This window comes from Homalodisca vitripennis, chromosome 3 (genome assembly GCF_021130785.1).
Source record: "Homalodisca vitripennis isolate AUS2020 chromosome 3, UT_GWSS_2.1, whole genome shotgun sequence".
NCBI classification, from domain to species: domain Eukaryota; kingdom Metazoa; phylum Arthropoda; class Insecta; order Hemiptera; family Cicadellidae; genus Homalodisca; species Homalodisca vitripennis.
Window position 1 is genome coordinate 16,180,428 of NC_060209.1, and position 144,179 is coordinate 16,324,606.

The window sequence follows — 144,179 nt, forward strand, 5'->3', positions numbered from 1 at the left end:
AACCAATGTCAAATTACGTTGTACTTGCAGTCTTCGAAATACTTTGGAAATTCGACAAAATGGCAACAACACATTATGGTTTGAAATAACTTTCTGATATAGAATACTAAAATATACGAATGGGCCTTTCCGTATTCTGAAATGAATTTAATAACTTGTATAATATTTTTATCCCACTTTGATATATGAAAAATTAAGTCAATGTTTTAGTTTGTAACTGTCGCCAGTTAGAATATGATTTTGTAAAAAGAAAAGTTGCTAATACATCCTAGCTTTTTCTCTACTTGCGTAATCCTACAGCGTAAACACTAGATAGGGTCATTTATGAGCAGTATTTTATTCATAATGTAGGCCCTATGCGACGGTAATTTTTCATGCGGAGCAACAACCATAATAATAATAATAATCTCTTTATTGCATTTTTTAAACAATATAACATTGTATCGCAATCGTCATAAGCAAAAATAAATAGTCCTAACTATACCTTCATACACATTCACACTTACAATTCATACATTCGCTCAGACACATTCAAACTGACTCCAGATCCAAAGCCAAAGCAAACACATACAAACTGATTATTTAAATACTGTGCAAATTTAGACCTCTCAGCGGCTCGTCATGAATTCATCGACAGAATAAAACGAATAAACCAAGGACGAAGATTCGATTAAGGACTAGAAAAATACACTTTTGGTACTAATTATGATCGTAACTTATTCTGTAAATACTAATAATAAAAAACGTAAGTATAGTAATTATTATAACTTACATGCAACGCATTCATGGCTGTAGTTTCTTTACTTAAAACGTAATTAGGTTGTTATCAATTTACGTATGAAAGAAGGGTTTCCGTCAGACCATAATTACCCATTAATAGCCTATGTGAAACAAGATGAAGAGAGCAATGGTATTTATAAACCTTGTTTCTACTTTTATGGTGCTAATTAAATTAATAAGGCCATCATTACTACTAAAATAACACTATTCGAACACAACTGGTGGTAGAACATAAGTACAACAAGAGAAAATTCTACAGTGCACAATGCCGATCTACATCGAGAAAATTCAACTTTTGGTAATTCACGTCTTCTTTCGGTACAGTGAAACAAATATTTTTTATACAAAGTCCTACAAACCAATTTTTCTGTTTGTACTTGTATAGTAATTAAAAACAGCTGTTTTATACAAGGGGTTCGGTAAAAGTGTTCCAATACTTTGGGATTTCGATCTACACATAAAAATGAGCAAAATAGTTCATATGAAGGTATGTCCAAAAACCTTTAGTTTTCCGACCATCTGTCTGTATGTTTGTTTTTTTTATCAAAATAATGATATCTTTTGAACCAGTTGAGAAAGTTATGCAACTTGAGACTTGTATTGACCTCTGGAAGACCTTTGAAAATAAAATCCTCGGTTTTGAGTTAGTACTTTGGTTGGAATAATTTAAACGTCCGCCATTTTCAAACTGGTAAACGGAATTTTTAAATTTCATTTTCAAACGGTCTACCAAAGGTTAATACAAATCTCAAGTTTCACAACTTTAACTTAATTGGTTCAAAATATATAATTGTTTTTATAAAAACATACTATTTTCATATGAACTGTTTTGCTCATTTTTATGTCTATAACAAAATCCCAAGGTACTGGAACACTTTTACTGAACACCCAGTACAATTACTAAGAAAAGTTTTCATTTTATAACAGACTAGAAATGAAATATGCTGTTCCAAATAGCATAAAAGGATTAAAATAACACATTAGGTATTCCATATAGTTTGACTCTACATAATACTTTTATTGTATTAGTTAAGAAAAAACTGAACCATTGCTACAAATTGAGGTGTGATAGTAGTGAGCGCTAGGCTGCCATATGTTGGGCGAGAGACTCAAGTAGCTCAGGTAGTAAATATTGGAAAGGTAACAAAGTTAGTGGCGCAGCTCTAGCGTCAGACCTCTGAACTAAATAAAATAATCTCCGAAACTCAGCACACCTATTCCTGAATGATTCATCTCCTGCGTAACTAAAGCGGTCAAAGATATTCTCCTGCGTAACTAAAGCGGTCAAAGATATTGCTAATGTAACACTGTACATGTCAGAACAAGTTGTATTACTCTAAACAAGGGAATTGTAATGCAATTTAAAAATGAACATAGCAATTAATATTAGTATTTTTATCTCTTTTTAAGTTTCTTCATACTCCTAAGTTTGGCTGAAAAACGTTCAAGAGAATATTAGCCCGTATTAATTATAAAAATTTCGGTTCATATGTTCAATTTATAATTTTTGATAGTTAAAAAAGCGCCACAGCGGAGCTAATTTCAGGGTTTTGACTCTTAGATGAGGATCTTTCATTTATTTTACTCGTTCCTCAATGAACCCATTGACGTCTGACAGACAGTGAGCTGCAATGGACACCAGCCAGGCCCGTGCTTGGGGACCAGCACACCCAGCTTAGGCAGGATCAGCGCTTGCATACAAATGCAGCGGCAGCCACGCTCCTATTGGGTAAGGTATTCTACAGCTGTAGTTCAACCTCTCTTGAATATACTTAAAATAAAACGACAACTGGAATATCGGCCATCATGGAACATCTATACTACTGTATTCTGTCTCTGTTGGTATATTGGAACCTATACGGTATGGTTCGTGCACACATCCACAATTTTGTTCATTGACTCATATTTCATACCAATGTTTAAATAATAAAAGTTCTTGTGAATTAGGGAAGATGACTCAGCACAATAGTACACTGGAAGCAGTCTTGTTATCGAATTTTAACATTGAATTTTCGCTCCATTATTTTTTTTTCTTTTTTCGGTAGGAAAAGGCTACATATCACATGTTATAATCTCATATGATTATACACAGCTTGTTCACCAAGTGATTTCTTTTGCCATTTCCTCGCTACCATCATGGTTACCCGTAAGACCAATGAATAGAATAGAATAGAATAGAATATGATTTACAATAACACATTATACACAGGTATAGCCTACACAATGTAATAAATCAATAAAGTAACCTAAACAACCAAATGTATACACAATGTACAAACCTAATGAGCAAACTTAAATAAAAATTTAACATTCTTGTAAATAAAATTTAAACAAAAACACTCGTAAATTAAAAGAAATATTTTCAAAAATAACTAGGGCCTCTAGAGGCAATTGCCTGTGGAGAGGTTCCTTTTATAACAAAAATCTTTTTCAGCTCAAAGAAAATTTCAACAAAACTTTGATTTTTTTTATAAGCTCCTAAAAAAATTGATTAAAAGTGTGCTGCTGCAGTTACAAAGCAAATGAAAATCCACTTAAATAAATTCAAACTAAAATTTACTGTTACCTTCTTTAATTAACTAGGAATCTATGCAGAGAAGAAAATCTAATTTATCAAAACCTAATAACCACTTCTTTAATGTTTTTGAAAATAACTTTATATTCTCACAAATAATAATTGAAGAAATTATACGAAACATTTTAGGTCCCAAAAACAATCTAAGTAAAAATATTTGCTAACGCTCAGCCAAATACCATGGAGAGTCACGCATCATGATCAAACTCAGTATTATCTATGTAGAAATGAAGCTTCGTACAAATTTCAAGTGTATTGGTCAGATCGTATTCGAGCTAGCGTGTAGACAGACAGGTAGAAATGAATATTTTACAGCCCCAACAGTGATAGGCTTCACTAAAGCTCAGCTAAATAATAACCCGGTATAGGCACTTCCTGGTCGGCGACGTGAAGAAACATATCTTCAGCTAAATTCAACGTGAAAGCGGTAACCATTTTTTTCGTATTAATTTTGCCGGCCGGTACTAAAAACCAAACACTGCATTTCGTCGGGTTGAAGATCAATTACAGAAAACTTTTAAAAGCATAGAAACAGATCTATCACTTACAAAACAAACCGTAAATTATACAAATATTAGGAAATCACAAGGACAAAAATCCATTCGAAAACAAATCAGGAATTTATTAAATTAAATGCAATCACTGTGATAAATTTTACATTACCAAACAAAAAGGAACATGAAGGCACGATTCAAAGAACACTTTGAAACATACTGTATAGCATTTGAAAGAAATGAAAAATCTGCTATTGCGAATCACTGTATTGAATCTGGACGCTTCGTCTCAAATACAAATTTACGATTATTAAAAGAAGTTAAAAACACAACACACTTGAATGCTTGGACCAAAATTCCTATTCAAAATTCAATTCTACTCTCATCTTAGAAAAATTAGAAAATTTAGACTCAAATTTAGAAAAAAAGAAATAATTCTGTTTAAATATTCTATACTGGCTAACCATATTTCCAAATCTTATACTATATGTTATTTTAATATATATCATTTAGAACGTCATTTTAAATATTTATTCATTTGTGAAGTTACCTGAGATGGAATCATTGATTCTGAAAGGCCTCGTAGGAATAAAATTAATATTGGAAAATGTGCATTCATTTGCTAGTGATATTAAATTAAACTTTTTCCAATGTTCCAAGATTCTTCATACAAAAAGATATCTCAAAATTCCTTGCCTTCTCAAGAAACAAGAGAAAGCGTTCACCAAAGGCCAGAAATTTAATCCCTTGTAAATAACCCATGTCTGGTGGTACATCACTCAAAATAACATTTACATAATAAGCAATTTACAAAATAACAAAATAAGCATAATAAAATTAATGGTATTAGATTATCATGATTTACTCCGTAGCAATAACCTAGACTTATAATCTCTCACCTACCAGTCCAGCAAACACAGCAAAATCTGCTCATATTACTTGATTATCATGTATTTTCGAAACACGTTTGATACTCTATACTGGATAAACTGGATTGGATTGGATACTTTAAATTGGATCACGCTGTTAAACGGTTTAATTGAATTTCGATCATACTTATCCTGTCAGAGCATAAGATTGGAACAGAGCCTATTAATAGAAACAGCGAAATTTTATTGACCCTATTGGAATTTAACTTTCAAAACTTGACCCAGTTAAACAAAGCAGGTGAAGAAAAGGTTGTCTCAAATGACACTAAATTTGGAAATTGTTAAGGACTTTCTGACAAGAGTGCCTTACAAATATCGCAAAGTATTACACAAACTTTCTTACGCAAACTCACTAAGGAAGAAAACAGTGAAAAATTTCAATAAACAGTGAAAATATCAATTTATAGTAAATGGAATACAATTCTGTAATTTTTAAATTAAAACCAACCGATACAACAGAATATCGAAGGGTTGGACAGAATTAGCTAAAAAATTACCAACCGATAAGTTTTATCTAATTTTTTTGTAAATTACAGAAACATATCATGTGATTACTCAGTTTGTTTACAAATTTGATTATTCTGGGATTTCTTATTGCTGGCGGGTTGTTTTTTATAAGTTTAGTGAACAATTAGAGCTTACCTTACTTTTAATTGTTACCTTTTGATTCCAAAGTCAATATAGATCTTCCTTAGATCAAGAGGGACCTAAGTATTAAGTTTCAAGTCTATAGGACCTTTCTATTAAAAGTAACTGACAAACAGTCAGAATAAGCTACAACATTTACCAACCAGCCAAATACAGTAATTTGATCTAATTATTTCGTAAATTAAAGAAAAATTTCATGTATTTTACTCAGTTTGTTTACAAATTTGATTGCTCTGCGTTTTCTCATTTCTGTCGGAATTTTTCTTAAGTTTAGTAAAGAATTAAAGCTTACTTTTTCGATTAATTTTGACCTATTGACTCCAAAATCAATTTAGATCTTCCTTACTTCAAGAGGAAATTATGTATCAAGTTTCAAGTCTCTAGGACGTTTCAATCAAAAGTTACAGACACACGGACATACATACAGACAACGAGACGAAATTAAGATGGAAATGTCTAGTTCTCAATATTGACATAATATTATAAACGCCGATGAATAATTATTCCACAGCAAAGTGTTACCAACATAGAGACTCAAAGTGCAGAACAGCTGACTCGTGCCTGGAGCTACAAGCTCACCCAGAAAGGTCTGACAGACAGACAGACAGACGGTATAAAGGTGGGTTTGTGGGTTGGCGTGAACAATCTGGAGTTAACGATGAAATCGACCCGCCAACAAATGGCACCACTTATTGAAAGAGTCGATTAATTGACGCTTGTAAATCAAGATAATAACAAGTCCCGACACCAGGGCGCTAGTGTTCCTACAGTCAGCTGACTGACAGCAGGGGGCGTGGCCTGCGCACGGCCTCCGATATAATGTTCGTTTTATGTACACACTTCAAAAGGCAGATGACTGAACAAATTTTCCCCTTTGTGTGCCCGATCACTTGTCGTTTGGGCTGTCATGGCCGACGGCAGGAAGAGGGCCGACGCTGTTTTAATAAATTAGAATGACGTTTTGGTATCGAAGAAAGCAACAAAGGTTTACTTACGTTGGTGGGGTGATTGCCGACATGAGTAGACTTCGATTTGATGGATCATGTAGAAAGTCCGTCAGAAATTATATTATATAAGAAATGTTTCATTTGAAAACTTCAAACTCGTATTACAAGACTTATAGCCTAAGTATCTAAATTTCTGTAAAGGGGAGTGTATAGGAAACAGGATTTGTCCGGACATTTGCCATCGTTCAGTGAAATAAAAAAAAATCAGTAACACTACGTTTCGAGATCTGCATCTGCATCTGACCTGTATTCTGTAGTTTAGTTTTAATAATTGTTGTTTTGTGTTTAGTTATTTATTAAGTGCATGTTTTAGAGTTAGTGAAGTTGACACACAACATGGTGGTTGTGATTTCTGACAAGCTTATCACAACGCTCTGGTATGATTCGTTTATTTTAACCTAGTTTGTAATTATATGTTAGGTTAGTTATTTACCTGAAGAAGAGATCAGATTGCAGATCTCGGAACGTAGTTTTACTGATTTTTTTGTTTCACTGAACGATGGCAAATGTCCGGAAAAATCCTGTTTCCTTCACAATCCTTCCATCGTCAAAAAGTAACTTCAGACAAAGAACACTAGTAGTGGTCAACATACAGTGTATTTCAATACACTGAGCACTATCACTTGAACTTCTGTGTCAAACCACAAGTGATAACTTACAAACTACTACTCAAAATTGTTGGAGTGAAAATCTCTAATCATCATATTGTCAATTCCAGCCACTAAAATGGGACTATCATCATTATTGAAACTTTAAGTTCAAAGGGTTAACTTATAAATGATATCCCTATGTGGCTTAGAAAGTAGTGCTGAAGGTACACTACATCAAAATAATTCATTATTAATAATTAATATATAATCATTTAATTTCAAACTTTTTAAAAGTTACGGCAATATTTAGGGAATGAGTTTCAAGGGATAGGTACCTAAATATCCAAGAATGTAATACCATAATAAAAAGTTATTGAAAAACCTTTACTTAACCGTTACCTTTAATAAGTTTTCCGTAAGAAGTCATTTTTAGTAACAATACTAACCTATTTATTCAAAGCTTCTTTAGCTTAGACGGATATGCTATATTTATTAAACTTGAATAAAAAATGAATAATAAATGAAATTAATGAATGAATAATCCGGTATTGAAAGTGACAATCTGGGCGACCTATACTGTGAAATATTTATATGAAAATATTACACTGACTTTCAAAAATTTAGTATTTCACAGAGGCATAAAACCGACCTTTAAATCCTCGACTTTTTCTTTTAGTATTTTCTCAAAAGTAAAATTTTTGACACGAGATTCGCAACCTCGATGAATAAGAACAAGGATTGAAGACCTGAAACGTTAGCAACTTGTGAGGCAATTTTGAGCCCAGGCTTCATTTTTGTCAAGAAGAAAAGGGCAGTCGTTTCAAATATATAATCTGAGTAAAATTAAGGTGAGCTTCAAGATTTATATCATTGCAACAATACAATCCGTTAATGTGGGGATTTTAGAAAAAAATTCAACTCCGATTGGCCTCCAATTTTTGCCATTCTTGTCACATGTTCTTGAATGGAGTTGCTATAAAAAATTTGACTTATCACCGAACTACCCCTATTTCCGGGGTAGGAATGAAATCTTTCGTACATAAAATAGCTTCTCGGTTAGTCTTATAAACATTCCCCAAAAGTTGAGCTCTTTATCTTCTCTTAGAAGACACATTAATGGGGTTGGGATTTTTAAGACACCTGTAAAAATGTTCAAGATAAGGATATAACCACGCTAAGCCCACGACCCACAATAATGAAACTACATACATATTCCGAACCACCTTTTGCCTAGAATTATGAAAGGATAATTCATAATATGTTAATTACATGTTTATGCGAGTAATCCTTGCTCCGTACTTAGCAAAGCCTGTAAGCTTTGCAATAATCTGCTTTAGAATATTACTTAAGATTGCAACCTGTACCTGGAAAGGATTACTGTAGTCTGTACCGTGTAAAATATCCAAGAAAGGTTGATTTGTATTATTGTAACTGTCAGCTGCAAGGAAATACTGACTTAATTGAAATAAATTAAAATAAAATACTTCCGGTGCAAGGCCGTAAGAAGTAGGTAGATCCAGAGCTAATGCAAGCCTACTCGAGTCAGTGCGAGCAACCGACGTATAGGGTTACCAATTCGATGGTTGCATTTCAGGGTCGATGTCTCGGTAGATGCTACTCCAGGGTTACCAATTCGATGGTCTGTAGCTCAGAGTTGATGTCTCGGTAGATGCTAGTCCAGGGTTGCCAATTCGATGGTCTGCAGCTCAGAGTCGATGTCTCGGTAGATGCTAGTCCAGGGTTACCAATTCGATGGTCTGCAAATCAGGCTCGATGCCTCGGTATATGCTAGTCCAGGGATACCAATTCGATGGTCTGCAGTTCAGGGTCGATGTCTCGGTAGTTGCTACTCCAGGGTTACTAATTCGATGGTCTGTAGCTCAGGGTCGATGTCTCGGTAGATGCTAGTCCAGGGTTGCCATTTCGATGGTCTGCAGCTCAGGGTCGATGTCTCGGTAGATGCTAGTCCAGGGTTACCAATTCAATAGTTTTCAGCTCAGGATCGATGTCTCGGTAGATGCTAGTCCAGGGTTACCAATTCGATAGTCTGCAGCTCAGGATCGATGTCTCGGTAGATGCTAGTCTAGGGTTACCAATTCGATGGTCTGCAGCTCAGGGTCGATGCCTCGGTATATGCTAGTCCAGGGTTACCAATTCGATGGTCTGCAGCTCAGAGTCGATGCCTCGGTAGATGCTAGTCTAGGGTTACCAATTCGATGGTCTGCAGCTCAGAGTCGATGCCTCGGTATATGCTAGTCCAGGGTTGCCAATTCGATGGTCTGCAGCTCAGGGTCGATGTCACTGTAGATGCTTGTCCAGGGTTGCCAATTCGATGGTCTGCAGCTCAGGGTCGATGTCTCGCAGATTGTGGGGTGTCTGGCGGGAGGCGACACCGTGAAACATGATTTCCTGCTGAATTATTTACCGCTACCGAGTATGGAGCGAGCTAGGCCCCGATGCCGGTCGCAACATGCGATCCCGCTTATAAATACCTTAAACAAGTCGCAATAAATAAACTCTCTGTACGGTGGTTATTGGCAAATAAATATCACTGATGGGGTAGAGGCAGGACGCCGCGCCGCCGCCATAAATCCGCTCATTTGCCCGCGGGCCCGCCCCGGTACTGATGGCCTGGATTTATCACCTATATCGACACCTCTGATTGTGCCGTCGGCAGGGCCGTAGCGTGCGTCTGGTGACGAGGCGGGCAACAACATAAATACCTACATGAGGAACGTTCATTTCAAGACACACAGTCTCAAGTATCAGGCTTTGCTGAGGTTGCTGGCCAGGTTGAATGGGCATAAAATCATGTGTTAACCCTTTCCATGTTATTTTGTTACGAGAAAGTTCGCTACCGCTCCGCCAAATTTTGTGGAGTGACCATCATTGAACTCTTTGTTACTTATACCAAATAAAGCATCATGCCAAATTTCAACTCTGTAGATCAATTCTTTTCGAGATATCATGCGAACAGACAGATAGATAGGAAAGTTTACCACCCATCCTTCAGTAACAGGCTTCGCTAACGCTCAGCCAAAAGTTATATAATAAATACCTCCTATTCTATCTATTCTACACTAACTTCTAATGTACAGTTTTGTGTTGTGTTTGCTCGTGAAAACGTATTAGGAACAAATCACTTTATTACAATGTGATACTCGATATCGACCTCAAAAAATGCATAAATGTTCATAATATTATTAGTTAAAAGCAACCTCAATCTCTTCCTTCTCATACCGTGTCAGTTATTGAGGTCTTGTGTTGTGAGGGAATTAATATTTTTGTCCTTGAAATATATCATTGATTTCCACACATCATTGAATTCTACTTTCAAATATATTTAGCGTTTCCTATGATTCAATTAAAATAAATTATATATATGTATATATAATTTAAATAAACATTGAATCACAAAAAGTACCTGCTCCGCCGGGACTCAAACCCAGATCTCTCACTTGCCGGGTGAATGTGCTACCATTACACCACAGAGCCCTTATTTTTTACAATTTAATTATGTTGTATTTTGCCATTTATGTCTCATATGTATTTAAATAACCAAACTAACATATGATCGGAAGACCAAATACCTGTCAAACGACTTTTATTTACATTCATTAAATTTATACAAATGGCAATGGCTGAATATTGTATATAATCTAATGAACCATCTTTAAGGGAAAATATTTTAAATAATCAAAACGAGATTTCAATTTAATTTAGTATAGATTACCTTGTTATACCTAAATAAGTAACAATGTAGAAAATTCTTAAATAAGTTAATGAAGTAATATGTCGCAACTCAGTAAGTAATCAGCACTAGCCAGAGTTGTTCGCATCCAAGGATATAAAGAAAATGGTACTGTCAGGGTTATGGGATCTAAACGAGGTAAGGGGTCTGAATAGTACTTTTAACGTTTTCACTTTTTAATTTACGCACTGATTAAATTATTTCGTGATGTTATTCTTGAAGAATTTACCTTCTAACACCAGAATTACGAGTATAACAAATGATTAAAGTGATAAAAATTAAAAGCATCCAAATGACAACCCTGACACATTCCCAACCCTTTCCCAGCGCCTGCCTTTGACAGCTATATATTTAGATCAATCCGGCCTACAAGTGTTTGGTAAATAGAGACCGCCGCCAATGGAAACAAAGCTCGCGCCGGGAAGCGATTTGCCAGGCCGAGGGTAGATCTCAACCCCTAGTCTCACAACGCCCGCATCCCTGGAACTCGACCCGGGGGGAGATATCAGTTTATTGAGACCTATTATTGATTAGGTCTCTTGTCGAATGAATGGAAAGAGGCCGACAAAGACTCCTTTAACCCGTCAGTTTAGCAATTACAGTAATTCTTGGGTGAGCGCACCAAAGTGTTGGGTTTCGCGAGGGCCAATTTCCTGCGATTTCACGAGTTTTGTTTGATGTGCATGCCGTGGGTGCAGGGCTCAAGATGATTCTATCCGGCGGGCAATACCACGTATTCGGTTTCGTTAGGGTCGCTGGAATCGATATTCTCCCTCAGAAGGCAACTGTTGCAAAAGTAATCCCTAAGGAATATTATTGTTTCGATTTTTAATCCGCCAAAGAAATTTATTCTCCACGATCGATCTTGAAGAAAGAAATGCTCCTAATAAACTGAGGTTTTCAGTTTTTTCCAACGGACTATTTGTTAGTCTCTTCTTCAAACTGTACACAGGTGTTCAGTAAAAGTGTTCCAATACTTTGGGATTTTGTTCTACACATAAAAATGAGCATAAACGTTCATATGAAGGTATGTCCTAAAACCTTTAGTTTTCGTAGTTAGTCTATATGTCTGTATGTGTTTGTTATTAAAAATTATATATCTTTTGAACCAGTAAAGATTTACTTAAGTTATGAAACTTAAATTTTTGAAAATAAAATATTAACAAAATCGTTTTAACCCGTTTCAAAATGGCGGACGTTTAAATTATTCCGTCAAAATAACTCAAAACCGGGTTATCACTTTATCTTTACTGGTTTAAATTATACACTTTTTTATTAAAACTACATACAGACAGATAGACAGAAAACTAAAGGTTTTAGGACATACCTGTATATGAACTTTTTGTTCATCTTTATTATGTAGGACAAAATCCCAAAGTATTGGAACACTTTTACTGAACACCCTGTATAGTTATTAATAGTTAGGTAAAAAAAACTGAGCTGAGATTTCCACTCGAATATGGCTGAGAATCCGAGATCTGAACTGTTCATAAATCTTAAAAAAATGTTCTTGAAGTTTTTTTAACACATTGATCCATTTTCGTAGCTATGTGAGAAAGGGTTGATTCAATGTGAATGTTGAGTTTAGCTCCACCTTTTTCCTAGAGCAGTGTCTGATGTCTGAGCTTCTTCGTAGCCGACTTTTTTTGGATCCTTTCAGACAAGTGCGTCTCCAAATTCCAGGAAACGAAAAGTCGGCAACGAAGAAGCTCAACATGGACTCCCTACACAGTTTCGACATCAGACGCAGCTCTAAGATGGTCAACTGGACCTAACTCAACATTCGCACAGATGTAGAATTTGGATTTTGATCCAAATTTAGTGTCAGGTTACTACATTATAATACTCGTCGTCACATCACTCTTTCCAAGTGGATTCAAACAAGTCTGCTCTTCATGGTCGTAGTTAAGTAACAAACCAGTAACACGACCCTCAATCAATTAAAGGACTTAACCCGATCCGAGGGTGGTCTCGACTGGAGTTGACCAAACTTTTGTCATCCCCGTGTTCCGGCGATTATCTAATGTGTGTTTCCTGGGCAGGGCAGGCCACCCACGCCGGTAGGTCAAAACAATACGGCGAGGTTGTATGACAATTGACTTCAGTTGGCCCTCGTTGTCGGTAGATTCCTCGCCCACGGCAGTGGAAGTCATGTCGAGACCCGGCGAGCCACTTGTCGCCCACTTCGCCGTTCATTCATTACTCTGTGGATCATTATTGGGGGCCATCGCATTAGCTCGTACCGTCGTATTCTGAGCATGACTCAATTGTTACAGGCGCGTGGCTCGGTAGAGTCGGATGGTCATTTTCATATGAAACTTCCAGTCATATCCGATCCACCAAACGATCAGTTAACCCTGGATGGTATCGGTGTTGCAATCTGCACCCCCTTTCTTCTGGTCGTACAGCACAGGGCTTAGATCTACCGACCAATTAGTCAACTATGTTGGTATCGGTGTTGCAATCTGCACCCCCCCTTTCTTCTGGTCGTACAGTACAGGGCTTCGATCTACCAACCAATCAGTCAACCCTGGATGGTATCGACGTTGCAAACTGCACCCCCTTCCTTCCCGTCAGGGCACAGATCTACCAACCAATCAGTCAACCCTGGATGGTATCGACGTTGATAACTGCACCCCCTTCCTTCCCGTCAGGGCACAGATCTACCAACTAATCAGTCAACCGTGGATGGTATCGACGTTGCAAACTGCACCCCCCTGCACAGATCCCCTTCAGTCAACCTTCCCGTGCAAACTGCAGGTCAGGGCACAGATCTACCAACCAATCAGTCAACCCTGGATGGTATCGACGTTGCAATCTGCACCCCCTTCCTTCCCGTCAAGGCACAGATCTACCAACCAATTGTACAACCCTGGATGGTATCGACGTTGCAATCTGCACCCCCTTCCTTCCCGTCAAGGCACAGATCGACCAACCAATCAGTCAACCCTGGATGGTATCGGTGTTGCAATCTGCACCCCCTTTCTTCGGGTCGTACAGTACAGGGCTTCAGATCTACCGACCAATTAGTCAACTATGTTGGTATCGGTGTTGCAATCTGCAACCCCCCCCTTTCTTCGGGTCGTACAGTACAGGGCTTCGATCTACCAACCAATTGTCAACCCTGGATGGTATCGGCGTTGCAATCTGCACCCCCTTCCTTCCCGTCAAGGCACAGATCTACCAACCAATCAGTCAACCCTGGATGGTATCGGCGTTGCAATCTGCACCCCCTTCCTTCCCGTCAAGGCACAGATCTACCAACCAATCAGTCAACCCTGGATGGTATCGACGTTGCAATCTGCACCCCCTTCCTTCCCGTCAAGGCACAGATCGACCAACCAATCAGTCAACCCTGGATGATATAGGCATTGCAATCTGCACCCCCTTTCTTCCTGTCAGGGTACAGATCTACCAACCAATTGTACAACCCTGGATGGTATCGGCGTTGCAATCTGCACCCCCCTTCCTTCCCGTCAAAGCACAGATCTACCAACCAATTGTACAACCCTGGATGGTATCGGCGTTGCAATCTGCACCCCCTTCCTTCCCGTCAAGGCACAGATCTACCAACCAATCAGTCAACCCTGGATGGTATAGGCATTGCAATCTGCACCCCCTCCCTTCGGGTTATAGAGCACCGGGTTCAGATCTTCCAACCAATCAGTCAACCCTGGATGGAAATCGGCGTTGCAATCTGCACATTTGTTTCCGGTCGTACAGCATAGAGCTCAGATCTACCAACCAATCAGTCAACCTGGATGGCATTGCATTGGTATCGTACAGTACTACCAACTATCGCTTAAACTGGTCAATAGGGATACATTATTATTGTATCGTAAATGTATAGTTCAACCACTGTTAAGTTACGTTTATCACATTTTACAAAACTAAAAAAATTAACTGGTTTAAATTCTTTCCGTTTGGTTTTTTCCATTTGTCTCATTATACGTTACCAAAATATGAAAAATTACGTTTTGAGAACACAAGGCACAATTTTTATTGAAGGAGGAGCTCTTTCTTGTTGGAGTTGACATTGTCGTTAATAAATAACACACAAACAATAACTTTAATTTTTTCATAATGCCTTTTGAAATAAAAGACCATCAGGTCAATTAAGACACAATGTTTATACTTTCTTCTGTCCTCCTTCTACATACAGGAGAGACCAGAGTTACAAAACGATCTAATCGTCAGTTATACACCACTCGATGAGTCATCCGGCAAGACAATATCCAATAAATAAACTCACTTACCGATAATCTTATAATCTGCCACCTCAGCTGTCCGTCCATGAAGCCTGTTGTCCAAAATAAGCCTCTTTGTGGGGACGAAGCCCCTCGGTGGCCAGAGGTGTCGGCGCTAACAGCTAACAGCTGCTTGGTGGCTGGCCACCGCACGTTATAGGACTCGTATGGCTGCACTCTGGATTAACGGAGTAGTTAAAACAAACGCTTACTCGTAAACTGCCTCTGCCTTGGGCGCAGGATCTACGAAACGTCTACACTTACGCCAATGGCGCAGTGTAGCGGGTACAACGGTTATCTGAAGATAACCGGATCAAGCAATGTCGAGCGTGGCTGCTTCTTGGATGAGTGACCGCTGAGCGATCCTGTCCTTGCAAGCAGCCTGCCTGTCCGGCCATTGGTGGTGGTTCGGAAGTCACCTTTAGCCGTTGGTCCCCAGGTTAAGTGTTAGAGAGGGCTTCTTAGCCCTAAATTGGCCTGGAAAAATAAGCCATTCTTTACTTTACTGTTTTTACACTGGAAATTACAAACTAGATAATAATTCTTTGTCTAAAGTTTGTCACTGACGATGGAACGTTTGAAACGATAACAGGATTGCCCACATTTGCAATCATTATTTGTCACAAAAGGTATGAGTAAATATACAAAATTTTCAGTGCAATAAATACCAACACGAGCTGTAAGGATTTACAAGTGGAAGGTTCTTGAAATATGCAGTGATTAGAGGTTCTTTTATAAATGAATAAAAACAGGAAAAGAAATGGTTAAATCATATCCGAAAGTCGGACTCCAAATAGATTATTTGTATTTATTAATATCTCCTCCACCTGACGAAGAGGGTAGATTCCAATCCTCGAAACGTTGTGCTATGCCTTTTGTAACATATAACGATGGCAAATTTCCGAAATCCTGTTATACTTTCAAGACAGTAATATTAATATCCATTATATTATACAGTATTACCCTAATTACCATACTATAAAAGGGTTCAGGTGATATATTAATTGAATTAAACTGAAAATTTTTAAATATTAATCTCAGAACTTTTATTTACTGTTTTAGTAAAACCCAATTATTGTCTTAATTTGCAATCAAAAAGAATTTCTGTATGTTTTATTGTAAGAAGAGGTATGTTATTATCTATAAATTGTTTTAACCTGTTCATCATTAATATAACCATTTACTACTGAAATAATGTAGATATGTAGACGTAAAAAAAGCATGTAAAGTATGTTTATTATAATCAAAACACCTTTTTTAATTCCATTTTTCTCCCTATTTTTATTAGTAATCTTAGAGGGTTGGGTATATTTACACGTATACTGCACTGTATTTAATGCTTTTTCGAAAAAATTACTTTAATTTGAATTTTTAATTCATTGTCATGAATTGAATCAATCACTGTATTACATAGCAATTATGACAAGCTAAAATACGCCACACCTCTTGTCAGGCGTTAAGTAAGAGCTTGGACGAAGTTAAACGCAAAAATGTAAGCCTATTAAATTCTTTCAACTTTTCGAGTGAGGCCAATGCCCACCAATACGTGTTTTACCCCAAAAGACGAGATTTTCGAGCACCAAAAATCAATAAATCGGTTTTTAAACGAGCTTTTTGATACAACGGACCAAAGTTTTCCTGCACATTGCTTCGCGAATTAAAACAATCCACCAATATAAATTCGTTTTGTTCTAAAATTAAGTCTTTTTTATCGAACGAGAATTTCAATTTGGTTTATATGTAATTCTAACTTAAACCACAGTATATATGGTATATAATAATAATAATAATAGTTATTACTTTAACGAAATCACTCTGTTTTTCAGTTATCTTCAAAATAACTTTTATTTTACAATAGTCTGGCTACCGAAATGAACAATGTTTTGGTTTTTATCACTCTACTATCTAGTGGTTTGCCTTCAATTTAGCGATAAACCTGTAAGGATGCAAAGAAAGCAGCTCTGCTGATAAGAAACACGTTTGACTAGATAAGGACTATTACTTTGTCTTTCTTTTAGTTTGTAACCCTGGTCACATTACTTGTAAAATTGGCCTGGTAATTCCAGAGTTAATTATTTTTAAATATTGTATTTTATATTTGCTGGAATAAATTTATTTATTTATTTTGTATAACGCAAGTGTAACAGTTCTAAAAACTTGTACTAAACGTTTATTTTAGTTTCCAATCGTGTTTTCCGCTAAAATTCGATTAATAATGAACAACTTGTACTTAGATTCCCGTTAATGACAGTGTAAGGCCTACTTTTGTGGGTAGTACTGGAGTATAACCCCTTCCAACACAATTTCTTCCAGAGTTAAATATTACAAAACACAAACAACACTCCAGGTTCAACACAGCAATAAAGGGATTTCCCCTTGCAATAGTGTATTCTGGTGTTGCCTCGTAAAAATTTGAGAATGAAGAACACTCCAGATACAACAAAGGAATGAAGAACGGTTCCTTTATAACAGAGTATTCTCGTACTACATTGTCAAAAGTGTGTTAACGGTCGTTTTAGTCTCTTAACTCCAGAACAATGTTAATCTTTAATTACTCGGTAACGAGAATCATGAAAGAGCCGCAACAAAGAACGGAGGCAAATTAATGTTTTCATCTTTCACAGTACTGGGGTGAATAGAATGCTACTACATTTTGTTATAAGGTAATAACGTTTTCAGTGACCCTTTCACCACCAAGTATTAAGAGTTCATTGTTGAAGTGCTCATTATTCCTGAGAATTTAGAAGAATAACAGGATTTTGGACACAGGATAACAGGTAGGATCGAGGGTGTTAGAAAACTGAATATTTGTTGCACACATCCTTATAATTTATAAATGCGAAAGTGCCTTTGATTGTTTTGCTTTCACGCGTAAACTATTGAACCGATTCTACTGAAACTTTACATATACATCTTTAGGATACCTGGGATGAATATATGGCCTATTCTTATTTTTTAACATTTTTATATATTGATGACAACTGCAATATGTAAGTACTATTGATTTTAGTTTGCAGCTTTCAATAACAATATCTGTATCAATGCAATTAAAAAAAAAACTCTACTGTTTTGAATCCAACCTCATTACAAAATCATATGTAGGTATATATAGTTTCAATAAACATTGAATCGCAAAAAGTACATGCTCCGCCGGGAGTCGAACCCGGATCTCTCACTTGCCGGGTGAATGTGCTACCATTACACCACAGAGCGCTTACTTTTTCCGATTCAATTATTACGTATTTGGCCGTATCAGTCACATATGCGTTTAAATAAGCAAACTAACATATGATCGGAAGACCAAATACCTGTCAAACGACTTTTATTTACATTAAATTGTATAAATGGCAATAGCCTTATTTAATTTCAATAAACATTGAATCACAAAAATTACTTGCTCCGCCGGGAGTCGAACCCGGATCTCTCACTTGCCGGGTGAATGTGCTACCATTACACCACAGAGCGCTTACTTTTTCCGATTCATTTATTATGTATTTGGCCGTATCTGTCACATATGCGTTTAAATAAGCAAACTAACATATGATCAGAAGACCAAATACCTGTCAAACGACTTTTATTTACATTAAATTGTATAAATGGCAATAGCCTAATATATATATATATATATATATATATATAGTTTTTCGGAAAATAATAGGAAACTCCAATTTTGCGTTGGAAATATAATAAATTTGAATAAGAAGGGCAAAATCTGAAATAAAAATTACTCACAATTTTGCTTAACCTCTGATCTTCGTAATAATAAATACTAAAAATTGGGTATATTATGCATGATATATGGCTAATTCCATTTTTCAAAATATTATACGACCCTATCATATATCACCAAAAGTGCTTTCACTAAGAAAGCTATGAACTTCGACTTAGGATTTCCTCTAGACTGGTCTAAAGTAGCTCAAGTGTTACTGGAAACGAGGGAGCTATTTAATCAAATACACGGAATGTTGCGTAGAGATTGTGGACAAAGCCGCTGGTACTTTATAATAACAAGAATAAAGAATTTCAGTAAAACTTTATCTAGAAATTATCTATACAAACATAAAAAGACAAAATATGCAAAATAAACAAACTAGTATGGGCTTCCAAAACGAATATTAAAATTGTTTCACTGTCGAAATAAAGAACGGAAATATAATTAATCTTTATTGAAACGCTTCTAGTCGGTGTAGTTTATGAGCACGTCATTTAAAAATGCCAATAAATAACGCAAACGCTCTAACAACTGCTGTCAGTATTTCAAGCTGATAACAACCACAACCAAAGTTTTGTCATTCAACCGAAAGTTTAGGGTCAATACTGTACATTCCAGCACAACTTCTACCCACCTGTTTCTCACATACCCTATTTTCATATTATGTTTCTGTGTTCCTTCTTTACTAAGGTCTAATTGTGTTGCTGGACGTTGTTATAAACGTTGCTGAAATCCATAAATTGTTTGGTCTTTCATCTACCACTGTAGATACGGCAAAGATTTAGGAACAAGATTAAGATTAAGGACATTTCCAGAACGCTGTGCGCCATTCATGAGTCATCTTACAAAATGAACTGAATATCTTAAAGGCCGACTTCAATAAAGAAGTAGTGATGTAAATATATCACATCTTTTACGAAACCAATCAATCTCACAAACAAAGTAAACTTATCACAAATGTTAGTAACTTAATAAACAATGGCATATTTTTTATTCTCACATTATAATTAGTGTTCTTTGTTTGAAGTTAGTTTGTGACGATGGAAGGATTGTGAAGGAACAGGATTTTGCCGGATATTTACCATCTTTCAGTGATACAAAAAATCAGTAACACTACGTTTCGAGATCTGCAATCTGATCTCTTCTTCAGGTAAATAACTAACCTAAAACATTGTTACAAACTAGGTTAAAATGAACTAATCATACCAGAGCGTTGTGACACGCCTAAGTCAGGAATCACAACCACCATGTTGTGAGTCAACTTCACTAACTTTAAAACATGCACTTAATCACTAATTATTAAAAATGAACTACAGAATACAGGTCACAATAGGTATGCATTCGTTGACAAGCCATCTACGACTGATTTGTTTATTTTAACTTAGTTTGTAATTATTTCTTATGTTAGTTATTTACTTGAAGAATTTATTTACCAGATGCAGATCTCGAAACGTAGTTTTACTGATTTTTTTTCACTAAACGATGGCAAATGTAGGGAAAAATCCTGTTTCCTTCTTAACTAGTATGCTAACAAATTTGTATGTCCTTTTATTCATTGCTATATTGGTTACATATAATCCCAATGTTAGCATTACATTTCCCTGTTAACTTTGAACAATTAACCCCAAAATCAATCAAGTTCTTCTTTGGACAAAGAGAATCGCATGTACCAACGTCCTATCAAGAGAGAAACATACAACTCAATATAATAAGGATCTGTGGGTCCTTCGTAATTAGTTATTGTTAAACAGTGTTAATACATTAACAGCCCTTACGTAACAACGACCGAGTTAGTCGCGTTGACCCCGGGTTAATTGTTAAGCATATATTGTTTTATAACAATCATAGTACGGGGGTAGGTATGGGTTTGTATGGGGCTAATCTAATCCGGAATGGGCTTAATTGATAGATGTGGGTGGCAGGGGGTGGGGGTAGCTGCTGACCCGTATACCCCACATGTTCTCACACTCACCCTCCTCTTGTCTATTAACAAATCCGGCCCCTAGGGTCCTGGTGGTATCCCCTTGTCCGTGATAAGGATAACAACTCTCTGATTAATAAGTCCAATCGTTATTCAATTTTAAGGAATATTGTATGCCTATTAATTTATAGTAAAACACTGAAATATGAAGTGTTAAATATTATATTTGCAATAATATTCCATTAATGATGATTTAATTTGTCTATTCAAATTATAAAAAGTCACCTATAGTCAACTTTAGAACATTTTTTAATTTAAAAAGTGCCAAAATTAATCCTATATATTATTAAATTAATGATAAAGATTTTTTAACAAAAAAATGTATTTTTTACAGATTTTTAAACGATATAAATTGCTCATCAAGGTAGTCAAAGTACATGTCAATTTGATTTAAATGATTTATTTACTTAGTTTATTTATTGTAACCTACAAGTACCTGAAGATGGATTCTTCGAATCCGAAATGTATATGGTACAAATAAAAAAAAATACAAAAGTGTTCAAAGGTGTATTCTTGTTACTCATATAAAACACTTTTTGAGGCTAAATTTCTAATAACATTCAATCATTTCGATAAACTATTCTAAAAAACCTCCTTTACAATGCATAAATCAACGTTTTGAACAGTAGAAATTATATAACTGACATATTTATTATTTATTTATAAACTATATAACAATAAAATTTACATTACAAAAATCATATAACGATAGAAAGTGTCCGAAATCCTGTTAAACTTTCAAACCTTCCATCCTCAATAACAAACTTGAAACAAAGAATAGAAATGACCTCTAAATCTACACAAAACTAATTGAAAAATCATAGTTATAGTTTAAATTAATTAGTTATATTCCAACATGTGCATATCAATTTAAACTGATTTACTAATTAGTCTATACTTCACATTATTTTTTCTCCAATATTAACACAATGAAATGGTAAATATTCTATTGCAACAACAATCGTTTCTACATTATAAGTGTTCTAGGCCTCAATGACAACAAAAAATCGATCTTAAAAAAAAATACTAAAGCGTAAGTGCATGAAAGTACTATCCAAAAAAATGTCAAAGATAAGATTTGTGCATCGGTGATTTTATTCTTGTTACTTACATACAACTTTTTTTGAGGCTAAATTCATAATACAGTAACATTCAATCATTTCGATAAACTATTCTAAAAACCTTTTACAATACACATATAAACGTTTTGAACAGTAGAAGTTATATAACCTACATATTTGTTATATAGCCTATTTATATACTACACATTACATTACAAAAATCATATAACGATAGAAAGTGTCCGAAATCCTGTTGAACTTTCAAACCTTCCATCCTCAATAACAAACTTGAAACAAAGAATAGAAATTACCTCTAAATCAACACAAAACGAATTGAAAAATCATAGTTATAGTTTAAATTAATTAGTTATATTCCAACAAGTGCATATCAATTTAAACTGATTTACTAATTATACGTCACATTATTATTTCTCCAATATTAACACAATGAAATGGTAAATATTCTATTGCAACAACAATCGTTTCTACATTATAAGTGTTCTAGGCCTTAATGACAACAAACAATCGATCTTAAAAAAAAAATACTAAAGCGTAAGTGCATGAGAGTAATATAAAAAAAATGTCAAAGATAAGATTTGTGCATCGGTGATTTTAGCATTGAAGTTGGATGAAAATAAAAGGAAAAAGCCTTCGTTGCAGAGGGAATAAACTGCACGGACAATGCAGGCACCATGACGACGTGTAAGTGTTTTAGTACAACAGCTGATATTTAATTAGCTGGAAGTTAATTATCAATTCGGGCGAGGAGCAGCTGGAGATATCATCTGGTCACGCTATGGACACGCAGGACCCCACCACCACGCCACTGTACGCGTAACTCAAACTGCAGGAAAGATAGAGTTTCCAGGAATTTGTTGTAACTCAGCTGCTTTAGGGGTGATAGCTGAAGTACTTCTAGACTGACTATAATGCATGATCTGCTTACTGGTCAACGCGGTCATCAACTTTGATGGAGGTTTAGAAATGGTGTAGTGACGGTGAAATGCGAGTTGTTTTCCTCTCAGCGTCTTAGCTATGCCGGCTTCGATGTTCACTGCTTTTTATTATCAAAGTACATTATTGGACTTCCCTGAGATTTGAACCCGTGATCTCTCGGTTAGAGAGCCGAGACAATAACCATTACTCTACGGAGGAGGAAATGGGCGAATTGTTGGTAATAGAAATAGTCAATACTACACATAAAGTAGTTATGGTGGAAGGGATGATTCAATGTGAATGTTGAGTTTAGCTCCAGTCCACCTTCCTCCAGTGCAGCATCTGAAGTCTGATGCTGTCGCAGACTTGACTCCTGAAGTAGAAAACTCGGTTGCTTCACCGTGCTTTGGGATCTGAGGTCGAAACTGTGCAGACATCGTTGAGCTTCTTCGTCACCGACTATTTTAGGTCCCTTCAGACGAACATAACTCCAGATTTCAGGAGTCAAGTTTGCGACAGCATCATATTTCAGGAGTGGAAGGTGAACTGGAGCAAACTGAACATTCACATTGTCAATACTGTGTTTGGGGCAAACACATCAGTAATTTTGACCCATTTGTGTTCTTGGAGCCTCTGATGAAAACGCTGTAAATGTAATTACCTTTCGTTAGTATCAGTAATTTACACAGAAAACTACAGACAAGAACGTAGCTAGGAAAATATTTGGGGGGGGGGGGTTCAGACAACTGATATTTTCCCGTAGTGGACAGAGAGTAAGGCCCCATTTTGTTCCTTAAAAGGTTCTTGACCCGTTTCTTCGTTGAGAACGATCTTTCAGCAGTACATTTCAGTAATACTAAATTATTATTATACTAATAATCGTTTACTAAAAAAGTTCTTGAACAAAATTGAAAATTTGGGGGGTCCGGATCGTTTGCACCCCCTCGCTGGCTACGCCCTTGACTACAAAATATAAAACCTCGTCATACATAGGTATTTCATTTGTTTTGTTACGTTGGTTACGCGCACGACTCAGAAAAAGATGGTACATGGTAAGAAGCGCTTGGAAGTTGTGGTTGGAGCTTAGGTAAACAATACACTTTATCACTGTAAAGCTATAAAATAAATTTGAAATAAAATTGGAGTTACATATTCTCGAATTTCAGAAAGGCATTGAAAATTATACAAAATAAAACTGACTTCTATTGAATTCTTCTAGAGCGTGCCCTATACAGAGCTGACAGCCCATAATCTGTGTCCTTTTGAAAGATAATAATTAAAATTGTGTTTTTAAGTAGTTTCCATACCAAATGCTTTTCCTAAATTTAATAAATTTCTCAATCTCTATCTTGTCAAAATTGAAACGTTCCTCTTTTAAAATTTAATTTTGGACTTAAAGATTTTTTAACTAAAGTTGAGATTTGGAGAATAAATTTTAAGATTGGTTGGAAAGAACTTTCTGGCGTCATTGTAAATTACAAGACAAGTGGATTTGGTTGTCTCTCAATCTTTGGCATATACGGCAATAAAAATCGTTTCTAGGGCTTTCAAGGGTGTACCCTATATTGAACATTAAAAAGAGTTCCAAAGCTTAGAATTTAGCACCTATATTTTTAATTGTTTAATTTATATCTACAAGTTTCTGTTAATAGGTACAATTTATTTTAACTTTCATATGAACTATCTCAAAAACAGTTAAAGTAACATAAATAGGTGAAGTGGTAGTCTCATTGTCTTATCAGGTACACAAAATTGAGTGCACTACGATGTGATAGACACAATCTCTAAGCACGGTGGAGCAACCGAGTTTTCTACACATAACGTAGCTATGGTAGGAAGGGTTGATTCAATTGAATTTTGAGTTTAGCTCTAGTTCACCTTCCTTTTACTGCAGCGACTGGTAGCAGACGCTGTCTCAGACTTTTTTGGATCTTTTGAGACTAACATGACTCCAGATTCCAGGAGTCAAGCTAAACATAGCTACGTTATTTTTAATTTAACTGTGTTCTAAAGCTTACAATCAATTATGGCTAGTGACAGGAGGTGAAGTATTTAAATTGGAGGGCAACAAGACAAATTGGGATGACATTGGACTCTTAAAGTCTTTATTTCAGCTTTCCCTTCCACATTTTATCGATGTCACGAACCTGTAGCTGCCAATCGAACATAACTTATGGATACTTATAAATCTCGCGTTTTAAAACTGTATACAAGACCGCAAACTATCAACACAGCCTGAACTGGCCGGCAGCCCGCATCTATTAAGCCAGGTATATAAACAACGTTTCCATAACGCAAAGAATTATGGAGTAATGGCCGTAAATATTAATGGAAACCCCGGCATGGCGGCGGGGAGCGGTGGCTTCAAAGTAGGACCGTTATTAAATGAATATTCCCTAACAATGAGTTCCCGGTGAGTGACAGGTTGAGTCACATAAAACTGCGCTGTTTACTGTCAGTATAGACACCAGTGGACAGATACCTCTCACTCGGCCCTAGACGTCCTCGCAGAGCGTCGGGAGGTGAAGACATTTGGCATCCGGCTCACTTGGCGGTGCGGAGGGATTCCAAGGCTATTACATTCTGATTTGGAATATATCACTTGTAAACTTGAATAAATTCTCAATTCGTCAAATTCTTCATAGACGAACGTATGACAATGATAATGAGGATGTATAAAATTTAACGCAACGCATTCTTATGATTTTCGGTAGACCTAATTAGTGTCTAAAAAGTTTAGATTTAGAATTTAGAATTATGAATGCGTCTAATTTAGAAAATATGGAGACTAAGCTGCAACATGTAACTTTTATTGCGATAATGAGCTGCAAAATTTAACTTTCCTACAATGTTATTGTTAAATACTCAATCTATGATTTACTTTTTAATTGCCCGAAAATGGACTATTTTGATAACAAAGGTATTAGAGAACACTCTGCAGACTTTAAACATTGTGTTAACAGAACTTTTACAAACTAATTTTTTTATTGTAGCTAACTTTTTACTCGTATTTACCCTTATAGAAATCAACAGCTACGTAGTATTAGTTAAAGGAATACAGAGTGAATAATTTATTTTTTACTGTTTGAAGAAAACTTTTTTATATGAATGCTAAATGATAATAATTTATTGTTTGTTAATGATGTGGACTCATTTCTTGTACAACACAGAACGAAATAGCCTAATGCCTTCTAAACACACCATTGTGGATATGTAGTATATTTCTACAGTGGATATGAGGTATATCTCCACTGTGGATGTCTTGTATACCTCCACTGTGGATATCCGGTATATCTCCACTGTGGGTATCTTGTACATCTCCACTGTGGATATCTGGGTATCTGGTATATCTCCAATGTGGGTATCTGAGTATCTGGTATATCTCCACTGTGGGTATCTGGGTATCTGGTATATCTCCACTGTGGGTATCTTGTATACCTCCACTGTGGATATCTGGGTATCTGGTATATCTCCACTGTGGGTATCTTGTATACCTCCACTGTGGATATCTGGGTATCTGGTATATCTCCACTGTGGGTATCTTGTATACCTCCACTGTGGATATCTGGGTATCTGGTATATCTCCACTGTGGGTATCTTGTATACCTCCACTGTGGATATCTGGGTATCTGGTATATCTACACTGTGGGTATCTTGTATATCTCCACTGTGGATATATGGGTATCTGGTATATCTCCACTGTGGGTATCTTGTATACCTCCACTGTGGATATCTGGGTATCTGGTATATCTCCACTGTGGGTATCTTGTATACCTCCACTGTGGATATCTGGGTATCTGGTATATCTCCACTGTGGGTATCTTGTATACCTCCACTGTGGATATCTGGGTATCTGGTATATCTCCACTGTGGGTATCTTGTATACCTCCACTGTGGATATCTGGGTATCTGGTATATCTACACTGTGGGTATCTTGTATATCTCCACTGTGGATATATGGGTATCTGGGTATCTGTGGGTATCTTGTATATCTCCACTGTGGATATCTGGGTATCTGGTATATCTCCACTGTGGGTATCTTGTATATCTCCACTGTGGATATCTGGGTATCTGGTATATCTCCACTGTGGGTATCTTGTATATCTCCACTGTGGATATATGGGTATCTGGTATATCTCCACTGTGGGTATTTTGTATTTCTCCACTGTGGATATCTGGTATATCTCCACTGTGGATTTCTGGTTATCTGGTATATCTCCACTGTTGGTATCTTGTATATCTCCGTTGTGGATATCTGGTTATCTGGTATATCTCCACTGTGGGTATCCGGCGTATCTCTACTGTGGATATCTTGTATATCTTCACTACGTATATATGATATATCTATACTGTGGATATCTGGTATATCTCAACTGTGGATATCTGATATATCTTCACTACGGACATCTGATATATCTATACTGTAAATATCTGGTATATCTTCACTACGGATATCTGATATATCTATACTGTGGATATATGGTATATCTCAACTGTGGATATCTGGTATATCTCCACTGATGAAACGTTTAAATACTTATTAGATGTTTCAAAATACCACTTAAAGTGCAGTAGGTCTAATAGAACATGAGTACTTACGAACCTTATTTTGAGACAGATTTCCGACTAGGACATTAGTTTTGGGGAAAGTCTAAGCACCCAAACATGGATTGTTCTTAATCTATATTTATCATTTAGTTTTGGTGATATTAAAGTTTGAAAATAAATCAAAGCAAATATTTTAATAATTAAATGCTTGTATTGATTTTTAAATATTTATCTTAAAGTTGTCGACCTAAAATTCGACTGCAAACTTTAAGTAATTTTCAGTGCAATAAAAATTAACTTCAATATTGAATATAAAAGTTGTTCGACTGGGATATGTTGTAATTTCTAATTTGTTTATGCACAATCTGTGATATTTTGTACAACTTTAGAATCGGATTCGAGTCATTATGGAGTTGACTGAATGGTCGCATGTGAGACGCCCAATATTGATCTCAAAGCTGTGTAGCTCTCACAGTCTTCAATATTGCAAACGGTCATAACAGAACTGATCCAACATTGGCCTTGTATGGATCGAGCGTCATTAATCATTCCTTGTAGGGATGGTAATCACCATTAAAAGAGACTTCATGAAAATATATGCTTCCACTATGCCTAGTAAAAACATGCCTCTAAAAAGGGCCAGTAACATAAATTCACTGTCTTTTATGACCTGTAACGGGTCCATAACAAAAAAATTAGATGTGCATTTTTTTTTATTTGGCGAGGTTTTTAGAGAAACGCGTATAAAGAGTTATTCATACATTTTTAATTAATCCCTGACGTTAATTGTAATATTACGATCAATATTTTACAGTAATTCATATTCTTATGTAAGTACAGAAAGGTGCTATGAAAGCGATAATTCACTATCTATGAACTATATTAATTTGTCGTGTTGGAACCCCAAACAAATATATAAAATATAGCTTACCAATACACTTATTCTGAATTTACATTTCACGATAAAAACCATTATAGAAATTAAGGCGTTATTTAAAAAGGTTTTCTAAAAGTATTCAGAGATTGACTAGGGCCTACTCGATGCAAATTTGAATTAAGGACATGCGAGAATACATGAACCTTTCATTCAGCAGTTGTATCAGTAACTTTCCTTATTATGTAAATAATACATTGTAGTCGTAATTTGTTTAATAACATGTAATCAATTTGAGATCTCTAATCCATTTAATTAATAATGAACATTTATGATCGTGCAGTAATATTTAATTTGGATCACACCTTTTAGGGCCGTACCAGTTGACATAAATTAGTTTTGTCATTTAATTTTCTAATCAGCAATTTACGGTAGCAGTTTCCTATAAAAAATGTTATTTATTTGACTAAAAATCCTTTTAAGGTTGATTGATATAAAGACTAAGAATATAGGGTTAAAAAGATATACAGGCCAACTTTTTCAACCGGATGTTTGGTTATTAGGTATTGTTGAATTGCCAACCTTCTGGAAGCTTATAATGTTACAAACGCCAACAAATTATCAGGATCTAGTTGATTTCAGCCTGCTAAAAGTTCCTCATCAGAAACTCAGGCACCAGTAAAAAATATTTAACTACTTTATTTGGATAAAAACATTTAAGAATGAATACTTTGAAGCTTGTGTTTTTTATTCAGTTTGAGTTTTAACGATGAATTTTATAGTCAGAAAACCTTTTGCAGAAGGCTGGGCTGTATTAATGCAATAAATGTGTTGTGAACCAGATGCTACGAGCAATGAACACAACATGAACAGAGAGACTAGAATTGCAAGAAGAGAGAAAAAAACTTGCAAAAAGGAAAACGTAAACTGATTCTGTTGCTTGCATGTCCTGGCAGGTTTACAACTATGACGGTAATTTATGACTTTGATACTCGTTTTCCGAAAGCTTTGAGGTGGCTTTGGAAAGATATCAGTGGATCTTATCAACAGTTAGGGTCGGAATTATCATTTACTGATAAGGCAGCTGGCCTGACTGTTGATAACCGACTTTTTGAAAAGTACTTTTTGTGATTCAATGTTTATTGAAATTAAATTCGGCTATTGCCATTTATACTAATTTAATAAATGTAAATAAAACTCGTTTGACAGGTATTTGGTCTTTCGATCGTACGTTAGTTTGGTTATTTAAACACATACGTAAACATAAACGGCCAAATACAAAAATAAATTGAACCGTAAAAAGTAAGGGCTCTGTGGTGCAGTGTTAGTAAACTCGCCCGGCAAGTGAGAGATCCGGGTTCGAGTCCAGGCGGAGCAAGTACTTTTTGTGATTCATTCTTTGTAAAAGTTTTTTAATAGACCTATATCACTTTTGCATTTTTACGGTTTTATAGCCAGAATTTGAAGGGGTGAACACCAAACTGGAATAAAAAAACTACAATTTTCCATAAAAAAAATCCATTGTACACAATTGGTGGACGCTATGGTAAGAAGGATTGATTCAGTTTGAATGTTGAACTCAGCTCCAGTTCACCTACCATTTATTGTAGGGATCATCTATAGAGATCGTGTCATACATCGTACTGTACCCAATTGTGCACCTGATGAGAAAATGATACTGACACTACCTAGATATCACAATATTGTTGTATCTTGCAGCTTAGGTGTCTAATGTCGAAACGATGTAAAAGGTTCGTTTTGAGATTTTTCGTCGCCGACTTTCTTTGGATCTCTTCAGACGAACATCAGATCTGAACTAGACTCCAGGTTCCAGGAGTATAACAGCATCAGATTCCAGACGCTGCATTAAGAGGAAGGTGAACTGGAGCTAAACTCAGCATTCATTAAATCAACCCTTCCCAACATATATCTGCTTGAAGTGTATTGTAGTTATTGTGCATTAATTAAGATTTACAACAAATCACAGTCATTTTCATGGAAACCCTACAGAATATGTCAAAATTCTGAAGCTGACCAGGAATTCAGATGTAAGCAGATAAACTATTGTAAATTATTGTGTGCAAAACCAATTTGGTGATAGTGAAACAATGATGAGGTTTTAATATAGAGTGACGATATTTTGCGATAGCCTACACATCCGTGATTAAAACTGTAGTGTAAAACCTATAGGAGGAACTTCTATAGCTTTACAGGCTAGTCTTTGGGTACACAATTTGTATTTCGGGTAGTTAAATTACGCTTGCGAATGTTCAATTTTGCTCCAGTTCACCTTCCTCTTACGTGCAGCATCTGAAATCTGCTGCTGTCGCAGACTTGACTCCTGAAATCTGGAGTCATGCTCGTCTGAAGGGTCCACAAATAGTCGGTGACGAAGAAAGAAGCAGAACAAAAGGAACTCTGCATCGCGTATCTACATTAGAGACACCTAAACTACAAAACGTAGTGCAATGTAAGTGAAGAGATACTCTCATTGTCTCATCAGGTGCACAATTGAGTGCACTACGATGTTGACTGACACAATCCCAAAGCACGGTGGAGCAACCGAGTATTCTACACATAACGCAGCTATGGTGGGAAGGGTTCACCCAGAACCAGGGCTAGATTTACATATGGGCTGAATGGGCGGCAGAATTCCGGGGGTGACAAATTTTGGTAAAAAATCAATTATTCCAAGAGTTAAAAATATGTGAAAAAATTACTTGCAATAAATTTGTAAACATAACACTTTGTAAATTGGAATTTGGAATTGTTTAAATAATCATTCGCTTATATTCCATTTATTTCATAGTCCTAACATTAATGAAATATGGTATGTTCCGGGACGCGACAGTAGGCTACTCGCCCGCAAGTAGTAGTCAGCCGGTATTTTATAAAAATTACAACTCAATTCATTCTCATCTAGAATTTCATTTTCTCCAGTTTCCTTTTTATTATTTAAATTCATAATTAAATATGTGCAAATTGGAAAATAATAAATTTCAGATGACCTTAATCCTAAATCTAATTATTATTAAAATCAGAGTCAAATTATTGTATTGTAATTCCTAAAGATATCTTTTTTAATTTGACTGTCCTTAATCCAACAGAAATTTTTCGACTTTCTTTTCATGATTTTTTAATAATTTGCCAGTTGATAAATGTTGTGACATCTCATATTTTATGGTAAAAACAATAACTGAAACTATAAGAAGCGTGCGTAACTTCAATGTTGACAATTCAACGTATTTTATTTGAGTTTTATTACAAGCTTGACGTGGCCGCCTCGCTGCCGCCGACGTCGCGTCGACCCACCGCGGTAAGTCTATATGTTGGGGGGGGGGGGGGGGGGGAACGACAGATTTTGGACAGCCCAGAGGCGGCAAATCTTCAAATCCGCCTCTGCCCAGAAGGAATGTTGAATTTAGCTTCAAGATTGTGAAACAGCGTCAGATACCAGACGCTCTTGTATCTTCAGACAATCCAATACACTAAACGCTGTTGGAATTCAACGGTTAATGCCGATTTGTCGTGATTGAAGCCATATGAGTGGCTCAGAAACAGTCGAAACAAATTGAGTGGCTGCAGTTAGCGCGCATAAGTGAGTGAGAGGTGAGTGGCTGATGGGCCACATTACACGGTTGACCTCATGCAACTTTCAGTGGCCGAGTTGATGTCGTGCCGCAGAGGTTGACACGCTGGCCGTGGGACTGCGCCACCTGTCTGTTTGTAAACCTCTATTACACCGCAACCCCTTATCACAGAGCCACTGATCAGAGTGTTTGCCCTCACGCACTCATCCCTAGTTTATTATTCATCCATGGCTCGAATTGCGTATCCGTAAATAATGGATGTGGAGCATCCCTAGAATGGCAGATTAACAACATTTTCTTGTGATTGTTAGAATTTTAATGGATGTGGAGCCATCCCGACAAGGCGGATTAACATTTTCTTGTGATTGTTAGAATTTTAATGGATGTGGACCCATCCCTAGAATGGTAGATTAACAACACTTTGTTGTTATTGTTAGAATTTTAATGGATGTGGAGCCATCCCTAGAATGGTAGATTAACAACACTTTGTTGTGATTGTTAGAATTTTAATGGATGTGGACCCATCCCTAGAGAATGGTAGATTAACAACACTTTGTTGTTATTGTTAGAATTTTAATGGATGTGGAGCCATCCCTAGAATGGTAGATTAACATTTTGTTGTGATTGTTAGAATTTTAATGGATGTGGAGCCATCCTTGCAATGGTAGATTAACATTTTCTTGTGATGTGATTGTTAGAATTTTAATTGATGTGGAGCCACCCCTACAATGGAAAATTAAGAAGGTTTTCTTGTGGTTTGTAAAATTTCAATGGATGTGGAGCCATCCCTACAATGGCAGATTAACAACATTTTCTTGTGATTGTTAGAATTTTAATGGATGGATGTGGAGCCATCCCGACAATGGCAGATTAACAACACTTTTTTGTGATTGTTAGAATTTTAATTGATTTGGAGCCACCCCTACAATGGAAAATTAAGAAGGTTTTCTTGTGGTGGGTAAAATTTCAATGGATGTGGAGCCATCCCTACAATGGCAGATTAACAAAATTTTCTTGTGATTGTTAGAATTTTAATGGATATGGAGCCATCCTTACAATGGTAGATACAATTTTTTATCGTGTTAGAATTTTACTGAATTTCATGTTATCGTTAGTGCAAGATTTGAGAACCAAGCTAAAACCCAAAGTACTTGCTGGAAAGAGATCAGAACAAAATAAATTAAAAAATATAAAAATCGTGTGAAGTCATTATAAACAAGTGCAAGAAGGATGAAATTATCTTAATTGCGCACTAAGCCAGTCTGATCAGAACGATCTCAGATACACGGATCACAGGTGTGTCAACTTCACCAACTTAGTGACAAGTTAGTGGAGTTGACACATAACATGGTGGTTGTGATTTCATGGTTTACTTGTCGTTTAGTATGCTTAATATTATATCAGGATGAATTTGCTTCCCATATAAAAGAGGATACCAACTTCTCAAGCTCATTCTACGTTAGCCCATATCAGTCCAATTCCACAGTAGGAAAACAAAGGCGAATATTTTGGAAAACTATGTGATCTGTACCTGTGATTGGCAATTATATTAGACATAGCATTGTTAACTCAGACAGGAATAAGTACTAGCACAGACAAACGATTACAAGTTTGTTTCTCTGTAGTACTAGTCTGGATTCCATTAGAAAGGATTACAATTAACTGAATATTTTATTAATAATTATTACCTCTACACAAGTACAATACCTTGAATGCTAACGACTACAAAAGAAACTATCTATATTGTTGCACATACAATAAAACTATTACTGATAAAGTGTCTTTTTAAATAATTACACTTGTTTTTAATAACGTATGTAATAGTAAATTTCTCTTCAAGGGGAGTTCCATTAATATATAATAATATAAAATTTTCTTAAAAACCAAATCGTTAAGTATACAGACAAAAACATACAATGTGCATCATAAAAGACAGGGTGAAATTTTTCAGCCCCATAAAATTAACGTTCATTGGATTTAGTTTGTTGCTGTATGTTTGTACTCTTATTGGAAAATATTTTAGTGTATCTCTTGCACTCTTGATTTTTTTATTAGACTCTGAACCACGCTTAATTTTTGTTTTGTTTTGTTGTAAGTGGATTATGTTATCAATACCATAAGCTATTCATCTGATGGAGCTTAATCAAACCATTACACATTTTTATTTCATGTGTATAGGCTACTTTACATTAAAATTGGCATGTGTTTTTTTTAACTTCATTTACTTTTGCTGCTCAACACGACTTATATTATGAGGCGAGAATCCTCCGAATCTTACTTTGTTTGTTTCTTTTTTTATAGAATAATATTCTGTTAACCATAAATTGTTCATATTCTTTGTTAGATGCAATATGTGTCACTTATTGTAAATTATATTTATCCTATGTATTTGTTGTAAATCCTGTTTATGAGATAAATAGTTTATTATTATTATTATATATATATATATATGTATATATATATATATATATATATATATATATATATATATATATATATATATATATATATTATTATTATGCTGTGATAAAAAATTGCGACAGTCTTATGGAGTGATTTCTTTAATTGGTTTCATAACCCAAAGTAAAAGTTAATGAAATTAGGAAATGACACAATAGTTATGTGAAATTCACTCAGTTATGAATGTCTGAACCAGCTGTAATTTTACGTGCGTTAATACACTTTAATGGTATTGAAATTAACTTGAATGATAAACCATAGCCTGAACTGCCCACTAACAAGTCTGGAGACGCTATGCAGACGGCATAGTTGATGACATACTTTCAGTAATAGAGACACAAGTACAGTATATGACAACCAACCAACCTACTCATCTGCCCTGAGTGGGATGCATGAATTGCCTATTTGGCCTTAGTTACAAAGAGTTTATAAACTGCCTGCAGCCGGTATATCACTAGTACAAGGTGGTACGGTCCACCTCTCGCTTCTTACTAAGGCGTCATTAAAGTAACACAGTTGATAGCAATGGTGGGCAACAATATTTTTCCTCCTTGAAAGTTGAGCTTACAGTTGATTGTGACCCAACTGTGAGTTTTTGGCCCAAATTGAGTTGCTCACCTATGTCATGGATGACAAGGAACATTTGCTGTAGTTTGGGTTACCATTGAGTGATGAAAGGCTGAAATCAATTTAGGAAAATGGAATTTTCCTCCACCTGTTTAAAACTGGGCTAACATTTCTCGCCAAAGTACTTTTTGTAATGTTAAGAGGAAGTTTTATCTCTTTATCTAAGCCTATATTTAAACCATAACTCATATAAAAAATAAAAGAATAACAAATTACATAATTAAAATCCCAACACAGAAACAAACTATATCAAGAATTTTGAAAATAGTTTTTGTTTTAATACATATAAATAACAACTTAATGTCACTATCCAAATAAGCAAACATAATAGAATAAGTATTAGTTAATAGATAAGAAAGTACTTCATATATTATCAACCGATTTCCGGACCTTCTTGACACCTTAGTCTACAGCTGGTAGTACAGGTTAGACTTGCTCTAAATATTATGTTCTACATTCATTTGTCTAAAATAATTCATTCCTAGTACTTTTTAAAATCTTGCAGCAAACCTTATAAAGTCATGTAAAAATTATAATGCAATTACTTAATAGCGACCCTTCCCACGCTCAAGCTATGCTTATGTTGGAAGTACATTTCTGTAAATAACTAATAGAGAAGCTAATGTATTTGTTAGATATAAGTAAAAATAGCTGCTATCAATGTTCTAGATGTTATAATGTATGAAATAAACTGTTTTTAATTTTGAAACAAAATTAGTAATGTAATGATGCAACCATTAACCATAGTCTTAACACAACTTTAGTGATGACGCAGTTGTGGCCCTAATATAACTTTAGCGATGACGCCATGGTCTTTACAACACTTTGGAGATGACATTGGCGCAGAATTTGTTCACATCAGAGCGCTGACTCTCAGTCTACTATTTTTTATGTCTCACAACTCAGCAATGTGTTCTCCGACTCAGCTATGGATTTTCCAGAAGCTGAATGAGCTCTGCTGGATCAGCATCCACATACCTACCCCACTTTTGGAAGTAAGCAAAGACGTAATGAGCGAGGGGGCCTAAGGGGTCCGGGCTCCCCCAATTTTCAAATTTAAATTCATTTTTTTTGTAAACGGTTATTAATATTTAAATAATTCAGCATTACTGATATGTACTGCTGAAAGATCGTTCTCAGCAAAGAAACGGATCAAGAACATTTTAAGGAACAAAATGTGGCCTTACTCTCTGTCCACTATGGGAAAATACCAGTTGTCTGGACCCCACCAAATTTGTTTCCCGGCTATGTTCTTGGAAGTGGGGTGAATCAAAAGGGGCAGTATTGTGGTTTCCAACTCTATTCCTATTATTCCTTACCTCTCATATTATTTATCCCTTTTCCCATTTTCCTCGTCTTCCATTTATGTTGTTGGTAGTGTACAATGCTGCTTCACCGTTTTCAAGGATCACCACACTCTATAAACTATAAATTCCCAGTGTTCCTAGTAATAGTATTTTAGTTCTTCTTTCTTTTATTGAGTTTAATTTGAATGTATATAATTAATTGTTTTCCTAGTGGAATTAGTGGACTTACTGTTGCTACTTTTCCTTATGAATGCCTTTAATCTAGCATGGTTGGATGCTATTATGTATTTAAATTTGTTATTGTTCGTCTGTTTGTTGTGCCAATAATTTGATAGTCTTAATCAATTTATTCCATTTAATTTATTGCTTCTAATCATCTAATATTAATTCTAGTCACACAGCACAATTACATGCCTGTTATAATGTTTATTTATTATTTTTTGTTGTATTGCTTGTTGTAATGAGTTGTTAAAATACTATTATCCGTTTCTATTTATTTGTTATTATTGATTTGCATGTCATATTCATTAATCTCATAATGTTATTGTTTACTTGGCATTTATTTTTGTATTAGCATAACTCAATATTAGCTTTAAATTACTGGCCAATAGCCATCATTGCATTGAATCGATCTGTATTGAAAGTGGTGATTCCGTGAATATATAAATAAATAAATGTAACATTGATATTAACGTAACTGTTCTTTGTAACAATACTTGTATTGTGCTAGAGTTAAATCTATAAATATTGTGCTCACATAGCAGTGATGTTGGTATTTAGTTTAAGATATTGACCTATCCAATGCAAATCTTACGCTGTTGGCATCTTTATAGCTTACACCAAGAGTAAGAGTAGTTTGCTCTTAATAAAAAAAAAGTAATTGGGCTTACGAAATATTGCATTTTCCTTTTCTTGTTTCTGATATTTTGAACCTTATTTGAATCGCCGAACTTAAAATGACTATAGTTTTTGTTAATTACATTTTTTGTATTAATTGTAGTTATAATAAGTGTGCAGAAGTGCCAACCGGACAGACGGTCGAAATGACCATTGTATTTAGTGCTTAATATTTTGTTCCTTACTTATAAATAAATACTATTTTACTTTTATAGAGAGCTAAAAGCTAGTTCCTATTAAGGTTAGTGAGGGCAATATTTTGTTTTTTTATTGTATAAATAAAGTACTTTTTCTTCTTCTTCTAAAAGAAATGTAACATCATATGAATTTATTAGTCTTCAAATTAGCTCGTCCACAAAGGGGACCGTTAGTTTGGCATTGGCGAAATAACCGTATCGTGTTCCTTCAAGCTTATCAGATAGGAGCGACTGTTGTGAATATTCAGAAGAGGGAGGGAGGTCTCTTCAGATGTCCAACCGGAGATAGAAGCGACCCCGTGGGTCCGCCGTTCGAACTTCACCCCAGAAACCAATCCGATGTTTTATCAACCGCAGATAACCATCTGGTGAGCGATCACGGCAATAACCCGACATAAACCGGACCAAACATAAACAATGAGCGGTAACCGGAGAACCGCACAAAGAAACAATAACAGTGCGGTGCGGTATAATGGAGGCGTGTAGAGTTACATGTCTATTGGACGATCAGGGCAGGATTAGGGCACCATGTGGTCTGTATAGTGCTCACCGCGCCGCGCCGCCGCCGTACATCCAGCCATATGCTGGCCCAATCATAGGCTTAGAGTCGTCACCGTGTCAGAGCCTGGAGGAAGTCTAGGAGAGCTTAATAATATTCGAAATCTCTCTCATCCACATCATTCCTATATGTCCACGACGCCAATGGCGTAGTGTAGCGGTTATCGCAAGATAACCAGATCAAACAACGTCGAGCGTGGCTGCTGCTTGGATGGGTACCGCTGAGTGATCCTGTCCTTGCAAGCAGCCCGCCTGCCCGGCCATTGGTGGTGGTTCGGAAGTCACCTTTAAGCCGTTGGTCCCCAGGTTAAGTGTGTGTCTTCATACCCATAACTTCGCCTGATAAAATAAGACATCCTTACTTACTTATTCTAAGATTTGAATTTTATGAAGGGGGTGCAATCAGGTTTTTATGGGTTTACTTTTATTATTTCAAAAAATTCGTGGAGACTGACAAAATAATCAATAATGGATCCTCCCTTCAAGAGACTACAGTAATTTAAGCTGAGCAAGTTTAAAAACTGGTTACTGTAAAAATCACAGGGTCTTTTTCGTTTAAGGGCCAGCACCTTACAAACATACTATACCTGACTGTCAGTGCATTTAATAGTTTTTTTTGGTGTTATTAGTTCGTAGGGCAATAGTCCAGGTACTACTTCTAGTATAAACTCGTCTTATCTTATCAGTGATAAGCGCGCGCCGTTTATCTTTTGCCTGTAATGAAACCTGCGTTAGTTCTGTCTGAGTTTTGTGTTCAATAAAGCGTGGTGAGTTGATCTGGGCTTGGACTTTGCAAGCTCGAGTTAATATTTTTCCTAAAAGAGCAAGCAGCGCAAAGCGCTGCGCAGCGGGCAAGCATCGCGTGATCTGAGTTTTGAATAGGCAAGCTAGGGTCTTTTGTGCTGGCTCTTAAACGAAAAGGACCCAAATCGCATTTTTTTTTTTTAACAGTTTGTAAACCTATATGAACGTCAGAGAATTAATTTTCTGTGGCAAGGAAGTGACATTTTATTAATTATATGTATTGAAAGAAAATAACGATTAGCGTTAAAATGAATTAATAATTAAAAATATTGTCTTTTTTATACGTTAAACATTTAATTTACTTCAGTCATCTTTCGTACGGTATATAGGCCTACTATAAAAATCACTCAATAAGTTTTCCGAGAATCTAATAACAACATGCCCTATTTCTAATGCGTAAAATACCTCGTAAAATAATTGAAAATTGTTCGTAACTCTCTTGCTTACGGGGAGTTACCTTAAAGGGCATTGGCCGAATTTTTTTTTAATACCCTCTAAAATCAGATAACGCCAATGAATATTTACAGTGGTTAAAAACGGGTCAGTGTTATTTATGTAACCGTGTTGCTGACATAAGTGAAGTAATATAAAAAACAACAATACTCTTGCTCTGTTTCAATTTAAAAAATAAGTCAATGAATGCCAACTAGTATGGCTTTTTGAGAATCGGTCTGTTATTAACATTTCTATGGAGGAAACTCTATAACAAATTTTAGCCGAGTTTGGTAAACAACACAAGCAATCAAAAAAGTAAAAAAATATTTACACGTTATCTGGACCGTTATCCTTATATTTGAAGCTATTAAAGTTCTAACATGGAATTTAGTTCTCTGGAACTGGAATTTTACAAATTGCACAATTCACAATTTTAATCATACAGTATGCAGTGATACAAGAGAGATTTTGACAAGTTCCACGAATTTAGTATCTAACAAGCCTCTAATTTTGTGAAACTATACAAATATGAAATTTATTGTGAACAATTCTATGGTTTTAAGTAAACTACTAATCACATCAATAAACATCCACTAATATAATTCTGAGAACAAAATATGTTCAAGCGAACTAACACAACTGAAAAGATGTCTTACACAAAATCAATTCTTTCTTTGAAGTTTGTTTTTGACGATAAAAGAATTGTGAAGGAAACAGGATTTTTCCGGACAATTGCCATCGTTCAGTGATACAAAAAATCAGTAACACACACTACTCATTACTGATTGGGTGTTACTGTTTTTTTGTATCATTGAACGATGGCAAATGTCCGGAAAAATCCTGTTTCCTTCTTACACAGAGTTTGAAGGTTTTGTAAATAATGTCTGTACAATTAAGAAATCCCCACTAAGAAAATATGCAGATCATTTGTAAATTACTGTTCTTTTCTCGGTCACCTTTATAATGAATAATCCACGTAACTGAACCATGCTAATGGTAAAACACATAAGTCCTTTTGTAGTAATACAACAACACTCATCGTCGGTCACCTTTATAATGAATAATCACGTAACTAAAACCATGCTAAATGGTAAAATACACATTAGTCCTTTTTGTTGTAATTACAACACAACTCAACGGTCGGTCTCCTTTATAATGAATAATCCAACGTAACTAAACCATTGCTATAATGGTTTTAAAACACATACGTCCTTTTGTAGTATACAACACAACTCAACGTCTGGTTACCTTTATAATGAATAATCCACGTAACTAAACCATGCTACTGGTAAAACACATAAGTCCTTTTGTAGTAATACAACACAATTCAACGTCGGTTACTTTATAATGAATAATCCACGTAACTAAACCATGCTAATGTACAACAATAAGATCACTTTGTAGTAATACAACACAACTCAACGTCGGGTGACCTATTATAATGAATAATCCACGTAAATGAACCATGCTAATGGGTTAAAAACAACATAAGTCCTTTTGTAGTAATACAACACAACCTCAACGTCGGTCACCTTTATAATGAATATTCCACGTAACTAAACCATGCTAATGGTAAAAACACGTATGTCCTTGTAGTTAATACAACACAACTCAACGTCCCCCCCCGGGGTCACCTTTATAATGAATTAATCCACGTACTAAACCTTGCTATGGTAAAACACATAAAGTCCTTTTGTGAGTTAATACAACACAACTCAACGTCGGTTACTCTGTTATAATGAATAATCCACGTAACTAAACATTGCTAATGGTTAAAACATAATTCCTTTTTAGTAATACAACACAAATCTCAAACGTCGGTTACCTTTATAATGAATAATCCACGTAACTAAACCATGCTAATGGTAAAACACTTAAGTCCTTTTGGTAGTAATACAACACACTCAACGTTCGGTCACCTTTATTATGAATATCCACAGTAATGAACATGCTAATGGTGTAAAACATAAGTCCTTTTGTAGTATTACAACCACACTCAAGTCGGTCACCTTTATAGATGAATAATCCACGTAACTGAACCATGCTAATGGTTAAAACACATAAGTCCTTTTGTAGTAATACATCAAAACTCAAACGTCGGTCCGTCTCTTTATAATGTAATAATCCACGTAACTAAACCATGCTAAATGGTAAAACACATAAATCTTTTGTAGTAAACAACACAATCCTACGTTCGGTTCCTTTATAATGAATAATCACGTAACTAAACCACTTAATGGTAAAACAATAACCTTTTGTAGATAATACAACACAACTCAAACGTCGGTCACGTATTATAAGGAAAATATCCACGTTAACTGAACCATGCTAATGGTTAAAACCACATAAGTCCTTTTGTAGTAAGTACAACACAACTCAACGTCGGTTACCTTTATAGATGAATAATCCACGTAACTGAACCATTGCTAATGGTAAAAACACATAGCCTTGTAGTAGATACAACACAACTCAACGGTCGTGTTAGCCCTTTATTAATGAATAATCCAACGTAACTAAACCATTGCTAATGGTGAAACACGTAAGTCCTTGTAGTATTACAACACAACTCATCGTCGGTCACCTTTATAATGAAATAATCCACGTAACTAAACCATTGCTAATGGTAAAACTCATAAGTCTTTTGTAGTAATTACAACAGCAACTCAAGTCGGTTACCTTTATATGAATAATCCACGTAACTAAAACCATGTAATGGTAATAAAACACATAATTCCTTTTGTAGTTTAATACAAACACAACTCAAGTCGTGTTACCTTTTATAATGATAATTCACGTAACTAAACATGCTAATGGTAAAACAAATAAGTCCTTTTGTAGTAATACAACACAATCAACGATCGGTCACCTTTATATGAATAATCCACGTTAACTAAGCATGCTAATGGTAAAAAACATTAATGTCCTTTGTAGTAATATCAACACAACTCAACGTCGGTACCTTTAGAATGGATAATATCCACGTAACTGAAACCATGCTAATGGTAAAACACAAAAGTCTTTTGTAGTAATACAACACAATACCGTGTCGGTCACCTTTATAATGAATAATCCAGTAACTAAACCATTGCTAATGGTAAAAACATATAAAACCTTTTGTTAGTAATACAACACAACTCAAGTCGGTTACCTTTATAATGAATAAATTCACGTAATCTAAAACCATGCTAAATGGTAAAACACATAACTTTTGTAGTAATACAACACAAAACTCAAACGGTCGGTTCACCTTTATAAGAATATCCACGTTAACTGAACCATGCTAATGGTAAAACACATAAGTACTTTTGTAGTAATATCAACACCAACTCAACGTTCGGTTACCTTGATAATGAATATTCCACGTAAAACTAAACCATTCCTAATGGTAAAACACATAATTCCTTTGTGTAGTAAGACAACACAACTTCATACGTCGGTTACCTTTATAATGAATAATCCACGTAACTGAAACCCATGCTAATGGTAAAACACATAAGTCCTTGTAGTAATCAAACACAAGCTCAACGTCGGTTACCTTTATATTGAATAATCCACGTAACTGAACCATGCTAATGGTAAAACACAATAAGTCCTTTGTTTAGTGATACAACACAACTCAACGTCGGCACCTTTATAATGAATTAAATCCACGTAACAAACCATGCTAATGGTTTTATTAAAACACGTAAGTCCTTGTAGTATACAACACAAATCTCAACGTCGGTCACCTTTATAATGAATAATCCACGATTACTAATCCATGCTAATGGTTAAAACAATAAGTCCCTTTTTGTAGTAATTACAACACAACTCAACGTCGGTTCCCTTCTATAATGAATAATCTCTCACGTAACTAAACCATGTAAGGTAAAAAACAATTAATTCCTTTTGTAGTAATACAACACAATCAACGTCGGTTACCTTTATTAATGAATAATCCACGTAACTAAACCATGCTAATGGTAAAAACACATAAGTCCTTTTGTAGTAAGACAACACAACTCAACGTCGGTCACCTTTATAATGAATATTCACGTAACTGGAACCATGCTAATGGTAAACCACATATGGAGTCCTTTTGTGTATACAACACAACTCAACGTCGGGTCACCTTTATAGATGAATATTCCACGTAAGCAGAACATGCTAATGGTAAAACACATATGTCCTTTTGTTAGTAATACTACACAACTCAACGTTCGGTCACCCGTTATAATGAATAATCACGTAACTATAACCATGCTAATGGTAAAACACATTAAATCCTTTTGTAGTAAATACAACACAACTAAACGTCGGTTACCTTTATATGAATAATCACGTAAACTAAACACTGCTAATGGTAAAACACATACCGTTTGTAGTTAATACCAAACACACTCAACGTCGGTCACCTTTATAATGAATAATCCACGTAATCTGAACCATGCTTAATGGTAAAACATCATATGTCTTTTTTAGTAATACATAACTAACTCAAACGTCGGTTTACCTTTATAATGAATAATCCCACGTAACTGAAACCATTCGCTAATGTAAAACACATTAGTCCTTGTATGTAATACAACACACTCAACGTCGGTTACCTTGTATAAATGAATAATCCACGTAACTTAAAACCTTGCTAATGGTAATAAAACACGTATATTCCTGTGTAGTAATACAACACAACTCACGTCGGTCACCTTTATAATGAATAATCCACGTAACATAAACCATGCTAATGGTAAACACATAAGTCCTTTTTGTAGTAATCAACACAACTCAAAGTCGGTTTTAAAAAACCTTTATAATGAATAATCACGTAACTAAACCCATGCTAATGGTAAAACACATAATTCCTTTTCGTAGTAATACAACACAACTCAAACGTCTGTTTCTTTATAAGAATTACTCCACGTAACTAAACCATGCTAATGGTTAAAACACATATGTCCTTTTGGTTGTAAAACAACTAACTCAACGTCGGTCACTTTATATTGAATAATCCACGTAACGAAACCATGTAATGGTTAAAAACACATAAGTCTTTAGTAGTAATACAACACAACTAACGTCGGTTACCTTTATATTGAATAATCCACGTAACTAACCATGCTAATGGTAAAACACATAATTCCTTTTGTAAGTAATACAACACTATACTCAACGTCGGTTACCTTTATAATGAATAATCCACGTAATAAACCCATGCTAATGTAAAACACTATAAGTCCTTTTGTGATAAATAAACACAACTCAACGTCGGTCACCTTTATAATGAATAATCACGTACTGAACACATGCTAATGGTCAAAACACATAAGTCCTTTTGTTGTAACTACAACACAACTCAACGTCGGTCACCTTTATAATGAATAATCCACGTAACTGAACCATGCATAATGTTTAAAATCACATAAGGCCTTTTGTAGTAATACAAACACAACTCAACGTCGGTCACCTTATAAATGAAAAAATCAGTAACTAAACCATGCTAATGGGTAAAACCACATAAATCCTTTTGTAGTAATACACACAACTCAACGTCGGTTACTTTATAATGAATAATCCACGTAACTAAAACATGCTATGGTAATAACTCATAACCTATTGTAGAGGTAATACACCACAACTCTAACTGTCGGTCAGCCTTTTATAATGAACTAATCCACGTAACTGAACCATGCTATGGGTAAAAAACATAAGTCCTTTTGTAGTAATACAACCCAATCAACGTGGTTACCTTTATAATGATAATCCACGTAAACTGAACTGTACTACTGGTTAAACACATAAGTCCTTGTAGTAATCAAACACACTCAACGTCGGTTACCTTTATAATGGAATAATCCAGTTAAACTAAACCATTGCTAATGGTTTTAAAACACGTAAAGTCCTTGTAGTAATACAACAAACTCAAGTCGGTCACCTTTATAATGAATAATCCCGTAACTATCCATGCTAATTGGGTAAAAAAACACATAAGTCCCTTTTGTAGAAATACAACACAACTCAACGTCGGTTACCTTTATAATGAATAATTCCACGTAAAACTAACCATGCTAATGGTATAAAACAACATAATTCCTTATGTATGGAATTACAACACAACTCAACGTCGGTTACCTTTTATAATGATAATCCACGTAAACTAAACCATGCTAATGGTAAAACACATAAGTCCTTTTGTAGTAATACTACACAAAACTCACGTCGGTCACCTTTATAATGAATAATCCACGTAACTGAACCATGATAATGGTTAAAACACATAAGGTCCTTTGTGTAGTAATACAACACAACTCAACGTCGGTCACCTTTATAATGAATAATCCACGTATACTGAACCATGCTAATGGTTAAAAATCACATAAGTCCCTTTTGTAGTTATACAACACAAATCAACGTCGGTCACCTTTATAATGAATAATCCTCGATAACTTAACCATGCTAATGGTAAAACTCATAAATCCTTTTGTAGTAATACAAAACAATCAACGTCGGTTTACTTTATAATGATAATCCAGTAAACTAAACCATGCATGCTAATGGTTTAAAACACATAACCTTTTGTAGTAATACAACACAACTCCCAACGATCGGTCACTTTATAAATGTATAATCCACGTAACTGACCATGCTAATGGTAAAAAAACACATTAAGTCCTTTTGTAGAAATAAACACAACTCAACGTCGGTTACCATTTATAATCAATAATCCACGTAACTAAAACCTTGCTAATGGTAAAAACAATAAATATTTTGTAGTAATACCAACACAACTCAACGTCGGTCGTTACCTTTATTAATGAATATCCACGTAACTGAAACCATGCAATGGTAAAACACATAAGTCCTTGTAGTAATTTACACACAACTCAACTCGGTGTTACCTTTATAATGAATAATCCACGTAACTGAACTGCGAATGTAAAACAATAAGTCCTTTTGTAGTAATACAACACTAACTCAACGTCGGTCACTTTCTAATGAATAATCCACGTAACTAAACATGCTAATGTTTTTTAAAACACGTAGAGTCCTTGTAGTAATACAACACAAATCAAGTCGGTCAAACCTTATAATGAATAATCACGTAACTAAACCATGCTAAAGGTAAAAAACATAAGTTCCTTTTGGTTGTAATTCAACACAACTCAACGTCGGTAGAGTACCTGTATAATGAATAAATCCACGTAACCTAACCATGATAATGGATAAAAAAAACAATCATAATTCCTTTTTGTAGTTAATACAACACAACTCAACGTTCGGTTCCTTTATAATGAATAATCCACGTAACTAAAACCATGCTAATGGTAAAAAACACATTAAGTCCTTTTGTAGTAATACCTATCACAAGCTCAACGTTCGGTCACCTTTATAATGAATAATCCCACGTAAATGAACCATGTAATGGTAAATCACTTAAGTCCTTTTGTAGTAATAAACACAACTCAAGTCGGTATCACCTTTATTTAATGAATACATCCACGTAACTGAAACCATGCTAATGGTAAAAAACACATAAGTCTTTTGTAGTAATACATACACAATCTAACGTCGGTCACCTTTTAATGAATAATCCACGTAATAAAACCATGCTAATGGTAAATCACATAATAATCCTTTTGTAGTAATACAACACAACATCAACGTCGGTTACTTTATATTGAATAAATATCCACGCGAACTAAACCATGCTAATGGTAAAACACCATACCTTTTGTAGTAATACAATACACAACTCAAGTCGGTCACCTTTATTAATGAATCATCCACGGTATGATCCATGTAATGGTAAAAACAACATAAGTCCTTTTTCGTAGTAAATACAACACAACTCAACGTCGGTTACCTTTATAATGAATAATCCCACGTAACCTGAACCATGCTAATGGGTAAAACACATAAAGTCTTGTAGTAATTACAACACAACTCAACGTCGGTTAACCTTTATTAATGAATAATCCACGTAACTAAACCATGCTCTAATGGTAAAACACGTAAGTCCTTGTTAGTAATACACACAAATCAACGTCGGCTGACCTTTATAATGAATTATCACGTAACTAAACCATGCTAATGGTAAAACTCATAAGGTCCTTTTGTTAAGTAATAACAACACAAACTCAAACGTCGGTTACCTTTATAATGAATAATCCACGTAACTAAACCATTGCTAATGGTAAAAACACATAATTCCTAGTTGTAGTTAATACAACACACTCAACGTCGGTTACCTTTGATAAATGAATAATCCACGTAACTAAACCTATATGCTAATGGTAAAAACAAATATGTCCTTTTGTAGTAATAACCAACACAACTCAACGGTCGGTCACCTTTATAATGAATAATCCACGTAACTAAACCATGCTTATGGTAAAACACATAAGGCTCTTTTGTAGTCTAATACAACACAACCTAACGTCGGTCACCTTTATATGAATATCCACGTAACTGAACCATTCTAATGGTAAAACACATAAGTCACTTTTGTAGTAATACAACACAACTCAAACGTCTGTCCACCTTTATAAATGAATAATCCAACGTAACTAAACCATGCTAATGTTTAAAACAATAAATCTTTTGTAGTTATACAACACAAATCAAAACGTCGGTTACCTTTATAATGAATAATCACGCGTAACTAAACCATTGTAATGGTAAAACACATAACCTTGTGTTAAGTAATACACAACACAACTCAACGTCGGTCACCTTTATAATGAATATATCCACGTAACTGAAACCATTGCTAATGGTAAAAACCACAAAAGTCCTTTTGTGTTTAATACAACACAACTCAACGTCGGTTCCTTTATATGGATTAATCCTCGTAACTAAACATGCTAATGGTAAAACACATAATTCCTTTTGTAGTAATACAAACAACTCAATAACGTCGGTTACCTTTAGAATGAATAATCCACGTAACTGAACCATGCTAAAGGTAAAACACATTAAGTCATTGTAGTTAATACAACACCAACTCAACGTCGGTTACCTTTATAATTGAATAATCCACGTAACTGAACATGCTAATGGTTAAACACATAAGTCCTTTTGTTAGTAATACAACACAACTCAACGTCGGTTACCTTTATAATGAATAATCCAGTAATGAACCATGCTAATGGTTAAATCACTTAAAGTCCTTGTAGTAAATACAACACAACTAAACGTCGGTTACCTTTTATAATGAATAATCCACGTAACTGAACCATGGTAATGGTAAAACACATAAGTCCTTGTAGTAATACAACACAACTCAACGTGACTGCAGGAGATTACTTGTAATGTATGCAGAGTAAAGAACAGCTGAACTGTTTGGATGGAACTTACATTAATATTTGACGCCATAATTTGTGTTCACCATTAGTTATACGGGTAAGCGCAAGAAGCGTGACGAAGAAAAAAGCATATTTGTATCCTCGAGGCATTTTCGGGTCTTAAGCATTAGAAATATTAAACATATTTTATATCTTGCTTTCAAAAAATTCTTTGAATGGTTGAGTATACCTAAATTATACAAAAACATATCATCTACTAGGTCAGATTCCGTTATAAACCCCCAACGCTTAAACTTTTTCAGTGAACTTAGAACGTTATAAAACGATGTAGTTTAGTAACAGAACTAACATTCCATCAATCAACAAGCATTTCCAGGTATTGCGATCGGTATTGTTGTCGCTGTTATCTTTCTCGAGAATCCCGATTACGGCAGGCCGCGCGGCATCACATGATTATTTAAGTTTTTTGCACGGTACATAATTGCCTTTCCATTACAATTAAATTTGTATTTCTGATCAGCCCCTCTAGAATTGGATATTTTACTGATAGGTACTATGTCGAGGGATGCTGCCCCGCGCTGATGGCCGGAGGCACTCGCATTTTGGGTGGCGGAGTGTGATCAAGAATAAAATCAAGTTTTGTGTGTTTTTTTCAATAAAGAGTTTATTTTTTGTTTGGTAATGTTTGTTTTTGTTGAATTTTTGTGTTTTGGAGAAATGTAGGGGTGTGGTCGATATAATACGTAAGTACCCTTTTTCTTAGCTAGTAACCAAATGTAATTCATTATAATCATCGGTAAATGAAAAATTAGCGTTGGGGGCATAATTTTAGTTCTGTTACTCAACTACATCGTTTTATAACATTCTAAGTTCATTGAAAAAAGTTTAAGCGTTGGGGGCATATAACGGAATCTGACCCATCTACTATTAATATTAAGATTTAATGACAGTAAATTGAGGCAATGTAACGTGTTTTATATGATCTAAAAAGCTAAAGCTTTCCTCCAAGTTTCTTTTGAAGTGTTATTATTTCCAACAATCGTGAACTCGTGATTTCTTGTTATCGAATAAAATGTTTTATCTTAATCTAGATGTAAAGCACAATCATGCACGCCAACAACAAGTTGTAGCATGTTACAATATTCTGTTATCAACATTGTGCTTTGCTGTTGCTTTCATAATATTCTCTCTGTTTAAAGGAATTAAGACATTACTTTTTACGAACTCGGTTCAAGTAGAGACGCTTTGACTTCATTTCTCAAACATCAAACGTTAATTATAAAAACAATTTAGTACATAAGTTGTAAGGTTCAATTTAAAATATTTTATGTACATTAGGTAAAGTAAACACTGGGTATCACAGACAGTTCGAAAGATTAATCATACTTCTCTCGGTGTTTTCTATATTTAAATATATCCTGATTATCATGCCATATTCGAATGTATTGCTTATTTCCATGGGCTAAAATATAAACAACAGACCCGACAAGAACACTCACTTCCAAAGAGCATTCAGAACTCCAAAAATAGCGATTCGAACCATCGCAAAAATCAAATTCAGATAGTAGTGCAGGCAAGTTTTCAAGAAATTGCAGCTGTGGACTCTGCCATGTCTCTACATATTGGAAACAACTTTGTTTTGTGTGAACAAATGTGCCTTAACCAGAGGCCAAGACATACACATGTATGAGACACGTGGCAGAGCAAACTACCGAACTGTTAGACCCAGAACGGTTGGTTATTGAACATAAGCGGGTGTTCAATTCCTCATCAGACAACCCAATTCAATCAAAGATGCTCCAACGCCAAAGGCGTTTAAGACTCGCCTAAAACGCTTCTTGGTGTCTCAGGCATTTTATAATGCAGGTGAGCTTTTGGCTTTCAACTGGGAGGCCGCCCAATTAGAAGACTGACCCCGCTGTTCAATGTGGGTTGGATTGGTGTTGAATGAGAGAGGTGTGATTGTAAAGGTTGTATGTATGTATGTGTATTATAGTACGAATGACAGAAATTTTAGGATCTCCTTAGTAATTGACGTTTGCTAAACGAGGTAATTATGTAACAGATTTGATTTGAATTATATTAATTCGATGGAGATAATACCTAAATTAAAGTTTTGTTACAGCACAAAACTACAAAAGTTCTGTTAGTTGTGTTTAGACAATTTTTAAAAAATTTTAAAATTGTTTCAGTTTGAGTGAAATAGTGAAATATGCCTGTAATTGTTGACGTCTGTGAGCTCACCGCTCACGGCACGTGGGTGCCAGGTGAGGCCTCTCTCCTGGGTAATAAATCTCACACATCAATCACACTGTTTATACACGCGCACGCCCACGCACGCGCACGCGCCCAGACTATACTTACCGATTATTACTCGCCTATTATGTTCAGATTTACGCGATGGGCCAGCCTAAACTCTGCACCCGGCCACGTAACTTGTTTTACTTCACGGGCCACTAAAAGTATGTTGCTACCTTTTGGGCGTCATAATGTATAATTTACAGTCGGATACAAAACAGTTTAGGACCAAAGAGGGCCGGCGCTATAAAATACTCTGGAGCCAAGGATCTCGAGTTTGTTGTTAACTCGGTCTAAATCGGTTGCTACTAAACCGCGTCTGAAATGTCTGGGACTGGTCATGATGTCATTATTGATTTTGGAGTTATTGCTCACCACAATCCAATGATGAATTATGCATTGCTTGAATTTATAATAGAACACAATATTCCAACTAACTAGTAGGTAAATCAATAATATAATGGTAGTCTATTTATAATTTAATATAATTAAATATTAAAACACCGTTTCGCAAATTTTTATAAAATAGTTTAATTGGGTACAAAAAGGGTAAAGTACAAATATAATAAGCTATTTTTATATTTGTCAAGAATGTTGTATCATAATTGAACGATTGTATTTGTTATATACATGTGTTTCTATTCAGATTTACTTATCTATACGGCAAACGACATTTTACAAAACGTTGTGAAGGAAACAGAATTTTTCTGGAAATTTGCCATTGGTCATAGATACCAAAAAATCAGTAACACCGAAAAATTCTGTTTCCTTCACAATCCTTTCATCGTTAAAAACAAACTTCAAAGTAAGAATTACAAAACTTGTTAATGCAATACAAAAACAACATATACGAGAATTAAATACTAGAATAAAATGTTTGGACTACTTTGTGCCTGATTTGAATGCAAACTATTGGGTGAAAACAAAAAAAACGTAATAATAAACTATTACAGCAATACATAATAATATATTATAGAATTTATTATTCTTGTTTCCTAAACGTATTATTCCCTATTATAGATAAGTACTGTAAGTTACAAATACCAGATGCCAATGATAGATGACTGTAATGGATGATCGAGGTGTAGTCAGACGTGCAAATATCGCGTACTGTTCCAATGATAGCATAACGTGTCCTGTATTTTTATGAAGAACCCGAACCACATGGGTTTCGGCTTTGGATGTGCCGGGTGATTGCTGAAATCCTCTTTCCATTTGTAAATTTCTTCCTCTCACCACACAAATGTGTCCTAGAAACTGGGTCTTTTGGGTTAGGCTACACCAAACTGTTAAAATTCTCTATGGTTTTGATTGATCTCTCAAAAATTTATGATCAAACCCCTCTAGAATTGTATCCTATTTCGTGATAACCACCATCTCGAGGGTTTTTATTTCATTATCTCCATCAGAGCGGGGCAACTCCTCAGAAGTGTGGAGGCTTTTGTAGATAAGATAATATAGGAACTTTACCCGATTTCCCCAATGCTCGTGTAAAGCAAGGCAAATTATTCTCCCCCACAATATAAAACCTCATTAGTAATGATTACAATGTGATGTTTTCGTATATAAGACTTTTCAAGGTTTGTTGCGGGCCAACATGATAGACCCTAGGAACCTTAATAGGGCTCCACGCCAACCAAGGCATCTCTGGATGGATGCAGAGATGTCAGGTGATACGTATCCTATTCCTGTAGATAATAATTTTAAACTATCCTCAAAAGTCCGTACTCCCACCTACTAAAAAGCCTCCTACTGGTTAAAGCATCAGTCCACGGGAATGCTTTCTGTACTAACTTCAAGAGGGTGCCTACAATATCAGTCCTTCGGTTTGGCAACACTGAGGGTGTATTACCTTTTATCTAACTTCCCTGGTTTTCATCACCCCATCTATACTATTCCCAGTTTATACTCGTATGTCAGATACCATTTCCCGAACAATATTGCCGGTGAGAATTAGCCTATGGTAGTCTCCAGCCTCTTTCTTTCGTTTTCCCACCGTCTGCAAAAGAAGAACGCGTGGTTGGCGTGGTCGTGTGCCCTGTAGGAGACACTCCGAGCTTTCAAACTTGCCCATCTTGAACAGGTACTCTCGAAAGTTGCCGTGGTCAGCGAGAAACTAGGTAGGTAGAAATTTACCTGCGGAGTTTCCGCTCCACCCGTTCTCTCATGTCTCCGATCAGTCTAGGCGTCTAAAAGTCCTCTACTGTCTAGCCGCCAGACTTTCTGCCAGAGTCTCTCGGTGCGTACTCGGCCTTCGGTGTGCGTTACCGCCCCATAGCTCTACGACAGTGTCTATGAAAGGACACCCACAAAGGAATCTTTGGGTATTCCCGGTAGAGCAAGATTCCGGTCATTCGCTTTTTTTAGCATATGGAAGATTCTGAATTATGGAATTTCTCAGCCTGCACTTCTCTGTGGCTAAAAAGGTAAAAGTAAAGTAAAGATGTCTTATTTTACCAGGCGAAGTTAGGGCTAAGAAGCCCTCTCTAACACTTAACCTGGTGACCAACGGCTTAAAGGGGACTTCCGAACCATCACCAATGGCCGGGCAGGCGGGCTGCTTGCAAGGACATGATCACTCAGCGATCACCCATCCAAGCAGCAGCCACGCTTCGACGTTGCTTTATCTGGTTATCTTGCGATAACCGTTGTACCCGCTACACCACGCCATTGGCTACTTTAACTGATATGAATTAAAGTATTCACATTAGTTGTATAGAAAACTGTCTTGGCCCTCTGGCTTTTCCTTTTTGGACCTAATTAGATCCAAACGCTGTAACGCCAGGATCCAAGTCCAGCGTCAAGCATGACTACTCAACAGAACAAATCACGATCTCGGGTGTCTTGGGCCCACCACTTAGCCTAGCCGCTTTCTCTCATCTCATTTGTTATCTCATTGAATCTCATTTGTTAACGCACGATTCACACATCACCCGCTCTTAATCGGTCAATTTGTCCGCTCTCCATTGTCGCCCTTTATGTGTGCCCTCTGTTTATTCCTTTTATCCACTTCCTACATTTGAATCGCCCCATTACCACATAGCCTAATTTCTCTCATTTATAAAACTGCGCTGGATAAAGAGCCGCGATTTGTCTGTGGTTTTGTATCTTTTTCAACACAGTTTGAACATTCAAATGCATGACTAGTAACTTTGGAAAGTAAATTATCCGTTCATTCGATACATGTAGTTGTCGTACACTGCAATACCATCATTCTCTAGTTCTATTTGGTGACTCAAAATAGTTTTTATTTTTATCCTTAAATGTTCTCATTGCTCCTTTACTGTGCTGTTTTTTCTCGACTTCTACACCAGTAATTATAGCTATATGCCATCTACAGGCAAAAGTATAAAACACTCAACGCTTTTATACAGTATGTTCCAAATTTTATGCACACGGAAGGGATATTGGAAACTATAAGAGATACAGCAAAGATTACATGGACAAATTTGTGTGTAGGCTAATAACAAGACCAACGAATTAATGTGGTCAAATTGATTATTAGTTGCGTCTTTCACTGGATGCGTTAAAAATATCCAATTTTGCCAAGTCTTGTGAACGTTAGAACAGCGGAATTTTTTAGTGTTTATTTTATTTTTTATAAAATTATAAATATTATACAAATGCTATTTTGCTTTAATCAATTACAGTAATGTCGATAACAGTCATTTTTACTCTGATCTTGTCTGATAACTTCTGTGTTTCACTTAACAGTTGATTTCAACAATGTGTGCAGTGAAATATCAGTCAGGTTTACCAACCGTCCGAGTAGTAGAAGAAAAATTCCCTTCACGCGACTATACAAAACGGGTTTTTATGAATTATTTTACTGAAATTACGAGGAAAGTATAACAATATGGTATTTTCTTAAGTCAGTGAAAAATCTACTTACTTTTGGGTTAACAAATTAACAGTTTTTTTAGCTTAGTGAGTGACGATGCAACCAATAAGCAACTCGACCATATTAACAGTTGGTCTTGTTATTACGCAAACTTTGTCCATTTAACCTTTACTGTATCCCCTATAGTTTCCAAGATCCCTTCAGTGTACATAAAATTTGAAACACACTGTATAATACTTCCGTAAAAAGTGTTACGGCATTGATACATCTGATAATATCCAGTTGTTCTTTTTTTACTGGAAGCAGATTCCAAGCGAAACTGTGATCTCGCCAAAGACATGCGAAGCAAAGCTGATCATTCCCAAAGCACTCTAAAGTCCTGCTGAGTTCAAGTCTACTCAGACAGACGGACTGACAGTGTTCTTGGCGCTATCTCCCAGATGTCCTGATCCTGCACCTTCCGACAAAGTGGCCTGTGTCTCTCACTATCAAAGATATATGATTTTACCTCTACTCTCCGCTCTTAAATCATCTTTGATAAACTGAGGTCATTAAACTCTAAAGCCAATATGAATTTTATCTATAAGCACTTTTTTTATTAGGTAGCTCAAACTTTTTACGGTAAAGTAAACTTCAAACAGTGCGATCTTTATGATAAGAATGTTTCCTGCCTCTAAGTAATAACTTCGAATGGTGACCTCCTTTTTAGTGTTTTCAGAAATAAGTAAAAAAGAGAGACATTTCACGGTGTTATTATAAATACACGTTGCAGACCTGATTCAGTTTGATTTTATATATATATATATATATATATATATATAATATATTTAAGAGATGATTTATTTACCGATGTCTACAGGGTGGGTAAAAAGTCAGGACCCCTCTCTTCTATTCATTTTTAAAGTTTATATAAGGAAATATCCTTTGCGTAGTGGTGCAATGTGGAAAGGAAGTTGCATTGGATAGTTTTTTTACATTTTTTGTGTCCCTCAAAAATGCGGGATTCTGTAACTTAAAAAGTTTAAATGTAAATCCCACTAAAGTGAATAGCATAAGCAAACTTAAACAATGGTGAAAACCAGAGATCCACTATCTCTTTCTCCATCCAATATATTAGCCAGTGTTACCAGAACAATGTGTTTAATAACTCACCACGTTACCAAGTCAAATGAAATGATCAAACTGAAGCCCTCCTACTATTTGGCCGCTCCTCTCTTACATTTTGAAAATTCCGAAGTTGTTTTGGGTTGCAGACTTCAACAATCCTGTTTCTTAAATCTTCAACGTTTTATACTGCTGTTTTGTAAATGTAAGCGTAAAGTCTTCATTACATTTTTGACAATCTATGAGGTTGGATGAGAAAGAGAAAGCGATCTCTGGTTTTCACCATTCTTCACGTTTGTTTATGCTCTTCAAAATTAGGGGTTACATGAGAGGGGTATTTTAAATTTGAATTTTTTTGGTTTCCCTAAAAACTCCCGCACATTCGGGGGACAAAAGTGTTTTTTAAATCATCAAATGAAACTTATTTTCACGTTGCATCACTACCCAAAGGATATTTCCTAATATAAACTTTAAAAAAAGTAGAGGAAATGGGGGTCCTGACTTTTTATTCACCCTATAATATAACATTATATGGGTTGCAAATTGCTATCTGAAAGACCATCCTGGTGTAGTATAGACAGGTACACCCTCAGTATCCATGGATACCTGTGATATAAAGCGTACTTGTGTTGTAGGTTAGCGTGGCTCACGCAATGGGATTACTGATAAGAATTAGTGATAATACTCTGAGTCGCTTGAACAACAGCACCATGTTTATGTTTAGTTGCTACTGCGGGGAAATTCCGCTTTTCAAGGCCATAACAAATGTTTCAGGAACCCCTCTCTTCCATGATCTCTTAGTTCAGGTCCCCATCCTTAATGTAAATCTGTAGTTTTCCTGAACATCGCATAATTACATTTTATGTTTCCTAGAATCGAAATAATATTGTTAAAGCGTTAAGAGTATCTCATCTAATTTCCAAAAAGATCTCATTTCCTGAGAGAGATGACATTTGCAACAAGTGTAAGTAGTGTGATGGGTTATGTTCGAGTATTAAAGCTCGCGAATTCAACACGGAAGTGTTTGGTTTGTAAGGAGCGGAGTAAGTATACTTGTGTAGTGTGATGGGTTATGTTCGAGTATTAAAGCTCGCGAATACAACACGGAAGTGTTTGGTTTGTAAGGAGCGGAGTAAGTATCCTTGTGTAGTGTGATGGGTTATGTTCGAGTATTAAAGCTCGTGAATTCAACACGAAAGTGTTTGGTTTGTAAGGAGCGGAATAAGTATCCTTGTGTAGTGTGATGGGTTATGTTCGAGTATTAAAGCTCACGAATTCAACACGGAAGTGTTTGGTTTGTAAGGAGCGGAGTAAGTATCCTTGTGTAGTGTGATGGGTTATGTTCGAGTATTAAAGCTCGTGAATTCAACACGGAAGTGTTTGGTTTGTAAGGAGCGGAGTAAGTATCCTTGTGTAGTGTGATGGGTTATGTTCGAGTATTAAAGCTCGTGAATTCAACACGGAAGTGTTTGGTTTGTAAGGAGCGGAGTAATTATCCTTGTGTAGTGTGATGGGTTATGTTCGAGTATTAAAGCTCGTGAATTCAACACGGAAGTGTTTGGTTTGTAAGGAGCGGAGTAAGTATCCTTGTGTAGTGTGATGGGTTATGTTCGAGTATTAAAGCTCGTGAATTCAACACGGAAGTGTTTGGTTTGTAAGGAGCGGAGTAAGTATCCTTGTGTAGTGTGATGGGTTATGTTCGAGTATTAAAGCTCGTGAATTCAACACGGAAGTGTTTGGTTTGTAAGGAGCGGAGTAAGTATCCTTGTGTAGTGTGATGGGTTATGTTCGAGTATTAAAGCTCGTGAATTCAACACGGAAGTGTTTGGTTTGTAAGGAGCGGAGTAAGTATCCTTGTGTAGTGTGATGGGTTATGTTCGAGTATTAAAGCTCGTGAATTCAACACGGAAGTGTTTGGTTTGTAAGGAGCGGAGTAAGTATCCTTGTGTAGTGTGATGGGTTATGTTCGAGTATTAAAGCTCGTGAATTCAACACGGAAGTGTTTGGTTTGTAAGGAGCGGAGTAAGTATCCTTGTGTAGTGTGATGGGTTATGTTCGAGTATTAAAGCTCACGAATTCAACACGGAAGTGTTTGGTTTGTAAGGAGCGGAGTAAGTATCCTTGTGTAGTGTGATGGGTTATGTTCGAGTATTAAAGCTCACGTGAATTCAACACGGAAGTGTTTGGTTTGTAAGGAGCGGAGTAAGTATCCTTGTGTAGTGTGATGGGTTATGTTCGAGTATTAAAGCTCGTGAATTCAACACGGAAGTGTTTGGTTTGTAAGGAGCGGAGTAAGTATCCTTGTGTAGTGTGATGGGTTATGTTCGAGTATTAAAGCTCACGAATTCAACACGGAAGTGTTTGGTTTGTAAGGAGCGGAGTAAGTATCCTTGTGTAGTGTGATGGGTTATGTTCGAGTATTAAAGCTCGTGAATTCAACACGGAAGTGTTTGGTTTGTAAGGAGCGGAGTAAGTACCCTTGTGTAGTGTGATGGGTTATGTTCGAGTATTAAAGCTCGTGAATTCAACACGGAAGTGTTTGGTTTGTAAGGAACGGAGTAGGTTACCCTTGTGTAGTGTGATGGGTTATGTTCGAGTATTAAAGCTCGTGAATTCAACACGAAAGTGATTGGCTTGTAAGGAGCGGAGTAAGTATCCTTGTGTAGTGTGATGGGTTATGTTTGAATATTAAAGCTTGCGAATTCAAGACGGAAGTGTTTGGTTTGTAAGGAGCGGAGTAAGTATCCTTGTGTAGTGTGATGGGTTATGTTCGAGTATTAAAGCTCGCGAATTCAACACGGAAGTGTTTGGTTTGTAAGGAGCGGAGTAAGTATCCTTGTGTAGTGTGATGGGTTATGTTCGAGTATTAAAGCTCGTGAATTCAACACGGAAGTGTTTGGTTTGTAAGGAGCGGAGTAAGTATCCTTGTGTAGTGTGATGGGTTATGTTCGAGTATTAAAGCTCGCGAATTCAACACGGAAGTGTTTTGGTTTGTAAGGAGCGGAGTAAGTATCCTTGTGTAGTGTGATGGGTTATGTTCGAGTATTAAAGCTCGTGAATTCAACACGGAAGTGATTGGCTTGTAAGGAGCGGAGTAAGTATCCTTGTGTAGTGTGATGGGTTATGTTCGAGTATTAAAGCTCGCGAATTCAACACGGAAGTGTTTGGTTTGTAAGGAGCGGAGTAAGTATCCTTGTGTAGTGTGATGGGTTATGTTTCGAATATTAAAGCTTGCGAATTCAAGACGGAAGTGTTTGGTTTGTAAGGAGCGGAGTAAGTATCCTTGTGTAGTGTGATGGGTTATGTTCGAGTATTAAAGCTCGCGAATTCAACACGGAAGTGTTTGGTTTGTAAGGAGCGGAGTAAGTATCCTTGTGTAGTGTGATGGGTTATGTTCGAGTATTAAAGCTCGTGAATTCAACACGGAAGTGATTGGCTTGTAAGGAGCGGAGTAAGTATCCTTGTGTAGTGTGATGGGTTATGTTCGAGTATTAAAGCTCGCGAATTCAACACGGAAGTGTTTGGTTTGTAAGGAGCGGAGTAAGTATCCTTGTGTAGTGTGATGGGTTATGTTCGAGTATTAAAGCTCGCGAATTCAACACGGAAGTGTTTGGTTTGTAAGGAGCGGAGTAAGTACCCTTGTGTAGTGAGATGGGTTATGTTCGAGTATTAAAGCTCGTGAATTCAACACGGAAGTGTTTGGTTTGTATGGAGCGGAATAAGTATCCTTGTGTAGTGTGATGGCTTATGTTCGAGTATTAACGCTCACGAATTGAACACGGAAGTGTTTGGTTTGTAAGGAGCGGAGTAAGTATCCTTGTGTAGTGTGATGGGTTATGTTCGAGTATTAAAGCTCGCGAATTCAACACGGAAGTGTTTGGTTTGTAAGGAGCGGAGTAAGTATCCTTGTGTAGTGTGATGGGTTATGTTCGAGTATTAAAGCTCGTGAATTCAACACGGAAGTGTTTGGTTTGTAAGGAGCGGAGTAAGTAGCCTTGTGTAGTGTGATGGGTTATGTTCGAGTATTAAAGCTCACGAATTCAACACGGAAGTGTTTGGTTTGTAAGGAGCGGAGTAAGTATCCTTGTGTAGTGTGATGGGTTATGTTCGAGTATTAAAGCTCGTGAATTTCAACACGGAAGTGTTTGGTTTGTAAGGAGCGGAGTAAGTATCCTTGTGTAGTGTGATGGGTTATGTTCGAGTATTAAAGCTCGTGAATTCAACACGGAAGTGTTTGGTTTGTATGTAAGGAGCGGAAGTAAGTATCCTTGTGTAGTGTGATGGGTTATGTTATGTTCGAGTATTAAAGCTCACGAATTCAACACGGAAGTGTTTGGTTTGTAAGGAGCGGAGTAAGTATCCTTGTGTAGTGTGATGGGTTATGTTCGAGTATTAAAGCTCGTGAATTCAACACGGAAGTGTTTGGTTTGTAAGGAGCGGAGTAAGTATCCTTGTGTAGTGTGATGGGTTATGTTCGAGTATTAAAGCTCGTGAATTCAACACGGAAGTGTTTGGTTTGTAAGGAGCGGAGTAAGTAGCCTTGTGTAGTGTGATTGGGTTATGTTCGAGTATTAAAGGCTCGTGAATTCAACACGGAAGTGTTTGGTTTGTAAGGAGCGGAGTAAGTATCCTTGTGTAGTGTGATGGGTTATGTTCGAGTATTAAAGCTCGTGAATTCAACACGGAAGTGTTTGGCTTGTAAGGAGCGGAGTAAGTATCCTTGTGTAGTGTGATGGGTTATGTTCGAGTATTAAAGCTCGTGAATTCAACACGGAAGTGATTGGCTTGTAAGGAGCGGAGTAAGTATCCTTGTGTAGTGTGATGGGTTATGTTCGAGTATTAAAGCTCGTGAATTCAACACGGCAAGTGTTTGGTTTGTAAGGAGCGGAGTAAGTATCCTTGTGTAGTGTGATGGGTTATGTTCGAGTATTAAAGCTCGTGAATTCAACACGGAAGTGTTTGGTTTGTAAGGAGCGGAGTAAGTAGCCTTGTGTAGTGTGATGGGTTATGTTCGAGTATTAAAGCTCGTGAATTCAACACGGAAGTGTTTGGTTTGTAAGGAGCGGAATAAGTATCCTTGTGTAGTGTGATGGGTTATGTGCGAGTATTAACGCTCACGAATTCAACACGGAAGTGTTTGGTTTGTAAGGAGCGGAGTAAGTATCCTTGTGTAGTGTGATGGGTTATGTTCGAGTATTAAAGCTCGTGAATTAACACGCAAGTGTTTGGTTTGTAAGGAGCGGAGTAAGTATCCTTGTGTAGTGTGATGGGTTATGTTCGAGTATTAAAGCTCGTGAATTCAACACGGAAGTGTTTGGTTTGTATGGAGCGGAATAAGTATCCTTGTGTAGTGTGATGGGTTATGTTCGAGTATTAAAACGAATTCAACACGGAAGTGTTTGGTTTGTAAGGAGCGGAGTAAGTATCCTTGTGTAGTATGTTCGAGTATTAAAGCTCGTGAATTCAACACGGAAGTAGAGCGGAGTAAGTATCCTTGTGTAGTGTGATGGGTTATGTTCGAGTATTAAAGCTCGTGAATTCAACACGGAAGTGTTTGGTTTGTAAGGAGCGGAGTAAGTATCCTTGTGTAGTGTGATGGGTTATGTTCGAGTATTAAAGCTCGTGAATTCAACACGGAAGTGTTTGGTTTGTAAGGAGCGGAGTAAGTATCCTTGTGTAGTGTGATGGGTTATGTTCGAGTATTAAAGCTCGTGAATTCAACACGGAAGTGTTTGGTTTGTAAGGAGCGGAGTAAGTATCCTTGTGTAGTGTGATGGGTTATGTTCGAGTATTAAAGCTCGTGAATTCAACACGGAAGTGTTTGGTTTGTAAGGAGCGGAGTAAGTATCCTTGTGTAGTGTGATGGGTTATGTTCGAGTATTAAAGCTCGTGAATTCAACACGGAAGTGTTTGGTTTGTAAGGAGCGGAGTAAGTATCCTTGTGTAGTGTGATGGGTTATGTTCGAGTATTAAAGCTCGTGAATTCAACACGGAAGTGTTTGGTTTGTAAGGAGCGGAGTAAGTATCCTTGTGTAGTGTGATGGGTTATGTTCGAGTATTAAAGCTCGTGAATTCAACACGGAAGTGTTTGGTTTGTAAGGAGCGGAGTAAGTATCCTTGTGTAGTGTGATGGGTTATGTTCGAGTATTAAAGCTCGTGAATTCAACACGGAAGTGTTTGGTTTGTAAGGAGCGGAGTAAGTATCCTTGTGGCACAAGTTATAACACATTTTCTTTAGTTTGTCTTATTTAGCAGAACTTTCTTACGAAATGTTGATATATTTGTAACTTATTTGAATGCTACCACGTTTTTGAATATGAGTTTAAACTGGAGTAAATTGATGTAGTCAAGGTTTTGTTATTGGCGTTATTATAAAACAATCAAACTGAGCCCTTGATTCAAAGTGTTACTTGTTAGGACAACAGAATTTTGTACATTTACCATCATTATATGTTAAAAATAAATCAATAAATTTATAGATATGGAATATTTCATTTTTTGACATAAGGTTCAATTCGATGAGTGTACAGAAATTATAAATACGTAGATATTCAACGGAGATAAATTCTGTCACCATTCACATACCCTAGTGTGTGCTGAGGTTGGTGCATTCTTCTTCTGACTGTTCTGGAATTTGAGGTAGCCTTATTGATTTTCTTGAAGTGTAATTTGTTTCTGTTGTCAAGTTGGTAAGTTTATAACCACATGCTTGAATTTGTATGCATGGTACATCTTACATTTTTACGCTCGAAGAGAAGAACGGATCTCCAGTACTAGAAACATACAATGATGGCAATTGTCCGGGATTGCTATTTTTTCAAATTGTCCATCGTTGGTGACAGACTTCAACTTTTGATGTCTAAGTTATCACTTAATGAATTTCCATTGTTTACCATTATTATACTGATGCTATTGTCAATGTCTCGTTAACAATTTGTATACAGGGTGTCCCTTAATTCTCTGGACAAAGGTATACCAAGTCATTGCTCAGGTCAGGGCAAACGTATTTCACCGTATGAACATGGTTCTCCGATGCTTATGTTCATATTTTAAAATATGTCTGTCTTGACCTGAGCAATAACGTGGTATACCTTTGTCCAGAGAGTTACGGCACACTCTGTATACTTATTAATACAACCTTTACAATAATACCCTTAATGTTAACTTTGAGTAAAGAATCGCGATCACAGATTATACGTTTTGCTGCATTCGTCCTGTAATTTTAAGGAAGAGGTAAAGTCTAGCGCGTGAAAGATTGCTACATACAGCACGCAAATTCCACTGGAAAACCATGTAGAGTCCACTACTGCACAAGGACTTCGAGGTGTATTTCCAGCTCTGAGACGAACACAAGAACAGCCGCCCACTTCAAAACTGTCTGTGACAAGTTAATTATGAAGCACGAATCCTGATCGGAGTGAGGTGACCTTTACGAGATTAGTAGTCTACATATTCGCCAGGACAGGCCCCACCTCTAGTAAAATAGCTACAAACAATTCGTCATAAATGTAATTGTAAATTGTACAAAATAAATAGAACTACTGGACAATACAATATTGTTAATTTACCATAACTGTCATACAAAACAATGTATCAGAGTCCAAATATTAAACATTGGCAAAGCCAAGAAAGCGGGTGGGACGACCTGGTCACATGATAGATCGGCCTGCTTTAGAAAAACATTCGATTAAGCCCAAGGACATAGCCGGAGAGGGGTTCCAGGGGGTTCCCAACATGAATAGCCTAGTAGCCAAATTCAAGCTCTGATCACGTGTCGGGCGTTTTTGTAAAATTTATTTTCAGTTCTACTAGTAACATATTTATGGTAACCTCATCTCCAACCTCCTTTAGAGCGTAATAACCAGTAGTAGGTAGGGACAGAGTGGCTTGGATAATACCAAAGTGACTTAAAGAGAGAGCGAGAGGGGGGTGAGAGCAAGAGGGGGTGCGAGAGAGGGGTGAGAGAGGGAGAGGTGAGAGAGAGGGGAGAGAGGGAGGGAGGGAGGGAGAGAGAGAGTGTCGGGCGTTATTGTAAAATTTATTTTCAGTTCTACTAGTAACATATTTATGGTAACCTCATCTCCAACCTCCTTTATTTAGAGCGTAATAACCAGTAGTAGGTAGGGACAGAGTGGCTTGGATAATACCAAAGTGACTTAAGAGAGAGTGAGAGGGGGGAGTGAGAGAGAGCGAGAAGGGGTGAGAGAGGGGGTGCGAGAGAGGAGGGAGAGAGAGGGGGAGAGGGAGAGAGAGGGAGGGAGGGAGGGAGGGAGGGAGGGAGGGAGGAGGGAGGGAGGGAGAGAGAGTGTGTCGGGCGTTATTGTAAAATTTATTTTCAGTTCTACTAGTAACATATTTATGGTAACCTCATCTCAACCTCCTTTAGAGCGTAATAACCAGTAGTAGTAGGGACAGAGTGGCTTGGATAATACCAAAGTGACTTAAAGAGAGAGCGAGAGGGGGGTGAGAGAGGAGGGTGATAGAGAAGGAGGGAGGGAGAGAGTGAGAGAGAGAGATTCACAGATAACTGATAAAATTCACAATACTTTAGCAATGATTGTTAAACTACACGTTGCGAAAATTCACATCAGTTCAGCAATGATTGTACAACTACACGTAGCGCTGAGTGAGTGGGGACAGAACAAGGAGAGGTAAAGGAGCGTGACAAGGCAGGCTAAGGTAACAGCTAACAGCCCACTACATAATACAGCGACAGGACGGTAATGTACACAGAGTGGTTGTGATGTACGGTCACATCGCCTGACCGAGCACTGCCAAGCGCAGCACCCGCACCAGTCCGCACGCGCGTCACATCGTGTCGCCATCTTGTCTCCAACATAAACTGCTTGTTTTTATTCATGAAACACGCGTTCGATACATGTCTCCCGACGTCAAGCATTGCCATCCTTACCAGACCAAGAATTGGTTCTTTTCCGTTAATTCACTACCACGCGATTCTTGCCCGCTGCGCAGCGCTTTGCGCTGCTTGCTCTTAAAAAAAAAAATTAACTCGAGCTTGCAAAGTCCAAGCCCAGATCAACTCACAAAACTCAGACAGAACTAACGCAGGTTTCATTACAGGCAAAAGATAAGCGGCGCGCGTTTATCACTGATAAGATAAGACGAGTTGGTTCTTTCCGTTAAATCACTTCATTCCAGGTATTTACTATTATTAACTAACACAATTGGCTAAAGAAAACCAAAATTTAATCTAATTTAAGTACAAACATCATTGGTAGTGAATTAACGGAAAAGAACCCAAGAATTGGTTGAAATGTTACAAGGAAATATGACCAAGTCATGTCAGTTAGCTGAGAATATCTATCAGTATACTCCTTGTCAATAACTCTTGATAGAAACATTCTGAGGGTCTGAAACTTCTTACGTGGGTTTATCTTGGTTCAAGGAAAAATTCGATAGATGTGGACGTCAAAAGATTAAAGGGAAACAATTGCAGTAACTTTTGTCAGAAGTTAGGTTATTCAGGACATGCAAACTCTTTTCCCAGCCAACGAACCTTATTTGTACAATACAGCGAAATTAACTAATTGGCGGGACTGGTAGGCCCGAACAATGTAGCCAGGAAAAATATTTCGAGGGGTCAAGACGAAATTGGGGGGTCTCCCCCAGAAACATTTAAAATTTTGAAGTTGTTACGTCTCTGAATAGTATTGTACTGACGATTTATATTCATAATTGTGGAGGCACTGCTTTAGTAGGCTGTGAAGGGTTAATAATTTAAAATTATTAGATTTATTTAGTAATGTAATTACAAAAATGATGCTTTTATTGTGTGCAAACCACAGTACATAGTATACGAATCCACATTGAGATTAATATATAAAATAATAATATATAAAAAAGATGTTATTAACGTAAAATCCTTCTTGACTTCTGAGCCATCAAATGTAGTACTTGCTCTAGATAACAGATAAGCCCCTTGCCTTGAGTGGACAGAAAGTAAGGCAAGTGCAGCCAATCGCTCATTCTCCATTTTGCTCCTTATAAAGGTCTTGACCCGTTTGAATGTTAAGAACGATCAGCATGACAGTAATACTGAATTATTTAAATAATAAAAATCGTTTGCTAAAAAAATGATTGAACAGAATTGAAAATTTTGAGGTTACCATAAATATGTTACTAGTAGTAACAAAAATAAAAATAACATTCCCGACCACGTGATCTGAGCTTAAATTAGGGTACTATGTCGAGGGATGTTTTTCTTTATATGCCGAGGGGGCTACCGAAACCTCACTGATGGTAAGGAGCATTCCGATATTCCTTTCCGACCTCACATCACGTCCCAGATCGTCCAAATTTTTCGACTTCAGATCACGTTGATCCCTCAAGGTAGTAGTAGCTAACTTGAAGCTCAGATCACATGAATGCTCTTGAAAGTTAAATTTAACTTCTTCCCACAATGTTCTTGGGTCGCTGCGCGAATTGGAAATTTTGAAGAGCCTTTCGCCTCCAAAAGAAGGCAGTCAGAATCATTGCTAATTGATAATTTTGAGAACCGTACGGATATACCTTCAGGAGTTTGGCATTACTAACTTTGCCTTGCCCCTATATCCTGGAGGTGGCCCTGTATTGTTGACACGAATGTGATTTGAAAAAGAGGAGTGATGTCCAGGGATATAATACGAGGGGAAGTGTCAACTTTAGAATTCAATCTCACAGAACGACGGCTTATGAACTTCCATCTCAGGTTGGTGTCAGAGTGATCAACAGACTCCCGGAGAGCATGAAAAAAATTTGCAACAAAGGAACGTTTCAAAGCTCAATTAATAGATCTTCGTTTTATTCCCTTGATGGGTTGCATGATAAATCGCTGGAAAACATAACACTCTTTGGTTAGCTATGTTGCCGAAATGGATGAAATTTTAATTTTGACGATTATGAATGTGTTATACTTAATACATATATGTAAAATCTATATGAAATTGTTGGTATCAAATAACCTTGGAACATCACAATGCATTTAAAAAGTTTACCCTATTAATTTGGGACCTGCCAATCCATCAGAAGGGCTCCATCAGCAGTAACGATCGGCCCTTGCAGAAGGGCGGTCCGCCGCCCGCCGAACCTGCCACCTCTAACAGACAAGAGAACGCCGCTTGAAATATCGCCGCTGCTCTGATGGGTGGCTAAAGTGTGAACTACAAAGTGTGGTGTTTAATAAAAATGTAAATGGTGAGGTGTTGTGCGGTGGGCGCTCCGGGGTGTCCCCTGGCTCGGCTCCCGCTGGGGCCGTGGCATCTGGCCTGCGGTGTCATCTGGCAGTCGCGACCTCGGGTACAGACGGAGACTTGAGGAGGTTCACCGGTCCGTGGTCGAGGATGTCCAAGTTTAAAGAGGGCCTCAAGAGTAACTTTACCAACCATCAGTAAAAATCAGTACTTCAACATGAAAACCACCATCTGGTGGTGGTTCTTGAAGGATATTTACTTCACGCCAAGGAAAAAGGATTTTGACGGACATTTTCCATCGTTAATTGGTACCAAAATGCTGTATCATTTAACGTTGGTAAATGTCCGGCAAAATTCTTTTTCCTTCACAATCCTTCCATCGTCAAAAACTAACTTCAAAGTACGCCAAGGAAATTCCGTGGAAAATACTTTGTAAATATTGACTGCTACACCAATTATTGATTATTAACTATCAGTGACAATAAAAATGTAAACAAGATCTATAGTTCACTGACGATTGTATGTTGAAAGTGCTTTTAAAGCCTTTGTTATGTTTTACTAGCACTTGCCACCGGCTTCGCACGCAATTTTGTACGTTTTGCACGTGTATGAGCATTTCTGGTTCGAGTGAATTATACTTACGACGCCAATATTGAGTTTGGATTCTTCTGACGATCAAGAAAATGTGTTAAAAGTGCATATTTATAGTCATTGTAATTTGTATATTTTTTTCAATTGCTTATTTCACCTCTTTCTTGATCAAGAACTTATACATACATTCACAGCTCTGAGAAACCTACTTCTGCCAAAAAAATACATCTAATATAGGTTTTATAATAGTATTTAAATGTAAAGTAAAAGTTAGACTACATTGTCTCTTATATCTGCACTGCTAGCAGATACCCGCTGCTTTGCACGCAATTTAGTAGGCGTTGCACGTGTATGACCACTGCTGGTTCGAGTGAATTATATTTCCGACGCCAAAGTTGAGTTTGTCTTGTTGCCATGACCAAGAAAATATATTAAAGGCGTATATTTACGACCATTGTAATTGATTTTGCCTTGTTTCCCGATCATATATTTATATATTACAGATAGAGAAGCCTACTTTTGTCAAAAGTGAACTCAGAGGGGTCTTTTAAGTTATAAGAAAAGTTATATAGTAACATTGTCTTTTATATCTAATACTGAATATTTGATAATAAAAGTGGAGTTGAAAGTACATTAACAATGACACTACGCGTTTGTTTCTTTATAAAACTGAAAAATAGTATTAATATTTCAGAACATTTAGAGCTGGAATTGTATATCATTGGTTCCAAAGCACAGTCCCCGAACTTTCATCTAGCATAGTTCTTGCCGACTTCTTGAAAGGGAGTCTTCGGAATCAGACCCTGACCAACTTATATTTAGGACATTTTCTAAGGTAGAGGAGTACTTTCCTAATCACTGAAATCTATATGGTTATTCCTCATAAAATGTACTCACTATAACTGTACACAAATTGAAAATAATAAACAATGTTTATACAGATCAGTAGATTACATTTCAAAGGCTCATTCAATTCATATCACACAACTGTAGAGACCAAGATGGGCTCTTTCGCTACTCTAAAGACCAGTAGGGCGTAGCCCGGAGGATTTTCGAAATAAGAATATTCATCCCAGGTACCGTTAGAATGACAATGTAAAATTTCGGTACAATCGGTTCAGTAGTTTATAAGCCTGAAAACAAAAAAAAAACATACAGGGACACGCGTATATTTAATATTATTAGGATACATGATATTTATTACTCCATGTGTAATATACTGGATTAGTTACGTGAGAGAGGTTGGTAAGAGAACTCAGAACTCTCTTTTATTCTACCTAGTTGCGTGTTAACAAGCTAATGTTCTATACAGGTACTTTTTATAACTAAAAGGAACATTCAGTTGATATTAGTTTGTCTACGAGAATTTGTTTTAGGATGACGCAAAGTAGAAGTGGTCGTGGATGACGTCGGGCAGAAGTCCAAATATACAAGTGGCTAATGATGTTGAGGACTAACTACACCAGCTGATCAGCAGAAGGTCAGCAATCAGCGATATCAACAGCGTCAGCACACGGCAGCAGCAACAGGCAGGTGTCCGAGGATCTCTGCATTCCAAACCATACGCTGCCGTCTTGATTGGCTAATCGTTCAACAGTGTACAAATCAACGACCTACAATCAGCTCCCTAACCAAACACACAAACACTGCCGATAGGAGCGCTTTGAAACGTCATTGGTCTTTTATAACAATTTTAAGACCTGACTGCCCTTTTAACATCCTATTGTATCCCCTTAAATTAAGGTTATTAACTAAAGGGTCAAAAAGTAACATCATCTCTCTCTCCCTCAAATTCTCTCTCTCTTTATCTCTCCCTCCATCCCTCCCTCTCCCTCTCTCTCTCTTTCTCCATCACTCTATCTCCCTCCCTCTCCCTCCCTTTCTCGCTCTCTCTCCATCCCTCCCTCTCTCCCCTCTCCCTCCATCCCTCCACCTCTCCCTCCATCCCTCCACCTCTCCCTCTCTATCCTCCTATCCCTCCTCTCCTGTCTCCCTCCCACCCTCCCTCTCTCCTCTCTCTCTCTCCCTCCCTCCCTGCATCCATCTCTCTCTCTGGATATATAATTTTGTGTGTCAGAAAAATAATTTTGCGTTGTGAATAAATTGGTTAGAACATTTACAATTGCATAGATGTTTGTGGGATGTCCAATATATTCAGTAGTCAAGTTAAGAAATAACATTACTTTGGGATTATTAATATTTACAATTAAAGCCGGTTCATCCAGGCTTTTGCTTTTGGTGGTGGCGGTAATACCTTATGTGTGATGAATTGTGTACCTAATGAGACAATATAAGGCACATAGATTACACAATATTTTGTAGTTTGGGTGTCTCTGATGTCGAAACGTTGTAAAGAGTCCATTTTGAGCTTCTTCGTCACCGATGATTTTTGGATCTCTTCAAACGAACATGACTCCAGATTCCAGGAGTCTAGTTTGTGACAGCGTCAGATTCCAGACGCTACTAAGAGGAAGGTGAACTGCAGCTAAACTAAACCATACACACGGCATACCACAAAGATCTGCGAATGTCACCAAGGTGAGATCACTATATCCTTTCTTATTGGGCACAGACTGATTGAATAGACTCAGTAGAAGGATTTAAGTTCACTCTATTTCAATACTGCGGATGAAACCAACTAATTAAACACAAGTTAGAGGTTACATTGATGAGATTAGAATATATACAGCAATGCTGTAAGAAACGTCTTGTAGCATATTACACAGGCACTGGATATGTAGCTGATGAATACCTAGACAAACGTGAAAATGTGTTATAAAAAATGGAGTATTGGAGTAGATCACAAGGTCAATGAAAGAACGTGGATGTCATCCGTGCCAAATGATCCAATTTCGAGGCGTTAAGGATTTCAATTTGTGCCTGAACAGCTTCCATAATATTACTTCGGTTTGTATTATTGTGGAGCCAGACAGGATAGGAGCATAGTCAAATTACCATGATCTTTTTGGCTCTTGAAATCACGCTATGGGTTTGCTGTCAGTTACAAAGAGTTTCATCAGTGGCACTAAATGTCCAACTTTTTTATTTGGGTTGCTCATAAGGCTGTCCACGCAGAGATCAATGTGGTCGATAATAAAAAGGCGTGATTGTCACTCCAAATTCCCAGCGAGATTCTTCCAAGACCCATCTATGAAGGTCAGAAGCAAGTTCAACAGCTCTGAGCATATTGAGTATTGTCAATCAACCAGAGTAACAAGCATGTCTCGATAACCACTTCCGGTGTCCCTAGTGCTCCTGTAATCGATGTAACACTAGAGAACCAATTTGTTGTACTCGTTTTACACCACAACCAAATCACCCAAATTAGACAGGTTCTTACTGTAAACAATCGAACACATGATGACTTTTCCTCTTTGTTACATCTTTATCAGACCTCTCCATGGAATATGTTGCAGTTCCAAAGGAAGTACCTAATGTTAGTTCAGCGGAGGTTTTGCACACTCAAGGTGGAAAGTGCTTTGGAAGCGATATTGAGCCGACAAACGTTACACTCTTGACCTATGTTCCCCAGCATTAACGATCCCATCAATTAGTCAGGACCGAGCCGCTGGGAGCGCGACAAACGCCGAGGTTGGACGAGTAATGGTGCCGCTCGCCGATTTATCGAACAGAACGCGGTGCAGGCGGGTGGATAATGCAAACGTATAAAAGTAATGGAGACCGATAAATAAGAGTGTTGACACGTCTGGCGACGAGTTGCTAATTTATTGAGTGTCTCCCGCCGCGCTGGAGGCGTACAGCCATAGAGCACTGATTGCGGAGGTATCCCACTGTCCGCGAATACCATCAACACCTGCGAACCGCGACCAGACCGGTGAGATCAGCCTTCCTCTCCAAACTGGGCAAGGAAGATCCCTATCAGACTAACGGTCATCGAAATACCCTACGGTTGGGGTTTCTGCCATTGTGATACGATATACGCCTGTAATTTATCTTATCTAACTGAATGGTGAAATCCATTAATGTAACACATATTCCATATGAATGCATTTCTTACCATTTAAAAAACTCTTAATTTAGATACTATTCTCTCAGAAGGATTAACATGTTTTTAATTCCAAAATATATAAAATTAACATTTTTTCCATAACATTTTAAACATGGTGGAAAAATTAACTCGTGTTTTTTCAAAATAAAAAATATGTTAACCCCTCCGGCCATATTTCACATACCTACTGTAAAATTTTGGAATCCTTATCATCAGATTTTTTCCATTGGGCCTGATTTTAAAACCCAAAATGACTACTTCAAATGTTTATAACTTCTCGTGAAGTGACAAATAAATAAAGTTTTTTTTCTGCCTTCAGGAGGTATATCTTAAAGGATTGTGACTATTATAGTAAAAATGTTACTCAACCCAAAATCGAGTGTATCACCTTAACCATTAAGGTGGTTCCTGCAGTCGGTTTTCGGTTTGGTTTAAACTTTTCTACTCAAAACAGTTGTTTAATATTGAGAAAAGGTTCCTCTCTGGTCCAATAACCAGTCCGGCTTTTAAGAAAGAGTGTTTTAATATTGCATACTGACAGTTTAGTAGCCTAGTTATAATTTTCAAAAAGGGAATCATGCTTTAGAGGTAGACTTTGAAACAAGCAAGGGAACACCTATGGTTGTGAGTAATATTAATAAACTAACTGTTTGACAGATGCTGTTGACTATTTTCGAGTTCCTCCCTTCGATTATATTTTGAACCCCCCCCCCTCCATGTGAGACCTCGAGGGATATTAAGACCAGGTTAACTCCCCCCCCCCCTTTAACGACTGACTAAGAAGCGAGATCTTACAAGTATGAATTGCCTTATAAGAATTGTAAATCCTTCTACAGCTAAATTTCGAAAGATATAGTTATGACCGAACTTTTAAATTGAATATGAAAGGAATACCTATCGGATTTTGTAGACAGTATGGCTTAGAATGGAACAGTAAAGGTGCTTCAGAGTAAAATGTAAGCCAAATCATGATAATTGTGCAACCTTGTTTCAACAACCCATCTTGTTTCTTCTATCTGTGTAAATTAGGATTTTTGGATATTAGACTACACCAAGCTAAAAGCTAAAAGATCTAGTGGGAATATTTCGGGTTATCTCTGTATCTAAGCGATCCCGGAGACTTATTATACTATCTCAAAGACAATAGTTCCACAACTATGTAATACTAGTCAAATGGTAATTTTCATGAGTTTTCCACTATCCTTGATAGATCTTAGGCTGAAAAAGCATTAAGTGTTTGCAAACTGCCGCATACTTGAAGGTAAAAGGTAAGCCAGAGAACCGGTTTTATCACTGCATGCTAATTACATGACAGTTGGAACTGTATTCACCAGACAAATGTATGTGTCAATGTGGAGCTGAAATATGGATTGTACAAAAACATTTCCCCCTGATGCAAATAATGATTAAGCAGTCACTCTTGTGTCAATGTGCTTCTTATAATGCACATGTCAATCAATGCCAGCCTTGCAAACACCTACATTTCTGCGGATTACAAAATGTCTTACAAATTATTAACAAAAATATGTGAATAGAATAAATTAATAAGCAAACACAATTCAAAAGAGATATTAATTTTATAAGACTTCTGTGATGTTGCTTACATTAAACGAACTAGGGTAAAACATATATACACAACGACGATCAAGTTTTTATGGATTACGTGAAGGTACATGGGTATATAGCTAAAAAGATCATTGTATTACAAGGGCGTAGCCAGTAAAGTGGGGGGGGGGGTTCAAGAGGTTCGGACCCTCCCAAATTACTGTTTTAGAAAACTATTCTTATTATTTAAATAATTCAGTATTACTAACATCTACTGCTGAAAGATCGTTATCAACATTGAAACGTTTGTTAAGAACTTTTGAAGGAACAAAATGGGGAATGAACGGTTGAATGCACTTGCCAATTTCTGTCCACTATGGGACATTATTGTCTGCCCCCCCTCTCCACCCCCCAAAAAATAATTTTTCATGGCTACGTTCTTGTTGAATTACCTTGAATTTGATTATGATTAGATGAATAATTTACCCACCCTGTAACCAGAGCCCCTGAAGTAATAAGCTTGGGCACACTATTGCAGTGTGATGGGGATACCCAATTGGTACAATACCGTAATTTATTCTAAATCAGTATTGCGTTCAGAGTATTAAACCAATAAAACGTGTTTTTAAAGAACCTAACAGAATACACACATAAAATCCAACAGTATCCATAATGGCTCTGAACTCACTATATACCGTCTGAACGTTTTTGGCTAACTACACTGCCCTTTCACCTAATATCTCCAAAATGTTCAGCGTACTTCCTAGAACTAAAGTAAAGTAAAGGTGTCTTATTTTAGCAGGCGAAGTTAGGGCTAAGAAGCCCTCTGTAGCACTTAACCGTGGGGACCAACGGCTTAAAGGTGACTTCCGAACCACCACCAATGGCCGGGTAGGAGGGCTGCTTGCAAGGACAGGATCGCTCAGCGGTCACCCATCCAAGCAGCAGCCACGCTGACGTTATTTGATTTGGTTATCTTGCGATAACCGTTGTACCCGCTACACTGCGACATTAGCCAAACTAAGAACTAAGTGGAATTTGTATATCAAGTCTACGACTTTTTTATCAAGAGGTATCTCCCGGACAGACAGACAGACCGGACCTGTCGGGCTCTCAATAAATCATGTTTATCTAAGAAATATTCAAGAGGGTGTTCCAGATCCGACATCACGATCCTCAGTGAAGTCCCCCACCCGAAAGCCAGACTATCGACTAAACACTTAGTTCCTTCCCCGGGCACTTCTTCGCAGTGATCCCAAAGTCCAATTTATTAGCTACATAAACATCATCAATAAGGTCTTAAGGAATTATGAAGATGCCGCTGTCATCATGGTTCTCCGTCATAAAGGGATTACAAATATTGAATACCGAAGACGATAACGCGGGATTCAGTCACCCAACATTCTCCGGAGGATTAAAATGAAGACCGCTGAAGTCGAGTTGTTCCCGAGCCCAATGTTTCCGTGATGTTTTGGTCGTGTTGGTCGTTGCCAGTATTTTGACTGGCGGCACCTTTGACGTCACTCGACTATGCTAATGCCCGCTGCCCACTGCCGCTGTACCGCCTCACTGCTCTCATCTGCAAAATCACTAACCATTAACGACTCATGAGCGGATCACACGTTTCCGACGGACCGAGAGAAGGTATTAGTCATTCACATTTAAGTGATGTCGGATCTACAGAATTTGCTTTGGATGTATGAATTATCCTTGCTGGGTTTTCTCTCGGAAATTCCCTTCCGTGGTCGCCCTTGCATTGTTTACGACGGACCGAGAGAAGGTATTGGTCATTCACATTTAAGTGATGTCGGATCTACAGAATTTGCTTTGGATGTATGAATTATCCTTGCTGGGTTTTTCTCTCGGAAATTCCCTTCCGTGATCGCCCTTGCATTGTTTACGACGGACCGAGAGAAGGTATTAGTCATTCACATTTAAGTGATGTCGGATCTACAGAATTTGCTTTGGATGTATGAATTATCCTTGCTAGGTTTTCTCTCGGAAATTCCCTTCCGTGGTCGCCCTTGCATTGTTTCCGACGGACCGAGAGAAGGTATTAGTCATTCACATTTAAGTGATGTCGGATCTACAGAATTTGCTTTGGATGTATGACTTACCCTTGCTGGGTTTTCTCTCGGAAATTCTCTTCCGTGGTCGCCCTTGCATTGTTTACGACGGACCGAGAGAAGGTATTAGTCATTCACATTTAAGTGATGTCGGATCTACAGAATTTGCTTTGGATGTATGACTTACCCTTGCTGGGTTTTCTCTCGGAAATTCCCTTCCGTGGTCGCCCTTGCATTGTTTACGACAGATCGAGGTATTGGTCATTCACATTTAAGTGATGTCGGATCTACAGAATTTGCTTTGGATGTATGACTTACCCTTGCTGGGTTTTCTCTCGGAAATTCATTGCATTGTTTACGACGTCATTCACATTTAAGTGATGTCGGATCTACAGAATTTGCTTTGGATGTATGACTTACCCTTGCTGGGTTTTCTCTCGGAAATTCCCTTCCGTGGTCGCCCTTGCATTGTTTCCGACGGACCGAGAGAAGGTATTAGTCATTCACATTTAAGTGATGTCGGATCTACAGAATTTGCTTTGGATGTATGACTTACCCTTGCTGGGTTTTCTCTCGGAAATTCCCTTCCGTGGTCGCCCTTGCATTGTTTCCGACGGACCGAGAGAAGGTATTGGTCATTCACATTTAAGTGATGTCGGATCTACAGAATTTGCTTTGGATGTATGACCTTACCCTTGCTGGTTTTCTCTCGGAAATTCCCTTCCGTGGTCGCCCTTGCATTGTTTCCGACGGACCGAGAGAAGGTATTAGAGAGAAGGACTTATATTCTATTATCATTCACATTTAAGTGATGTCGAATCTACAGAATTTGCTTTGGATGTATGACTTATCGTTGATGAGGTTGCTCTCGGAATTCCCTTCCACTTTCCTGTCTCTGTGGCCTCCCTTTGCATTGTTAGACTACACGAAGAGTTTATTATTTTGTACACTCAGTGTCTCTTAATGGGTTCTGATTCAGCTTTAGATATAGATTTGTGACGTATAGATGAGAAGAAAAAGATATTACTTTGCACACATAACGTAGCTATGGTCGGAAGGGTTGATTCAATTTAATTTCGAGTTTAGCTCCAGTTCACCTCCCTGGTATTTGACGCTGTCTTAGACTTGATTCCTAGAATCTCTGGAGTCATGTTCGTCTGAAGAGATCCAAAGAGAGTCGACGACGAAGAAGCTCAAAACATCTCATTTACATCGTTTCGACATCAGAGACACCTATAAATAGGTGAAGTGGTAGTCTCATTGTCTAGTCAGGTACACAATTGAGTGCACTACGATGTGATAGACACGATGTCTAAGCACGGTGGAGAAACCGAGTTTTCTACGCATAACGCAGCTATGGTAGGAAAAATGTATTCAATTGAATTTTGAGTTTAACTCCAGTTCACCTTCCTTTCATTGCTTTTATCTTCTTATTCCTTCTATCCGATGTCGAAATTATGTAAACGTTCCGTTTTGAGCTTTTTCGTTGATGACTTTCTTTAAAATTCATTTAATTGAACGCTTTCTCAGACTTTCTTTGAATACCATCAGACGAACATGACTTCAAATTCCAGGAGTGAATTCTTAGACAGGGTCAGATACCAGACCCTGCAATAAGAGGAAGGTGAACTGAAGCTAAGCTCAAAATTCAACATTACTTTGTGCTTCATCTCTGCTGGATTTTGATTATGAAGTGTATGCGACGTCCTATTGAACTCTTATCTCTCACATTTAAGCGGTGCTGTACTCACAGTGTTGTACGCATATTTGTGATTAAAATTTTTGTAGATTTTCAGTATTTTTTAAATTTTTGTTGCTTTCTCCAAAGCTCTCTTTGAAAATTTCAAGAGTAACATTTTTCAAAACTTTTCCATTTCGAAAATTTCCAATAACTAGTTCAGGTTGAGAAATTTCATCATTAACAGGAATAATTCAGAGCGTATTTGTAATTTGGTATGGGTAAATATATCCAAACTTTGTCACCGTCTGGTATTAATTCTACCCAGCGTTATGTTTCAATCTCTGCTTTTCCCCTTGCTCTAGATGCACACCTATCTAATCATGGACGGGATGAGTCAGCAACCGTCTCATCAATCGTTTGCCCGTCTGTCTGTCTGTTTGTTGACGGTGTAAGCCCGTTTCGAACACGCTTTGTAGCCACAAAGGCGCATCAGATGATCAAACGCGGCGCCGCCTGTTAAACACTACTTGTGGCCAGTTATCCCATCAAGGATGGAAGGATAAAGGCCTCGGCCCGCTCACAGTATCGGCACTTCTCTTGTACTACTATTGTGGAGATAAAGCTGCAAGCCTGCTCTTCATCTGGCTGCTGCCAAATGGCAACGAGAAGGCTTACCTAAGATCATACTTTGTACAGTAATCCTTTGGAAGATTTACTTTACAAGCCAATCATGTTACTATTGTATCTATTGTGGATCTTCTCTTCAACACCCAAACATTGTAAGAAATCCAAAATTAAAACATGGTTACTAACAATAACTCTGATTTTGTAACCAAAAAGTGGTTCCATAGGGAATAACCATAAAACTTCCTACGGATTTCCAAATGACTAGTCAATGTTTGGTTTACGCTTCCTTTGAGGACTGTAAAAGGATAATAGGATTTCGCACATTTGATATTGTTACACGTTACAAAAGTTACAACGCAACGTTTCGAGGATTGAAATCAATTCTCTACGTCAGGTGGTGGAATCGCACCTAATGAAGGGAATATATTCCAACCCTCGAAACGTTGTGTTATAACTTTTGCAACATATAACGATGGCAAACGGTTATCCCTTCAAACCTTCCATCGTTAATAAAAAACCTTTAACAACGGTTCGAGGATTGGAATTGACCATCTACGTCGTGTCGGTGGGAGGATAGCACCTGACGAAGGGAATAGATTCCAATCCTCGAAACGTTGTGTTATACCTTTTGTAACGTATAACAACGGTGCGAAATCCTGCTTTCCTTTCAAACCTTCCATAATTATTAACAAACTTTAACAAAAAAATACGAAATTTTAGGCTTGCTTTTGAATATTCCGTCTTAACTTCAGAAGATAACTTTTCTTTTTCGGGGAAGTCAAAATTGTAATAAGACTACGCATAAAAGTTTGCTTTATCACAAACTTCACTCAATTTTGTAATAACTAACGTATGTATAACTATGACAAATGTGCTATCATTCCAAACCTTCCATAATTATTAACAAACTTTAAAAAAAAACTAAATTTTAGGCTTGCTTTTGAATATTCCGTCTTAACTTCAGAAGATAACTTTTCTTTTTCGGGGAGTCAAAATTGTAATAAGACTACGTATAAAATTATCTTTGTCATAAATTTCACTTAATATTTTAAGAACTAAAGTATTTATGTTAGAAATACTAAAAAATTGAGTACACAGGCACAAATTCATCCCCCGATTATCGGAAGAAAGCTCTAGCTCTCCTTTTGCACGCCAGGGATTCCCGACCAGAATTGATATTTGCCCAAGACGCAGAAGACGCCAGCGGCCCTCAGGTTAGCCCAGTTAACTAATGGCCAATTAGCCTGCGTGTGGAGCCACCAGTGGTTCGAACACGGTATTAACAGATGACCACCGTATACCAGCAAGGCGGCGCGGCGTGGCGTTTATTTATTCCATGAACTCTGAACCGGTGAGAACCGGTATGTTGGCGGCACTGCGCCGCGCTGGCCGGCGGGATTGAGACATCAGAGCCTCCTAGCGGACACATTGTCAGATAATTAAGTATGGCAGCCTTTTCATGGAGCCGGCTTCATTAGGCCGGACCGGCCGATTATACAACTGATCTGACAACTATATTTGTTCACTCGGTGTCCGTTTGGTTTGGGTTCCGTGTCCGTATCTGGAGGAATGAAAATCAACGACCACGAGAGTTTTGGGTTCGTTCTCCTGCCTCTATAGAAATATTAGAGGCGCGTCTTATCCAACAACCACGGCTTCTCGCTCTTGACTAAGTAAGGCATTCTGCTCCAGTATTTCTTATCTTCAGTGATTGATGACAATGGTGTTCGATGGGTCATTGTCAATTTCAAAACTGTTTCGATTATGTGGGTAACATCAGGTGTGGCAACATCAACAATGGTGTTATATCTAGTTTAAGGGTATTTCATTGTAGTTGCAGTCTTATTTTGGAAGAACAACGATGTACGAAGAGAACCTTTCACCCCAAAATATAATTGGAAAATGATGGGAGTACGACAATTTATAACTGTACTTTTTGTACCATAACGTAGCTATGGTAGGAAGGGTTGATACAATTGAATTTTGAGTTTAGCTCCAGTTCACCTTCCTTTTATTGCAGCGTCTGGTATCTGACACTTTCTCAGACTGGACTCCTGGAATCTGGAGTCATGTTCTCCTGAAGAGATCCAAAGAACGACGACGGCCAAAAAGCTCAAAATCTTTTGGGTATGTTTGAACCCTTTACTTTCCATTTTATCTTCTTTCTGTTTTTTATTTATTTTTATATGTACTAATACCTCCCCATCTGACGAAGAGGATATATTCCAATCCCCGAAACTTTGTGTACCTTTTGTAACCATAACGATGGCAAATTTCCAATATCTTGTTATCCTTCCAAACTTTCCATCGTCAATAACAAACGTTAATGCTTAGGTTATTCATCATTGTAAATGTACTCGTTTTGTGTTAACAAATGAAACTGCCTAGTGGATAGTACAAACACAATAATCTGCGTTATTATTTCTAGCCCTCAGATATTTGGAGCTGTGGATAGACCTGTCCCTGACCGGCTTGAGGTGGCGGGTCGCAGGCGAGAGAGGGAGGGTGTTGATGACTGTGTTAGCCGCGCACAGGTGTGAACAAAGGGAGGAATCAATCAGTGATGTTGGAATGCGCGGATGAGTGTGGGCGTGCGTGTGTGTGAGAGGCAGACATTCCAACACTGTAGACGTAGACAGCTTGGCTCCTCCGGCCCATAAAGCCCTTCTCAACCTCTACAAAAACCTAGAGAACCTTCAATCGGGACGAGCGATAGAACCTGAGGTTCTGCAGACCATCAACCCATCTTCACGTAATGATTCCATTTGTATATTTAATGTCTAACGTATTAAATGGAAAAATTGTATCGAGTCACCTGAATGTGGTTTTCCTATATTACGTCTATATATCGAGTCGACGACGAAAAAGCTCTAAACGAAACATTTACACCGTTTCGACACCAGAGAAACCTACAGTCTTTTTCGTCGTCGACTTTCGATCTCTTCAGACGAACATGACTCCAGATTCCAGGAGTCAAGTCTGAGACAGCGTCAGATAGCAGACGCTGCAATAAAAGGAAGGTGAACTGGAGATAAACTCAAAATTCAATTGAATCAACCCTTCTTACCATAGCTACGTTATGTGTAGAAAACTCGGTTGCTCCACCGTGCTTAGAGATCGTGTCTATCACATCGTAGTGCACTCAGTTGTATACCTGATGAGACAATGAGACTACCACTTCACCTATGTATAGGTAGGTGTCTCTGATGTCGAAACGATATAAATGTTTCGTTTAGAGCTTTTTCGTCGTCGACTCGATATATAGACGTAATATAGGAAAACCACATTCAGGTGACTCGATACAATTTCCATTTAATATGTTGTTTTATTGTTTTCATGTTACATTGATTACATTGTATAAAGGCAAGAAGGTAGTAAGTTAGTGTAACCAATAAGTGCGTAAGATGAACATCTTGATAGTATAACAGGATTTCGGACATTCGCCATCGTCATACGTTACGAAAGGTATGACACAACGTTTCGAGGATTGAAATCTACCCTCTTCGTCAGTTGGAGGAAGTAGCAGTCACGAATACAAGAAACGCAATCACACATCACACCGGTACGGATGAAAGTGGGATACTGTATTTTTGTATATATGATTACCTCCCCCACCTGACGAAGAGGATAAATTCCAATCCTCGAAACGTTGTGTTATACCTTTTGTAAACATAACGATGTCGAATGTCCGAAATCCTGTTACCCTAATTTTGTTTTACCATTTTTTATGGGAAAAAAAGAATAATCATAAATTTTTATATATAAAAAATCGTTGACTCTACTGATTTTTTAAAGCTTTTGATACTACTGATTGATGGTCGAGGAATATTGCTGAACAAAATTTAATAGACGGGTATAAAAGTGCTCCTACTTCTTAAGGGGGTTCGGATAGCACTATCTTTACCATGTTAAATTTGCAATATTGATGACCCGTTTTCTCAAAAACTACTAAAGTTAAAGAGGTGAAAATGATTTTGGTACTTATATATCATGTAATAAAGATTTTAACACGAGTGTTTCCTTTTAACTTTTTTCTTTACATTTTTATGTTTTTTTTTTAATTTTATCATAAAAACCCGAAAAAATCCTATACTTTTTGCTGTAAAAAAAACTAAAGCATAAAACTAAAAAAGCCCATGTTAAAGTTTTTATAATAACTACAAGAGGATGTGGTAAAAATTGTAGAGTTATATCGCTTGTAGTTTCTGAGATAACACAAAAAAAAATCACGTGGTCATGTATATAAAAAAATCACGGTTTTCGGGAAAACGCAAATAAAGATTTGGCCTACAGGAAATTATTCAATTACTGACCTATAAAATTAGTTTAGTGCAATCCAGCACCATACGATGCTTGGTCTGGGTCCTCTTCTTCAGCAAAAGCTTCTTCCAACCTCCTTTTGGCACTTTCACGTCGTTGTCTGGCTTTATTCTGGAGTTTTGAAAGTTCTCGCTCGCCCCTTTGCACTCGCAGTCTGTCTAGTTCACTCATTACTGAAGCTGTGTTTTTACCTGTGTACCTCTTGGACAGAGAAAAAAATTAAAACGTTTGATACGGCGTTTATTCACAACAAAAAATTAATCTATAATATTATATAAAAAATGTATTATGCTGTCTACGTGTTCACGTGTGTGTATGTGTTTAATGTGGTAAAACTACTGGACCGATTGTACAGATAGTTTACATGAACACTCTTAGGGTATCTGGTTAACATAAAGGCCTTTTCCTATTTCGAAAACCTCTCTCTGGACTTAGTCCCACTGGTCTCGAAAAATCTTATAAGGAATACATTACAGCAATCAAATGTTAATAATTGAAAGAGTCAGTTGAAATCAACTGTTCTGTGTAAACATTGACTTATGACAGCACACCCATGTGCCAGCTAATTTATTTAACAAATATTTTCACATTTGTTTACATTTATAGTCTTGAAAGCCATGTGTAAGCTAGATAGTAACATCACCTCTCATAATACAATTCTTTAAACTTAAAATTAATATGGATCAGATTGGAATATCTTCTAGTGACTATGTCATATGTATGTCACTTGAAAATGATTACAAGTGGTTAGAGCAGGACAAAAATAATCTCTTCCTTTTTGTATGTACTTGTACTTCCTCCACCTGACGAAGAGGGTAGATTCTAATACTCGAAACGTTGTGTTATACCTTGACGACGGTAAATGTCCGAAATCCTGTTATCCTATCAAGATGTTCATCTTACGCCCTTATTGGTTAGAAGGTTATTTTTGACGATGGAAGGATTTTGAAGGAAACAGGATTTTTCCGGACATTTGCCATCGTTCAGTGAAACAAGAAATCAGTAACACTACGTTTCGAGATCTGCAATCTGATCTCTTCTTCAGGTAAAGAACTAACCTAATACATAATAAAAAAAGAAAAAAGTGCCCTCTGGTCAGTCGTAGGTGGTTAGTAGACGAATGAAGACGTATTGTGACCCGTATTCCGTAGTTCAGGTTGAATGATTAGTGTTGTGTGTAGTTTTTTTATTAAGTGCATGTTTATAGAGTTAGTGAAGTTGACAAACAACATGGTGGTTGTGATTCTTGACTTAGGCGTGCTACAACGCTTTGGTAAGATTTGTATATTTTAACCTAGTTTGTAATTATGTATTAGGTTGGTTCTTTACCTGAAGAAGAGATCAGATTCCAGATCTCGAAACGTAGGTGTTACTGATTTCTTGTTTCACTGAACGATGGCAAATGTCCGGAAAAATCCTGTTTCCTTCACTTATTGGTTACACTTTCCCTATCTTCATGCCTTTTTACAATGTAATCAATGTAACAATAACACAATAAATAATACACGGAGGAGGGAACAGGTGTTGGACACCATTAGTAACTCACACACGCACACCCACCCCACTAATCGACCCCTGCCGCTGACAAATATAGTTATTTGCAGCATCTAAAATATCCCCGGCTTCGTCACGGTGTCGGCTCGTAATGAAGCTGTGAGCAGGCTATTGTGTTGACACCTCTGGGCTCCTTCCTCCGAGGCCTTCCAAGGTTTTTAATAAACTATAAATACGACTTAGTACGTGTGACCGCGGCGTATCATCAAAGTGGTCACCGCTCCGCTGAAGCGCGGAGAATTGCGAGTCTAATGAGAAGCGAGATTCGTATCCCTTCACTGAAAATGGAAGGTGGTAATCAATGTTATTGTAATCCTCCTCAATGTCCATGTCAACTGGATGTACGTTACGGAAAGATGGATTGTTTAGATTTGTAGAATTGGGGCTATAGCATCCTTCCTCATATATGCAACTGAATCTATTTTCGTAGCAAAACTGTAATGTTTTATCAAACAATTCCGAAAGTTAATATATAGTGGTGTTCTGTTTCCACGAGAAAATATAGGTTAATGATGCAGAAACATTATCGAGCATTCAACATTCGGCCATTTGAAGGAAGGAATACTGAGTATCCCACTTTCGCTTGTGCTGGTGTGATGTGTGATTGTGATTCTCGTACTCTTCACTTGTGCTCGGGACTTGCATTCTATACAGTGACAACGCCTGGACTGGACTCCAAGCAGCTTTCGAGTACGTTTAAATCCTTTTATTTCCCTCCTTTTCTTTTTTTTGTCTTTATTTTTGTACGTATTAATAATTCCCCCCACCCTGACCAAGAGCATAGATTTGTATCAAACAATTCCGAAAGGTTAGTATAGTGCTGTTCAGCTTCCACAAGAAAAAACATAAGTTAATGACGTACAAACATTATCGAGCGTTTGAACATTCGGCCATTTGAAGGAAGGAATACTTTAGTATCCCACTTTCGACTGTGCATGACTTCTAATAAGTGAAAACACTAGAAATGAACTCCTTGTCCTTTGTTTAAAGTTTGTTATTGACGATGGAAGGTTTAAAAGGATTGTAGGATTTCAGACATTTGCCAGTATCCCACTGTAGCCTGTGCTAGTGTGATGTGTGATTGTTACCCTCGTACTTGTGACTTGTGCTCGGGACTTGACTAGACTCCAAAAAGCCTTGGAGTATGTTTGAACCTTTTTCTTTCCCTTCTTTTCTCATTTCTGTTCTTTCTTTTGTGTGTATTAATACCTCCCCTCACCATACGAAGAGGATATGTTCCAATCCTCGAAACGTTGGTTTATACGTTTTCCTAACAGGTTATGTGTTAAACCTCTTCATCAGGTGGGGTAGGTATTAGTACATACAAAAATAAAGAACAGAAAGAAGAAAAGAAGGAGGAAAAAAGGGTTCAAACATACTCAAAAGCTACTTGAAGTCTAGCCCAGGCGTTGTCACTGCACGTGCAGATCCCGAGCACAAGTCACGAGTACGAGGATCGCAATCACACATCACACCGGCACGGATTAAAGTGGGATACTGCAGTTTTGTATGTATAATACTTCTCTACCTGACGGAGAGGATAGATACCAATCCTCGAAACGTTGGGTTTTACATTTTGTAACATAGAACTATGGCAAATGTCCTAAATCCTGTAATCCTTTCAAGTTCCTTATGATGTTAGAGATGTTAATGAGACGATGGCCATTTTTACATGAAATAAGATTTCGAAAATACAATGAATATTGACAGTGTTTAAACATTTGCTACGAATAGAATACTTTTTTCCATAAAACTACAAAACACAGACTCAAAAAATAAATTTAGGTTAAGCAGAGCAACGAATTTTCACAAATGCGTACAATACTTTTTTTAATGCACGTCAAAAAGTATTCCGTTGCCTTACTATGAAATATAATTGAGACGGATATTACAATCTTTTTATATTATCTTTATTATAAATTCATATCAAAATTTTTTAGTTTATTATTGGTAAAATATGATCTGCTCTCTTTAAATGCGTTACATAGTGCTTACTGCATACCTTTTCATCATTATACTTTTCTGCACAATTTCATTGGAATATTTTTGCTTGAGTTTTTCCATCAAAATCTCATGCAATGTCCTTCTGATAGAGAGAAGAGTCGCCAACACATGTGAAATTAAAAGTTTTCAATTTACCGAAGCCTAAATAAGTTTGTATATAAAAATTTATTATGTAATAATAATATTAAAGGAATGTGCTTCAAATTGTGAACTTCTCGTTTAACAAATAAGGGAAGATTCTTCACAATAAATTTACAAATCAGTGAGTTGCATAATGCGAATATCCTTACTTTATAAATTCAAATGTGGGACTTTAAAGACAACTTGAAACTAAAGATAATCACTAAGCGATAACTAAAGAAATAGGTTTTGTTTTAATGTAGAAACAGCCGGTATTATAAACAATACAGTGACACCTTAGAGTCTACCCAAGAATCATTGTATAGACAAAATTTTTCAAAGACATTGAGCATCCTGGATGAACTTCCATGAACGTTTGATAGCCAAGATTGAAGTTCAGGCTTGGCGTGCGGTATACAGAACTTCCTTGTTTGGTCATAATTACAACATGAAGTTCCAATTACATATTGGCCTTGTATTATTAGATGATTCTCCTTAAATGTTTAGTTGTAATTGTAATTGTTCCCAACTCTACTATGAGATAAATGTATGAATAATTCGTTACACCTTTAGTCAAACATATCCTAATTTACTCCTGTTATGGTTAATTTAGTAGTGTTACATTGTTGAACTGTTAAAGGTTTAAACCGCATATAAATGAGAACCACTTTTTACACCACGGTGTGAGATTTTTCCATGTTCCAGTGAGTCTTACGATACTCCTCTACTCATAAGTGTGCACGGTGAACTAAAACGTCACTATTGAAATTTCTTTGATCTCACGAAGCAAAGACTGTTTCATCTTTCACTTGAGTATAATTATTAAGTAGACGACAGGTCATTCTTAAAGTGAGCTCGTTTCTTTATGTATCACCATCTGACCGATATTTTTTTTATAGTAATGTTCTGAAGACTTGAACTTTATATAGTTTCCTCTTTGTTCAAGGAAGAATGCTACTGATTTTGGAATCAAATTGCAGCCTGCAACATTGTGTCGCTTATAGGCATTTGGAGTCATGTTTGTTTACCATATATTGCTTTAATTGGATTGTATACGTGTATTAAAGGTACAACTTTTGTCGCAAAATAACCGGATCACACAAAATCGAGCGTGGCTGTTGCCTGGATAGGTGACCGCTGAAGCAGCCCGCCTACCCGGGCATTGGTGGACCACCTTTAAGTTACCTTTAAGCTGTTAGTGCCCACATTAAGTGTTAGAGGGGCTTCTACTAATTCTGTCTGAATCTTCGATACTCCGTTCTGATAGCTTGTTGTAATGAATTTTTATTTTACCTACAAGAAGTTTACGGTACTGCTTTTGATTTATTACTAATCACAACACACTCTGCATTTAGACTCATTTATTTAGCTTCCCTAGGTAACATTGGGTCTTTCAGCCCCTATCTGAGGCTGTACACCTCATGATTGATCTCAATAAAGGGACCAGATCCACACGAAAGTCGTGGACCACTTCTTGTCCCAACCGGAAGGCGAGTAGGCGTTCCCAGAATCCCCGTTCCGGAAGCCGGCCAATTACGGACCATTACCTAATCACATAATCAACCGGTGAGAGAGGGTGAGAGGGAGGGTGGGGGGAGGGGGTGGCGGGTAAATATTGAGCCGTGCGGCGAGGTAAGTACAGGCCTTGACAAGGGCTCAATGGTACCGTCACTCCTCCTTTATACTGCTCACCTCGCCTGCCCCGGATCTGTGTCTTATTTCACTCGGGGAGGAAGGCGGCGGTGTCTTTGGAACGCGAGAGGGAGTCAAAGCCCTGCGCCGCGTTCAACCCTTCCTCCTCAAAGTTCTTCCAGACCAACCGTCGCGTCGAGGTAGACGAGGCTACAGTGAAGCCTGCAGAGTGGTAGGATACGATTTCGTAAATATAACGTTACAACACGTCACTGATTATTGGTAAAGAATGGACAACAACACAATTATCCTCATTAAAGTAAATAATTCAAAATAGTAAGTACCCTTTTGTAGTGTTACAACAGTGCTACAAAATGGTGCCTTACTCTCTGTCCACTACTTTAAAATATCAGTTGTCTGGACCTCCCCCAGGAAAAACGTTTTCCTGGCTACGTTCTTGGAAAAGAATAACGATAATGGTATCTAAACGTAATCGACACTAGTGATAAAACGTTTATTCACAGAAAATAAATCATGATTATATCCTGTGATTAATAATGGTTTTATTCTGTAGTTTGCAATGAAAGTTTTATAATTAAACGCTTGTTAAACTTCCAGTGTGTTGCTAGCACTGCAATTATTTGCTTTAAGCGTCATCAAGCCATTACGAAGTAAGAAGCAGGTTTATTACTTTTGGATTGTACTAATGAAAGTAAATAATTCAAAATAATAAGTACTCCTTTAGCACATTCGTGCACACCCTCAATTAGAAGCTTGTCCCCCCCCCCCCCCACCAAGGTGGTGAAACAACCGGACCAGGTCTGCTTTCTCAACCATTTTCGAAAAGGTAGGGAGCAAAGAAATCGGTCTGTAGTTACTCATCTCATCTTTTCCCCCTCGCTTACGAAGCGGCGTTGCCTTCGCAATTTTCATTTTCTGTGAAAAAAACCCTCTGTTAGGCTTGATACACTTACATTTTCTGCATTAACGGGTTATATCAAACACTTTTAGATATGCATTTACTTTTTTGTGTATAAGTTTGCGATCTATATTGAAAAGTTTTTCTTGGGGGGTTTTCAGTCTTTCCTATTTTTTCTGACATTTGGCAGCAAACATGTTTACACTGTTTTACCAACTACAATAAGCAGTTGAATGGGTTACACACCCCTCAACATGTTTAATACATTTTATGCTTGTTATATCTACTTACAACTTAGTTATAACATTCTTTAAAAACTTAATTAAATATATTTTATCGGTAAAGTGTGTTTATTTTACTGTTAAATGCGTTTTTTAGCACACCTTAATTGGAATATTTATTTTACTTTATATTAAGTATAAAAATATGTGTCGTGTTTTAATGCACTGTACAAGGCTATGAGAATACAAAAGTTTGATATCACTTATAGACATGAATGTAGCATTACGCTACAAAACGTGTCGAAGCCATCACTCCAGACGCTGGTGAAATTTCAATTCTGTCTGTCTGTCTGTGTATTCCCAAAATATTTAGAGACTTTAAATTTTGAATGAAGCTTTATTTCTGTACAAGCAACAGAAATTTCCACAACGGGGAATGTCACTCTATGGGATTTGGCTGAGCGTTAGCGAACATTTTTATTCTAGTCATTATTAACCATCAAGGCAGTGAGAAAATCGCAGAATTAATAAATTTGTAATCAAACTGAGAACAAACCCGTGACATGTTAACATGTGACAAAGTAACACACATAGCCAAATGAAATGAGCCATAGACGTGAGATTTTGCATGCAACCTCAGCGAAGCCTTTTACTCGATACGTGGTGTGGCGCACTCCTACCTTGTCTTTTATGAAAATAATTAAATTAAATTATGAAAGCAAAGAGAAAACGAACTTTGAGGAATAAATCCTTATTCCTACAGAAGGCTATTAATATAGACCTCAAATATTGTACCTGTACTCTACATTAGGCTGCCTCTTAATTGTTCAGAAAAAGCAGAACCTGTTCTTGAGCAATATCAAATGACTTTCAGGGGATATTTTGGGGAGAAATTATCATAGAGTTCAGTAGTTATTGTTTTCATTAGGTTTACTAGCTAATTTTGTAGTGAAAGGTAATAAATTTACTACTTCGAAACATGCATTAATCTATATTTACGTCACATCACACATTAGTACAGCTAGAACAATGTCACTCCAGATTTTACTGCATCTATCGCTATTGTCGAGCACCCGTTGCGCTGTAGCGCTATTGCTATTGTTCAGCACCCGTTGCGCTATTGCTCCTGAGAGGGCGTCGGCGACAGAACCAAAGCACAGCTTATTCCACTCGACTGGTCGAGACCGGAGGGTGGCTAGGCGTCGGCGGAGACTGGAAGCAAGAGGAGAGCTCTCGGCGGGTAATTGGGATTCGCTAATGGGAAGAGCAACAGTTTAGATAAGTCCGGATAGCGATAGGATCACGTCAGTGATAGCTTCTTGTAGTAGGGTCGCCGGAGCGGACACGGAATCATTGTGGCAGACCAGATAACATCTAATGAGTTATAAAGGCTGTACCCATGATCGATCGGTCCTCTGAGGTGTGCCGCAGGGATCAGTGCTCGGGCCCTGCATGTTTACCGCAGCAGATTGGCTATGGCCTCCTCTCTCTCACTCTCTCTCTCTCTCTCTCCCCCATCAACAACTATAGCCCGCATGCAACGACGCGACGTTGGCTTCTGAGTGCCATTTTACTTGGCTGTCCTCCGATATGCCTGCGGATATTCCATCTTCGTTGGTCTGTCTTCGTTAGAGCGTGCTGCTAAAACTTCGTTGCAAATGTTTTAGTTTTCTTATTTGCGAACATTTTGTTACGCCTTGGACATTGAAAAATCCAGTAAAAGTAAAGCTGAATATAGTTTTTGAGTGACTCATGTTGGCAAAAAGTTATACACAAACTTTAATTGTTGGTACTTTGAGTATTCTGACAGGACTTTAGGTGACTATCATTAAATTTGTGTTCGCCTTTAACCCGTAACAGCCTAGTATAACCATGGATACAGTAGTGTACAAAGTATTTACTCCATATTGTGGTACTCTTATTTTAAAATCTGGGCTAACAAGGGTTAGAGTTGCATTCCAAGAGCATCGTACTGCCAGAAGATATCATAAAGACAGCTTTACTTATGGTAAAAAACGTAAGGCAGTCGCTAGACTGACCGACAGAAGTGGCTACTTCTTATATAATTACCTCCCTGCACCATAAAGTCTTATGCTGTTAGCATGTTTAAAAAAAAAATGAAAATATTATATAAAAGCAGCAACTAAGATGTTAATACAGGATTTTCATATAGTGATTGTGTTATATTAGTTTGTAGGTTTTAGAACTTTTATATATTTTATTTACATAATTTTCATTTCTGTATTTGACTTGCCTTAAAACATTTAATTTATAGCATTTTAACTGTTTTTGTAATCTTTGTTATAGTTTGTGTCTTGTAATTTATGTTAATCTTGTTGTTTAGTTGATAAGTAGTTATTAGGCATATACCATTTGAGCAAGTTGTTCTGAAAAACAGTTATGTACTGAGAAACGCTTAAAAAATAAAGGCATTTTTATTTATTTATACAGGCTGTGTTATAAGTACTACTGTGAATAAGTGCTATAAAATCTTGCATATACTGAACTATATATTTCGAACAAAACCACCTTTAAAATCACGTTCAAATGCTAAATGAGGCATAGATAGTGTTAAAAATTATTTTTATTACATTTTGAAATGTACATGAATTGAAACTAATTTTAAATTGTATAAGCAAAACAGAAAATTTGAGAAATTGCTGCTCCAATTCTATAGAAGGATAAAAAGCTACTGATTACTTTTTTGTAGTTTGTACAGCAAATGTAATCCTGATTTACAGCAGGAAAATGCACATTTCCATTAATGTCTTTGGTGACTTAATGGAAGATAGCAATCCTACTATTAGTTATTAATTTATATTGTGTATGGAATTTATTAAAATGAATTTTCTTTTTGGAATAAATAAATATATCTTGGATACACGGGCATATATCGTCCGTGTCTTGACATAAAAAAAGTAAAAATAACGTCCAAAATAATTGTCTCCCTGTGTCTATGGTGGCATGGCAGTATTGGGGTACAAATATTGCAATAACATTAATTAAATATGTTGAAAACCAAAAACTAAAAATTTCCTTGTACTGACAATAATTTGTTAGTTTTTTCTGACGATGGAGGATTGTGAAGCAAATAGGATTATTCCGGACATTTGACATCGCTCAGTGATATCAGTAACACAACGTTTCGAGATCTGAAATCTGATCTCTTCGTCAGGTGAATAACTAACTTAACACATAACTACAATTTAGTTTCAAATAAACAAATCGTCTAGAGCGTTGTGACACGCATAAGCATGGAATCACAACAGCTATGTTGCGTGTGAGCACCATGCACACTATCTCTGAAACATGCGCGTAATAAAAACAAAGCATTAATAATTAAATCTGATTCAGGTCGAAATAGGGCGCATTACCGAGTTCTCAGTGGTTGGTCGGTTAGTGCAGACCAATACATCATCTGAGCAAGAGATCACATTGCAGATCTCTTAACGTAGTGTTACTGATATCACTGAACGACGGCAAATGTACGGAAAAATCCTTTTACTTTGACAATAATATTGTACAAGTAATGTATGCTTAAGCAGTCGTAACTCTGAAGATATCTTGTTTTTTAGACTAGTGATAATGATTTATCCGATAATTAGTGATGATATGTTTATTCGGAGAATAGTGATGATGATTTATCCGATAATTAGTGATGATATGTTTATTCGGAGACTAGTGATGATGATTTATCCGATAATTAGTCATGATATGTTTATTCGGAGACTAGTGATCATGATTTATCCGATAATTAGTGATGATATGTTTATTCGGAGACTAGTGATCATGATTTATCCGATAATTAGTGATGATATGTTTATTCGGAGACTAGTGATCATGATTTATCCTATAATTAGTGATGATATGTTTATTCGGAGACTAGTGATGATGATTTATCCGATAATTAGTGATGATATGTTTATTCGGAGACTAGTGATGATGATTTATCAGATAATTAGTGATGATATGTTTATTCGGAGACTAGTGATCATGACTTATCCGATAATTAGTGATGCTATGTTTATTCGAGACTAGTGACAGTGATTTTGTTCGAAGATTAATAATAATCCCAGACTGCTACACCTAGATCTTAATTTCAAAAATTCATTAAAATCCGCTTTTAATAAAGTTGACACTATTTTAGATTACGTTATCTCAATAGTAGTTGTATTCTGAGACTGGTAATAATAGTTTTATAAAAAGACCAAGAACGTAGCCAGCGGAGTACAAAAAGTCCGGACCCTCCCCCAGTTTCCAATTGTTTCAATTACTTTTTTAGTAAACGATTATTATTATTTAAATAATTCACTATTTTTAAATAATTCAGTTTTACTGACATGTACTGCTGAAATATAGTTCTCAACAAATAAACGGTTCAAAGAACTTTTTTAAGAACAAAATGGGGCCTTAATCTCTGTCCACTACAGGAAAATATCAGTTGTCTGCACCCCCCCCCCCCCCACCACAAAAACAAACTTTTTCCTGGCTACGTTCTTGGAAACGACTAACGATAATGGTATCACAACACAATCGACACTATTGATAAAACGTTTATTCACAGAAAATAAATATTAATTATATCCTGTGATTAATGATGATGGTTTTATTCTGTCGTTTATAATGAAAGTTTTATGGTGAAACGCCTGTTAAACCGCCAGTGTGTTGGTAGCAATGCAATTATTTGCTTTAAGCGTCATCAACCCATTACGAAGTAAGAAACAAGTTTATTACATTCGGATTGGTTCATATCGGTAGTTTTCATCCACACATGTACACATTTTTTACACAATTGTTTTGTCGGTTATATAACATGGTAATATTAAATTTAAACATCTGGTTTACAATAAGTACAATATACTTCACAATAACAAAGAAAAGATTTAACTTTTTTTAAGCTCACGTCTAAATGAGGAATTGGCCTCTCCGTATAAAAAAATTAAAAATTTTTTGAAAAAGAAAACATTCTGTTTATTTGCGCCATTATCATAGTTTTGAATTTTTAACAGTACTTTTGGAAATGCAGGTAAAACAATTCAGGAATGAATTTGAAAATTATGGTATAAACTGGATAATATCCATAGTTTCATACCACATTCAAATAGGTACACGACTACATAGGTTTTACATATGAGAGTTTACATACACATTTAGGAAGGGCTCTCTTACACATTTTCACTATTCAGAACCTAAGAGCAGTTTAAAACTCAGAGGACAATACGATTAGGTTTTTGCCTGCGTATTTTCACAAACTGGGAATTGTTTGTAAATATTTAACTTGCACACTATTTGAAGTCTGGTGAACACAAATTTTGTCTTTCACAAAACCTTAAAATATTTTAACGCTCAGAAAGAATGTATCCTAAATTTGACACTGTTATCGACTATCTATAATGGAAAAATGTCGTACTTTCTTAATTTTAAGATCTTTTCTCCGCTTGAATGAAGATAAAATTATTTCCAAAACAGACTTGCAAAAGTTACAAGTAGTTAAGTTAAAAAAGTACTTACATTTTGCAGCACATTCTAAGTAAAAGTTAAACAGCAAAATATTTTAATTGATTATGAAAAAATGAGGTTGATTCCACATTTAAAAACAGAACATCAAAATGTAAAACGATTCGGAACGTGCACTACACGTAATTACAAGTACAGCTGTGGCTGCGATAAGATAAAAATAATCTCTTAATTGAGTCCAGTCCTTATCTCAATGTTAGATCACTTGCTGTCTGTGTCTTCCTGGGGCATTTTATCCTTCACGTTAAATTGAAAATACAATAAAATAAAAGATTATCTTATCTTTCTCCTGTTAACAGATTAAACATTTCTTGTGTAATTCTTTGTTTCATTTAAATCTATTTATTTACACTATCCATAAACTTAAAACTTTTATTTAAAAACAACCAAATTTTTACTTTTTTCGAAATATCTGAAAATTAGTATTTTTTATTTAAAACGGTAATTGTTTGAATTATTTTGGTCCAACGTATTGCAATGATCGTGTAAATAACATTTCTTTTTAACTTTAGGCGTGCGTATACTACTTTCAGGCTACTACAGTATTGTAAAACAGGTTGTTTGTTCCCGTATTATAACATATTCTTAGTAGTTTGAAAATGAAAAGGTGTGGGATTGGCAAGACATTTAACTTTTTAAACAGTAGAAAGGAACTTTCTCGTCTGTTTTCGTAGAATAATTCTGACAAAGGGATTCCGCGTGACTCGTAATTTATCAATATTATGCTTAAGAGTTGTATAATATTATACAATAAAAATACAATACTACTATAACACTAATGATATAATAATACTACATAATTATGTATTAGTGTAATAATTTTCATTACGAAAATATGCATATATGCACAAACACAGTCTGTGCGCAAGCTAGAGCTGTGCTTAGTCAAATAAGAAATTAAATATTTTGTTTAACAAATTAATGTACTAAAGAACAAAATTTATAAATACGAGTATTTTTATAAAAAGGCAGGAAGAAATGGTAGTAAATAATTTAAGAATCCTACATCCCTATTACTTAATGGAGGGCTCACGAGGGGGACTTGTATGTTAATACTAGTTTTAAAATGCGAAGAATCAATATTAGTAAAAGTGGAATGTGAAGAATAAGGAAAACATTGTTTTTAGAATCCTAGTGATCTCTAAATCTACCCAATCCTTCTCTTAAATCTTCATTGGCCTGTACACTAAAAATTTACCTAATGGGTGACAGGGAGATTATTTGGGAAGTACCAGTAATAAAATATTCGTGAGTACAACATTTAATAAAGGATCTCCAGGAGCCTTCAAATTCTGAAGAATTCAAAGGATCACAAGACTGTCCATGAAGGAAGTCCATAAGAAAAGTTAGCTTTCGATGAGATGAATTTATTACTAGGAATACGCCCCGTGGTGGAGGGTGATCATTTAGTGATCTCCATTAGTTTATCAACCGTCTACCTGTCCACCCCCAACCCCATCGGCCGCCGATTTCTCGTGATCCATCGGGCTCACGGTGGCTGAGCGATTTCTTTTTTACCCCCGACAGACCGGCCTTCGCCCGTTTTTTTACCGTCGGAGTCCTCGCGGCTTCGAGCTCCCCACGGTATCAAATACCTTTTTGTTTACATAGTCTAATTCCCAAAGTTGCACCTTTTGTCGGCGCGGGAACGTTTTTCTTACGCCTCGCTCGCCACGACGGAGCTGCTAGACTAAATATTTTGTTATGTTTTTAGCTCCCTAAATAATTGGAGGGGTCTTTCCACAACAAAACTATTGTAATGAGACATTGTTGCTCGTTTTGGAAGGGAAACACCATCAAGTGATGTTTACTTACGGAATTGTGTTATGACAGGATCTGTTAGATGTCTGTTTTACTTCCCACACGTTTCTGTAGAGTTCTTGGATCAAACTGTGTTTTAGAATTAAAGTTACATAAACGATTAAGAAGAGTAAAATACACATAGCAGATTAAGCTTGTGCGTTGGTCGTAGCTAGTTTTCTTCGAAGTGGTTAAGCTTAATTTTGAGTTTTTTTATGAGATAGCACACAATTAATAAAGTGGTAAACAATTAGTATTAACAGACAATCATATACATTTTACCAGCTTCTTCTTTTTGGAATCAAATACTCTATTAATAAACAAACTCCAATAATTAAGAAGTGTAATGTTTTTGAGGCCTTTCATGTTCAATGAACAACACATCTTCAGACCCACATAACTGAAATAAAAGTGGTTAAAGTAATAACTAATTAATAATAAGTAATGAAGTATTAATGCTTTAACCACTTTTATTTCAGTTATGTGGGTCTGATGATGTCATATTTCTTATACATCATAGTCATATTTTTTACCAATCCATTACCATTGAGATGCTAAATATAAGATCCTATAGGGAAACAATAAAGGTTTTTGGACGAGCTCCTATTTATAAAACAGTTTTAAATTTTCGCCCTATTTTAAAAACGGAGTACAGAGGCATCGCCATATCCAAAACCCAACATAGAGAGCCTTGGAGAAGTATCAAATGAAAACATAATAATAACTTAAAGTTTATTTTTGACGATGGAAGGATTGTGAAGGAAACAGGATTTTTCCGGACATTTGCCATCGTTCAGTGAAACAAAAAATCAGTAACTCTACGTTTCGAGATCTACAATCTGATCTCTTCTTCAGGTAAATAACTAACCTAACATATAATAATAAACTAGGTTGTAACTAGTTTAACCTAGCTTAACCTAGTTAGTAATTATGTGTTAGGTTAGTTACTTACCTGAAGAAGAGATCAGATTGCAGATCTCGAAACGTAGTGTTACTGATTTTTTGTTTCACTGAACGATGGCAAATGTCCGGAAAAATTGTGTTTCCTTCATACCATTGAGGTTTTGATTTGAGAAAACTTAAAAGTCGCGGATAATCACTTTTATGTTTATTTTATACATTTAATTAACTGAAAATATTTAGTTATATGCGATATTAATTACATACTTAATATGGCACACATTATAACAAATAAAATATCTACACGAAATAAAGTATTTATAGAGTAAACAGAATAAACAATATCTAAAAAATAAGTTAGGGCATAAAAAATCACCTCGTAGCCTTCGTAAGCGTATAATAAGTAAATTCCTTCCATCCCAGGAAATGTATATCATATGTACGAATAACACCGCATTTAGTAATACTTCTCTATACTCAGCCCTTTAACATAATTTTCAAGTCGTTTGAGTACTAGTGTTGAATGTTCAACAGGAACAATCCCGACATTCGTTACTTCCAGTGAATAGATGTTATCTCTCAGTGTCAAACAAAGTCTTATCTTATCGGTTCAGTCATCCAAGAATTTGTTTGTTGCAGCAATATTTGCTCTCACAAAAGGATGTTTATCTTGTCTTTAATCACTGTTATGGAAAATAATAACAGTAGTTAAACATAGTCATTCTACTAATATATATTTAGTTGCCATTTGGGATAGAAATTTTGTACATATTATTTCTTTTAGAAAACGTATCTCTACCAAAATATGACTAATACCGTTGTTAAACAATTCACTCGGTCCCAAACAGAATCGATATAATGACTCTAAATACAGTAGACCTACTATTGTAGTTAGTGCGTTGTTTGGCCTCTGGTGCAATAGAGATGTAGTAGAGAATACCGATGGTTTAGTTTATAACTGGCTTGCTCTGTAAAAAATAAATCTAACGTACTATCTAAAACAAAAATACAACTTTATTGTATGACTTCCTATGTTAGATGCCTACCGAATGTTTTTATCGTGCCATAGTTGGTTTGTGTTTAAAGTAAACGTTATGATCAATTAGAAAATGTGACGAATCTAAATAAAAATCAATATTCTTATGAAAAAAAAAACATAAATTGGTTTCAAATCTTTTAACTCATTCGGGTGATATGATTAATCCATATTTGTACAAAAACGTACGAAAGATTTGCCGAAACGAAGTGGAAAAAAATACGTGGGTAATGCAAGTAATAATTTTACACGGTATTAAAACCAAACAATGGCGGATTTACTAATTGGCCTAAGGGGCGAAAACGAGAAAAAACCTTAATTTAAGACTAGTTTTAACGCAAATACAAAATCTCACATTAACATTGCTAGGGTTATTATGTAATTATCGTTAAACAAAGCAAGAGGTCTCTTCAGATGCACAAATGAGTGCACAACGATGTTTAAAAAAAATTTCTTAACTACAGAGGAGCAATCGAGTTTCCTACACGTAAAGTTACTTTGTAGGAAGGGCTAATTCAATGTGAATTTTGAGTTTAGCTCCAGTTCACCTTCCTTTTATTGCTTTATTCCCTTTTATCCGATGTCGAAACGATGTAAATGTTCCGTTTTGAGCTTTTTCGTCGTCGACTTTCTTCGGATCTCTTTAGACGAACGTGACTCCAGATTCCAGGAGTCCTTTGTCTTAATGCAGCATCTGGAAGTTTGTGACAACATTGCTTAGAGATCATGTCCTAAACATTCTATTGCACTCAAATGTGTATCTTGAAAGTCTATGAGAGTACCTCTTCACTTGGATTGATCTGTGTTTTGTGGTTTGGGTGTGTCTGATGTCAAGATGATGTGGGAATTTATTTTGGGATTCTTCGTCGCCTACTTTTTTTAATCTCTTCAGAAGAACATGACTCCAGATAAAAACTAAGGCAACATTCATATTAAATCAACCTTTCCCACTGTAGCTACTTTATGTGTAAGAAACGGGTGCTTTCGAGTTATTGACTTATATCCTAAGGATGTTGTAAATTTTGGGAAATTGCACGTTTATAAGATTGAGTTCCTCAATTTACAATTTTCAAAGGGAGTGACAACTGTGAAAACCTGTGATTCGCAACTGAGCGATCTGTTTTCACCTCTGCTGAAGGCAACATCCTTCGGGTCTCCAGGTTTCTTGAATTCCAAAATTCCAGAGATGAATAGAAGATCATGGATGTTGAGCGATCACCCCTGACGGATGAGGGGATCCATCATCGACCCGGACAGAGATGTCTGGCACGCATACTAACGTGCACCTGTAGCGTCCGGCACCTGGGCACCTGTGGCTTTTAGTCTCGCTAGTTATCGTTCACCACCGCTAACAGGCTGCTTGTCCTTTCACGTAGGTGGTGATGGAGGCAAGCAAGATATTTACTAATTACCACTTAAGGTGGATTTTTCTACTTAAGGTTGACACCTTTTACTTAAATGAGGAATGGTTAATACACATCCTATGTAAGACTTTCCCTTTAATCTGCATTGTGTTTCCATTGAATAGACCTTTAAAATGATATGTCACAACATAGGGGTTGAAATTTGAAATTATAAAGTTACCCCCTTCTACCCTCTTTTGAAAAGGGGGGTGAAATTTTTGTAACCCTCAAAAAAACCCAACAAAGTAATTTAATAAGCCTGGTGAAGGTTGTACATTGATATCTAAATCCGTTTGGAATATATCCAGGCGTATCAGGACTTAATATTCACCCTTAGATATAAGGGATTGTTTTGCCCATAACTCTTGCTAGGATCATCGTAAAGATGTTTCGTTCATGTCATTGTGTATCTTTTTAATTTACCTTTCAAATGGTATGTCACAAGATAGGGATTGAAATTTGAAATTATAAAGTTACCCCCACCCTCTTTTGAAAAGGGGGTGAAATTTATGTTACCCTCAAAAAATGCAAAAAAGTAATTTAACAAGTCTGGTGAAGGTTGTACATTGATATCTCAATCCGTTTGGAATATATCCAGGCGTATCAGGACTTAATATACACCCTTAGATATAAGGGGTTGTTTGCCCATAACTTTTGCTAGGATCGTCGTAGAGATGTTTTGTTCTTGGCCTTGTGTTTCTTTTGAATTTACCTTTCAAATGATATGTCACAAAATAGTGGTTGCAATTTGAAAATTTCAAGTGACCCCCTTTTCGCCTCTTTTTCAAAGGTGGTCGGGGGATAATTTTATCTTTCCATAAAGTCCAAAACCCATTTTAATAGGTATGGTGAAGATTTTACATCGATATCTCAGTCTGTTTGGAATGTATCAGAACTTAATTTACATCCTGTATATGATATTGTTATTAAAATGATTTCTGGTTGATTAATATTGTAGATGTGCGTTTTGTTATTTTGATATAATCTACAATTTAGTTATCAATGTCCACTCTGCGATCAGATTTGTTTATAACAGATTTTCAATTCTCGGTGACTTAAAAGGCAAGTTAAAGATGCTCCTTACGACCCCTTTGTACTGCAAAGAGAAAATGTATTGAATGTAAACTGAATAAATGAAAGGAAAGCAAATTTTGTGTATGGCGGACGTAAAATATTAATAGCAATTTCTTTAAAAAATAGCAAAAAATTGCTTTAAAGAAAATAATTAGACATATTATGATATTGAGGAACATACCTATTGTGCCATAAGCAACGTTTTGTAAAGTGTATTTACTACTTTAGGGCTTGTAGGCCACGTGGGTCAAATATAATAAATAATGAGTACTTTAAATCCTGAATTTTATTAAAAAATTTAATCAGAAATCTTTATTTGAAATGAACGAATATTTTTCGTGGTTGTGAGTTGTGTGGCCTCTGAAAACAAAGCTAAGAGCCTACTTCGTGCTCAATTAAACAATTTAAGTACCAAGAAAGAATTTGATTCTAAATCTGAAACTGCTAGCCTTAAGCTCGGGTAAATAAGGTAAAACAAACAAACAAACACATTAAGACAACGTCCCAATCATTGGAAATCGCAGGACCTGAAGCTAAAACAAATCGTCAACAATAGTCGTGTTAATTTTGGCAGGGCTTTGTTTATCCTTCAGGCTATTTCAGGGTGTGTGGACTGACTATCTGTAATGTTGTTTTGAAACACTTGTTATTTTACTTGATCCAGTGAACAAATCTTAGATCACATGGGAACGGACAAGATAAGGCAAAAAGCGTAGATTGGCGTCTTATTTTTGAAGATATTAATTAAAGAAGGATAAACATGGAAGAACAAAAAGTTCAGCCTTGCGTATGTGGGTTAACTGGTGACAAGTGAGTAGCTGATGGGCTAAAGTAGGTGTAGGAGGTGCCAAATTGAGGTGGGCCCTCAACAACAGGCCCCAGTGCATCGGTATACACATCGAAGAACAAACAGTTCAGCCTTGCGTATGTGGGTTAACTGGTGACAAGTGAGTAGCTGATGGGCTAAAGTAGGTGTAGGAGGTGCCAAATTGAGGTGCGCCCTCAACAACAGGCCCCAGTGCATCGGTATACACATCGAAGAACAAACAGTTCAGCCTTGCGTATGTGGGTTAACTGGTGACAAGTGAGTAGCTGATGGGCTAAAGTAGGTGTAGGAGGTGCCAAATTGAGGTGCGCCCTCAACAACAGGCCCCAGTGCATCGGTATAAACACCGAAGAACAAACAGTTCAGCCTTGCGTATGTGGGTTAACTGGTGACAAGTGAGTAGCTGATGGGCTAAAGTAGGTGTAGGAGGTGCCAAATTGAGGTGCGCCCTCAACAACAGGCCCCAGTGCATCGGTATAAACACCGAAGAACAAACAGTTCAGCCTTGAGTATGTGGGTTAACTGGTGACAAGTGAGTAGCTGATGGGCTAAAGTAGGTGTAGGAGGTGCCAAATTGAGGTGCGCCCTCAACAACAGGCCCCAGTGCATCGGTATACACATCGAAGAACAAACAGTTCAGCCTTGCGTATGTGGGTTAACTGGTGACAAGTGAGTAGCTGATGGGCTAAAGTAGGTGTAGGAGGTGCCAAATTGAGGTGCGCCCTCAACAACAGTCCCCAGTGCATCGGTATACACATCGAAGAACAAACAGTTCGGCCTTGCGTATGTGGGTTAACTGGTGACAAGTGAGTAGCTGATGGGCTAAAGTAGGTGTAGGAGGTGCCAAATTGAGGTGCGCCCTCAACAACAGGCCCCAGTGCATCGGTATACACATCGAAGAACAAACAGTTCAGCCTTGCGTATGTGGGTTAACTGGTGACAAGTGAGTAGCTGATGGGCTAAAGTAGGTGTAGGAGGTGCCAAATTGAGGTCAACAACAGGCCCCAGTGCAGGCTCAAGTGAGTAGCTGACTAAAGTAGGTGTAGGAGGTGCCAAATTGAGGTGCGCCCTCAACAACAGGCCCCAGTGCATCGGTATACACATCGAAGAACAAACAGTTCAGCCTTGCGTATGTGGGTTAACTGGTGACAAGTGAGTAGCTGATGGGCTAAAGTAGGTGTAGGAGGTGCCCAAATTGAGGTGCGCCCTCAACAACAGGCCCCAGTGCATCGGTATACACATCGAAGAACAAACAGTTCGGCCTTGCGTATGTGGGTTAACTGGTGACAAGTGAGTAGCTGATGGGCTAAAGTAGGTGTAGGAGGTGCCAAATTGAGGTGCGCCCTCAACAACAGGCCACAGTGCATCGGTAGGCTGGCCACGTAGTTCGCTACATAGACTCTGCCAGGGTCTGCACTATCATTCACTTAGTCAGCTTCTAGGCAGGGGAGTCTAGCCCTTTATTGTAGTGATGTACACTGTAAGAGGTTATAAGACACGTCATTCTTGTAATCTTAGTCATATAAACCGATGGGGATCGGAGGAAAAATATGATGGAATTTGGATGGGATGCACATTTATACTCTGATGACAACAAACTAGGTAATCTTTTCCCATTAATTGAAGTTTCTACAGTGAATTCCTATTTGGAAATCTATATTTAAATTCCTTAATCATAAAAGATTTAAGTGCCTTTTCGTAAGACGCTCACGTTCCGAGTATATCATCGTGCTCTAGAAGAAAAGACATTAATGGTGGAGTCTTCCTTGAGACAGACGTGGTCAGTAAATTGTTAATCCCTGGAGGGTATTTGTGGGAAAGAATAGTTTTAGGATTAAATTCCGAGAACCGAGATTAGAGGCTTGGGGATTGCGCACAAAACACAAAACTTCGTGTTTCCTAATCGCAGAGATTGGGTCGTACACGAAAATACCCACATAATAGGGCACAGCGAGGCGTTGAGGTGGTCTGTTTCACACTTATAGAAACACTGAACACTTTAATGATAACCGTTTCTGAATGCGTATGGCGGTGAAGGTAAGAAAGGAGAAAAACAATGAAGGACAAGAATTAAAGGATGAGATCCAGGAAGAAAGGCGAGATTTTTTAAAAAGGCTGAGCACTTTAGTAATAAAACTATAGCAAGGTTACCTGTTGTATTCTGGGGCTGGACTATTGATATTGCTGCCAATCGAGCAAAAGGAAAATTCGTTCTTGCCTGCTGGTTACATGGCTATATCCACGTGGTTTATTAATATTTTTATGTTATAGGCCTACTATATTAAGAGCTATCCTTATAAAAAACAGAATAATCTTTCATACTTGACCAGCTCATAGTAGGCCTAAGTATATCGATCAACATCGAAAAATTCCAAAGAACATTGGAACCATCAGGTCTACACCGTTAGGTATAATTTCAATTATTTATTGCTCTATTTTGGCGGCAACGGGGCAAGTGATAACTTTACTTTTACATTCAAAAGTGGTGCTTGTATGTTTTATTTGCCATAATTAAACTTATAAGTAAACCTTGCAACACCGAGTATTTATTACTGCGCCCTCAGAGATTTCCAACCCGTGCGTTTCATCCATTCGGTACAAGATGTACCCTCGGTTCATGTACAGAATTATATCAGACATACGATATTCCTCCAACAACCAAGAGCGCATAGAGCAGCTGGTACTGTGACACATTCACCGTTATGACAATAAATCCAACCATCGCATGTTCTGTGGTAACCTTGAATATTACACAAGAGGCAGTCTCTGACTTACGATAACGGATCTGTTATGAACATTTACATGCTTTAGATGATGTATTAAACTTTATTGTCAGCTAAAATGTCAACGGACCTGATCAAAATGATTACAACACAGATCGTTAAATTTGGAGGCAATGGGTTCCAAATCATCGTTAGTTTGTGAAACGCTCAAGCGATTAAGTTCTCATAAAAGTTCTTAGTAGAAATTGATTTTAAGGAAAAGTCGTACTCACGTAGTTCAGTTTACGGACTTTGAATTTCCGTACAATTTGAGATTACGATTTAATCATTATAACTGCCTACCATTAAACCAGAAATCGTAAATAGCAATAGTTCCATATTCCATCACCACTCTTAACAGGAAAAAATTGTATGGACCCAACTTTCCCGACGGTGTTGAATTGACTAAACGTTGAATAAACAAAGCTATTCAGTATGCACATAGTGATTCCAAATTACCCCAATAGCACTTTATCCAGCATAAACCCACTAACAAGTGGTAAAGGGAAAAAGGTGTTGTGGTGTTCGATTTTTTGTTATGAAACTTTTCATACTTTATACAAAATGTGAATCGTGCTAGGCGTAAATAGAGAGATCAGTTAAGACATTCACCCAAGAAAATCGAAAATGAGTCTGGATATTTAAAGGAAGGACGACTGATTGTAAATATTATACGACTTGCAGAAGGAAAGTTATAATTTTCAGGATTCATAAACTTTTCGATTCATTTTAAACAATATATTTGCCTTCATACACTTCTCTACTGATGCTAATCTAAGTACTGTTAAAGGATCCAGCCACTATACCTCCTAGTAGGATTGAGATTGGATAGGACTCAACATGTGTTAAAAAATAATTCAACACGCTGGGTCCGTTCTATCAAATCCAAGTTATAGCGGCCAGACCATCTCCGGATTCTGAACGAGGACAATCTATGCCTCGAAGGAACGGCTAAACCTGCTGGGACAGGATATGATGCCGTTCGATAAATAAATCTCAATGGTCCGCCATCAGAATCGAGGTAGTTTCTCTGCCTCATGTCACATTTTCAAGTATCTCTCGCGACTCTATTTATTTCTTTCGTCATTTAGGCTATATTTCATCCGTTTTGGCATATTTCCATCGTCTGAACATGCAGCCAGAGACGTAAGCATGTAAATATCTAAGATAAGAGCAAAACAAGAATTCTTTTCCTTGTACTTTTATTTAAATTATTTCCAACGGCAATGCTAACAACAGTGGGTTACTAGATATAGTGATCTCAACAGTTAAGGCCAAAATAATAATTTGACATAAAACACTTTCAAATAAATATACAATAACAGTAATAAACAATCAAAATTACAGAAACAGCTCTTTAAATTGACTAAGATAATAAGGCCAACAGGCATGCAACAGATGTGACTCATATAGGAAAGCAAATCATGACCATCATCTTGAATATTTGGAATTTATCCTGGAAGAAGTCCGCTTCACCTGGAACACAATTTCTAAGAGTATGTAATCTAGCGATAGGTTCAGCCTGCAGGTAATTTGTCCTGTGGTGGTTGTGAGCAAATAGTTCGGTTGGAACTGGTTGATCCTGGAGTCCTGAAGTCAATTTTGGCTAGTAGATCTGAACAGTCTATGAATTCGTTGACATTTCGATAGAAAAAGAACAAATCAGCCAGATCAAAATGTTGTTCCAAGGGACTGAGATTGAGCAACTTCATTATATCGCTAACAACGAACGACCTGAAAAATCTTGCTTCCTAAAAACCTCACACATCTTCTCTCTATCCCTTCCAGGATGGTATAGTATGGCCTCCAGATAGTAATGAAAGGAAATAACTTCTGCAGCGTCCAGCGCTACTAGTAGTGAGTGACTCCTCGCCTTTCAGCGTTCTTGTTAATTAATCCAGGTCCAGGTTTTTGGCTCACTAGGCTTCCGACCAAAAAAATAGTTGTTTGTCCTTCTTTCTATGCTTTATCCATATTTTCCTTCCACAATTTAAATGTACAATTCAAGTGGAAAGTAATGTACTTTTCGCTACTATCTTTTTCGCTACCTTAAGCTACTCCACGATCGTATGGCAAATCGAGTGGGCAGAGATCTAAAAACGCAAAGTTCTGAAAGTTTTGGAACTTAAAACATTAGGATTATTAGGGATGCAAAGAGCTCTATATGTCTCAAAAGCCCGAGAGCTCGGTAGCATGCAAACTTTACTAGCAAAGGACAAATACGAGTACTTGGTACTTGGAATGGAGGGGAATGAGCCAGAGGGCTGCCTTATCGCAGAGCCTGTATAGACAGGAAACGATGATGGTCACGCCATCTAGAGATTAGAGCTTATGATACTGACGCAAGCAAATCCTTAAAATGTTAAGAGACTGATTTTACCTGGACGAGAGATTCTGCTTAGATCTTAGCTGCAGCTTCATAAGTGAGGGTTAATGATGATATGGGTGGTTTTGTATATCTGCACTATCAAATTTCGTCATAGTACATACTTAAAAAAACAAAATAAGACTATCCAATTTCAAGGAACTGACCAAAGCAGCATACCATTTCTGAAAAATACTTCTTGTCTTAAGCCTCAAGTTAATTTTCGCATACTCCCATTAGTTTAATACAAAAGTTTATATTTTAGAACAAATTATTTTGACTCTTTATTCAATAAAACTTCTGCAATTTGTCAATTATAACTGTTAAACTGGACGAGTACCTACAGTTAGGTTGAACTCAAATTTGCAAATAATTTGACCATTTTTATTCGTGTCAGTTTCTTTGACCACACTTATTGTTCAGTGATTAAAGTTATGCTCCGAAGAGGAAAACTACATTTGTCCCAAATCTCCACCTAAGAGGTTCCACTTCTGAGAGCATTCTCACGGGATGAAAACTCAAAATTTCTGCGTGTCCACCCAGACACGCAAATCAAATTAGGAACCGACGTGAGAACGCGGTTTATCGGTATTTCCTGGAGCTATCTCACATCCAATTGACTCCCGAGGACAAGCCAGGACTCCCATGGATTCCGATAAAGGACATTCCACCAGAGACCGCTCACTCAGCTCACAAAGACGGCTAAATCAAATGCCGATGCAAGTAATCAATTTGGAAGCGCTGCGGGAGCGGTGCTTGGCTAGCTAGGGTGAGTTTTGGATTTCGCGGGTGGGTTGGCGGTCAACAAGGCGTCGACTCTTAGCGCCCTTATGTTACGCAGCAGCCCCCCCCCCACACTGCTCTTGTTCACATCCTTGCTAATTTTATACGGATCAAATTTAAAGCAATTAATTTTCCGTGTAAACGGAAAAAATAGTAACTTGTTTCAATTCGTGATATGGAATCATCATTTTTTGTGATCTGAAAATCCCAAATAATGCCTTTTATATGTCGATAGGTATAATTTGGATTTTTCAATGGCCTTTCATTTCAGTGCAATTTAGTTATTGTTAGACTAATAAAGACGAATTTAGTGGAAATTCAATTAGTACCTCGATCTACTAAATTTACAACTTTACATCTTAAATTTGATTATGTGTTCTTTCACATAGTTAGGTATTGAATATAATACAGCTTGTAGCATTAAGTTCTATATTGTCCTTTTCAAACACTTCATATTTAAGCAGTATTATTTTTTTCTTCTTAAAGGGTCTGTCAACGTATTTTATAGTTATGGAACGTGTTTGGAGTATTTATTTCATGGTTTTGCTCTACCATCTGAAAACCAAATATGTGGCATGTCGGATATTTTCGTATAGCTAGTATATGTATTTTTGGTTTGATTTATTTTTTTTGTTTATTTATTACGTAATTCTGATTAGCAAAATAAAAAATAATTGGAGAACACAGGTGCTTATTTCCCCTTTTTTCTTTTTCACGCTCTATTATATGTTGGAACTATAATTTTAACTTTTTCGTTCCACATGAGTCAATTAGCATCTTTTGACTTCTTGACTGTGAACTGATAATTTTGAATTACCTATTACACTGGTAGTCTATTCTTAACTCAAAAACATCTTACTTAAAAAAAGTTTTATTTTGTACGTTCTCGCAATCTTAATAAACCAACTATCCCACATGTCTGCAATGTTAAATCTCATTAATTTACATCCTTTGAAACTCTTTCATTTAGGGTATATTTATATAACCATATTGATATGTTATCGAAGGAGTCCTCGTGTGGGGTAATTTTATGTATTTCAAGTTTAGAAGAAAGTTGTCCGTATGATTGCTGGTGCTGATATACTAAAATAATGTCATATTTTCACTTTTCGTTTATAAAAACATGACATATTATTATAATAACTGATTAAAGTCATGCATAGGTTACAAGAATTGGTGTGTACTGTCATTACACGAGAATTAAACTCAAATTAACATCCCTTACTGTAGACTTACTAAATCCAGCAACACTTTAATCTTTGCATGTGAGTTCATGAACAAATTCCAATAACTGTTAGAAATTTAATTAGTAGTTAGTTTGAGAGGTCTGCAGTGATCATACGATCTACGTTAGTTAAATCTGTGTATACTATGTAGATACGTCTGCCTCACGCATGTAGATTTAGTCTGACTCAATTTACATGCTTAATAACGTCAGTTGAGTAACAACATGATGCTAATACCAAGCGTGGTCGGCTAGTAACATGTTACAACGTTAACAGGTACTTATTAACCACGTTATTTTGGTAATAGGTTATTGAAAAATAACGGTATTTCCCTTCTCTACAATAAAGATTTGATTTGAATGCATTGTTTTAGTGGCCACGAGCCCCTTCCTTCCTTTCCTGGAACGAATATATTTTTAGACTTGGATTCCTGGAAGATGTGGTTGGTCTTGGCTTATGTTTATTTTTAGCTGTAGGTCAGCCGTCACCGCCTCTGGGTGAACGGCCTGGGAAGACAAGGGTGGACAGTCGCGGTGTTTACTGATTTATGAGGATAACGGGTAGCTGTGAAACACTGACGTAGTGTGCTTGTGGGTCAACAAACTATTGTACAACAAAGGGTTGGGCCGCATTCTCCCGTAACGTCCCGCTAGCCTCGGAAAAGGCGAGGGTTGAGGAAGTCTAGGCCGTGCAGGTAAAGGGGTATACACCTTGCGCAGGAAGATGTTCCTCAACTTCATGCCAACTTAGCCACTTTCATGGAGAGCAGTGTTTTACAATTAGAAATTAAATATCCTCTTGGGTCTGTTCCTAAGAAACGAGGCTTTGAACGATGGCTCATGAAAAATTATTAATGTATAATAATTACAGGATATATAATTCAATGCCGAAGGAATATATTTCTAATAGTCCCATTAAGGCATAGAGCTGGTAGAAAGAAAGATGCCAATCCGGTTATGTGGCAACGGGAGAAGCCGCAGAATACTATTTATCAGGATATGTCCTCCAGAAGACAAGATGACCACCTGCGTTGCATACACTAATTACTGATTAACTGTTTACCGTATTGTGTTAAAAACGTACCTATAGGAGGTGTCATAACCAAAGATCGTGCTTAGGCATTTGGAAGGACTTTTGAAAGTATGGTATGACCTTTTTTTCTTTCAATAACAGTATCAGTGGGGAGATTGGGGGTTTATCGTGTAACGACGCTGACTTAAGGCAGGGAGATCCGTCATGATCGATTCTGATTTGCCTAGCTGTTAAAGAAGTTTTGTTATTGTTTTGACGATAATGATCCAAAATGTTAGCCGATATTTAGGCTCAGAGAGTTAATGTCAGTCTTTTGTTAGTAATCCCTTGTTTTATTAGACAAAATGGTGTCTGATGGTATATTTAACCTTGACAAGTTCAATTGACAATTCGTCTTTCCTTTCAACAAAATAACCAAATTCTTGTTGTTTAAAAATTATACATGTATATTTTAGTACCAGAACAGACCCATTATAACAGTATATTATAAAAGGATTTCCGGCACATACTTATGTTTTTTTTTAGTTTCTTGTAATAATTTTATTTTTTTTTTTTAATTATTGACAAGTTTCGTAATGTTGTTACACATTTTAGAACAGTGTTTCAAACTCAAAAGCCCTAACTACTCAAATAATGTACGCGTCTAAAACCCATAGTACAGCTGTTATCAGAACACTAATTTTGTAAGATTTTCTGATCCAAATAACCTGCGAATGCGATTGGAACAAGCGGGACAAACAAGAGCCGACAATAATTGTTTTAAAAGTGCAAATATCTTGGCTGTAACTATTTTCAACACAGATATATCCACAGTTTGTATTTACTCGCGGCGGCAGCATAAGAATAACTGTGTTCGTGCCGAGAAGGTTATAAACAGCGGAAGTACCCAGAGTGGTGGATATTAACAGAAGAAGCGATCAAAGTCAACCGACGCTCAGGCAACAACAAAACACAGCCTCATCTGTATCAGCAATCTTCTGATTTAAAAATATTGAATTTATCTCCTTCACTTCATTTATGGTAAACACCAAATCTTTGTGTTCTTTGGCCACAATATTAAGGTAAACTCCTCAGGAGCAGCCATGGCATTTTGAAACATTTATGGACTGGCTTGGACACTTTTGACACCGCACATTGGTTAACTACTAGAAGTTACATAACATATCTATGGTGGGAAGGGTTGAATCAATGTCTCTGCTGTCAAAACGACGCTGTGGGGATTCATTTTGAGCTTCTTCGTTTTTCGTCGCTGACTGTTTTTGGATGATGAACATGACTTCAGATTTCAATCTGCAACGGCATCAGGTTTGAGTTGCTGCACGTAAGAGGAAGGTGTAGTGGAGCTGAACTCAACATTCGTACTAGAAGTTCTTAGCCTATAGATCTTCCAGGCTACTAAAATCACCCGCATACGTCTTCAACTACCCTTTTAAATCCTTTGGTCGCAGGATTCACCTCGCCTCTAAAAGCCTTCAGCTTCTTGTATAAATTCACTTAGTTATTTGGAAACTACTAATACCTTAATGACGGAGAAAACGTGTTTAAATGTATCTGCATCTCGTTTCACTAGACCTGTACAATCCCTCACTTTCCGTTCTAAGTTAGCTTCCAGATCACGGAACCTTTCATTTTCCTCGAAAGCTCTCAGCCGTCTTTGGGAATTCCGGCCTATAGGAGTTATTTCTGTAGGAGCTTCCGTTGGGTTTAACCTCACTGTCACTCCAACCTCTAGGAACTCTCAGATTCTCAAAGGCTTTGCCATCTGAAAACTTCGAAGTAAATCGTGAGCCAAAGGAGATCGATGACCCCAGAGGATTCGGACCTTTGGAATCTTTCATTCTCATCTCTTGCATAAACTCTCTTCATGTCATAGGTCTGTCTAAGAATGTCCTTCGTTTGGAACTTCCCAGTCTTTGAAAGATTCCAGTCATCAGAAGCTATCGGCCTCTGAGGATAAATGTACAGATTATCGTCCTCTATATTCAGCTTTGTTTTAACTAAAAGGTGACTTCAGATAAGCTTTACAGGAAGTTATTTTATTGTTGCTATACATGGAAGTTGTTATTTTTAATAGGTTCGTATAAGTAACCTTTATTAATTAACTGTGTTATTGTGATCAAGAAAAGTGAATTTCATGTAATTAGTGTAAAATATTTTGCAATTGGTAGCCTATACTAAATAGCTTGAAAATACTAGTGTTAGTTTATAGAAGGTAGGGGTACGACACACCACATGTGACGTAACAGACTTCCTTGAGGTTGCTCCAGTCTCCATTCTGGTGTCATACATAACACGTTAACATTAACTACTCATAATACAGAATGTTCTTAATAGAGCTGATACTGCTAAATCCGAGCGGATAAATTGTGGGTGCATTCCTGGATACGATAATTGTGTCGGCAAAATCTGATGTAGTATGAATCAATCCAAGAGCTAAGAGGCTGGTTGTCCACGTTACATCACTCCAGAAGAATTTCTTTATAACTTCCGAACATCGTGCGGCCGCTTTTAGGACACATCCCGCATTCCGTTTTAATTGTGTCATTTCGACGCTAATGGCTCTCGTCACACTATTCGGACCTACTCATTTTTCTTCGGTGGCTAGTAACCTTTTGTAAAGAACCTTTACAGTGTTGAGACAACTTCTTTCAGGTTTTCTTGTTTGATTGACCTCTGAATAATGGGTGTACGATTAAATTAATGATTTATCAGTATACAATTTTCCATCTTAATGAAAAATTAGAGATCTTCCAGAAATCGTCTGGAAATCGCATCTGTTTATCGAATGCAAGAGTTAGAAATCGATTGTGGAAAAGATTTTTAAATTTAAGAATAACAAAGATATTGAGAAAACTGTGAGAAGAACATTAGTGATTTTTATAAAACTTACTAGCTCTCCTGTTATAGATTGTCAACTTCCTTTCTCCAGCGTGGGTCAAATGGTCTTGCAGTGGTAGTTTGATAGTTTCAGTTAAAATATTAGAATCTTTCTCATAATAAAAACTGTCTGAGGACGTGGATTGTTGGACTGAGCATTTTACATGTAATTTCAGAAAACGTGTATTAAACATTACTGCTACATTCGTTTTAGGAATCGAATGTTCTTTTCATTGCAATGCCATCAAAGTCCAAGCACGATTGTCACTTCCTTCAGCTAAAAACTTAATAGAAGAAATAATAACCCTCAAAAGCACGATTCCAGTTAATAAATATCTGTATGGAGACCAGCAACACTTCCATAATATGTTCCATAAAGACTAGTGTGTAATTCAGACAGATTGTCAGAACTCCACCTCTTATGGATTCTCTTGTTTCTATTGTGGAAATGTTGCAATAAGCAAAGGTTTATACAATTTAAAGAGGTTTTTAGCCAGTACTTATTGATGAAATTTGATATAGTCAAAGCCAAGAATTCTTATCGACGGGAAAGGTCTTCATACATCCTCAAAGCTCCGAAGAGAGGGTAAACCAGGATCGTCGCCCGCTAAAGCACTGATCCAGGCATCCCTCCCAATGTGGCCGATTTTTAGACGTGTCATGTATCTTCAAAATGTTGAAGATGGAGCTTATATTGGTTATTTTTAATGTAATCAATAAATTGAGAACACCCCAACCAATAACTAGTAACTTTTTATTTTTGTGAGAATCGAATTGTGCTGTCGAAAGGCCTCACGAAAATAAAAGCTACTAGTATTGGTTGGTGTGTTCTCAATGGAGTGATTAAAAATATTTTCAAAATAATCATATATCTCTTACTGCGATAACAAGATCGATCTTGGTAACACAGATGTAGTATTACCTTCCTTCTGCTTTTGTAATATCAGTGTCTTCTTTATACATATTCAAAAACTCATATATTTCTTATTGCGATTGACGTTGAGAGGTAGAGAGGGTTTGACAGCCCTAAATCCGCCTCTTTAATAAAGGCATTTTTCATTTCATTACAAGATCGATCTTTGTAACGAAGATGTAGTATTACTTTCCGTCAGCTTTTCCCATTTTTATCGTCTTTATACATATACAGAAGACTCCATTCCTGCCGTTAGAAGACTATTTTTCCGGATAATTGCGAACAGCAAGAATTTGACAATAACTATTTCAAGGTATCATGTTTCTGGCTTCTGTTTTCTGCAGGAAAACTCGGAAGTTCATTTTAGTCATCCGCCGAGTCCTCTTAAGGGCATTATGAACTTCAAAAGTGGAACATCTTAAGAGCAAGAGAAAAGGTAGTGTAGTACTCGTATGTGGCAGTATCCACCTTTGGGATCAGACTTAGTGCTCTTGACATTTCATTCCTCCAAAAAGGAAACTCAAATCAAATCTTTAATTGCTCGTAACAATTACAAATTTCATGGCAGACATCATAGTTAATTCTAAATTTTAAACTCTCATACCACATTACCACCAAGTTCAAACTTACATCACTTTTCATACATCCTAGTCTCATTCATCCTTCGCCAATCTCAACCCACTTCCAGTGCTGGAGTCAGTTATCGAATTGGGCGGTCTCCCAGTTAGTTAAATGCCAGAAACTCGTCAACGCTGTTGGAATGCTTTTGATGCCAGAAAGCGCTTAAGACGAGCTTTTGACGCCTTGGGCGTTTGGCGTTTTTTTTCATAGGATTTGGCAATCTGTTGATGAAATGAACACCTGCCTGCGAAGGCAAGTGCTCATAAACCACTGTCCTGTGCCTTCCAGTTCGGTAGTTATCTCTGCCTCTAGTCTCATATCCGTGTATGTCACGTTCCCTGGTTAGGGCACATTTAGACAAACAGAACAAAGATGTTACTAAAATGTAGAGACTGGGCAAAGTCAACAGTTGCAAATTTTTGAATGCTGACCTGCACGAATCTCTAAAATTCAACTTTGCAATAATACGAAACGCTTTTTTTACAATTTGAACACCCTCAGGAAAAATATTGCCAACACAACACCACTCCATAGGAAAGGTGAGAGTGAATTAGCCCATAATATGCCGCAATCAATACCTCACTGGGGCAGTACTGGGCCAAGGACCTCAAAACATATATTCCTGAAGACAGTTTGGCGCACACATGGTCAATGTGATTATTCCATGTCAACCCTCGGTCGAGGAGTATTCCAAGGAATTTTGAGGAGTAGACTTCTTCCAATATTGGATCTGCCAACATGACGGCTGACCCACATTGGGAGTCCACTGGACGCAGTGCGACCATCTTTCTCAGTCTGATCTAACTTCTTGTTATAATGAAATTCTGGAAGACGTCTCTAAAGCCCCTCTCTGATGACGTCATCCTGTAGATGATGAACTACTCTCTTGCCCAGTTGACTCTCCACTAATTGTCTCTGACCTCCGGCTCTAGCGCGTCAATGAATGAATCTGCCCCGTCGCGTGTCCGGCGCGTTGCCACGAGTCGACCCCTCTTCCGGTCATCTACAGCTGCAGTCTGCACTTCCATCTGGGGGTCACAGCCTCTTTGTCTTCTCTTCTGTCTGGTGACCTCCGCTTAGGCCTTTCTACGGCCATATGATATTTCTACATAGTAAGTGTAGTAAGTGTAGTAGTGGTCAAATACTCCTTGTCTTCTATCAGAAGTTTTTTTGTTTTGTTTTTTTTTTTTATAAAACGGAGAAACCGATCCCCTTTTAAGCCTTATCCTGCCCGTCCTCATGGGCCACTGCGAGAATCTTATCAAACAGAAGGGGGAAAGTCGATACAGTACAAGGTCGATGATACTGATAAAAAGTACAAGGGTCACAGACAACATTCAAACCTGCAATATCTCTGACTCCAAGTCCAGCGTTTTAGACCGCTCGACCATCGGCACTCCCAAGTTTTCCTTGGGTGTATTATGATGAATTTGGGCTACCACTAAGTTAAGTATCCACTTAGAAATATACATCCTGATGAAGGAAATATCCCTTTGTCCGTAATTTCCCTTTAAATCAATCACCAAAAATAAAATGCTATTTTTAAAATCTAAGATTCCTAGAATTCAAAGATGTCTTTTCCACTTAGAATGTTCTTTTTCACAACAATGAAATCAACACTTCTATTTCGTACTCGCCCTCTTTCTACACCTTAGTCTATTGTCTTATTTTACTGTCTATTGACAGTCCTCGCAATCACTGGTTATTTCCTTCACCCTATATGACACGGTGGTCGGAATGATCTATTTCCCAGTTTCACAGCCTGTTCCTTCTTATTGTTCTTTTCCCCGTGTTCAAAATTTTCCCCACGGTGACAGCATTTGGATTGCAATGCTTGACCACGTGGCTTCCGGTGGAGTAGTCATAAATAATATGCTGCACTATCATAAATAACACTTCAGCATTCCTTTAACTGGTAACATATCAAATGGCAACAGTGAGAATGGTGCATATGTGAGTAGTAACAGTTCAAGGTTGAAAAATTAATCAGTGGGTCACTCTCCACCAGCATATTTTTCAAGTGAGAGTAACATATCATGAAATTGTTATAAAACGATCAGAAGGTAGCATGTTACACAATTGTGATGCGTTGCTACTGAAGACACGTAAGTAATACACTATAATTGATGTGGACACTGAGCCATCAATTATTAGCATCAGACTACCGCCATACTCGCCCACATTGTAATAACCACAAGGTTCGTTTCATATTCATTACTGACATTTAAAAACTTGTTGTAAAGACAAGAAGGGCAATGTGTGCGGTTTTAATCAATATGTAATATACTTTTGCAAAAGTTCTTGTTTATAGCCTGGCGTGGATGACTGAATATCCTGACAGTGATGGTAGTTTTCAGGCGCCTGAAGGTTTTCGCAAATGTATGTAGAGACCAGTCAGAGTCATAGGGGAATAGTTTAATGAAAGTTAAAATTATTGTAGGATATAATACGTGTGAATGTTGATTTTAGGTATTGTCATTGTCTCATCAGGTACACAATTGAGTGCACTACGATGTGATAGACACGATCTCTAAGCACGGTGGAGCAACCGAGTTTTCTGCACACGGCGTAGCTATGGTGGGAAGGGTTGATTCAATGTGAATGTTGAGTTTATCTCCATTTCACCTTTCTTTTAGTGTAGTGTCAGGCAATGATGCTGTTATAGACTTGACTCCTGGAATCTGGAGCCATGTTCTTCTGAAGAGATCGGTAAAAGTCGACGGCGAAGAAGCTGAAAGCGAACAATTTACATGGTTTCGACATCAGAGACGTCTAGATTACAAAATATAAAATATAGTGCAATCCAGGTGAATTGACATTCCAATTGTCTCATTAGGTGCACAATTGAGTGTACTACGATGTTTTTAGACACAATCTCTAATCACGGTGGAACATCAAGTTTTCCACACACAACGTAGCAACGTAGTATGGGTTGATTCAATTGAATTTTGAGTTTACCTTTTCACATAGATTATACTGTATTTTGTAGTCTATGTGTCTCCGGTGTAAAGATTTCGTTTTGAGTTAATTCGCCGCCAACTTTTTTTGGGGATCATTTCAGACTAACATGACTCTAGATTCCAAGAGTCAAGACTTTGACAGCGTCAGATTCCAGACGCTGCACGTAAGAGGAAGTTGAACTGGAGCTAAACTTAACATTCACATCGAATCAACACTTCCCACCTTAACTACGTTATGATGAATAAGTGTTTAAAATAATTTTGAAACCCGTATGGATGCAGGCATGTCTCATCATATTATTGACGTACTATAAATATGACAATTCTAAGACGTTAAGTGTCTCCTCTGTAAAAACTAACGTTTGGATCTCTTTTTTTCATTGATTTATAGCTTTCTCTACACAGCTAATGCAAACTGCAAATTTCAATAATTTGTTTTGCCAGTTTTATTTCAGACTAGATTACTTACGTACGGGTACAGGCTCAATTGAAATACATTTGTTCAGGACATGATGATGCACCATCGTTAGCTTACTCGTCAATTGTTGATTAACGAGAAGACATCATCAGGAAATTAATATACAACACATCAAAAAAATAAATAAAAACACAACATACGGTCTATAAATAAAAGGCACAGCACAAGGAATATCAAATTTATATAATATAATTAGTTTTACTTTTTTTTTTTGAAAACACATTAAAGGCATTGTCTCCAAAAAACAAATATTTGATTAGGGTTTTTGTGAGAAGCAAGACACTAAGGAACGCTTACGGTTATTACAAAAAAATGACTCAGGAAATGTTTTAGATAATTTAGCCTCAGAATAGTTGTAAAGCATTCGCCAAGTTTCTTTATATTGTTTTATTATAACATCCTCCGAGAGTCCATCATATTTTGTAAAATGTATACCCGTCTTGTGAAGTTTTGCAGACTGTACTTGTAAAATGTATAATAAATCTAAATAATAACTTAAATATAAAACTTTATATACCAATTAAAAAAAGAACTACGGTTTTAGACCGTGTAACTAGGAGTTTTAGTTTAGAAATTAAAAAAACAAACAAAAATGGAAACTGGCAATAAAGTACTTTGCACATGTATTTTAAATATTACACATATTCAAAATTCAGAATAGCCAAATTGTAGGAAATTTTGTCCTGAACACAGAAATTTATAATGTTGAACTGGTTATATATTTTTAAAAACATTTTTATTAATTGGTGCACATTTAATGTGTTTTTTCCTACTTGCAGTAGTTATATAACACATTGATATAACAATGTTCTTATTTTTTATATTACACTAAATATATAGCATCAATAGAAAATGTAGAATAGCTTAATTGTAGAAAACTTAGCCATGGACACAGAATTATACATTGCTGTTAATATTTACGTATGCAGAGGAAAGTCAAAATAGTGATTATCTTTTATGAAAAACATAAACAATATTTACATGCAATAATATCATTTCTAACAATTAGTAATTACATAACAACGAACTGAAACGAAAACAAGACAACATAGACTGTAAACAGCGAAGTTCACACGTTCGTATCTGAGCAACAACAAACAATGCAAACACACTTTGCTGGAAACAACAGGTGATGAAAATGATGTGGACTAATGTTTGGTACAGAGTATGAGAAATCGAAAGACCACATAAAGATAAACTCGAGGGCTTTCGAAGGGTATAGGTTATAATGCGATTTGATCGGTATTAGCGTTGGAAAAAAGAGGTTGTGTCATCAAAGGTTTTGATGATGACGTTTAGTGAAAGTCTGAGTCGTCAAAAATATTGATGATGGACGCTTAGAGGGTTAAACAATGGGACAAACTTCTAACATATACAGTTGACGATATTCCAACTGCTATATAACCATAAGTGTTTGTAATAAGCGTTTGCTTTCTCCATGGCTTATCCCAATGTTTGTGTACTATTCTGGATATTTCATAGCCAACACAAATATTACCTCAGCTAATCCAGCTTAACGCTTCTAACAGGCTTGAGCTATAATAGTGGGGGTTTCCATTCCTTTCAAAAATAGCCCACCTTCTCTTCCCTACACAGTTTGACCTGTCATTTTGTTCTCTTTGTTTTCTTAGACGTGGCATTTTTATTGTTCTTTAGTAGAAACAATAAAGCTAAATTCTTATACGATTTTTTACAATGTTTCTAATTCCTGATAATTTCTAAGTAGTCGCCAACGACACAGACCAAATAAAACTGTTACTAAATAAAAATTCTGTTATAATTTTGCTGAAAAATAAAAGCTGATCTTAAACGTAACACGTAGTTAATCACACTTTTCAGACATATAATTTTATAAGAGCACATAAATGTAACGTCACTTTATAGTGAAGGTTAAGTTTAGTTATAATTCACCGTCCTCTTGGTGCAGCGTCTGGAATCCCCACCTGACGAAGAGGATAGATTCCAATCCTCGAAACGTTGTGTTATACCTTTTACAACCTATAATGATGGCAAATGTCCGAAATCCTGTTATCCTTTGAAACAGCAATATTAAACTCTCCACTTTTCACGATCCGTCACAAAAACCAATTTACCATCTTTTGTAGGAGACCTTCGTTTAAATATGGAATAAATATGTACGAGTTTAAACCAATCCAGAGATTTCTCTGCTGAGCCTCCCATGATGAACAAAGGCCCGATGATGTCCTCTAGCCCAGAGAAGTCGGAGACGTGACGCTTTGTCGTAATGGACGTAGGGGTATAGTCACAACACTAGGATCAATTGAGGCGGCGATTATCCCATCACGGAGTCGCATCTGTCATTTCACTTGAGAGAATATCACGTGTCAGTCCAGTGTCGCTGGGCTCCGGTAGTAGCTGGTTCTACTGCCCCTGTACATTGTACAACGACCTCGAGAAACAAACCGGCAACCTTTTTGTACTTACTAGCCATTATAAGGGTTTAGTGAATCCCTGTTGATATCTCTCAATGTCACATCTTTGTTTTCAATTACGTTCTAATCAACTGGTATTGTCGAAGTGTTCCGCGGGAGGCAGAACAGCACTGGATCCAGAACCGATCCTTGTGGTACTCCTCTAACTCCGGGAGAGACGTTGTGATAAACAAACAATAACCTTTAATGTTGCACGGAATACAATTGCCGAATTCTAATCAACTGGTATTGTCGAAGTGTTCCGCGTGAGGCAGAACAACTCTGGATCCAGTACCGATCCTTGCGGTATTCCTCAAACTCCGGAAGAGACGTTGTGATAAACAAACAATAACTTTAATGTTGCACGGAATACAGTTGCCGTATTCTAATCAAGTGAAACAAACAGGACAACCTTTCTGTACTTACTAGCCATTACAGGCGTTTTAAAGCATCCCTGTCGATATCTCCCAATGTCACATCTTTGTTTTCACTCACGTTCCCAATTAATTTACGACTACCGAGAAAATAGAAGAACCAATCCTCTCAGAAAAAGGGTCGAACTCGATTTGATACCTCTTACAAAAATTCCAAAATTGTTCAAGGCTTCATAAAAACTAAAACCATTCCAAGATCCAACAAGAATGTGCAAGTGAAATATTGTAGACAAGCCTGATACAGAAAGAGTTCTTTTATAACTTGTCAACTATGTTTTTGTATCCAAAAATATATTTTAGATCATAAAAAGTTAAATGAACATCCTGAGAACACCTATAGTAAAGCTCCACAGAAGTCTTATTGAGAATTTAATAATTAGAGGGTAAAACGATAATGTGTATAATATCTATTAAGTATTTCAATTTCACCAAGTACTTTGGTATTGATGATGGAAGGTTTGAAAGGATCACAACATTTCGGATATTTGCCATCGTTATAGGTTATAAAAGGTATAACACAACGTTTCAAGGATTGGAATCTATCCTCTTCGTCAGGTGGAGGAGGTATTACTTCTTTCTGTTCGTTAATTTCGTATGTATGTTCGTCCCCACCTGACGAAGAGGATAGATTCCAATCCTTGAAACGTTGTTCTTTATAACCTATTCTTTACAACCTACTAAACGTCAAGTAACTGTTGAAATCCATACAATTGGCAGAAAAGATTAACTGTATTCCGTGCAACATTAAAGTTATTGTTTGGTTATCATAACGTCTCTCCTGGAGTTAGAGGAGTACCACAAGGATCGGTACTGGATCCAGAGTTATTCTGCCTTCTGCGGAGCAATTCGACGATACCAGTTGATTAGAATACGGCAACTGTATTCCGTGCAACATTAAAGTTATTGGTTGTTTACCACAATGTCTCTCCCGGAGTTAGAGGAGTACCGCAAGGATCGGTACTGGATCCAATGTTGTTCTCCCACCTGCGGAGCAATTCGACGATACCAGTTGATTAGAATACGGCAATCGCTCATCAAGAACTCGCAATTACCTCTGTGACCCCTGACTGGATTTATTGACTAAGTACTCACACGCACCAGAAATACTGCAACTTATTGAAATTATTGACTCACAATTTGGCCTGTAACGTGTTCTATCACGCACACCACCGCGACAATTTATTGCTTTATTGTAATGCAATTGCAGTGATATGTGTACTGCAATGTTGTTTGTTGCTCGGCTAGAACTTAGTTCTCTTTGAAATCCCACTTAATGTTGAAACTTAATGCTGTGGAATTTTCCTCAGTTATCAATAAACAATAAACAATCTAAGTATTTTGAAAATATAGTGTTAGTTTTACTCTTGTATCTAGAATATCCAACGCATGTGTGTACTGTTGTTTAGTTGTATTTTATACAACACATATTTTCGAAACCCTGTTACTCGTTACTCCGATGTTCTTGGAACTAAATTCTTGGCGGATTAATAACCTGATCGATTAATTTTTTCTCACGTGAACTCGGTAGCTGACCATCTTGCTGCCGAGCAACGTCTCGCGCGCCATGTCCGCGAGTTCAACTTCAACCAAGTCTCTGATTTAACTTCGAGTCTCTGAATCTGATTTCAACTTCAATTTTTAGACTTCTAACCAAGTAATTTTCACTATTTTCGACTACAGCTGCATTTTCGAGCCAAGACGTTGACACCCGAGCTTATGAGTCGACATTAACGCGAAGGGAAGTCGATTTTAAAGTTTAAAATAGTTCTTAAGTCCGAATTCAAAATTCCCATAGAACACTGGAACCATTAGGCCCATCCCTATGATAAACTTTAGCTCATTATCACTCTATTTGGCAGCAACGTGGCAATACATTATTTTAACATCAAGAAGCGGCGCTTTTATGTTTATTTGCCACAATTAAGCATATAAGTAAACTTTGCAAATCGAGTATTCATTACTACGACCTCAGCGGTATCCAACCCCATGTGTTTCGTCCATTCGGTACATGTGATAAATAAGATTTATCTTAAAAAATGTATACCCTTTTCCAAGTTGATAAATTTATTTCAATTGTGGCTTTGATAATATTGTATTCAACCATCTGACACACATAATAAATTATTTAAATTTCACAGGAAGTAACAATGGTGCTGTGTAGCGGGTACAAAGGTTATCGCAAGATAACCAGATCAAGACTGAGCGTGGCTGCTGCTTGGATGGGTGACGCTGAGCGATCCTGTCCTTGCAAGCAGCCCGCCTGCCCGGCCATTGGTGGTGGTTCGGAAGGCACCTTTAAGCCGTTAGTCCCCAGGTTAAGTGTTAGAGAGGGCTTCTTAGCCCTAACTTCGCCTGGTAAAATAAGACATATTTAATTTAGTAACAAAAATTAGTAACAAAAACGACATTAGTTTTCCAAATAAGGTGCTAACGCTCACAAAGGTGTGAAGTAAAATCCCATTTAATGCTACAGTTTGGGCATTTTAGATACATCTGAATTCACCCTTTCATTCTCAGCCCCGACTTACCCCAGCTGAAGGACTACTCCCGGAGTGACCAACTCCGGAAGAACACGACCGGGAGCCCCAGGAGGTCGACCCGTGTTTTGTTGACATGTGGCTTTGTAACGGTTGTGACAGATCTATCGGTATCTGGCCCATCGTCTCCCGATCCGTCTCTGTCCGAGTCTCTCGCGAGATCGATCGGGAATCTCCCCCGGACTGACTTCTTTATCTGGTCGTTACGGAGTCACTTGTTGTCCACCCGTCGAGGCCACGGAAGTAAGATTCGTTCCTCCGTGTCCCGCAGACGGATGGGTTCCTGTGGAAGTGAGTGCTCTGACAAGGTGCTGTCAGCCGCTCTTCAGGTTCCTTCTTGTGTGACCGCAGCTCTGTTGTTTCTTTGCTCTTGAATAAAGCAACAGCTGCTGACAAGTTTAAATTACAAGGTAACGGTTAGTTGAATTTTGTGGAGATGGCACATGTTGGGCTTCACGTGTTGATTGACAGTTTTAGCTTTTAAAGTCCTGTTAAGCAATTTAAAAAAGGTAGATAGTCGTAGCCAACGATAAGACGCTAATAAATCCAATTTATTACTACTATACAATATTATATTTAACGCAACTAAAATTCTATAAAAGTAGTTTGGCAAAGCTCTAAGGATAAAGAGAAGAGTGAAAAAACTGAAGAATTGAAATGTGAACAAGAATTTGATGTGAATTGAAATTTTTTATAAACGCCTTCTACTACAGTAAGGCTACAGAAAAGGACGAAGACCAAGACTTCTAGAAGAAAAACGGTGTATTTATAGGAAAGATACTGATAAGTTTATCCGTTGACAACATATCAACCTCATTGATGGAGGACTAGCCGGTCATGAGTGCTATGAATGATGCACTGAGCCATTCAAGGAGTTGTCTCCCATATTGATGGAGGACTACATATTTGTACTAAGAGTACTGATAAGTTTATCCGTTGACAACATATCAACCTCATTGATGGAGGACTAGACGGTCATGAATACTATGAATGATGAACTGAGCCATTCATGGAGTTGTCTCCCAATTGATGAAGGACTACATACTTGTACTAGACGGTCATGAGTGTTATGAATGATGCACTGAGCCATTCATAGGGTTGTCTCCCAATTGGTGGGGGTCTACATACTTGTACTAGACGGTCATGAGTGTTATGAATGATGCACTGAGCCATTCATAGGGTTGTCTCCCAATTGGTGGGGGTCTACATACTTGTACTAGACGGTCATGAGTGCTATGAATGATGCACTGAGCCATTCATGGAGTTGTCTCCCAATTGATGGAGGACTACATACTTGTACTAGACGGTCATGAGTGCTATGAATGATGCACTGAGCCATTCATGGAGTTGTCTCCCAATTGATGGAGGACTACATACTTGTACTAGACGGTCATGAGTGTTATGAATGATGCACTGAGCCATTCATAGGGTTGTCTCCCAATTGGTGGGGGTCTACATACTTGTACTAGACGGTCATGAGTGCTATGAATGATGCACTGAGCCATTCATGGAGTTGTCTCCCAATTGGTGGGGGTCTACATACTTGTACTAGACGGTCATGAGTGTTATGAATGATGCACTGAGCCATTCATGGAATTGTCTCCCAATTGGTGGGGGTCTACATACTTGTACTAGACGGTCATGAGTGTTATGAATGATGCACTGAGCCATTCATGGAGTTGTCTCCTCATTGATGGAGGACTATATGGTCATGAGTGCTATGCATGATGCACTGAGCCATTCATGGAGTTGTCTCCCAATTGATGGAGGACTACATACTTGTACTAGACGGTCATGAGTGTTATGAATGATGCACTGAGCCATTCATGGAGTTGTCTCTCCATTGATGCAGTAGTATTGCAGACGTGCTCCCCAGACAGGACGGTCACAAGTAGCGCGGTCCAGGCAGCTGCCTCACAATTACACTCGAGTGTTTCTGTTGCGTTACACTTTAAGACATTAACTAGTTAAAGTACAACATCCGGACCTGAGGGAGAGGGCGAGGGTCTCTGAGACAATTGACCTCGTGTCTTGCTGTCTCTGACCGCCGCGCCGCCCGCCAACTCCCGCCGTCCTCTCGGCACATCTGCCTATCTCGACACACAACTACATCTCGCTCATCTTGCCAGTTTCTGGAATATAGATCTTCCCAAAACATTCGTCACTTTTAGACTAATTCGAAGACCTTAACTATTGTAGACTTCCTATTGTAGGCCTACACCCAACAGTGTCAGTACTTCTGCAATTTTTTTTACTAAATTTGCCTTCGTATGAAAACTTGTATTGAAAATAAATCTCAATTCAGCATATTTTCTAATGTTTGTATGCGCAAATAGTCTTGAATTTAAATGTCTAATACGATATTAACCCATAATAAGTGAAAATTTTTTATATCAGTTCATAATGAAACTGGCTTCTGGAGAAGCTAAATTAATTTAAGTCAAGTAAGTTTTACAAAATACTAGTCATGTATCAAAACCTTTAAGTCATGGGTACCGTTATATAAAACTTTTACAGTACGGGAAATTACTTGAATCGAAATGTCTAATACGAAGTAAAATTTGTTTATATCAGTTTGCAATGAAACTGACTTTTGGAGAAGCTAAAGTAATTCAAGTGAGTTTTACAAAATACTAGTGAGTACATTATGTAAAACCTTTAAGTCACGGGTACTGTTATCCAAAACTTTTACAGTACGGGAAATGACTGGAATCGAAACGTCTAATAGGAAGTAAAATTTGTTTATATCAGTTTGCTATGAAACTGACTTTTGGAGAAACTAAATTTATTCAAGTAAGTTTTACTAAATCGAGTGAGTACGGTTTGCAAAACCTATAAGTCGTCTAAAACTTTCTTTTAGAAAATGGGAAATTACTTTACCATACTTTGCAGCTGATGGGGAAAAACAGTTGACGTATCACATGATCAATAGATGCTGAACAGTTGTACTCAATTTGCATGTAGAATCTTAATACTGACTATAATAGTTTATTTCAATTGCAGAATCCTCAGCATATTCATGAATGTATTGAAAGTAATAGCTTCATTTAACCTTTTATTAGTTATTTACGAATTCATCCTAGTTACAGGAATTTATAATTAGTGAGACAATCAAAATGTACTTAAATTTTAAACTAGTTATTTTTACCTTATTCGGACTAATCTGAACATTCTCCGTGTAGTATGGAATTTTGCTGCTCAATTAATGAACTAACAGGACGCTCTAAATGTGTAATTCACTACAATTGGCTGTTGGAATTGTTCGAAATGGAGAATTAGAAAGCCGATCTGTATCGCACGTTGTCCAGTTATTTAAAATTGTAAATGCACAAATTATTTGACACATTTATTTTAAAGCTAGTATAATTATATAATCCTCATTTCAATAACATATTATTACAGCTTTTCTTTGTAACCCTGAAGGACGTATAACAATTTTAATGAATTCATGTGAATGAGCTTTACATTACCCTATCGAGCAGGGTTGATATTATTAGGAAAATTTAAACATATTCCGAGAAAAAGCTCACTATCTGTTGTAGAGGCTTAAGCAAATTATAAAATGGCAGGGTTTATTTTTTCCATTCTAGTGAAGGAAATATCCAGTAAATTATAATTCCGAGTACTGAATTAGGATATCATATATAAGACTCAATAAATAAAGGTATTCAGCTTCGTTAATGTTCCTCTGTACCTTTTTTCTATCAACAAACGCCCAGCTAATTTTCCTAAATTTCCCAAGAAAATTATGCCATAGTTAAATCCAGACTGGAAAAGATCAAAATATCCATTTCTAGTATAATGACACGTAATACTTAACTAATCTTCTTAATAGAAATACAATTTTTGAAAGTTTTTTTATCAAAGTATACACTTGAGGATTCTTTACTTCGTATGAAAATGAGTGGCCAAGTCCACTTTCATTGGAACGTTTATGTAAAGATTGTTAGAAATAGCTGCAACTTAAGTTGAAGTAAGCAGTAACTGTCCTCCCCAAGTGAGCTACATGTTTGAAGCTTCTCTGAGCGGTTAGGTTTTCAGCTTATCAAATTCCGAGAATTCGGACTTGAATGAAGTTGGACAGTATTGTAGGTCTTATCTGATTAATCTGAACCTATCCTGATAAAATTGATAATGTGACGCAGGTGGCGTCAAGTTGGAGTTATCTGGGTTGAGATAAGGCAGGTTATCTCAAAGCATGTTTTATCAGTAATGTTCATCTTGAACTTTTACGATAAGAACTTGCAAGGTCCAGTATGACTTAGGATCGGATGAAAAAAACTCAAACAAAAATTACTCATGCAATACTGCAGCAACAACAATTATATCCAGTACTTAGTTATACCATTAAGTAAGTATCATATTATGTACTGAATGGTAGTTATACCAATAAGTATCGTATTATGTACTGAATGGTAGTTATACCAATAAGTATCATATTATGTACTGAATGGTAGTTATACCAATAAGTAAGTATCATATTATGTACTGAATGGTAGTTATACCAATAAGTATCGTATTATGTACTGAATGGTAGTTATACCAATAAGTATCATATTATGTACTGAATGGTAGTAGTTATACCAATAAGTAAGTATCATATTATGTACTGAATGGTAGTTATACCAATAAGTATCATATTATGTACTGAATGGTAGTTATACCAATAAGTAAGTATCATATTATGTACTGAATGGTAGTTATACCAATAAGTAAGTATCATATTATGTACTGAATGGTAGTTATACCAATAAGTATCATATTATGTACTGAATGGTAGTTATACCAATAAGTAAGTATCATATTATGTACTGAATGGTAGTTATACCAATAAGTAAGTATCATATTATGTACTGAATGGTAGTTATACCAATAAGTATCATATTATGTACTGAATGGTAGTTATACCAATAAGTATCATATTATGTACTGAATGGTAGTTATACCAATAAGTATCATATTATGTACTGAATGGTAGTTATACCAATAAGTATCATATTATGTACTGAATGGTAGTTATACCAATAAGTATCATATTATGTACTGAATGGTAGTTTATACCAATAAGTATCATATTATGTACTGAATGGTAGTTATACCAATAAGTAAGTATCATATTATGTACTGAATGGTAGTTATACCAATAAGTATCATATTATGTACTGAATGGTAGTTATACCAATAAGTAAGTATCATATTATGTACTGAATGGTAGTTATACCAATAAGTATCATATTATGTACTGAATGGTAGTTATACCAATAAGTAAGTATCATATTATGTACTGAATGGTAGTTATACCAATAAGTAAGTATCATATTATGTACTGAATGGTTTATATCCCTACAACAGAAAACTCCCGTTGTGGTTTGTGATGTTGCTGATAACAGAGTCCAGTATACTTGTATGCCGCAGTTGCATTCTGATGGTCTCTTGCTCTGCTCTACTTCCAAGCATCCTCGCTGAAAACTTGAACCTAACAGTAAATTGTTATCATCATGTAGTTAGACACTATTTACTATAGTAAAATAAAATATTTCAAGGTGACATTTGAACCAAAACTATACGTAAATATTAATATTTACAAACTTTACACATTGTTAATAAAGTATCTGCATTTACTTAATAAGGCCATAAAAGCTGTTGACGTTTATCACTTTTCTTTGGCATAAAACATTCTTATGTATTCTTCCCTACAGTTGTACCATGAACTGTCTAGTAATATTATAAGCGTTAAGCCCAAAGACGGGACCCAACCGATAAAGAAACTCCCTCTGAGAAAGAAATCTACCGCTAACCACACTTTTTGGTGGAAGTCGAAATAGAAGAGTATCAAAAGGGTTAAAAATATGAAATGATCATATTTTTCTTAGTTTGACACAATTAAAACCAACACGTAAATAAATGTTAAATCAGCCTAAGATACATAGACGCTCTAAAAATCGGGACTTCAGTGTCTCTATCTAGTTGTAAAACGATGGTATAACCATTATCTAAAAAAGTAAAAAAAAGTAAAGAATGTCTTATTTTACCACGCGAAGTTAGGGCTAAGAAGCCCTCTCTAACACCTAACCTGGGGACCAACGGCTTAAAGGTGACTTCCGAACCACCAATCTTCCACCACCAATTATCCACCACCACCAATTACCACCAATTATCTACGTGTTTAAAGAACGGCTTTAGGTGTATCAAGTTTGAAAAACATAATTTGAAAATAATATTGTGATTTAGTATTTTTAACCCTTCTGGTACCATTTGTTTCCATCTCAACCAAAACAAATGTGGCTGGCGATCGACTTCATTTTTATGGAAAATTCCTCTATCGATTTCAAGAAAAAACAGGTTAAGTACTTACACATTGCAGATACGTTGTAGGTTCCTGGTGTATTTATACAGCACTGGCATATGGACGGGCGTACCGCAGCGGTTTAACAGCTTAGAAACCGTGGACTGAGTCATTTATGCGGTTGACTTTGACGCACGGGTTGAACGTTGTAGCACGTCAAAAGGCAAAGGTTTTTTTATAGGTAGTTTCAATTATTTTTGTCAAATGGCCTTGGTATTGTTGGCAAACTGTGGTTATTTTCTGCTTGAATAACTGGACGCGTTGTTTGAAAGCGATTCAACCTTTCACGGTTTGCCCGTCCATATAACATGGCCAAACTTCAGTCCAGGTGACGGAGGTTAACCGCGGCGGTTTACTACAACAGTTGTCCTGACAACTGTTATCTAAAGCCGAAGCGATTTATTGTCGTTTTATCTAATACATCCTGCAAGGAAGGACTTCGACGTTAATATCTAGTTTTCTCAGACTCCAGATGTTGATCAGCGGTTTGAGTTTTTATCAAACTAACAGGTAATGGCGATAAAAACTGCCTCAACGTGATTAAGCTAATACGGTCATACATATCTTTTTACACGACTTTCTGATGCATGTACCAACCTCTTACTGTTACATTTTGTTCAAATTAATTCATATTTAATTATTATTACTTCTACAAAAAGCACAGTTTACGACTTTTTAGATGGTGTACATTTAAAGACTTCTCATTGCTATGTACATTTGCAGACAAAAAGCTCACAAGTTATTTTATTCAAGTCGTTACATAAATGGGAACAAAATAATTTTCAGTTAAAATGGTATTTTTTCTGTACGTTGCAAAATAGTTTACAAAACAAACAGAAGAAGACAAAGCAAGAACACATGCTAAAATATTTTTAATCTATTTTTAAATAAAGTAAATTTCTTTTTCACCTTATTATTTAAAATTATATTGTCACTTACCATTTTTTGGCATAAGCCTAGGACGTATTTTTCTTCCTCCAATCAGTTTGAATTCTTCATAAACACTACTGTACGTGTAAAATGTACATATTATTCTTAAAATGACTGTGAGAAATAATAATTTGCTACAACAAATATATATTAATCTAACTATGAGAGTGTATGAGGCTTGGTTATGAAACTGAAATGCTGTTTTATCACATCAAAGTGGTGGGTACAACAAATACACATTTTTATAAGGCGATTTTTCAACTTCAGTCCCATTTTTATTGAATATAATAAACGTTTTTATGGAAAATATTATAATTCAATTTTAAAATGTATACTTAACCTCTCTGGTAATGGAACCCATGCATGCATGACCTTTTGGTTAGGTCACTATAGTCTATTATTGAATACAGTTATATAATAGATAAAAACTTTTTTATTTTAGTTTTAATAAAGTTTTTTATTTTAGGACACGAAGTTTTTTAATTACATAATTTCAAAGTATAACAAAATTTCGGACATTTGCTATCGTTATAGATTATAAAACTAACTTATAACACAACGTTTCGAAGATTGGAATCTATACTCTTCGTCAGGTGGAGGAGGTATTAATACATACAAGAATAACGAACAGAAAGAAGTAAAGAAGGGAAAGAAAAGGATTCAAACGAACTCAAAAGCTTGCTTGGAGTCCAGTCCAGGCGTTGTCACTGCACAGGATGCAAGTCCCGAGCACAAATCACAACTACAAGGATCACAATCACACATCACACTAGCACAGGATACAGTGGGATAATTTATATACGATGTAGGAGTATACCACATCAAACGCTGAGGTCGTATGCAAAGCGCTAAGTCTATACCTCATTTCAGCAGGCTACGTGTGTTACTATGTAACACGGTATACCGGTATGTAACTGTACTCGATTTGTTACACCTTCACTTCTTCTGCCATTACCCCTTTGTCACCATGGTTACCCATAAGGAAATGTAAGAACGATCACTGTTAATCAGCCAAATCCCATTGGATGACATGCCCCATCATAAAACTCTATGTTATTTAGAAATAAAGCTTCATTCAAATTTTCAAGCCTATAGGTTAGTTCTCACTCGAGATATCGCTTCGAAGACAGACAGACATTTTTTCAGCCCCTCGAGTGATAGGCTTCGCTAACGCTCAGCCAATTGAATGGATCCCTTAGATAATATCCACAGCTAATATTCATCCAACTCATGTCCCAAAGCCACAACAGCTGATAGTATATTTTTGTTCTTCTTAGAGAGGTTTTTACAGCTGCCTTAAATGAAACCCAGGGTTGTGTTGACGCCCCTTAACAACAATTTATTTAATGTGGGTAATATGTAAGGCATTTTTCATTCTGCGAAATTGGCTTACACATTCAATTAAGCCTACAGCATTAATGGTTACATACCAAAACCTAATTATCATATTTTCGTGTGGGTAAGTTACATGTTACGCCTAGAAATTGACCTAATCAAATTTTATCAAGGCTTTAAAATAATTAACATTGCGGAACTGATGATTTTTTCATGAGAACAACAGGAACAAAAGATGTATACGAAAAATGTATGTAAATTATTTTGTATGTGTCAACTCACAGACCTCTGAGGAACAATGACGCTCCGCTCGGCCGCAATGTCGTCAAGACACAGACTGTACTCCCGGCCCAGGAAGCAGCCACTGCTCAGCCGTTGTAATCACCAAAAACTATTTTGAAATATCTTCTATTTGTGGGATGGTGTAAAATTTAATTTGTACGAATCAATCAATATTCTCAACCTAAGTACTCTATCATACATTATTTTAAAAATCTCAAAATAGTAGCTAATAACCGATTTCGTAAGGGTTTACAAACAAATTAATTCCACTTTTAATTATAAACTTAAGAACTGTCGTCCTTTGAGAAGCACAAAATAACAAACTTTTTTTTTGTAGTGATGGGGAATTCGATAGACGTTTGGAGTGAGATGTCCAGCGTGTGAGAGAGGTCGTCGGGACCCGGCTCCGTCAGGGATCTTCTTTAGAAAAACAAACTGTGGATTCTTCTCGGTCGAAGAGTGAACTCTATTGATTTTTAGGTTAAAATTAAAAATAAAATTCTAACGTTTTTAAATTATTTATTTGGCTAACCATAATGGCATTGAGAAAATCACAGAATAAATAAATTAGTAGACAGCTGTGCATAATCACATTTTATCATGTGATCCATTTACTTTGTTGCTTTGATAGGTTGGCAAAACTTTTTATACCTGTTGTATCGGTTATTTATTTATTATTTTACTCCAAGAGTTATACATACGGTAATGTTATACAACCCTAGTTTGTATCAGGATAAGGAACTTTCCGTGCATTTTAGGAGCGTTGTAATTTGCTTACCTGGCTCAAATTTCTGTGATAGGGTAGTTAAATTAATATTTTTATTCAGTCAATTTAGGATTTTTTTTTTTTTGATAATACAATGGATAAGGCGAAGCGAAAGATATCGTGCTGCTCGGCAATATAAAAAAAAAGAAAAAATTGTCAAATTCTGCATTCCTGGTGATCAGAATCGGCAAACGTGATCTATTCAAGACAACAAGAACGGAACGGAAAAGAGAAACGGGAATAGATAATAGTCACTAGCTTTAAAATATATTGTTGTCAAATAGATGTGGCTGATATTAAAAAGTCAAATTGGCTGAAGCCGATATGGCACAAACTGAAAGAACATTGCCGTGTAGGCTAGACCAGTCAAATATTTCTGGTTGAGATGGGTTCTTGGTAGAACAAGTTCATTATCCTTTATTTGAAGTTGGTTTTTAGTTTGAAGTTGTGTTGTACTTAGTTTTTTATTAAGTTCATGTTTTAAAGTTAGTGAAGTTGACACACAACATTATGGTTGTGATTCCTGACAGACGTGTCTCAACGCTCTGGTATGATTTGTTTATTTTAACCAAGTTTGTAATTATGTGTTAGGTTAGTTATTTACCTGAAGAAGAGATCAGATTGCAGATCTCGAAACGTAGTGTTACTGATTTTTTTGTATCGCTGAATGTTGAAAATGTCCGGAAAATCATGTTTCCTTCAAGTTGATTATCGTTTTCATGGTAGTTAATAAGCAGAAATGTTGAGCTAATAAACAATTAACGCTCCTGATCTAGTTTAATTTAATTTAAAATCGTACAAATTGAGAATTACCTCTATTCTAAAAGTAATGAACGTCTTATTTGTCCTTTGCAAAGTACAATTTAAAAAGTAAAACGTATAAATAGTAAAGAGGGACGGGTTAATTCATTTAATAATAATAACATTGCAGTTTTCAGTAAATACTATTTTCCGAACAGGAAAGCCAAATGGTATATTATTATTTTGATTTTGTGTTAATGAAACAGCATAATACTTTTTTGACAATTCTAAGCAATTCAGTTTGGGACTGTAAGCCTACATGTTCTCTAGGGTTCTTTCACAAAATTCCGCAAATTGCAAAGTACAAAATGCAAAGTAATCTGTGAATTTTGTAATGATCGTAAAGATTGTATCGCAAAGCCTACAGTTTAACAGACAAACATTTGAATCGAATACCTGTCCTACTATCTTTAACCTAATTTGTTAATAATTTTTAAATATTGCTTTTAATGTCAATAAATTTTCTCTTTATATAACAAAACGTACAGCATTTTCATTTTCATTTTATTTTATCATTGTATAACAGTAGTTATAATGAATCCTACAAAATAGCCTACCAAACACTGTTAATACAGTTTCTTTGAATACTTATTTCAATTTGAATCAGTGACAGTATTTAAAACTTTGTTTTGTGCGGAAAGGACCAATGAAATAATAATACTGGAAACAAAACAATTCGTGACTATAACGTAGAATAATTATATCGCTATTAAGAGGAATATAAATCGTGCGTCTGTTGAATATAGTTGGAATATAAAAGTCCCAGCACCTGGCAGATGAGTCCCTAGTTATAAATCGAGTACATATACATATATATATATTCCAGCTTTTAATATGGACAGTTTTACACAACTAAGACAAACCTCATATTTTAACTGCTATTTCGGCTATGATAGGTCTAAAGGTACGTTTCTATAATTTAAAGCAAATTACTGTTTATTTTTGATCTTGATAAAAGATTAACTTAATGTTCTTTCAAAATGTACTATGTTTGATAAAACGATCTAGCGTAAGCTAATGGATTATACAAATTGCATTACTAATTGTGTAAGGACAAGGAGAGGAGGGTAGATTTCATTCTCGAAACGTAGTTTTTTCTATCATACAACGATGGCAAATGTCCCAAATCCTACTGCCCTTTACTAATTAAGTGTTTTGATATTGTTTCCCTAATAGAGTTATTGGTATAATGCAGTGCCTATAGTTCGTGAAGGCTGTGGCTATACTGTTTTGATTGTTTCTGATGAAACCATCAGAGCAGCGTATATACTAACCTTTGCGATAAATTCAGATGAAATGGTTCTGGCCTACTTTCACTCTTAGCTTGCCATAGCATTGCTCTTGGTGTGGGATTAGTAGCATGAGATCTCTCGAATTCGTAGACATAGCAGGGTCATGGATAAAGTCCGGTATTGTTTCAAAAGTCTTAATATGACGAAATCATTGATGATTAATTGTCCAAGTTATAGTTTTATCGACATTAAACTATTACACTCCATCTTTGTTTTGCCTCCAGACACCAACAACTTAGTTCTAGTATAAACGTAACCTACTTATGTCAGTTTCACAAGACATACCTTATAGACATTAAAGTATTTTAATCACAATCAGAAAATCTTAATTTACATATTCTTCAAGAAATGTAATGGCATTAATATGGAAAAAGTATAATAATAGGCTACTTTGATCACCTTTTCATTTTTTCAACCAAACAGTTAACGTTGCTTCTCATTGCAATTAACCGCCTGTTGAACACGTATACTTTCAGTATGTTAGACTATTTTTATTTCAAGATTAATTGTATTTTTTTCTTCACAAGAATGGATTATGTAAATCTGAGTGTGATTTATTGTACAAATGTAAAAATTGTGATCAGGAGAATCTTGCCTATGGCCTGACCTGTGATCAAGTTAATATTAAAAATATTTAAATTTCAAAATAACCTATTTAATTTCACAAGGATTCTAAAAGAAAGTATTTCACAAGTCTCACTGTGCTAGTTAATTTGTGTTGGTAATGTAGGTAAGCTGATTTGGTCAGATTCAGAAATTGAATTGATGGTAACAAATTTTTCAAAGTAGTTACAAATTACGTTTCAGTAGTAAAATAAGAATTATATCAATACTCTAATACCATACTATTTAAATTTTTAATAGCTTCAGTAGTACTGAATAATGTAAACCTGTGCAAAAGAAACATGAGAAATACTCTTATATTATTTATATGTACGGTACTGAACATCCTATACACTTTTATACACATTTCATTCATCCCGGATTTAAGATACGGTATTTTATATTCAGGTACCGTAAGTTTAGTGGCCTATAAGATACTCCTACCGTAAATTGTATTCATACCGTAATATACCGTAAAAATTAACTGAAATGATCGCACATTCCTTTATGAAAAACTGTTGGCAAAATTAAATTTGTATTTTGGTTTACACAGAAAAGTAGGAACTTATTAGACTAATAACTATGTAAGAAATCAAATAACTTATAGCACCTATTGTTACATACATGTATTGTGTATAAGCTGTGTTTGTTATATAAGTTTGTACGTAATTCACTTTGCATTGTCCACTTGTAGGTGGTTTTAAATATAACATGTTGGCTTTATCTCTTACTACTTAAGTTTTTGAGACAGTGTTAATGGATTTTTAATGATACTAACTTAATATTGAAAGTGTCATTTTATAAAAATTTCGTATAAATTGTTGATGAGTGATGTGAATTTAGTTAAGGCTAAATTTTCTCGCTATACAAGGTTTAAATAGTTTATAATAATGCTTTAAAGATAAACAGTAAACTGATAATATTAATTATATCTATAATATTATATAAAATTCTAATGTTATCTCTGTGTATGTGTTTTTTTTACTCATTCACGTTAAAACTATTCCTTTTCCTGAAATTTCCCCGGGCTACACCTCACAGCTCTCTAAAGTTGAATTGCAGCAAAAATATGCTATTAAAATTGAAAGAGCCTGTTAAATGTAATTAACTGTTCTGTATAAAACCTTTTTTTGACAGCACGACCATATGTTTATGTAATTGAAATATTAATAAAAATACAGTTGAAAGCAAAGAGTAAGCTTAATAGTACAAAAATTCTTATTTTTTCTGAAATTGCTCTTGAGCACAGAGTTTATCCAAATAAAATTTTTTTTAAATATATTTTTAACTGTACATTTTAGTAGAGATTAAGTATGTAGTAGTAATGTAATGTAGACACCAAAGTCAAAGTTACTTTTTACAAAGTTGATTTAGAAAAACTGGTATAAAACCCATCTTAATTGTCTTTCACCGATGTAGGCAAAAACATTTATGGCACCACAAAAACACTAAAACCAGAGTAAATTACGATGGCAAAATATACACTTCTTGAGATAGTCTCTAGATCGTGGCAACAAGGCAAACTCAACACTGGTGTTGAAAATATAATTAAGTCGAACGCGAAGTAAGCATACACGCTCAAAGCGTACGAAAAGGCGTGCGAAGCCGCAACGGTAACTACTAGTAATATAAAGATTAATATTAATAAATTATAAAAAATAGACTACTAACATCTAAACTAAATTTCTAATTAAAAAGTACCGCCTGGAAGGCATTAACATTTTATCATGCGTTTGCTATGCCTCAGCATTGGGATCACTAAATTTAATGTTGAAATCTTCATCAGGATGCCTGCTCATCAGTAGTTATTTAATTTCAACCATCTCAAACATCTTCAACACAAGATGGAGGTTACAAAAAGTACCGCCGATATCTATTATTAGGCTAACTAAACGCTTAGTAATAAGTAACAAAGATAGGCTATTTATTATGCAATATTACTTTCGAACAATATGGAGATTCCTCATGAATACCGTGTTGTTGTTTTGTTTCCTTAAAATATATGTTATTTACTCTGCCATTTTCGAAACCAATGAATTGTTAACATATTTACTTCAGTGTCTTCATAAAAGAGGTCTTAATTATTTAAAAACTGATGAACAGAGATCAGTTTTTCATATGAATGTTATAATAAATAAACGTTATTTGTTAGCACTTGTAGTTTACCCGCGGCTTCGCACGCAATTTTGTAGGCTTTGCACGTGTATGAGAACTTCTGGTTAGAGTGAATTATATTTCCGACGCCAATGTTAAGTTTGTCTTCTTCCCAAGATTACAATAATGTTACGAAGTGTAGGCTACATTTATGGCCATTGTAATTTACTCCGATCTTAGAAATTTTTGTTCCATAGTTTTTTGCCTTCTTTCCCGGCCAAGAAAATATATTTACATCGACATATATGGTTTTATAACAGTCTTTGAATTTATAGTTAAAGTTAGGTAGAAACTTTGTCTTTTATATCTAATACATACTTAATATTTTCTAAAAATGTACTGTTTTAAAAGTCTGCTTATATTCTTACTAGCCTACTGGTTGCAGAAGAGGTTAAAATAAGAAGTGCTGTTACTATCAAGCTTACTCTATGCTTTTACACTATAAATGTTAACAATTGAAAATACTGGTTAAGTTAATTAAACACATCATTGTTGTGTCTCAAACAATGTTTACACGGAATAGGCTACCTGATTACATTTGACAGGCTCTTTAAATTAATATTTCGTAACTTTTTGCTACTTTAAAGACCAGTGGGTCTTAACCCGAAGTGTTTTCTAAATAAGAATATCCCTATATTCATACCAAGGACCGTAAAAATGTGTATGCAAAATTTCAATACAATCGGTAGAATAGTTTACGCGTGAAAGCGCCACAAACAAAGACCTACTTTCTCATTAATTAATGCCTAATATTATTAGGATTATTGAAGTGATAATATAATTAACGACATTTGTCATCGGTGAGCGACTATTCAATAAAGTCGACGTTTCTAAGACTGAAATCTGCTATCTTCTTCAGTTGTCAAATACTGAAGGATAAGTTTAAGCGTTCAAAACAGTAAATAACCCATGTGTAGGGCTAGTAGCAAATGTCCTTAATTCTGTTGTATTTTACAAATTTTCGATCTTCAAAAATTGATTTAAAATGAATACACTTTAAAAATGTAACCTATCTATATAAAATGTCTCATTATATTCGAGGAAGACCAGTATTTGTCTCATAATAGTTCACCAAATACAGTGTTTTAAGTGCACTATTAGTTATTGTGAATTTTAACTTTGGTTTACATAAAATGTCTGTTGATTGCACATAGCCTGCTCATAATTTCTGATAGTCCGATATTTTATAATTATTAAAAAATACTAATATTTAATTTTAAATAAACAGGAAATTCCCTAGTCTTTTCACTTCTCCCGTGTTAGAAAATTGGAAAGTTCGTTACCGTACGGTACGTAAATAAAGGCAGTAAGACAATCTTGATTTTGCCGCAACATAAACAACCAAAAACAAGGATATTAAAGTTTAAAAAAAAAAATTAAAGATATCATAAAGATCTTCAAAGAATTTAAAGGTATTCACTGAAACGTTGTTATTATTATAGACCTCAAATTTCAACTTGTATTTAATTAATTAAAGCAGTAAAGTAGTTCACAAAACATGTTCGCGACTCCAGAATATTACAACGAGTATTTATTAAGAAAAATTTGATGGTTACCAACTAAATTAGTGTCAAGAATTTTCTAAACAATACCGTCAATAATAATTTACCCATAAACACGCAATTCCCATTACGATGTAGTAATGTATTTAAAAAGAAAATTAGTCATTAAATGCATATTTTACTTGCTATTGATTAGGATTATTTATATTAGCCTACCGTTTTAGGTAATTTTTGTCAGAATTTACTATAGAGACATTAATGACACAGTATCATGAATTAATATTTAGTTTAGGGTTTCATGATTTAAATTTGTAAATAATAGGCTAACTTCAAAATATATCCAAATTTATAATTTTTTTAAAGGTCCGCTAAATTTTAATTCAAAGGGTTTCTAGGACAATATCAGTTATACAACAATTAAAAAAGATTTGTATGAACATTAAAAAGCATATAATAGACTACAGAAATTGTAATACGATTTATTAGTAAACAAATAGTTTTAAAATTGAACAGAGTAGAGTTAAAAAATATTTTCAGGAAAAGTTATGCTCAATTCACAGTTTTCAGACATGATTTCTACAATAAATTGTGAGAAAATATTAATAAAATGTACTGATGGTTGAATAGTACATCAATCCTTTAGAACAGGCATGATGCTTATAAATTTAAAAAGCTGTGTAAATTCAGAGACAAAATATTCCATTAAATCAAAACTAAATTCCATCCGATAAATAATAAAAGGAAACGATGACAAACATTTTGTGGATACTGCAATAATATTCATACTGCGCATATTTTAATGCATGTAGGCTCAGTGTTAATTAGAGTAAAACAACATTTTACAATCTATAAAAAAGAGAATATATAAAAATTTAATTTGCTATAAAAGAAAACCCCTAATAAAGTTTCAATCATCAAATGCAGTTTTTCAGTATTCTTCATGAACCAAGAGAACCCATATTGAAAGGGTTTTAAATCCAAAATTTAAAATTGGATTTATTTCCCAATCTTCTGTAAATTTTAGTTATATTTTGCTGTCGTTAATAAATACAGACACCATTAATTGTAACCATACTCTCCATTCTTAATTCGTAGTTTTCAGAGTTTTCCATTGATTCTAAATTTTAATTGTCATGTGGTTATCTATACTTTTTCTGCCTGTGTTTTGTAGCCTATGATACCCTAAACGGTAAAAGCACTTTTATAATATATCTGTACACATTATAATATTATAATTGTGGAAATATAACAAATGCGATCAATTTAAAAACCCTAGTACTTCCATTAACGAGTCAACACAATATAAAACTGCTTGAATGCTAAACCAATGTTTCCATATTAATTGGAGTATTTATTTTATATTAGGTGCATTTACAATAATCAAAATTACTACTATTAGCATTCATATTATATTATCATATTCATACGAATCTATATATATATATATATATATAAAATATTTTTCATGTGTATGTCAGCAATAACTTCTCTTAACAGTATGGAAAACATGTTTTATTAGAGTTGTCTTTTTAACTGACTTTTCAGTTGCTATTACTTATTATTTTATGGTGTAGTGATTAACACAGAGCTATTGTAGAGCTATAACGTAATAAAAACGTTAAATATGTTTTAAGATACAAAGATTGGAAAATATTACTTCTATAATGCAATCTCGAATGCAATCAAGTATTTTCAATAAATGTTGTTACCACAGAAATAAGAATATTGTGAGTGCTGCAGTTTTAAATAAAATATAAAGGCAGTGAAGTGTTAGACTTGTTTAAGTGTTGACTTAAATAAAATAATTTTCTTTTGGTAAAATTTAGATAATATTGTTGCGCTTAACTGAACACTCTTTTTATGCTTAAAGGTCATAAATATATAGCCTAGCTGGCTAATCTCTAAAACTTCTACTTAAATTTATTGTTTGCTTTGATATGCTTGATAGTCATTTAGGTGGACAATATATTTGAGAATTTCTTTGTTAGTTTTGTACTTGAATTTTATGTTAACTCAGTACAGACTTTAAAACCAACTGTAAGAGTTCTTAAAAATAATGTAGTGGGCCTACATTTAGGCCTATTACTATAAAAATTAAGTAACTCTCTTGATCTAATAAAGGTTTCTTGTAATAACTTCTTGAATAATAGCATTAGACAAGAATTTAATATGAAAAATATAAACAAGGTATTGTCTTTTAGACCACCACAAAAAATTATGTTAGATAATGCTTTTCAATTATTTCAATTTGTAAAACTTTTACAAACCAGAAATAAAAAGGGTTGAATCTACAGTCTAAGAATAAAACTCAGGTACTTTGGGTGTAAATGTGCTTTTATTTAGTCCAGCACAAATATACTATGTAATATAAATAAAATAATCTAGTTTTAAATTAATAATATCTTATTTACAAATTTACAAGACAGTTAACAATCATTTACATTCAATTACATTTTTACATATTTACATAAACGAGAAATGTACAGGCTAATTCGTGATTTTGTAGACAATTACAAATATACTATATTTATTACAGTTAAAACTAATACAATAATTATTAATACTACTCCAGAACTTTGCGTTTTGGGCTACGCATTTCTGTTAATTTTGCAAAAATAATAGGCCCTACCGTGTTGAAAATATTAGTTTTAGCAATTTAAATAACATTATAATTCAGTTATTTCTATACAACACAGTTTAAAGGCGTATATACTATCTAAATAAACCATACTAAAGTAGTGTTCTTTCATGGAAAGAAATTTAAAGCCTTCAACACAAGACTAACCTAATTTCGTCCTTTGTTTCAACACACTTGAATTATTACAGGACAAACATTATAAGGAAAGGTTCAGCTCGGGTTCGGGTCGAGCCGATCGGGTTTACGCAATTTGCGGCGAAAGCGGATACTTCGGGCGCCGATTTCGGAAAAACAAACGTTTGTTTGGGCCTCGCAGACTGGAAGTATCAACTGGCGTCGGCAAAAACAATGGCGAGTGTTGTGACAAGGGCTAATGGCGGTGAAAACAAACAAACATCACCTGTGCAAAAATATCGAGTTGCAAACAAAAACGGCGCGTTTGTTTCTGCAACAGAAGCGGTAGCTGTTCCATCCCTACAGCGCGTCAGCGTACCGTAGCAGAAAGCGAGTTTGTTCTTAAAAAGATAATCTTAGTTCAATTAACACAGAAGAAATACAGAAAGAAACTCATATTTTTTGGTAAGAACAATCATGAAAAGCGGTAAAAACAAACAATAAATATTATTTATTTGAATTTTTGTAAAATATATAAAAACGAATTTTTATTTCTAAAGAAAGTGTTAAGAAACATAAAGATTTAACATAAAATATCTTGGTATACTTTTAAATAATTGAGAACTTTTTAAATTTGATTATGCGCACATAATTGATTTTATTTTCTGTTGATGTCGACAAATCGATTTGTTGTTTTTGTATTATTTAAAATATCGCTTAAGTGAAATTTATTCGTAAAGTAACAAACGTACCACCGTAAATAATTTCCAAAAGTAAATATTAAATAAAATTATTATTAATTTAGTTCAAAGTTACATTTACAAAGTAACGCTTCCAGACAATGCATTAAGGTCAGCGCCGTGCCTTCTGGAAATGTTAGAAATAATTAAACGGACTTTCCCTATTTGGTTCTTTATTGCTTGTGTATCGGCACACATTAAAATCTAATAAAATATTTATTAAATTCGCCAACGTCCGCCGATTGGTATCTTTAGTCCGCACTGCTGGCCAAGCTATTTTTCAATTAAGGCTTTATAATTTACCAAACATATTATTACATATTTCTCTATAACTAAAACATAATCCAATAAAACTATAAACAATAAGTGTATTAAAGCGCGTATTTAGGCTAAATTGGATCATATTCTTTGCGATAAGAAAATGTAGACTTTGTACATTCGAAATGTTTTGACAATTAATTAGTCTTAATTCATTGATGTAGTAGGCAAGCGAATTAAATTAACTGTCAAGAATGTAGACTACATGTTTAATTTCAACAAACGTCTACTGTAGTGTCATTAAATTCATTGACCACACAAAACAATTAACGGTTATTAACCTTCGTCTACAAAACTACAGTAGAACAATAACTTTAATTCGTCTTGCGATTACAAATCAACAATATTGTAAGTAGCAAGTGAGAGGTCTAGTCTAAAATTAAGGCATCATTGCAGTTCTTAATAAAATTTAAAATAAAAAGGTTTTATTAAAAGTTTATAATAATTTTGATTGAACGGAAAGACATTTTTTTAATACAACACTGTCAACATTTTAGACTATAATCACAGTTCAATACGGGTTATAATAATACTTAAAATCATAAAACAAGAAGATTCAGTAAATTTAACTTAACTACATTATTAAGCGGTGGGGCAGACCAACACATTACTTTATTAAAACTTGATAAGTACTGCTCGTAAATTACCGGCAGGGCCTAACAGTATTATAAACTAATTGAACATTCAATTTACTCTTAAAACAGAATACAACATAATTGGACTAATTTGTCGTGCGAATTTAAAATGTGTTGAACAAAATATAGATAGAACACAGACTATAACGACTATTTTAAACTTACTTTAAACTCTGCGAGAAGAGATCAATGTGAACTCACTTTGGTAGCGGAGCGGTCGTTGGTGGAGATACAGAACTAGCTGGGGGGTCTGGATAGAACTGTGACGGGCTTGTACACGGGCCTGGGGGGTTCCGGACTACTGCTACAGGACGAAGATGCGGTGGGGGTCACCTGCGTGGGGGCGGCGAGGGAGGCGGCAGCCATGAGCTGCTGGTGCTGCAGGGACGACCGGAGGCTGCTGTAGAGGTCGTAGCCCGGAGGGTAGACGCTGGGTCGGAACTGGCTGGAGGAATCTGCGAGGAGACGGTCCACCGAGAAACCGATAGACGGCGTCAACGGCGTGGGTTTGGGGATCGGCTGGAGCAGCCCCGGGTACGGGTAACTCGTGGGGAACCTGTGGTACAGTGATGCGGGGTTGCAGTAGAACTGGCCCAGAGGAGACATCCAAGGCGCGGGGAAAGGTCCTGCAGCCCCCGCTGGTCCGATACCTCCAGGATACAACGATGACGCTCCTAGAACAACAGATCTCTTGAAGGCCGCCAGTCTACTTCTCGAAGCCGCCGTCGATCTTCTTCTCAACTTCCCGGTCGTACCACCGATGAAAACGTCCTCACTGCTGGGGTCCAACATCCAGTAGTTGCCTTTCCCGGGGTCGTCGTAGTGCCGAGGGACTTTCACGAAACACTTGTTCAAGGAGAGGTTGTGCCTGATGGAATTCTGCCAACCCTGCTTGTTCTCTCTGTAGTAGGGGAAGTTCCTCATGATGTACTCATAGATGCCGTTCAGTGTCAGTCTCTTTTCGGGGCTCTGCCTGATGGCCATCATTATGAGGGCGTTGTAGCTGTAGGGAGGCTTCTCGTTCTTCTTCTTCTCCTCGGGTTTCTCGTCCTTTTCCACCGACCTGTTGGAACAATCCAAGGGAGGCGGGGTTCCAGTCCCCGTCACGTCCAAGTCGGACTCCAGGTCGCTCACGTCGCTCCCGCTGGACGTGCTGGGAGGCAGGCAACTCTCCATCTCCGGGCTGTGCGGGCTGGGTGGCTGCGACGCCGTCTCGGGCAGGATCGAGCTGATGCTGAAGGATGATTTCAGAGGGGTACGCGCCATCATAGGTATGCTGAATGGCAACTCTTCAATTTTCACCATTGTTCATTCGGGAAGCGTGAAACGACAGTCGACGAACTGGTTCAGAATGTCTGCTGAAGGAGTAACCTTCACCGGCACAAATAAACAACACTCGTGGGATTTCCGAAAGCACAAACACAACGATCAACAAACAAGATTACAATCTGTTTTACATCGCTTGCAGCGCACGAAAACACAACAATACTTATGTAACGTGACGGTAGCGAGCTGCGAGTTCAGAGTGTCTGACCTGTCCGATAGCTCTGACGGTACTGAAGACTTGTTCTACTCGACAGCTGTGTTGTCGGCGACATGGAGAACAGCTGGCCCCGCCCCCTCCCCGCGGACACGCCCCTCCACCAATCACAGCCCGCCGCGCTCCCCTCTCCCCACCTTGTGGACAAACACAACACCCTGCCGCTTTAATTGATATAACACGGGTTTGACAGCAAA

At 36.5% G+C, this 144,179-nt stretch overlaps 2 protein-coding genes across 2 annotated transcripts; both read right to left on the bottom strand.

Annotated features, from left to right (window-relative positions):
• Positions 1–20,631: 20,631 nt before the first annotated feature.
• LOC124358094 (protein PELPK1-like) lies at positions 20,632–101,658 on the bottom strand. The gene is made up of 3 exons (XM_046810387.1): positions 101,474–101,658; positions 25,982–26,988; positions 20,632–20,783 (listed from the first exon to the last, which is right to left on the bottom strand). The coding sequence occupies exons 1-3, from the start codon at positions 101,656–101,658 to the stop codon at positions 20,632–20,634; spliced, it is 1,344 nt and encodes a 447-aa protein (XP_046666343.1).
• A 39,744-nt stretch (positions 101,659–141,402) lies between these two features.
• On the bottom strand, positions 141,403–143,998 carry LOC124356636 (fork head domain transcription factor slp2-like). Its single transcript, XM_046807754.1, has one exon. The coding sequence runs from the start codon at positions 143,745–143,747 to the stop codon at positions 142,680–142,682; it is 1,068 nt and encodes a 355-aa protein (XP_046663710.1). The 5' UTR covers positions 143,748–143,998; the 3' UTR covers positions 141,403–142,679.
• Positions 143,999–144,179: the final 181 nt, after the last annotated feature.

Bases quoted from the DNA above. Each gene is read 5' to 3' on its own strand.
- LOC124358094 (XM_046810387.1), bottom strand. From the start codon at position 101,658: ATGCACTGGGGCCTGTTGTTGAGGGCGCACCTCAATTTGGCACCTCCT. The intron at 26,989-101,473 runs GTTTGTTCTTCG...GGATACCCACAG, and splicing joins CACATACGCAAGGCTGAACT to TGGAGATATACCAGATAACC. The intron at 20,784-25,981 runs GTATACAAGACA...CTTATTAATCAG, and splicing joins ACCGGATATCCACAGTGGAG to AGAGTTGTTATCCTTATCAC.
- LOC124356636 (XM_046807754.1), bottom strand. From the start codon at position 143,747: ATGGTGAAAATTGAAGAGTTGCCATTCAGCATACCTATGATGGCGCGT.